The 144179-nt window shown below is 39.7% G+C and overlaps 1 protein-coding gene across 6 annotated transcripts; it reads left to right on the top strand.

Annotated features, from left to right (window-relative positions):
- The first annotated feature begins 22710 nt into the window (after positions 1-22710).
- Positions 22711-143215, top strand: SAMD11 (sterile alpha motif domain containing 11). Of its 6 annotated transcripts, none has more exons than XR_011922832.1 (14): positions 22712-23336; positions 24774-24865; positions 64490-64659; positions 81223-81273; positions 95867-95979; positions 111446-111538; positions 114473-114634; positions 120674-120824; positions 133397-133512; positions 133701-133779; positions 133996-134703; positions 138333-138457; positions 139519-139629; positions 141770-141908. XR_011922832.1 is itself a non-coding variant. In XM_072426846.1 (14 exons), the coding sequence occupies exons 1-14, from the start codon at positions 22772-22774 to the stop codon at positions 142007-142009; spliced, it is 2721 nt and encodes a 906-aa protein (XP_072282947.1). In that variant the 5' UTR covers positions 22717-22771; the 3' UTR covers positions 142010-143215. The 6 variants fall into 6 exon arrangements, 4 of the variants coding, with proteins under 4 accessions (XP_072282947.1, XP_072282946.1, XP_072282949.1 ...); XM_072426846.1 differs by having other exon boundaries at positions 22717-23336; positions 24774-24814; positions 133996-134699; positions 141770-143215; XM_072426845.1 differs by having other exon boundaries at positions 22717-23336; positions 133996-134699; positions 141770-143215.
- Positions 143216-144179: the final 964 nt, after the last annotated feature.

Here is a 144179-nt window from a genome sequence, read left to right as displayed (position 1 = left end):
AGGAATTATTTGGACTCACTGACAAGTGAGATTCCAGACCAGAGAAGGAGTGTGGAAGAGGTTCCCTGTGTGTTACTCTGAAGTTCGCCATTTTTCTGCAGTAGTAGCATTGCTTCCTTGACCAGGACGTGACTTTATTGACAAGGTGGTAAGACATCCCTTACATCTGTACTATGTCTATGGATTGTCAGTACATTGTTTTGCACCTAGCAGCCAGCTAACTAAAAAAAGTACAAGGATTAGTTCAAACAATGCACAACCTAGTGAAGGGACCATGAGAGTATGGGCTCACAAGAAGCTCACAATAATGCTGCCCATCATTCAATTCAGAAAACAGGAGACTAGAAGCAGAAGAAGTTGTGCAGATAACAGTTCTGGAATAAAAGGTAGTATTGCATCTACAACTGTCCTTTAAGGTAAAGGGAAAATATAAATGTTAGTTTTAAATATAATTGTATTATATTTAGAATGAAACAAACATAGTTTCATAAGGGAGATAAGATAGTTCATGATACTAATAAAATGAATTCCAAATAGCATTTTTCAAAAGTTAATTTTGCTGCAGGACATCACAATGCACAATACAATGCAGGGTGTTATAGTGCCATTTATATTTACCTTTCTGAATAAATGGCACCACTGAACACAAACATGCAAGATGTCCACCATATAGATGTGAATGCAGCCTAACAGTGTGACTAATATAATTGTATACTTACTGGTAAATTTATCACATAGTGATAGAAAACAATTTCTTCTTATCTCCCACTTTCAGGTTTATCTTTACTTTATTTTTCACACAATTTCACTTCAAGGCTTTCAGAAAAAAATAAAACATTGCTATATTTGATTTGAGACTGCTATAAATAAGACATTTTTATACATCTAAATTAGACTAAGGCTATGCTCACATTAGGGGGTATGTGGTTGTTACACTACAATGCATTGCTACCTTATCTGCTGTCTCTTGTGACACTGACCCCTTTATTGCCTTGTATGGGGCAGCACACAAAGACAGAAATGTCTGCATTACTCCATTGTATCAAAGCTATGCACTGCAACACTTTTAGTCGGAAAAAATGTCCAACTTTTGTGCGCGGACATTATGTGATACTTCATCCTTCCACATTAAAAATACTGTGGTCAACAACTTTGACTAATACTACAACAGGGACTACTGTACATCCTAGCCTGGCCAATCAAGGGGGCTGAAGATTGGAATGTGAAATAAAAGAAGGGAAAACATGGCGGTGCACACAACAGAATAGAGACAGGTGAATTCCCCCAGGGTTTAGTTCCACTTTAGGCAGAGATTTTCTGTTTATTACCTTCGAAATAGAGATCCCATCAGACTTTGGGAGGAACACTCCTACTACACAGCATTTTCATGATTTATTTCATTTGGGAGTAAACTCCATTGGTATCAGTGACACTGCTCTCTCTTGGTTTGCTTCTTATCTGTCTGACCACTCCTTTCACAATTCTTTCAATGGTAATTCCTCCTTTCCTACTCTCCTCCCTGTTGGTGTTCCCCAAGGCTAAGTCCTTGGACCGGTTCTCCTTTCTCTGTACACCTCCTCTCTCGGTAGTCTCATAGCCTCCTTTGGTTTACAGTACCATCTGTATGCTAATGACACTCAAATCTATCTGTCTTGGCATTACCTTTGATTCTGCCCTCTCCTTTACCCCCCAAATTCAGAACATGTCCAGGTCCTGTCTCTTTCAGCTGCGCAACATCTCCAAAATCCATCCCTACCTGTTCCCAGAGACCCCCAAACTCCTTGTACATGCTCTTATCATCTCTCGTCTGGACTACTGTAACCTCCTCCTCTCTGGTATTCCACTAACCCGACTCTCTCCTCTACAATCTAACTTGAATGCTGCAGCCAGACTCATCCATCCTTCCCACTGCTCCTCTTCTGCTGCATCTCTTTGTAGTTTTCTTCATTGGCTTCCATTTCACCTTAGAATCAAATTCAAGCTCCTGTGCTTTGCCTTCAAATCTCTCCACAGTTCTTGTCCCACTTACCTTTTTGAGCTGATAATAAAATACTCTCCTCACCACACTCCTTGCTCCTGCAGCAACATAATGACTTCCTCAATCTTAGTCACACGCACGGCTCCAAGACTTTTCTAGAGCCACGCCAACTCTCTGGAATGGTCTTCCTCGTCTTATTTGGCTTGCTCCTACTTTCTGCTCATTTAAAAGAGCACTCAAAACCCGACTTGCTTGCCCATCTTCTTCTGTCTGTTAAAATCCTCACTACTTCCCACCATTCCATATCCCACCTCTTTTTGTGTGTTACTTCCCCCACCTCCTAGATTGTAAGCTCTTTTAGGCTGGGTCCTCTCCTCCTCCCATGTCACTGTCTGTATATATGTTGGCGCTATAAAAATACTATTATAATATTTGAAAATGGGTTTCTAATTTTATAACAAAATGAGAAAAATGGTTTTCTCCATATATAACAAATGTATATGCCATCTTCTGTATATTTTGCAAAAAGTGTATATATCCATTATTCACAGCTTACAAGCTGAAATTCAAGGTTACAGCGTAAATGCTAAACTGTTTATCAAGCCAAAGGAGGCAGATAGTGATGTACACAGCTGTGTGTATCACAAATACTAATGCCAGTCCTAGTCTATCTTAGGCCATTCATTGGAACAAGCACAGGACAAGTGTTTATACTACAGAGTTCAGATATGAGTCACCAGAAAGGGTCAGGGAGATGTAATTGCAGCCTCAGAATACAGTGCCACATGTTTACTGCTGAGTAGAGGCCATTTTAATGGTTGAAAAATAATTTTACTTTAATAGGAATTGCTTCTTAAAAGGCAGCAGACAGCAAAGGCCACGTGTGAAAGAAAGAAGCAGAACAATCTATTCATAAGCTGACAAAAAAACAGCCCAAAAATTTGAGGCATTAGAGTAGTGAAGAGAGTGGCTAAGGGTGGCAGAAAGGCTCCCTCTCAGCTCAAAAAATAGGAGCTGTGCACTTTTTTTGCACTCACTTATTTAAGGACTGAATATAACTTTTACTTAAAGCGAGATTTTTTATCAAAAAAAAAAAAAACACCTGGTGGTTACTGGTAAAAAGCCTTCAATCCCTTTGCAAACCAAGTCCAGCAGGTCCCATGCTGTCCCAGCTTCTTTCTTCTTTTCGGCCCAGAGAAGACAGCGGATGTCGCCATCTTCTTTCTTCTTCCAGCTTCTGCTCATGTCAATTGATCTCGCACTTTGCAGGGTCGAGATTGGGTGATGTGTCTGTTTCCTGATTATTTGCACATGTAACCTTAAGTTATATGTAAACCATAACAATAATACTCTTTTGTATACTCCATTTAGGCTTCTAGAACATACCATTGAAAATATTTTGAAATATATTTCAAAAAGTACAATGACCTGTTGATCCTGCTAGAATTTTAGTGAGCTCATAACTTTCTATGGGCTTTGCAACCTTATCATTATCAGCAGTTTTATCAGCCCTGCACAGATTACATCTGTAAACTAACAAACATTACTCCCTTGTTAAGCTGCGTACACACGTCAGATTTTTCTCGTCCGATAATCGGCATCGGCCAGATATCGGGCGAGAATCTGGCGTGTGTACAGTCGGCGTCGTTCATCGTCCGTAGATCCGTCCTGGCGGATCCACGAACGATGAACAACGAGCGATCCTAATGCAAGGGAAGGGGGAGAGCGCGCAGCAGGGTGCCGCTCCGTCGCTCTCCCCCTCCCCTCTCCATAGAGCAGAACGGTGCTCGATACTGCACCGTTCATGCATCGTGTAGTCCTTTGTCGTTGGAAAGGATCGTAAAAAGATCCTTTCCAACGACAAAAATTGTACGTGTGTACGCAGCTTTATGGAGATGAGGAGTTATGGAGTCTGGAACACTCCCATCGCTTTGTGGGCATTTAAAAAGTTGTCAGTTTTACTCTAGTCTTGAGATTTATGGCAAACCATGACAATGTTTACCTTTATGCTGGCTGGTCCAGTATATGAAAGAAAATGAGTTCTCTACAAAACACTTTTGTTACTGTTAAAAAGGCACAAGCTTGCGTTACTGAACTCGGATCTTAAAATTTACTCTAAGATTTTACCCAACCAGCTCTCTAAATTTTTACCATTCTTTGTACACAGGGACCAAAACGGGCTTCATCCCATACTGTCATGCCAGTGACAATACGCGCAGTACGAGTAATTAATGTTATTGATATCCTCAACAAACGCAAAACTCCTTCACCTGTCTTGAGTTTGGATGTGGAGAAGGCATTTAACCATCTCAGCTGGCCTGTCATGTTTTCTATGATTACTAAAATGGGGTTCTCAGGCCCCTTTGTGGGAGCAATTCGCTCCCTTTACAGTTGCCCCTCGGCCTCGGTTTTTCATCAAAAATGGGACGCGGCAGGGGTGCCCCCTGTCCCCCTTGCTCTTCGCCCTCAGTATTGAACCACTGGCGGATAGAGTACGCTCTAATCCCAATATTCAGGGTTTTCCAGTGCAGGGATCCCCCTATAAAATCTCACTATATGCAGATGATGTCCTTCTCACACTTACACAGACCCTTACTACTCTCCCGAATTTGTGGACCGAACTAAATGCTTTTAGCATTGTTTTGGGTTATAAGGTCAATTCCTCAAAGACAGAAGCCATGCCTTTACCTATACCACCCTGGCAACTCTCAGCATTACAGGATGGTTATTCCTTCAGGTGGTGGGAACATTCTCTGAGTTACTTGGGAACTAAGATCACAGCTTCCTATACCAACTGTTAGCTAATAATTTCCCCCCACTGTTTCAGGAGATATACAATTATTTTAATAGATGGAAAGGCCACTCACCGTCGCTCTTAGAACCCATTGTGTCTGTGAAAAATTATGCTATATTTATTTAAAACTCTCCCAGTCCGGGTCCCAATTTTGACTTTGAAAAAGTTGCAGGCTGGTTTTCTGAATTTTATTTGGGCACACAAGTGACACAGATTATTCAGATCAGTGGTCTGTACACCCAAAGAATTGGGGGGGGGGGGGGGTCTTGTGGCCCCAGACCCGGTTAAATATTATGTAGCAACTCACCTTTGCTACTTGCCCTCATGGACTATGTTATCCTCTCCTAGTGTATGCCGAGAATTAGAGGAAGCTTGGATTGCCCCACTTCACCCTAATGTGATGTTATGGAGCTCCTCCATGTTATTAACGGACAGAGACCTGCTTTCCTCAATGGTGTTTGTGAGGAACATATGAAGAGCGGTGGCTCAGGGGTTAGTGCTCCGGCCTTTGCAGCACTAGGTCCTAGGTTCGAATCCCAGTCATGTCACTGTCTGCATGGAGTTTGCAGGTTTTCTGCGTGGGTTTCCTCCGGGTACTCCATTTTCCTCCCACATCCCAAAAACATGCAGTTAGGTTAATTGGCTTCCCCCTAAAAAATTGACTCTAGACTACATTAATGACATATGACTATAGTAGGGACATTAGATTGTGAGCTCCTTCGAGGGACAGTTAGTGACATGACCATGGACTTTGTACAGCGCTGCGTAATATGATGGCGCTATATAAATTCTGTGTAATAATAATAATAAGAGCGTATAAGACTAAGTATGGTCTCTCCTCCTAAGCCTCTATACTTGCATCCATTATACACACCTTTTCAATACCCGATAGTTTAACTGGAAATATGTGGCTACCGTGGAGGGAAAGGGGGTTGTTTCATATTAGGTATATTTTACACCAGGAGGAGAAAAGACTACACTCCTTTCAGGAATTACAAGACAAATTGGACCTCCCACAAGCCTCCTTTTTTGCATACTTGCAGATACGGCATTGTGTCCTTTCCCTTCAACAATTGCCCAAATTTACTGCACTCACCCCTTTTGAAATTTGTGCCACCTGTCCTTTTGCCAAGGGTCTTATTTCCTTCATTTATCACCTCCTCCATGTGTTTGCACAGGGGGCTTCTGGCAAATTTGCCTATATGGGCACCTGGGAAGCCATTTTGGGCCGTGCCCTCGACAAAGATGAGTAGTCCAAGCTCTGGGAGGCAGCAAATAAAAGCTCCATATGCACACTTTACAAAGAAAACGTGTACAGAATGTTGTTCCAGTGGTATCACATGCCAGATATGCTGCACAGGCTGTTTCCAGCCACAGATCCTCTTTGCTGGAGATGTGGATCCCAGCGTGGGACACTGGAGCACATTTTTTGATCTGTCCCGCTATTTATAGCTATTGGGTCAGGGTTAATAAGCTAATCACAGAAGTGACCCAGCAGCGGTTCTCCCTTTATCCATTCCATCATCTACTGGGATTGCCCTTCACGGGCCTCCCCAAACCCACATCTAAGCTTATCACACATATTTTGGTAGCGGCCCATACTTTAATCCCGGCCAAGTGGAAATCCACACAGCCCCCTTCTTTGGAGGACTTACATGCTCTTGTCCAGGAGGTCCGTTTAATGGAATATCTTACCGCTCTCCTCAGAAATAGTGATAGTGGTAATTGTAATAGTAATAGAATGTTGCTAAGTTTGAACAGGTCTGGGAATCATGGGATGCCTATTATGCACATTTGATTTGAGTATGTGAGCTTAATCATTTTGGTGCCACCTGTTTATTTTGATTTTTTGTTAATGTTTTGTGTGAACTGGACACCTTTTATTTTCTCACCATATGGGAATTTTACTGTTTGGTTTACATTTTGCTTCTATTTTTTAAATATGTTATTTGTATGATCCTATTTGATGTACTGTTAATTATCCACTATACTGTACACTATGCTTATGTTTATATCTTGTCCTTTCTCTGTTTTTTTCTATTATTGTTTATAAAAATTCCTAATAAAAATTCAGTGTAAAAAAAAAAAAAAAAAAAAAAAAAAAGGCACAAGCTGCCTTTATAACAAATAGAAATTCTTGAACGTCTTGTTACGTACAAGCTCTAAGATAAGCCGAAACTGAAAATTCAAAAAAAAAAAAAGTCCTCTTTAAAGTTTCTACTTTGGTATCCTATAATTTGAGGATTATTAAATCATAGAAAGAAAACGGTCTAAAGATAAATAGCCTTTAATTAAGAACATCTGTCTAAATATTAAGAAAACAGGAAACATTTAAAGCGTAAAAAAATATAGATGTATTACGGCGCCTTAAATTGTTATTATAAATCGGCAAGCATCTTACCATAACACTTTCCGTGTTACATAATGTGCTAGTCATAATTTTTCTTCAATTCGTAGTAATGTGTTCAGCAAGAAGAATAAATTGCTTCACGACCGATTGTTAATATTTGGTGTAAAACGAAATAGTAGGAAGACATCTTTCAAACAGACATTTCATAATGCTTGGTGTAAATCAGGTACAGGAAAGACTGTTTTAATCATTGAACTGATAAAAACAGGAGGAAGAAAAATCTAAAAAATTGTTTCATACTTACTGTAATTTTGCTGTTCTGGTGCCAATGCATGGAAACATAAATGTGGTAGTGGGTCTGCCCCCCTATCCACCCATGATATCTATAAATCAGACCCTTAAAAGGGCCGATTCTCATTTTCATAGGAAGAAGCTAGTTAGCAGGGAAGGGCAAGAATGCTGCCATGTATTGGCAAGAACAGAAAATTGCAATTTGATTCTTTGATTTCTGTCAGCATATTTATGGTAAATAGCTTGACACATGAAAGGGATGATGTTTCAATAAATGAATAAAAAGACAAGGAAATCAAAAACTTTTGTGCAGTGTAGTGTCCTTTCTGCTGTGAGACATAAACATTAACATAGTAAAGGAGGACTAGTTAGCTGCCCTGCTTCTCAGGAGTTGCTTTCACAAAGGACATTCACCCAACACGACCAGAGATGATGGATTTGTCTGAGGGTTACCACACAGAGTTTTGACAACCCTGAAAGAACAGCCCAAGGATGATGGGCTACCCTTCTCTATTTTTACACTTGCAGATTCATCCACCCTGAATGTGAAAGATTGGACTTTGAGCCCCAATACAGTATGACCACAATCTGGGACAGGAATTACATTGTTATAGACACAGATGGTAATGTACCGGTATATATATCACTTGGAAACTTCAAGGGTGGACTTAGGTATCTGTCCTTTGCACCTAGATAGGTAAATTGTGTTTGCATTTTTATATCCTATGACACCAGGAGCTAAAGAAGACAGCCATTCTTTGCCTATTGTAAGATCAGCAAGGCTTTGCTAAAGAGAGATGTGTCATTTGTGTCTCCTGTTCCTGGATAAATGCCACAGTAATAGTGATTGAATGTGTGGAGAAAGAAGGACTTTGAAGGGCACCTGTAACTTGAGAATACTTTATGCCTCATCAACTGTTCTGAAGTGCTATCTGCCCTGGAAAGTGTGGTTGCCTAGAAATCCCCTTCCCCCCAGGTTTGCTACGTGGAGTCTGTAGTAATGATAATTCAATGAATAAGATCTAATTGAAGTCTTTGGAGCAGGTTTTCCAAACTGGTCTACCATCACAAAGGCCGTCACATTTGCTGGTAAAGAGAGGACCTGTCCCATGGTCTTAGCAACCCCTTATGAAAACCCTCATGTGAAGATGTGCCTCACTTTACTGTTGGCATGCAGAAATGAAAGGGACCTTGGATCTTTAGGCTAGGTACACACGTGCAGTGGTTCTCCAGGGCTCGTTGTCCATCGTCCGAATGACCGGCGGATCCATGGATGATGGAGGATGAACAATCCTAATGGAAGTGAAGGGTAGAGAGGGCAGCGGGGTGTCGCTCCGTCATTCTTCCCCCTCCCCTCTCCATAGAGCAGAATGGTGCTCTATGCATCGTGCAGTCGTTAGTCATTGGAAATGATCATGAGAGATCCTTTCCAACGACAAATATTATTGCACGTGTATACATAGCTTTAGGCAACTGAATAGATGAAATGTGAACTGAATGGCAAATTGTGGTATTTCTGGTGTCGTGATACACAGATAGACCAGAAGATATTTAAAGATTTGCAATCCGAAGCATGCACTTTAACAAATTCCTCTTGTCCCTGGCTAGAAGAGGAATGTCATGCAGGTAGTGATATGTCCAGAGAATCTTTCTTTCTCAGAGGGGCTAGCATTGCTACTGGTGTTTCTGCAAAAGGTCATGGGCAAGGACAACAGGCCATATAGAAGACTTGAAAACTGAAGCTACAGATTCTCTACTAAAAACTGGGACATGAAGGTATAAATCATGGAGGTCTATGGACAGCAACCGGTCTGAACTGTGAATATTATGGTCTGTAGCATTTCCATTGTGAAATTCTCCAAAATGTATCTGTTTTTTGTGTTCATTTTTTTAAAGCATCTTTCTGGCCTCCACTTTTTTTTTTAAAGACTAGGGGATAAAATCCCCTGAATCTGAGACTGGAAATCGACAATCCATTTAGTTCAACAGGAGGGCCCTGAAGATACTATATAAAATATAAAATATATCATGGCTAAGACCCAAGGATCCTGACATTTCTCAACCAAAACCTGTGCATAGGAGGTAGAGTCTTGACAATGCTAAACCAGAAGTCCGAAAAAAAAAATCTGTGCTTCTAAAAAACTGGAGCCATTTCAATTAAGTTTATATTTTTTTTTTCTTGGGCGGTAGGTCCCTTCTTTACTTTAACCTTGATGAAGCCTGTTGCTTACAGGCTGGAAATCTGCATCTTCTGAGGCAGCAGGAGGAGACCTGACTTGCCCTAAAACTTGATTGATAACCAAGTCTAGCTTCTTCCAACAGATTGTGCAAATGTCAAAGGGCATCTCCCCCCCCCCTCTCTGGTTTACACAGTCAGGGCTTCATCCAAGGAGCACTGCATGCAAGGTTATCTGATCTGGTCACAACAAAGCCTTATGAAATCTTAACCTGCTCCAGGGCCCTAATGACCCTATTTTTGTCCATATCCCACCTTTTAGGGCTGTTTTTACATCATTGGGTTAGATTTTAAAAGGCTATAGATAGTTTACATATTCCTCCTACATTTTCAGGCACATCACTTAATCACCAACTACTGGGGGAGAATTTACTACAGCCATTTTCAGGTAAATTGTGAAATGTATCCCGGTTCTTGCTTCTCTCTATTCCTCCGCTCCTCTCCCAATTCAATTCACTAACTTGGTTTACTAAATCCTGCCAATCTATGGCATACCTAAATACAGAGATGTACAGTTTCACTAAGGGAAAGTCTAAGCCTGAGGAATAATCTTCAATTGACCTTCTCATCCTCAATGAGTTGGAGCTGGCTGAGACATCCCAGGGGTTAACAGTTTGGAAGTGAAAGGTTGCAAAGGCTCCTTAAGGGCAGCAATAGTCAGCTGCATGGGAATTTCTGACAGAGAGCCTCACATAATATCCCTAAGTATGAATACTAGCCCTCTCTCTTCTATATCTCATTGGCCCTATTGACCTCTGCAAAGCATGTGACACAATCACAGGCCTAGCACTGCTCTGTGTACTGGCAGACTAAGGTGTAGAAAATAAGCCTGTATGATGGTCATTATAACGGGCAAGAGGATCTGTGGGAACAGTGCAAATAGCAAAAGGTCCTGAACATAGGCTATTCTTTGGAGACATCAACACCATGGGAAGACACCATAGCCTGCACAAGGTGGAAGTATAGAAAAAGCCAGGAAGAAAGAGAGAGGGTAGGAAATACAGAAATACTACAACTGTACTTCATTGGCTTTCCATAGATAATCATCCAAGGCTAGTCAGAAGGGAAGTGTTGAAAAAGTGTGATTTTGTGACATCCACCTGCGTATGGGTCTCAATGCTATTCACATTGGTAACTCATGATAAATATAGAAGCAGCTTCACAGTCTACTCCCACATTTTAATATAGCAGAAGAAATAGAACCTCCACAGCTAACATGTAACTATGGGCGCTCTCATGTATATATAAAGTTACCAAAATACAAACATTTTTATTACACTTGATTGATTAAATGTTTATCATGCTTCTCCCTTTTATATGTATATCTACAATACACTGGAAAGACTATAAATAAAAATCTCTATTATAGTTAACCTTTCCGGGTTAACTATATACTAAATTAAAATGTATTACCAAGCTTTTGCACATTCATACATTTGTGTGCTTTGAAGAAATACCCATTTGCCATATCATATTTCTTCCCAAATCTATTGCTAAATAGAATGGCCAGCCTTCATTGCAGCAATGTTGTAAAAGAAAAGCTGTAGTGTCTCCACTTCACGGGGACATGGATGAGTCTCAGAATGTGTGTCACCAGTTCCTTTTGCAGGAGGTGATGTTGAGATGATTGTTATTTGACTTGTATCTCAGTAGTGCAAATGGGAAAAGCAGTGAGCCATTTGCTTCACAGGACATAAAATTCTTGGGGAGTTCAGGTTGCATTTCAAATTTTTGACAGTTTTCTTTTTTAAATGGCTGCAGCTGCAGTTGGAAATCGAATAGTAATGTTTAATACAAAATCATTAGTGTGGCAATTAAATGGCTATACCATATAATGATTTTAATGGAACTGATGTTTAAATGTGCTAAACAGGTAGTGAACAGGTTGTAAAGCGGGTATGTACATTAAGCTGTCTGCGGATACATTTTATATATTCCAGGAGCCTTCAATGCACCCTAATATTTATTTTTGTGGCAAAAGTAAAAGCAGTGGCACATCCTTTCTCCGTCCTTTGATTTACAATTGGTGGAAAACCGTGACAAAGTTAGGTGACAAAATTATTAATTTGTGTTGTAAGTTTTGGGACTTTGGGGCACTGATGGAGATCTTGAATTGTATATGCAGACACCTCTAAATTGTAATCTACACAGGGAAATATATTAGGAATTAGCACAGTTGTAAAACTTCACAGATAGTGTGGTCCTCATAGATTTGTATATGCTCATTATCACCCATGAATGAATTACAGTCTGTCGTATGGAAGGGGGGGCGGGGTACAAGTGAGCAGCACCCTGCTGTGCTCTCCTTCATGTGAGTGAACAGCGGTCATTGCCCAAACTGCTGTGTCCAACTGCTGACCGCTGTACTGTACACATGTATGATTCTGTTCGTCTCAGGTGACTACTAATATTATTATTATTATTACACAGTATTTATAAAGCGCCGACATATTATGCAGCACTTTACAAATCCCATAATCTTGTCGCTAGCTGTCCCTCAAAAGAGCTCACAATTTAATGTCCCTACCAAAGTCATAACTCTTAAACTCTGTCTAAGGTCAACTTTTGGGGGAACACAACCTAACTGCACGTTTTTGGAATGTGATTTATTTACGTATCTTAAGTGTACAAAATTTTAGCCACCAATCTGATGATCAGTTATGCCACACTTTGTCCAATGCAGCCACTAACCTCTAAGGTTCTCCCCTTTAACTCCAGCAAGACTGCACCCTGAAAGAAAAAATAGGAAAGCCAGCAGACCAGTCCAAATTTGTAACCTCCTGCTGCATGTGCAGCTTAGTGGTGGTTGCCAAGCTTTCTTTGCGCACACAGGAAATTAATGAACTCCTGTTTATGTCATAGCAGCACAGCCAATCACAATGGCCAAAAATCACAGGGAGGAAAATGAAAAGAAGGAAGATTGCGTCGCCCTATGATTATAAGTGAGTAGCGCAGGTTTAGTTCCACTTTAATGAAAAAAATGGAGATGGGGGTGACAATCCAATGGGGCCACTTCTTTATTTTTGTGACCTTGACATTCCTTTTAAAAAATCACTCGTTTTTTTTACTGTTCTCTGCTGAGCCTGTCAATTCAATTACATTTTCATTTTGAAAAATGAAAAAACAATTAGTCAAGGTTGGTAAAATTATTACTTACTATCAGTTGTTATTATCAATTTTGACCTGTACAGGCAAAACACAAATTTACTTAAATATAACCAATCTGAATTAAACATTAATAAGTATCTTATCTTTAGCCAAGTTTCCCATTTTTGAGGTCAGTGGGCCCTCTATCTCAGTGTTCAATGTAAAGCTTTTGATCAAATCTAAGTCTAACCTTTTCTCTTTTTTTTAATTCTCAAAAGGGGCCACTAAAACCTAGCTAGCCACAGATATAATATAAGCAGAATAGTGTTCTGTGACAGCTAGAAACGTGTGCATGATATTTGATATAAGCGTTCATCTTGCTGTCAGCTCCCCTTGGTAGTAAATAGCGTCTATTCCTGCTGGACCCAGGTGTCTGTGTTCACAGATCAGTGATTCAGCTGTTGATTCACCCCACAAGAGATTTTAACAGATTGTCTTTATAAGTATTGACCTTATAATGAGCAGTTCTGCTTGGCAGGCACAGGAACTAATGAAGCCACGTCTGCCATGGATTTTAGGTATGCATATAGGCATTTTTTAACTAACTCTGAAACTCTGGCCCCAGACAGCAAATATATGAAAAATATCTGTACTATAGCAGGTAGCATAATACCTAACTGGTTAGTGTTGTTATAGGGCTGGAGTCATAGGCCCTTATGTATTAAAGCTCTCTAAGCTTGGATAGGATACACTTTCATCAGCGAAGCTTGATGATCCAGCAAACCTGGAATGGATTTCTTCAGTCATTTGCTAGTTGTTAACAAATGTTTTCAATCCTGGACCCAATTGATTCCAGGTTGGAACTGGTTAATTTTGCCTAGGTTTTTCTGGGTATTTTTCTCTATATTTTTCAAGTGACAAAATGCAGCCATTTTACAGGTTCAGAGTGGTTCTCTTTTATATGAGTAATAAGAGAAAATGTTCCCCCATACAATGGTGGTCAAGGAGAAGCGTCCCTTTGTATTGATGGCCAATAGGATTGGTGTCAGTGATTACCTTCTGAGATGAGAAGCTTCTAGCTACTGGCTCTGTTGTAAACTATGCAATTAGAATATCAATCCACTACTGCTTAATACTCAAGGAATCCTCAGAAACTTCTTGAGGAACCCTAGGGTTTCATCAAAGCCCTAGCTGTCCATGAGAAAATGTATTTTTCTCTTTTAGATGAGAGAAACTCTTTTTTGTGTGCTGTACATCTGCTGTTTGTCTGCGACCTAGGAATCACACCTCTGCACTACTTGCATACCCACTTAATTTTGCTTGGCATCTATTATTTATTCTACACTTTACTAACTTATCAAGAATTCTGGCCATGCTGTAAGTATGGTATGTGCTATGTGATTTTATTTCAGTGTTGTTTTTGTTCAACATTACAGCTGTTGTTACAATTGTTTTAAATTGATCCCTATTTAATGTATATATATATATATATATATATATATAAATATTAAATACTATTTATTATTAATAATAATATTATTATTATTATTAATATTAAATATAATAGTATTAATCCTTGGTTACAAGTAAGGAATCTAACAATCACATGTTTGACATGCAATCAGTATTATGATCATTTTTCATTATTATGTCTAGAACACTGTCAACTTTTTTTTTTTAACATGGGGGAACCCTTTAAAAATTCTTTCAAGTCTTCAGGGAACCCCTGCTATAGGTACTATATCCACAGCTCAAAGTACAATGGCTTGGTGGTCAGTGGGAACAATGTCTCTTACATTGCTGGCCAGTGGGAAGGCAAGCCACCTTTAGGCTATGTACACATGTACAATAAATGTTGTTGGAAAGGATCTTTCAAGCTTTCTGCTGTATGGAGATGGGCTCTCTCCCCTTCACTTCCATCACAATTGTTGCCCATCGTCCGTGGATCCTTGAAGGACGGTCGTTCCGACAATGATGAACGACGAGCACTGTACAGATACAATATTCTCGTCCGATATCAGCCCTGAGCCGATTATAGGCGGAGAACCTTTTAGATAGCATATAGGATCATTGGTTTCAGAGGTAACTGACCTGAGAGTAACAGACTGCTCATTGCACAAGGAATCCCTAGCAACCTCTGGAGGAACCCTGGTTGGGAAACACAGAACTAGATGAACTGTCAATCATGACACAGAAAGTTTTTTGCCCATCAATTTTCAATCTAATTTCTGCCTAATAATTGATAATAAATATTACTGTAATTATGATCAATTAAAAATTTTAGTCTAATCCACTAAAAGTTTTGCATATTGTATGGTTTAAGTGTTATGTGTTGTGAATGTGTTGCTTAATTATTAAAAAAAACTTATGGAGTAAAAGGAGACGAATCGGGCAAGGCATTTTTTTTTGTGATGTGTCACATACATACATAATATAGACTAAAAATACAATCCACAGAAAATTGCATAACATATGACTAGCATGACACTGACAAGATCAGATATCTTAAGCACACAAGGCATCCAAAGCCGAGAGCAGAGTTTGCATCACTACAACTAGAATAGTGGTGGATAACTTTAAATGTATGCAGAACCTCAGGTGTGATCTCCGAATTGTATTGGCATTCAAAATGAAGGAAAATAATGTACCTCTAAGCATTTTTTATAATGTACTGCAAACTTAGAATCAACATTGATGTCATCAGCAACAATAAAACCACTTAGCATCTGTGTCACAGACAGCAACCCAGAGTTGGTGCCAGTGGACCCAGTAAAAACCTCTAAAATGTATGTCTATTATTATTATTATTAATATTATTATTATTACAAAGTATTTATATAGCGCCAACATTGTACGCAGCTCTTTACAAAGTCCATATTCGTCACTGTCCCTCAAGGGGGCTCACCATCTAATGTCCCTACCACAGTCATATGTTAATGTCTTTATGTATGTTAATCCTTTAATACAGTTTTAGGTCAATTTTGGGTCTATGGATAAAATACCTACCCTCAGGATTGGTAATCTTGGCCGCAACTGAAGCATCTAGCATTAGGTGACAACAGTAAAACTCCCAGTAAAGGTGTTGGTGGGCACAATAAAATTTCCCAGCATAGGTGGGTCAGTGGACCCAATAAAACACCCAGCACTGGCATCTGAATGAAAAAATGCCCCCCCCCCCCACACACACACACACACACACTCACTCAGATATCTATATGATTAAGAAAATGAACTTAAAGAAAATAGAAAAAATTTAACTAAAAAAAAAAAAACAACCAATTGGTTTAGTTTCATAGTAGGTTAGGTTGAAAAAAGACATAAGTCCATCAAGTTCAACCACTAGGGAAATAAACATATCCCAGACATAAAACCCTAAAAGACATAGTTGGTCCAGAGGAAGGCAATAAAACCCCCGGTACAATTTTCTTCAACAGGGGAAAAAAATTCCTTCCTGATTCCATGAGGCAATCGGATGTTCCCTGGATCAACAGTCACTGTTATCTTTACTTTAAAGCCTTAATACCCAGTTATATTCGGTGCTTCTAGAAATCATCCAGCTTTTTGTTAAAGTAATCTATAGTAGTTGCTGAAACTACTTCCTGAGGGAGCCGATTTCACATTTTCACAGACCTTACAGTGAAGAATCACTTCTTTATCCGGAGCTTAAACTTCTTTTCCTCCAGACGCAGAGTGCCCTCTTGTTCTTTGTAATGATCTCAAAGTGAATAATCGGGGAAAAAGTTACATAGTATAAACACAGCATATCACCACCTCTTTACTACAGTCACAATAAAAAACAAAATACTATTACAGTAAATTTGAGCGTCATTTATATGGCTCAGATCTACCAGTGCTATCGTCTGCTAATAGTGGCCGTTGATCTCGTTTTTACAAAAACAATGTTTATATATCGGTATCAGGATCTTCTATTTAGAAACACCTCCACCGGTATCAAAATATTTGTTCAGCACATGGGCCCTTTAAGAATGAACCAGACAGGCTGGACTTTGAAGATGTTCAAAGTGAAATTTCTGTAGAGTGGATGCAATCATGTGGAACAGATAAATAGGACAAGGGTTACTCAATGGCTGGATGTGCAGGGTCATAGCACTTCTCATCTGATTGACACAGGGAAGTGTCATGTGCCAAAGGTCAGTGCAGATATTCACAAATGGTCAGTAATATTCGCTGTTCCTGAATCATGGGCTATATGTCCCCTATGTGTGTGTACTTCCATTACATGCTACAGATATGTATGTGAATGCTGAAATAAAATTGCACTGCACGTTGAATTAGGAGGTAGGTATGTTATTTACAAACTCTATTTTTAAAATATCTTTTTCTTTTTGTGGTGGATTATTCTGTAAAAAATATTAAAACCCAACCCCAGGTTTCAGTTGACTCCTCCTCTGTGTTTTTTTTTTTTTGCCCCTTTTTAAGCTAGGTACACACATACAATGGTTCTCGTCCAAAAATCGGCTCTAGGCTGTTATCAGACGAGAATCTTATGTGTGTACAGTGTTCGTCGTCCATCATTCGAATGACCGTCCTGGCGGATCCATGAACAATTGACGACAAGCGATTGTAATGAAAGTGAAGGTCATGAAAGATCCTTTCCAACGACAATTATTGCACATGTGTATATTATTAGCCTTAAATTTGAGTGTGTGTCCATTCTAATGCCTGATGAATGTTAGGATGCTAACAATGGCGTTCTGCATATTTCTCTCATTTCAATATTTGCATTGTGGTATCATGCAGAAATGCACATAATATGTTATGTTAATATATTGCAGCACAACACACCTGTATTGTAGCACTCTGTACTAGAAAAATCATCTTGCTTTCTTTTTAAAATGCTTATTTCCTTTGAGCTGTCTTATTGCAATGTATGTTAACAATATGTGCATTAGTGCACCATATAGATTTAAACAGGCCCTTAAAGTGACCATCTGGGGGTAACAATTAAACTCTTTAAAGAAGCAGCTTAATACCTGTCCAGCACCCCATTTGCTTAATTGTCGCCCTTTAGCAGTGCCAGTCTGATTCCACAGTTCCAGGAGTGAAGAATTAGTGTTTCCTATGCTGGGACCTCACTTCTTTGTCCTGCAATGACCAGGGACCAGCAGAAGCAATCAAAGCGCCCAGTGGACAATCCTGCTGTATCAGCCTAAGGTCATGGATAGGAATGGTGCCAGGAAAAAAGCAAAGAGCAAAAAATGAACCATTGGACAGGTAAATTAAAAACCTGATTTCATCACAGGGTGTATCTTTGTTACCCCCTTGTGCCCCATGTGGGCATTATTGTTTCTCAATCAGGGTTCCTCTGGAGGTTGTTAGGGGTTTATTGCAATGAGCAGTTTGCATCTCTCACATTAGTTGTCACTGTACACCAATGGTCTTTTTGGCTGTAAGCGTGACATTCTCCCCACTGCTCAGCAATTCTTCCTTCTGACCACTAAGCCAATATACTGTGAGCTTTGGATATAGTAACTATAGAAGAGGTTTCCTAAGACCTGAAAGATATTTCCAAGGTTCCCCCATGTTTAAAAACTCAAGAAACACTGATCTAGAGGTTTTTGCCTACGTGCCTATGATCTATCTATCTATCTATCTATCTATCTATCTATAATAAGTTTTTTGTAACGGTTATATTTTTTCTTGGAAAATGTCTCTGTCACTCCAATAAGTTGGGGTGTTCCACTCAGACCCTGTGTTAATCAGTTGTTTCCAAGGTAGGACTGCACCTGACACCACCCATTGGTACACCCAAATTAAAGGAATGAGGCTGGGAGCAGAGAAGTGTTGGGTCTTTCTTTTGGCATCACAGCAGGACATGTCACACAGGCGTCAGCCAGGCTCAGAAACTCCTTGAAAAGAATGATGAAGGAGGCTGAGGAAAGCAGACCCGCTCCAAGCAGCGTTAGCTGCGGAACTGTTTATCTCCGCTGGCGAGGATGCTGATTGGCAGCTTATCTGAGCAGGAAACCCCTAAAAAATTAAAAGTACAGAACCCCGGCACCCAAATCAAAGTCTCCCTTTCCTGACTCTGATGTCTGATTGGTTGCTGTGGCTTTCTGCACTTATATTTACTGTTACCCCAGAAAGATATAAAAAATAAATTCATACATTTATTTTAAAATGCAAACAGTGCAAGTACCTGAATTTGATCTGGTACAACCTCCTGTAAGAGAAGCAAAACTATGAGCCAATCAGTCAGGCATAAGTGCAAAATAAGAAATGCTGATTGGAGGACGGAGTAGAGTGACACAAAGAAGAGCTGATTGGTGTGCTACTTCTACTTTCATTGTCCAGTCACAGGCTGGGGAAGGACAGCCCTGTAAATGTTGCTGAACTGCTGAAGAGAAAAGCAAATCTCCTGGTCTGTCAGACAGAACTGTATAAATCTTAGTACTGCATAGACAGAAATACAAATCTCTTGGCAGGTAAAATAGCTCCTATATATTTTTATCTGTATATGTATCTCTTTGTCTGGAGTTCAGCTTTAATATTTGTAGTCATAGACCATGAATCTGCATGTAACAGGGTGGATTGGAGTGACTGATCACAACTTTTATTCTACTGATTTCAAGTCTGCTTCTCTGAAAGTACAAAAACCAATAGATCAGTGTGACAGCCAGGTGAGCAAGATTTTAACTAGGAGTGGTTAAGAAAGCTAAGGCTGTTCACTTAGCAAACTCAATATTAGTAAACATGAGATCAAATTAAATACCCAATCACATGCAAGAAAAATTAAAAAAATATTTTTTCTTTTGCTATGCTAGCATTGATTGGCTGATCAAAGTAAACACTGCTTCATCTTATTTACAAAGCTCAGTGAATGTTACCTTCTGCTTAATCACCTGTCTTCATTCACCTATAAGCAGCAGAATGTGGTGCTCATCAACTGTGACTGACCTATTCTCTAGTAGGAAGTCCATTTAAAAAGCAGTGAATCTGACATTTACTGAAACATTCCTGGTGAATAAGCTTCCAGGTCAATTATTGTCAATGGCAGTGATTGAGTCTCCACCAGGGATGTTTTGGTGAATACAAAAAAGATAAATGGCGCTAAAAAATCTATAAATCACAACTCAGCAACTATAAAGTAAGACGTTTCCAGATAGGTATGATAAAGGTAAGTATTCCAAATAAATCTGGTAGTGATAACGTACAGCGCTTCATATTATGTTGGCACTATGTAAATATTGTTTATTAATAATAATATTAAAAATAATTATTATAATAGTGATAAAATCCAATGTGTGCAAAATTAAACCAGGATCACGTACTAGTCCAGTGTTTCTCAAGCAGGGTTCCCCCAGAGGTTGCTAGGGAATGCTTGAGCAATCAGCAGTTTGTGGCTCTCAGGTCAGTTTTATAGGTACCTGTGATTTTTTCAATGTGTTAGTGTGACATTCTTCCCACTGACCAGCTATATACCAGGCATTCTTCCCACTGACCACCACGATAATGTTCTGTTAGCAGTGGATTTAGTAGTTATAGCGGGGTTCCCAAAAGACCTGATAGTATTTCAAGTCCCCTCTTCCCTACATTATAAAGATGGAAAAACACTGGCCTATTAGTTCTCTGTACACCAAAGCAAAATAAAACTCCTAAATAAACTCTTAGGGTTCTATTTATAAAACAGAGAAACTGACATTCCCTCAAATATTCCCTTGTGGGAATCTTCCAGGTAAATATTTGATTCCCATCAGGGAATGTTTAAGGAAATGTCTTATTGCCTGTTTTATAAATCCCTTAAAGTGGCACAATTTTCCATTTTGATGTTTCGGTGAATGTCAGGTTCACTGCTTTATAAAAAAGACTTACTAAGCAAAACAAAGTGCAAACTGTTGGATCCAAAATTGCTTGTGATCTAAAAAGACAATGAGGATTACTGATATATTGCAGAAGGATTATTAAAGAGGAAGTAAACTGAAAAATGCCCAAAACAAAAAAAAATAGTCTTACCTTCAATCCCGCAGTGCAGTTGATTGGCCCAGAGGTGACTTCCATCTGGTCCCCGCGTCGTCCCGGTATCCGTCTCCGAGCCGGCTCACAGGACACCGCCATCTTCTGTACTTCTTCCTGGTTCTTCTTCCTACATTACCTGACCCAGGAGTGAGATCGGGTGACGTAGGTTGGAAAAAAAACTTTCTTTTTTTTCCTCTTTTAGGAAAATGCTCCTTCTGCGCATGCCCGAGATGCTCAGGCATGCGCGGAAAGAGCAGCCAAGAGCCTCCGGGGATGTATGATGTAGGTATCCCAGAAGGCTTTGCGCTCCTATTCATTCTCTACTGCACGGTTTTTTTTTTAAAAAAAGGGTGTTGCACTTAAAAAAAATACAAACAAACAGAACTTTTACTTAAAGCGCACCTAAACTCAGAAATTTAATTTTACATAAAACAGTAGACAGCCCTTATATTACATTTATTACATTATATTACATTTATTATTACATAAAAAAGGGTGCAGCACCGCCCCCTAATGCTCGCCCAGTCGCCAACCTTTTCAGGTCCGCGGACCAATAAATTCAGCGGCTCCCGACCGCGCATGGAGCCGGGTGTCACTCAAGGGGGGACCTCCCCCAGAGCGATGTCATTATGACATAACCCCGCCCACTCTCCCATCGCAGATCTAAGCCTGGGAGAGTGGGTTCTGTGCAGGGACACAGCCCCACCCACTTTCCTGAGCCTAGGATTAGTACCGGGGACGTTGCCTGAGGCTCTGGCCGGTGCGTCACCCCAGCGGGGTCCTTCTCCTGATCCCGCTCAGGGATGCACCAAAAAGAGCCGTGGACCCCCAAAATTTTCTCTCGTACCTCCAGTGGTCCAGAGACCACCGGTTGGCGACCGATGGCCTAGGCGATCAAGAATGAATGGGAGCGCATACCTATGTCAGGTATCCCGGGACGCTCCCGGCTGCTCCTTCTGTGCATGCCCGAGCATCTCAAACATGCGCAGAAGAAGTCTGTACGCTCAAACAGAAAAATAAGTCTATCTTACGCATGCGCAGTGAGATAAGCAAATTTTTTTTTCATCCTACATCACCCGATCCGCACCTGGGTCAATGACGTCAGATGAAAAACCAGGAAGAAGAGGAGAAGATGGTGGGGCCCATCGTATGTCGGGACGACGCGGGACCCGATGCAGGACACCCCCGGAGCGATCGGACTGCCCTGCGGGATTGAAGGTAAGTGTATTTTTTGCCGTTTTCAGTTTAGTTCCTCTTTAACATAAAGGGGTTGTCTACCTTTTTATGTAAAGTGAAATTTCTGAGTTTAGGTACGCTTTAAAGAATCACAATTTTCCAAATGTAATGTTTCGGTGAATGTCAGATTCACTGCTATTTAAAAAAGACTTACTAAGCAAACTGTTGGATCCAAAACTGCTTGTGATCTATGAGGATTGTTATTATATTGGGGAGGGTTTTAGTAATTGGAATAAATGTGAAGCCCCTCCAGTGACGTACCCCTGCACCTCCCAGCCTCAGGTGTCCTGCTATTTGCCCTCCCCTCCTGCGACCCCCCAGGGCAGCTAGCGGGCACTGCACCCCGGTATGAGCAGAGTGGTGCCGCCATGTCGTCCGTCGCACACCCCCCTCTCCTCGCCGACTTCCCCTCCCGCTGCCGCCTGTGCTGTTTAAATGGGCCAAGTTGGAGAAGCGGCGAAGGCGAATGTTGTTTGGTCAGAGAGTGTGTGAACTCCAGTGTGTGACATGTAGAATTAAGAGGGATCCCCCAGCACCGAGCCAGCGGCACAGGAGAGAGGCGCAGGAAGAAGGCAGGACATTAGAAGTGCTAATTATTCTGCTCATTCATAGCGGAGGATAGGGAGCCTGGCAGGTGGATGAAGCGGCGCTCACTGCCCTGACAACAAAGTTGCCTGAGCTCACCCGGGGGGTCAGGCGGGGGGCAGCGGGGAGGGGGCGCAGGGAGCCCGGAGTGCAGCACGGGGGAGGTCGATAGGGGATCAATAAGCATTTTTTAAAGCAACATGATGTCTCCGGTGGCTCAGCCCTCCCCAGCATGTCATGTCTCAGTCGGGCTCAGATCGGCACAAGGAGCGCAGTGCGAGCAGCTGTGAGAGACGATTTGCGGGAAAGCAGGGCGCAATCCCCGACGCAAAGGACTACAGGCGCAATCCCTGGTGCCAGCCCTGGGGCACCATGCCGGCTATTAAGAAAGAGAGACCGGATCGCGAGGAATTAGCCCTGGCAGCTTTCAACCAGCCTATGGACACTCTTCCTGGGTATCTTACAGCTGCCATCCCGGTGGTGACCCCGCACCCTCCGCACCTTTTTGCCCCTCGTGCCTACCTGGGATTGCACGAACCCCATCACCCCCCGCTGCCCGATGACCTCATGCTGGAGAGGTTCTCCTCCATCCCTGACTTCCAGCCCTTGTATGACCAGGGGGAGCCATGCATCGAGGTGGAGTGCGGAGAGAACAAGGCTTTACTCTACATCCAGAAGTTGTGCCAAGGCAGCAAGGGGCCCTCCATCCGCTACCGGGGAGAGTGGCTCACCCCCAATGAGTTTCAATTCGTCAGCGGACGGGAGACTGCCAAGGACTGGAAGCGCAGCATCAGGCACAAAGGTACCCATGGCAAAAGTTGGCCAAAAGTCCTGGCATTGGCACCTTTATGGCGCATGGGTGCTATTTATCTGGATGATTATATTTTATTGCTTGTGTTATTGATCATTGTATCGATCTCATGCGTTCTTTATCAGCCCCCCTGGAAGCTTGCTGTCAAGTTTTGGAAGTTGGGGCAAGCCTTTGTCTTAGGACAAACTGTGACAGTGGGTGGTGAATGGGGCTCTCAGCCTCACCATATGGTGGGTATTTGGGGAAGGCATAGCCTGTCACTCTGCTTGGGTTGAATCTGATATTTAACACTTTCAGTGTCTTAGCTGTCAGAAAACCCCCCACCCTTTTCCTCTATGTGGCAGTTTAATTGGTGGGGGGATCCGGTTATAGGACTCTCCAAGGGCTGTGACACAAGCCTGCCCTCCCCTTCTCCCTCCTCCTCCCTTTCCTCCCCGGTGACCCCGGCTCTCTGGATGGGGATTTGGCACTGAGACTGCTGGGGTTATAGAGGTAAATGGGGTGGGCTCCTACCCCCTCCTTCCTCCCCCACCCTCTGGCACACGGGGCATAGAGAGGATGTGCTAGTTAGACCAGGATGATGGATGTGTGGGGTCTCAGCAGCTCTGCTAGGAAGAGGTGTGTTTGCTAGACTCTGTGGAAAGCCTGGCATGGTGAGTTGGGCACCGAATTGTGTGCAAGAAATGCAGGCGATGGGCACCGGTTGGGCACTCCATTCAAGCTTTTATATTGACACATCCAGGGCAGATTAGATTTGCAGCCTTTGCTTTGCAACTTGGGCAGCCGCTGGTTTGATATACGATCCATCCTGCGCCGCTGGTGCCTGTCCAGGGCAGGAAGAAGGGAGGGGGGCAGATAGGAGGGGGCAGGGGTCCATCTGACAGGTCATCACTAATGAGAGGTCATTAACCCCATCCAGGATTGTGCAGGCGAGGTGGAACACCATACAAGTCTTTATTTGGCTGAAAATCTGCACCCAGTGGGCACTGCCAGTCCCTACTATTGAGGTGCCTATGTGAGGTCTACATTTCTAGACTCTCATTTAAAAAGGGTCCCGGTCTGCAGCCTCTATATATTTAGCTTTTCTGATTCTTGCAATCTGTTTGGTGAAGGTTGCTGCCTCTATGCTCATCCACCACATTCCTTGCCAATAACTTGCCCTGTTACTTTGCAACATCGTCTCAGTTGCCCAAAATGTATTTATTATTGTTTGTAAATAATGAGCGCAAGCTAATTATTATTATTGTACAGACTAAATGGTTGTGGATGGATTGTACAGGTGCAAGGTGTTTATCACCTGCAGCTACATTACTTAATGTCCATGCTAGATTTAGGAAGGTGTCACTTTCTGGGATTTGCGCCTGTGTTTGCTTAGCCTGAGACTCATCACCTTTTTTTCTGTCTCTTTCTTTCATGTGCTGCTCCCAGGGAAAAGTCTGAAGACTCTTATGTCAAAAGGAATCTTACAGGTACATCCTCCAATCTGTGATTGCCCTGGGTGTCGAATTTCGTCTCCAGTGGTAAGATCATTGCTCCCACTCCATTTTACCCCAGTTTATGCTTCATTTGACAGCGCTTGTGTGGTCGCAGAGGTTTTGACACAGTTCAAGTCGCTATGCGTGCATGTGCGTGTTGATTGTATGACAGATGTTGTGATTTGGGGGTCTTACAGGAAACGTGTTCTCATCTAACAAGGAAAACAATCTTTCTTGGCTCCAATTATCACTTTTCTCCAGACAAACAAATAGCTCCACAGCCAAACCATGGGGGATTTATTTATTTACTTACGGTTTACGTAATCATTTTCCAGTATGTTTCTTCTCAGTGCATGGGTATCCGTTTTGATGTGTAAGCGGAAGTTAGCTTTGTGCAAAGGTGTTAGCTGTCTCTTGTGACCTTATGATCTGGTCTAGGTTTGGTAGAGATATTTTTATCAGTATTGTATTAAAAATTAAAATGTCAGTAAATAAATCTGGCCTTATATCATAAGATTTAGACTCTTTATTAGAACTAATGTTAGAAAGCATTATTCAAACATCAGTATCATTGGATTTACTTATAGAGGGTAATGATTGGTTGCATATTGCAGGGTTGTAAATTTTGTAGAGTGGACCAGTCTTATTAGGTATGGCCAGGATATTAGTACACTTTACATTTTATTGATCTTGATGGAATAGCAGTTGCAGAAATTTATGGTTAAAATGCTCGGTTGGTAAGGTGACTGTGGAATAGGATGATTAGGTAACAATCTGTATGGGTGCCAGCAGACCATATGGGCTCCACCATTTAACCAATATCTTGGGGGGGTAGTTAATTTGGCTGTGTTGGATAATTTTTGCCATTGATTTCCCCCAGAGATAAGCTGGCGCCACTTGTGTCTGGGCACACTCTGTCTCCCAGCTCGGTAGGCAGAGACGTACATGCTCGTGTGACCTCAGTGATGTCAGTAGGCAGCTTTACTCTTTGTCCTTTCTGATGACATATAGGCAGTGCAGAGCAGTTGTATATATGTGTTGTTGGATGTTTGGAACAGATAAGTTGGTTAACCAGTCAAAAGTGTATTCTAACATTGTATAGAAAAAACTTTGTTAAGTTTCTCTTCATATCTGGGTGTCTTTTGAAGTGTCTCGTTACTTGTACAAGTCATTAATTTTGTTCCTTTAGCTAATGGTTTTTGTATAGGTGCAGTTCATTTCCCTTTTTGTGGGCCAAGAAGACCTTGTGTGACATAATGCCTAAGCTTGTTGTTTCAATGCTATATCCACCCTACAGCCAAACAACCAAGTCTCACTATACTTGTTGGATTTGTCATAATGTTAGATGGACCAGCTGTGAGATAATTACTTACAGATAGACCTTCAAATAATACCTATGGGAAGAGAAAACATTCAGGTGTCTTTACGTTTTGAGGTACAAGAAACTGATGTGCAATGCAAACATCTAAAGCCCAGGTTTGGTTGGCCTTGTCCAATTAAGTCCTTAAGTGGCATTCAAATTTTGCATGGCTTCCAAATATCTGAATGACTGGTGATTGATGTAGAAAAATGACTTGGGTGCCAATTATCTGAATGACTGGTAACTGTCCTGAAATATTAATTGTTACCAAGTCAGTTTTTCAGATCAATTACCAGTCATTAGGATAATTGGTACTAAGTAAAAATTGACTTGCGTGCCAAATATCTGAATATTTTGCTGGTATCTTAAGAAGTGAAGCTAACAAAGTTTGGGCATTGTGCTGCATGGGTTCAGCCAGGCCCGTTCAATGGTGTTTTGCCAAAGGTTTTTAAAGGTAGCACCAGTTTGATTTCACTTGTTTTGGTAAAAGCTTTCGCTCCTCCTATAGTTGGCCTAATATTAATAATAACTTTACATATCTGTTCATCCCGCTCTTGTCCCTAAGAATGAGAAATCAGCTTGGCCTGTGGATTTATCTGCAGCTTTTATCTTGAGGTATGAACTAACCTTAGCAACAGACAGCCGGAGCTGGCGGCGATAAAAATGCGATGAAAGGGAATTAATGGTGAGGAACAGTAAAATCAATGAAATCCTATAGGCAGACGGAAGAAATTAGTCAAAAAGACAATTTTGTGGGATCAAATGGCAGTTTCATTGATATCATTATTTTATTGCCCGACTTCAGTGCATTTTATTCCGCAATATAATTTGAGATTTTAAAGGGTTCCTTTATGTGTGCTGAGGCGTGCCTTTTGTCATATTTTATCAACGCTTTAGGCTGGTGTAATTTTTTTCTCTGAACGAAATCTCTTTGTATATTCCCACATACTGGATTTTCTAAGATGTTTTAATTAGAAGTTATAATTGCAAGTTGATGAGTGAATTGCATTACAATAATGTATGTGGTACATTTTTCTATATTTTTTTAAAGCTGAACTTGAAAAAATAAAAGAATTCACCATTTTATGTATAAATGTGTTTTATCTATATCTAGTATAAGTACCTGAACATGTTTTTATATTAGCTTTCTGTGATCTCCTGTATGGCTGCATTTCTATTAGTGGAAGTAAGGTCAGAGTTATAGCCTGGTTACAGGTAAAGACTTATAGGTAAAGAGAACATACTTCTGATCCTCCATTGTTCGGCTGCAGGCTGGGCATGGTTTCTGCTTCCTGTCCAACCTACTGCTGCTGGCAAACCAAACTGTGGGCAACCACATTTGCACAGCAGCGAAATTCTTCAATTCTTCCATGTGCAGCTATGTTCAAAAAATTGTTCCCAGTTTCTCCTATTCACCTGAATGGGGGAGGATGGCACCGCAGTTGAGCCCACCACAACACCCTGTAGCTTACCATAGGTCTAAAATGGTATATGGGATGATAATACCTAGAGGTGCATTCACATAATGACTGCACATTCTGATGCCTTCTTACCACAGCAGAATACTGGACCATTCTGACTGCCAATGCTCCAGAACATCATGGTAGTGTCAGAGGTATGCATACTCATCTTTTTGTGTAGAGGGGACCCCTAAAATATACAAACTATACATATTATTTATGTTTTAGTTGAATTGAACTGTTTGGCTTTGAAGAAGCAAGTAATTAGTCCACATAAACATTTATGAATGGGAATTGTTACCATACTCATGTTACATAATCATAAAGAACCAGATCAGGCTAACTAAACCAAATAAAGAAATGTAGCATCACAGGTTAAATGGGAATTATAACTTTTAAATTGTTAGGTAGCTTTTGTATTGCATTCTGGGAGTTGTGGTTCGGTGGCATCAGCATGGCCATCACCAGGCATCCAGTTTCATATGCCAGGTATTCTCAATAGTGCCTTTAGGTAGCTAAGGGTTTGTGCAACGTCCTCTGCAATCAGATCTGATGACAACATCACCCATCCAGAATGCTTTTTCTCCTGTTTTCTTTCACTAATAGTGTCTGCGGAGAAAACTAAAACAAGTTTGGCTCCTTTTCATTTTTCGAACAATATTTTGCTCTGAATGCAATAACTCACTTTTTGTGGAATAGTGAGGCTCCTCTTCGACATTCATTGAAGTGAAACACTGTGGTCCTTTCCAAATCTGTTAGAACTTGTGTTTGTGTTGAGAGAGGCTGTCAGAACCCTGACATTTTGTAGTGTTGATTGCTGTAGTACAAAGTGAGTGTCACTGGATATGATGAGACAGAACACTTTCGGACTCCCCATATCAATGGCAATTGATGGCAGTTTGCTACACTAGGATGCCTTTAACATCCATTCTCAAGCAAGGAAAGCCTATGTCCTCCAGCTGTCAGAGAACCACAAATGGCAGCATGGTTTAGTTCTGAGAATTCTAGAATCTGATGGGTTAGGTTGCCAAACATTGCCATCATTTTATTCTGTATGCAGAAAAGTCCTATTAAAAATTGATGCATCAAAATAGCTGTATGACAGAATGGAAATTGCTATCCCTGCAATGAAATATTGATTGTTGAAGATCCAACAATAGCCAGCGATTCACAGGACGTATTTACTGATTGTTCTGTCACAGGCTATTGTAAAATGAATACACTCTAAATAGGTTTGTTGCCTGCATTCATTTCCCACTGTCCTCTCCTTTGATTTTGTCTTGATATATGGGTGGTGAAACAGGGCAGCCAGTGAAAATAAAAGGGATAAAGGTGGAATAAAAGCATCTTCTAATATACTTTAACTGGATGAATATAATTCTAATAATGTGAATTCAGTAGGTGAGTACTTTTTTGCCTTGTGTGCACCTGACATTGCAGTGTAAATAGACTCTACCCAATCAGTGGATCATCAGATGTGTTGGTTTTCATGCTTTTAACATGGGTGGTATTGAGTGCAGTTTTGTAGCATTTGACAGCCCGGGCCCTCTTATTATAATGTTAATGAGTGAGAGCCGTTAAGGAGGCTTTTGTTGTTCAGTGTTTTTCCTTTGTTTTTGAAGAGAGGACAGTTGATTTGTGGTTTTGAGTTGTTTTGTCTAGCGCATGGTCAGACAACCACTTTCATAGACTTGAATGAGAATGCTTTTCAAATGTCCGCTTGGTGTTTGTGAAGCATACTTGAAAATGTTTGGTGGAAAAGTTAAACAAAATAAAGTGTTTCTGCTAACTGTACCTGTCATTTCCTGTGCATGTCAACTGAAATATTGGACAAATGTTGTAGCGTTTATATAGGCATTTTTATAACAATCTGTAAAATCCTTAGCCTTGAACCTTAGGCCTACATTTTATAAAGAGAGGAAATATCCTTATCCACCCTACCTTGATTTGCACTTGACTTCACACACTGATTCTGCAACATTGATAAAGAATGGGTCAGAGATGTTCATTTTGGCAAAGATTTTTTTGCTGAAAGGAATAAAAAGAAATCCATGATTGGAGGAGAAGCCCAGCAATGTGGATTGATAGGTCTCATGACCACACAAAACCTTCCTCCACAGAGCTTTTTCTGCTTTTTTTCAACAAAAAGGTTATGGAAGACCTATTGAAGCACTCATCCATAACACTTTGGTGCTTCATAAATGTGAATTTGATTGTGTGTGTAATTTTTTAAGCAACATTTTGGCTGTAGTGCAGAGTTACTTCTGCTTTATTCTTGTGCCCCCTAACAGCCTGATTTTGGATTCCTGGAAAGCAGTAACTGTACCACAGCTATACTGCCTGTGTGAACAAGTCCTAAACAATGTGCAGTGGTTCCCATCAGTATGAGCTGAGGTAAACATTAGAAATCACTAGAAACCTGTTAGATTGTAAGCTCTTCTGGGCAAGGTCCCCCCCTCCTGTGTCACTGTCTGTATCTGTCTGTCATTTGCATCCCCTATTTAATGTACAGAGCTGCGTAATATGTTGGCGCTATAAAAAATCCTCTTTAAAAATCGTTATGATATTGGGATTGAGTCTTCATTTGGTCCTGTATAGATGGTCAGTTTTATGCATTGGCCGGTGGAAGATATAAACCGCAAAAAGTAAGGGAAAGCTGATTATGTAGTGCTGTAAATGTGTATATAAAAACAGAGACATATCTGTATAGACAAGTTTACATTAGCAGAAAATGAAGTGTTTACCGCTCCTGGGTACCTACTGCTGCCATTTAGGTTATACCCCCATACAACTTCATATGTTTCAGGCTTCCCCTAAAGCATGGCGAGGGATGGGGACATAAGAGGACCCTATTAGCATTACTTTTTTTTTTTGAACCGAGGAATACTCTGACATCTCTGTACACCTGCTTGGAGGCACAAGGTCTTGTGAGATCCTAAGCTGCACATTCCTGGGCTACTGCCACATTGACAAACATTCTTTTATATCATTTAAAAAAAGCAATAAAAAATCAACTATAGAAAAGAAAGTAAAGAGATTGTTGCAGAATTGGAAGTTTTTTTTTTTCAACCTTTATATTAGTTTACATTGAAGCCAGTACCATATCCCTAACCTCATGCCAACTATGCATTAGATACATTGCCCACTTGAAAGATCAGAAATAAAAGATGATACAGTATTAAGAGTTTTCCTTCAAGTCCAGTTTATTTATTTTAGCTAAACAACTCCAAACATATACAACTAGTAAAATTCATAATTTCTATTGGGTTTCTATCAATTGCTTCAATGCAAATTATGGTATCTCAATGTCATCCCGAACTGTGCACAGTGGGCATGATAGATACTGTTATGATTTCTTTTTCCCCCTTACTATAACCCCTGATTTTGAAATGCTTTATACCTACTTAATATAATATTACTATCACTAAAGTTATCCAACAATAAGGTCATGAATACAAGGACATTACATACAAGGACAATACATACATTGACATACATTGATTGCCTCTTTATTTTTTAGTGTGGCATATCAGTTGACATATCAACAAGTATCATCACAGTAACAATCAGACTAAAGACATTGGGAAAAAGTTTAAAGTATATGAATGACGTATATAATCAGAAATGAGATCTGAGTACCTGTCTCCTTGTCTTTAGAAAGTCATGACCTCTTTACAAGTTGCAGTGCGCTAATATATGGGCAACATACTGTGCGGTTATTTTCCTTGTGTTCAGCTAAATAATTGAAATGTATATTTTATTGTCATAAAGTTGTTGTGGAGTGCTACAATGCACTTTACAGGTGCAGGGGATGCATTTTTTTTTATTAACATTTTTTATTTATTTTATTTTTAAACAATGGGAAACAATAATGGCAATGTAGAAAAAGAAAATATGGGAATAACTTAGAACAGCAGTGTTGTAAACAATACTCTCCATACAATAAACTCTAAACAAAAAGAAAAAAAAGGGGGGGGGGGGTAAATGGGAATGGGAAGGCTAGGGGAGAAAAGGGGAGGTATACATATAAACTAGATTAGATTTGTGGACCAACATAGAACAAAGTTTGACAGCAAAAAGGGAATTGATCGTGTAGGCTGTCAAAGGAAAGAAGTTTAATTAAAACCATTTAGAATAGCACATACAGCTGAAATCACCTTATGTTACCTGAGATAAATAGGCAATATAGTCGGGAGAGTCTTGGTATTGTAACCAATAGAACCAGGTATTGTGGAACTTCTCCTCTGTACCATGAATGGTGGATGTTAGATTTTCCATGGGTATAATCTCATTTATTTTTGGAAACCAAAGTACAATGTTAGGCGGAGTTAGTTGCCTCCAAAGTACACATGCTCTGGCTGTTTAAACCATACGTTTAAGAACTGAGTTGCGATATGCTTTCTGAGGTCTATCATTGAGATGGAGAAGGAAGAACGCTGGGTCATCTGGTATTGGTAGGTCTATGAACTTCTACACATTGTCTCTAACCTTAACCCAAAATGGTCTGAGTTTAGGACATGGGCAGAATATATGTAGAAGTGTATCACATCTGTATCACATCTCCACCTATCTGAGATACTAGGAAGAATCTAATGTAAGCACGTAGGTACCCTATACCACCTTGTTAGTATTTTGTAACCTATTTCTGGAAATTTTGTAACCTAATTCTTGAAAGGGATCAACTTTTTAAAATAAAAGTACAAATGGATATTGGAAACCTTTGGTTGGCTCCTTTTTGTTCTTCCTGGCAATGCGGCTAAACTTGGCAAAGCATTTAGGGATATGGAAGTCTAGTTTAATATGCGCTAAATAATTGATGAGCAAGCTGCGTATTAAAAGGGCCGTCTTGGATTGTTCGATCAATGCGTTGCCTGGACAGGAGAAATTTTTAATATTCTACTGAGACTGGTATTAAACTTTCTTTTTTAAAAAACAAAAAGAAAAAAGTTTGACCTTTATTTTCTTCTGTAAAAAAACAGAACTTTGACACTCAGCGTTCCCCTTGAGTATTTATCTGTGACTGTTGCTCTCTTGGGTTGGCCACTATGTGGTTGCTCAGTGTGTTCTTATCAGAGTGCCCCCCTGCCAATAACTGAAAGCCCAATTCTCCAGCTGCGCCCCTAACGCGTCCTTTCCCCTCCCCATGCGGTCAGACCTCACAGCTGTCAGATGAACCGTCTCTCTGTGCAGTCGGGGGAGGGGATCTCCAGAGAGGCTGTCAACGCTGCACACAGATATTCAGCTTAACAATTCCCCTTTGAAAGCACTCAGGAAATGGGCAGGACGTGTCTCCCTGTGTCTGTTGACTGTGGTTTCAGTGTCAGGGGCACACCGGGCGGCTCACATGGTGCTTAGCGGGTGAAGGGACACAGGAGGGAAGCCCAGGTTCCTTTCATAAGCACCTTGTTCCCCTGCCAGGGACCTCCCACCCTCTATCCCGCTAGGACCAAGAAACTGTCAGCTTTATGTGCTGGAGTGTGGAAATTGCTTCCCTGCCAAATCCCCGAGATGAATAGGGAGCTTTCTTATTAATAATTGCTATTAGAGGAACGTGTAAGTCCCAGGCTCTGGATGGCTTGGCTCCAATCACGAGGATTGTGCTCATCATCGTCTTTGCGTTCGCGCTCTCACCTTCCTTCCAAAGGGTTAACGTTTCCGAGGAGGCAGCCCACCCCTGTCGCATCCAATTTGTAGTGTCAGGGAGGCTGGAGGGGGTTTAATTAATGTCTGCTCTCTGGTTTGAGGCAGCGTTCATGTGGGCCTTTTGGGTTTTCTGTGATTAGGAGAATTGATTTGAAGAGGAAATTACTTGGCGAGGGCGAAGGTGGGGAGGAAGGAGGCTGGATGATAGCGTCGGAGGAGCCGGGAGATAATTGAAGGGGATAAGCGAGGGAGGGGGCGAGGAAGCGGAGAGAGGCTTTTGGCGACTGCAATAAGGATCTACGTGAGCTAAGAATAGGCGAGGGTTATGTGAGAGGTGAGAGTGCTTACGCCGTGTATTGGGAGAAGCGTTGTGCGCTCAATAGGGAAGAAAAGAACCCAATTTCCAAATCTTAGATTTCCACATCATCTCTGCCAATCACATTTCATACTTGTCTTGAGCATTCTATGGCTCTTCGGGTATCTTGGAATGACAAGTTCCATTATGACCTTCCAGCGGCATTTAGAGGTTTACAATCCAGGCAAACGTCTTATGCAACTAGGAAAAATCTTCAGTGTTCATTTAGGCATTTTAATACCTTTTTGTTGTCTATTTTACCCCTTCGTCTTTACAGGCCATGTATAATTTAGGCGGGGTGTTTTAATAAAAGAAATGAGACTCTGGGGTAATCTGGCCTATTTTCTTCCAAAGCCTAATCCAAATATTGTAGGTTTGTTTCATTTTTGTTTAAAGAAACCTATCTAATAGCGTAGTAATAGTAACAAACATGGTTTTGGTGGACGGTCCTAGATTTGTTAGTAAAAGTCACAACTCTATGAAGAAGTAAAACTCCTCCACTTACGGGCCACTTTTCACCGGTTGGGTTGATCGGACCTACCCTATTTCCCCGAAAATAAGCCCTAGCATGTATTTTCTGTATTTTTGAGGATTCTCAAAATCTAAGCCCCGAAAATTAGCTACAATATATATAAATACATGGACAAGAGGTGCTCATTTAAGGAAAGCGCTGTTTTTAGACATGAGAAATTGGGGCCAATGGTTTTAAAGGAAATGGAGTCACAATAAATTCTAGATAGAATTCAGGGTTTGGACAGTTATGATGATGTTCCAGAAGATGATGATATGACTATATTTGAATAAGTGAGGATTTTTTGTTCAAGAATAAATGTCGATTGTTGCTTATGAAAAAATAAGACATCTCCTGAAAATAAGCCCTTGTTCATTTTTGGAGCAAAAAAATATATAGGACACTGTCTTATTTTTGAGGAAACAGGGTAGAACCCCTAATATTTACTGTTTTCTTTCACCAAAACTGTAACTCTGCAGCTGCGTAGATGCTTGGAGCGCCTCTTCTTCTAGCAGGATTTTGGCTTTAGGGCAGAAAGAGGCAGGTGTTAGGCAGGCTCGTGGTGATGAGAATGTACAGGGATAAATCAGAGGTGTGGTGTTGTTTATTCCTAATTCCTGTACACACGTGCAGCAAAAGGCATTTGAAACAAATGACATAAACCAGAACATCTCACCACTATTCCTGAAAAAGAAAAGCCAATTGCAAACGATGAAGGCAGACGACAACACCAAAGAGGATTAAACGTATGAAATTTTTGGACAACAGTGCTTCTCAGTTGTTTATCTGTACAGGGAAAAGGTCAAGTATGCAAGATATATCGCATTGCTGCACCTGTGCAATACAAATACCATTTCTATAATTTGTGTATTGAACAATGATAACAGTCAACTGTATGTAAAGTCTGGACCTATCGTTGGTCTAAATGGTTGGACAACTAATTTTTCTTCCAGTGTGTACCAGGTCATAGTAATTAGGCTGAAATTGACAAGGTGACCTATGAAGGTGCTAAATTATGTCTACAAAGCATAGCAAGTGATTTACAAGATTGGTTGCTCTGGCCGTTACAGCGTTAGGTCCCAGGTTTGAATCTCAGCCTGGACACTATCTGCATGGAGTTTGCAGGTTCTCCCTGTGTTTGCATGGGTTTCTCTGGGTACTCCAGTTTCCTCCCACATCCCAAAACATGCAGTTAGGTAAATTGACCTTAGACTGTATTAAATACGCATGACTATGATAGGGGCATTAGATTGTGAGCCCATTTGGGAGACAGCTAGTGACATAACTAAGAACTTTGTACAGCGCTGCCTAATATGATGTTGCTATATAAATACTGTGTAATAATAATACTTATAATACTATTTGGCTGAACCAAAATGGAACTAGTTTTGGAAGTCTAAAGAAATCACTTACATGAATAGTATTTCAATTGTTTTCCTAACTATTTGATTGGCTAGGATAAATTAGCATTGTAAAGCAAACCAGTGCCATGATTTATCAATGTACCATAAAGAGGAGAGGCAACATTGCTCTGTCCCACCCAAACAATGTCACCACTAAAGTTGTGATGTGGCATATGAATGCACAAGCACTGTTTGCATTTCACTATTTAGTTCTGGACTGCAAATTATTGGGTGGTTATTAAAAAGAGACTGCAAGTTCAGTCAAAGCACAGAACTGATTTCAGGAGTAAATAAGCCATAGACTCAACGTGATTTTATGAAGGCGTATAAAGGCGCATGTGCGTTTCATCTCTTCCTAATAGTTGTCAGCACTGGTTCACCCAGCCGGTCTGCCTGCAGTCATTATGTTATCACTTTGTGACATAAGTTTGGTTTCTTCAGCACAGCTTTCAATTGTCCAATGTTGTTTGGTTTGGAAACTAAAGCAATAGGTGGTACCCTGGATGCTGCTTCTGCCATGTTGCTACGGTAACCACAGCCAGTGCCTGAAGACAGGAAAGGGCAGGCCTCCCTTCTCCAATCTGTCTGGAGCTCCATTGATGGAGTGAGATTAGATGAACGCAGATAATTGAGGGTCACTGAGCTCTGTCTGACAGGCTGTCTTCAGGGAGGTTAAAGCACAAGCTCTTTTTTATTGTGTGTGAATGAGAATAGCATTTGGCGGAAAGTTCGGCCTGTTGTGGACATGTGAGGGTACTGAATAGGTTTTTTTTGCATGTAGGTACTTTTTAAAAAATCTAAATATTATATCTTTTTTATTGTGGAACTTTGGAAGCCAGTTAGTAGTTTTTAGCTGACTAGGAGTTCTGCAACACAAAGCACTCGTTGAAGCAAAATGAAAGCCAACAATATCATGATAAAAATAAATCGCCCGGTCAAAGATAATATAACAAACCAAAGCTTTCTGCAATATTTAGACTATTCCTACACTGTATTTTTTTGCCTCTAGATGTCCTTAGTCTGATACCTAGCATCAACCAGCTCACTTCTTCAGAGCCCAGACTACCTCGGACCCTTCAGGGAAAAGATGCAAAGTAAAGAGCTCATCTATCTTTTTTTGAAAAGAAAATGCATTGTGTACAGTGTTTTTTTTTGTCCAGAAACCATAAAAACAAGACATTGTTCAAGACAGGTCTTTATTTACTGCCGAAGGTCTAAAATTGAATTGTGACTTTCAAACCGTACATTCTAAATGTTCATAAATTGCTGAATGTTGTTTATTGCAGTGGTTGCCAGTGATCCGCAAGAAAATATTGGTGCTCTGTGGCTCTGGCCCCCCCAGCGGGGTCAGGAGAAGGAATCCCGCTGTTGGGGCGCAGACCATGTCTCCCGTATGAATCACAGGCTCAGGGCGGTGAGCTGATTGTGTTTCTGGACACAACCCACCCACTCTCCCGTCACGGGCTCAGACCTGCGAGGGGAGAGTGGGCAGGTTCTGCCATTATGACGTCACTATGGGGAAAGTTTATCCCCCTTTAAGTGACACACGGCTCCCCACGCATGCACGGTCCAGAATCTGTAAACTTGGTGGTTCGTGACATCCAAAAGGTTGGCAACCACTGGTCTATTGCCTGGAGGTGAACTCCATTCTACGTTAAAAATTCCCCTAGATTGTAAGCTCTTCTGGGCATGTTCCTCTCCTCCTCCTTTGTCACTGTATCTGTCTGTCATTTGCAATCCCAATTTAATGTACAGCACTGCGTAATATGTTGGCGCTTTATAAATCCTGTTTTTAATAATAAGGATAAATGAACCATAAAAAACTTTGCTTTGAAATAAACCCCCCAAAGGGAAAGGATGCTTCTGGTATTTAAACCTGTAGTAGTGACCACGTCACGTAACCCAGCAATGCCTGCAAGTTTCCAGAGACGCACATGCCTCCAATAATAGACAGTCAAGCCCTGGAGTGAAGGTGGGTGTTTTTTTCTCTCCTCCACCTGCAGTCTGTCACGCTGAACATGTTTACTGCCTCTGGGGAATTGGATCCAAGGCGTTGGGTCCCAGAATCCTTGTTGACTTCCGCGGTGGGGAAAGCAGCCAATCTTTTACACCTGGCTGCTGTACTTCTTTCCGTCCCAATGTGTTTTATTTTGTTTTTTTGGGTGTCAGGTGAAGAAGAAGAAGGGAGGAGTGGGTCACTCTCTAAATAGTTGATTAAAAGACTGTTTTGTTAAGGCTTGCAACTCTCTGTACACACACCTCCCAATGTGCTGCACTAATGATTGTGGAAATGAGCCAGACACTGAGCCTAGTAGGGGAAATTCCTTATGTGTGAGCCATTCGTCTGCTGGACAAGAAGGAATCACACATTCTTCTCTTTCTTGATAAGCAGCACGTGTGAATGTTTTTTTGCGAGACTTTTATTGTAGATGAAATGGCTCTTCCAATGGATTCCAATAATATGTCATTCAAAATGATATAACTTGTTGAAACAATTATGTTTGTCATGTGTCTAGAGGTCTTTAAATAATTATCATTCAAAGTTCTCTGTGACATTTTGTGGAATTTGTCGGCATTCCATGAATGAGTAAAATAAATAAACACTCTACATACTTTACCATGCTTGCTTGATGTGCTCTTTTCTGTTGTCCTAGCAAGAAAAAGTCAAATGGTCACTTTTCTCCACCCTTCCTTTCAAACTGTGCATGCTTGCCGTCATATTTGGGCCCCTGGAGTGAAAAACCCGGCACTTCTTAGTATTAGTGGACATGTGACTTACTCCCTATTCTCCAAAGTGAGAGCGCGGGTTCTATGCGAATGGACAATCACCGTGCGGGCACCTGGAATTGCCTGCAATGCATGGTAATGGTCAGAATTTATGACTGCTATAGTTCATGCTAATATCCCAAGGGAAGACATTATAATAGGTTTTTGATTCCTGAGAATTTACTTTACATGTAAATAAACCTTATTTTGCTGCCTGATTTTATTTATTAAACAATTTAAACTATTTGAATTGAAAAAAAAATTAACTGTTTATTTTCACATATTCATGTTTTATATGATCATGTAAAAAATTGACCTGTGTTGGAAACTTCCTAGAGTGAAACTCCAGATAAATTACTTTATAGACAGATAGATACATACACTAGATACAATGTTTTATATAAAAGCGAACCATCCTTGTGCAAATTGTGTTGAAACAGTGGCTTCAGTTGGCTGTGGTTGGGTAACCTATGCTAGAAAAAATAAAGCTGCAAAGTGGGGTAGCACAAACCGTTTTTTGCAGGGTGTTTTTGCATGGGTATGCTACAAAAGTAAAGTGAATAATGTTGCCTAAGGCAATATATCAGATGACAGTGTTTGTTTATCCAAGCAAGAGTTTGGTTGCCATGGGTAATACTTCATCATTTTCTTTGACTCTAGATGTGTTGAAATTATACCTTGTGGGCTTCCATGATTGCCAAGCACGCTGGAAATCTGATTAGAAAAAAGTAGAACCACATATCGGCTTATCGTTTCTAGGAAACGTTTTGTTCCTGCCTTCTGCTGTTCCTTGGAAGACCCTTACAAACCAAACACATATTTCTTGCCACAAGTTTTGTATTGCACAATATATTCCTAGTGCACAAAATAAAAGCAGTTGGTGTGCGGCTTGTACAGGCAAAGTTTGCCAAAAATGTTTTTCTAACCCTTAATAAATAAAAGAAGTAAAAATATGGAAAGTTGAGAAACTGTTCTTTCTTCCCTTCAGTGGGTCCTAATTGAAAATAAAGGTGCACATATTGGAGGCACCTGATATACATTCCTTGGTATAAGTAGTGTAGTCAGGGTCAGAATGATCCATCTTCCATCAAGTTGAACTCCAGCCTACATTTTTTTTTGTTGTAAGCCCTCTCCTGCCCTCAAGCTGGATTCTTCTTATCTTGTTTGCTGTGGGATCTGTGAGCCGTGTTGGAAAAATCCTTTGGCTAATTTGGTCACATCTAGTTTCCAGCCTGGTCCCGCTCCTCTCCCTGGTTGCTGTCTGTGGCCAACCCCCTGTATCTATTTTTTGCCTTGCACATTGAACAGGGGGTTGCATAGGGCTACACAGGCCTGTGTAAGGTGCGACAATCTATTCATCCCCACCCACAGTTATAGAAGTGTGCATGTTGCAGATGCACTGGAGATGTCTTCAACTAAACACTGGAAAAATGGTTGAAGATTTCTGCACAAGAGGAGATTGATACCATTAGTCATAGCCTCCTAAAATGCAACACTTGAGAACTATGTGAGCAATTAAGTACATATTTTTGATTATGTTGCTTCTCATATTTGCTGAGCTTGGTACCATCATCATCGTTTCCTTCCAGGACATGCCTTCAGTGAAGTAGGAGAAGAAACAAGCATCATGGTCCCTTGGTTAAAGTCTTTTTCATTATGCCCAAATGTTTTTCTCAGAGCTTCTGTAGATCTAAGAGTAGATCAGGGCTGCTTTCCTTTTATGCAGCAAGTCCCCTGTTTGCTCTTAAATATATCAATAATAAGACAGGCAGTAATCCATTATATGTGCAAAGTGGATAAATCTTCTTTGATTTTTAAAGGGGCTAAGTTATGAATAAGGGACAATAACTCTTTAATATCTGTTAATAATAATCTAATTGTCCATTTACATTAATCTATTAATATTCATTTAGATTTACTCCCTAAAAGTTATTTGTTAAGGTTAAAGCGATTGAATGCATTCTTTGCTTAGTCAGTTCTGCACCTTGGAGAACAATAGCAGTTCCTCAGGCTGACATCACTTAGCATCATCACACTGTCAGGTCCTTACATCTTGTTATTTTTTTTTTCTCTTCATTGCATACACACAGGCACTTGTGTTTACTTCCTGCTCCTTCCCACCTCACAGTCCAGGAACGTTCCTGCCGGATTTGCGGTGTGCAGCGCTGCTTGTATTTCATTCGCAGTGTTATTATGTAGGTCATGCCTCTCCGGTTATAGCTCTGTAAATCTAGTTCGTTCGGCATACGTGCATTGTATGTGAAAGAGAAGCTGAAGAGCAAAGACCCTGGACCGTCAGTACAGGGAGCAGAGTTTAGAATCGGCTGCATTGTAATTTTCAGGGCTTCATCCAGCACTGCCAGAACACGCGTAGCTTGTTGGGCTCCAAAATCTTGGGGAACTTGCTAACTGTAACTTCCATCCTAAAGAGGAGTCTGGCCTAGTCTCTTGTATGTATATGGTTTAGGATCTTTTAGATATACATAGGTTTACAATAATGGCTGTGCTATATGGTGTTAGCATAGTGTCTATGGTATGGTGTTAGGTGTCTCGGTGTCTAAGAAACAGGAACATACTGTCTTGACACAACTTGTTTGGACCAAGTTGAAGTGAAGCTGCCATAAACCTGCCATAAGCCGTGGGCAGCACGGTGGCTCAGGGGTTAGCACTCTTGCCCTTGTAGTGCTAGGTCCCAGGTTCAAATCTTGGCCAAAACACTATCTGCATGGAATTTGCAGGTTCTCTCTGTGTCTGCGTGCCTATGTCCCAAAAAACAATTGGGTTAATTGGGTTCCCCCCCAAAATTGACTACATTAATGACATATGACTATGGTAGGGACATTAGATTATGAGCTTCTTTGAGGGACAGTTTAGTGACATGACTTTGTACAGTGCTGTTTAATATGATGGTGCCATATAAATACTGTTTATTAATATGCAGTTTAGAAAAATCAGGTTAAGGTCAGGATATGTAAAATTTTACTGTAAATTCTGTGTGTACACAGGCAGCCACATTTGCTTATTTTTATTCCAGGCGCTGCTTATTAACAGTTGTGTTCTACTACTCCTTATCATAATACAAGTATATGAGCCATCCAACTCACTGCAAACAATGTGATTGTGTGGCTGATCTCTGCATTTGTTTATTTGCCCAGAGTACTTGCCCTGACCTAGTCAATAAAGGTTAAAGGCACATCAAAATTTACAAACCTTTGGTTTTCTCATGGTAACATGTGTTATAATGCCCCCCTCTTCCCTTTATTCACTTCCCTGTTGCTCTGTTTACCCAGAGGTGGGCAAGGAAGCCCCAGAAAAGTTTTAGGTAGAGTTTACCTAATGGATATTCTTCTATCCATGGGTCAATCACAAGGAACCAGCACTGTCATACTAGAAGAAGAGGATCAGGTTCCTTGCTCCTCTATACCCTGAAGTATTACTTGCTGGTCACCGTGAAGTATTGGTATTTTCTTCACTTCGTTTTTCATTCTTTAAAGAATCAGGCATCAAGAGAATGAAGAAGAGCATGTGCTGCCATGGAGGGGAACATTTAAGCAAACCTGCCATGTTTCTCTACATGAAACACAGGTTAGACACTGCAGTTATAAATGAAAAAGTACACTCTAAAAAGACCCCATGCTTTTCCCTTTAATATGAAGTAACTTTTTTAGGCTTGCCTGTTGTAGAAGAGTTGTCAGTTTGTTCCTTTCGTGTGTGTGTGTACTCAGTTCTGTGTTTGCACTGCATGCTTTGATGTCACTTTTTTTTAAGCAAATAAGGAAAAGGTTCTCTTGGACACCTCTATCACCTGCAGCAACTTTGATGATTTGTGTGCACAGCAATTGTTATTTAAACTTTACTTCAGTTTTTTTACAGTTTGAATCAGCGTCAAATGTTCCTTGTTAAAGTGAACGTATCCTCAAAATTATCAAGCCAGAAGGCAAATCATAAATGTAAGAAAAAAACACTGTAGTTTTAGTTCCCCAAGTTCACATTTGGTCTTACCTCTAGTCACATGACCAAGGCCACAGCATAGGTTACGTAACATTCATTCCATTGCCGGTGTCTTCTGGGTGCTACTATTGACACTGCATTGCTTTCCCAGAAGTCATTAATGACATTCTGGTTTAGCATGCAGTAAAGGTAATGTATCATGGAAGACTGTATTGAGTGCATGGACTATGCCTTCTAGCCAGAACTATTTCTTTTTAATTGTAAGAGCAAAAGTGTACCGGTTTTTAGATGTGTTAGTTGCATTCATTTTTGTTTAATGGTTTTCTTCCTTTTATTTTGATTTGGTGATCTTGCCAGTAACACATTTGTCTTATGGTGACAGCATTAACTTGCTGCACTGGAATGTAGCTCAGAGCTGTCCCATTTTAGGATTAGGATACTAGTAAATTGACCATTATTTTCAGTTGAGTTTATTAGGATTTTTAACTACAGTCACATGACCTAAGCTTTGTGAAATTTGGGGGGTTCAGGATCTTCTGTCAACTTGCTTAGATGGAATGACATAGCTGGCACCATGCATATGGAAGTTCATTAATTTAGCATTGAAGTATGCCAAGAGTATACACTGAGTAAGATCTCTGAGAACAGAAAATCTTTGTCAGGTTTTCATTTTGTAATTTCTCACGCATTCAGGTTTATTTTTATTGCATAGGGAGTGCGGCCAGGCCCCACTGGTCCTTGCTTTGTCTTGGAAGGGGGGACAGTTACAATTAGACTGGGTTCTCAAACCTGGTGGTAATTCTTCCCATGCTCTGTTTGTCTGTGATGTCTGCCACTAAAAGTGTGACCATTTGCTTAATCCAGCCCATATCATACAGCACTTTGAATGGAATGTCTGGTGATTCTGTACATCATTTATTTCTTTATATTCCTTATTTTTTTTAAATATTCATAATATATTTATTAATGTAAATAATTATATTTATTTTGCTAGTAAACTTTTGAGCCAGCAGATGGAGTTTTAGGCTTCTTTTCACATATTCCACCCAACAGCTCAAGCTAAAATTTACACACAGGAATGAATGTCAGCTCTGAGAATCATTGCTCAGCAGCTGACGCAGTTTGGCATTTCAATCAGACAAATCCTGCCTTAAAGCAAGTCAAGTATTACATTCATATAGAAAAAAAATTAAAAATCTTCTAGTGGGCTGTTGTTTACAAAAAATAGATCTCACCTGCTGACGTTTTTTCCTATTGTCCTAATAAAAAAGATTTAATTTTCCTTCCTGTTCCCTAAATGTGACAGGATCCTTTAGTCAGAAATTCTTCCACCCAATGCAATTGCAATTGAATAAAATTTTCGATAGTTTTGGATAGAGATGCCTTTAAAATGTTTGCCTAGTTCCTAAATAGATAATATCTATTTATATGGATTTTGCTTTTAACCAACACATATGAACATTCTCCATCTGTGATGGATAATATTTCACAACAGCTCGTTTCAGTCTCTGCAGAATGGTGAAGAGAATCTCTATGACAAGGCCAGTTATCTGTACTTGACAGCCTTTTCCATTCTCCTCTCTCAGTAATGATGAATTGAAACTCCCCATAAACGAATAAGTAATCTGATTCACTCCTCCTGGTAGTAAGTGCAGCCAAAATGCCTCTTCTCTGGAGAATTCGAACTGGAGAGATTTTTCGTTTCCTGCTTAGCATTATTCTGGAAATATAAATTCCATTTCCTTACTATATAGTCTGCAGAATTTTTGTACTAATTCCATTAGAGTAGCAAAGATGGGTAGCCTTTTTTTTTCAATTTAGCAAGTGTGTTTGCCAGGAAATAAAACACTCTGCCTATTTCCTGCACTAACTGAAGGAGACCACATTGTGCCACATAGCTCAAGAATCAGATTTAAGTGAATTCCTAGCAAATAACCATTCCACACCCCAAATATTCTGCCACAGTGGTTAAACTTTTTCCATCATGTAATTTTTCCTCCTTGCAACGGAGCTTATATAACTGATCTTAACAGAAAATGTTACAGATTCTTCATAGATTGAGGAAATCGCTGCAACCATTATCACAATTAGTGCAGTGTGAAGACTGGTAAAATAGAACATGGGCTCACCAAAAATGGCAGCTGGAGCTACGAATAGCTTTGGCTCCTCATCTTCCCTCTAGTTTGGTGTTTTAGTGTATGAACACTTCACTTGTATATAAACAGATTGGTTGATCAAGGGAAGCGGTATATTTGTGAGATTTTAGTGTACGGTATGAGCTCTGTCATGTGACACCTGACCCGTCCTTTCCCTATAAGACACACAATGCCTGATCATAGTCACCCTTGGCTTATTTGACCACACGAATTTTCAGCATGACCCAGGTTTGAGAAATGCCGGCATAAGTCAATCCCTATGTGAGCTCCTTTAGCGCAGCAAAACTCAACTTTTGTGCAGATTGAAATGCCTTTGGCCAATCAGCCTCTATGTGAGCACCCTAGGCTCAACATTACTCAACTTTTGTGCAACCCGAAAAGCTTTTGGAGCTGATTCATACCCTATTGACCTGAATCCTTATATTCTGGCTCATTAGCTTGATGTTAATTAAGCTTAATACGTTGGATGATTTGATCAAATACATTCTTGAAATATCATAGTCCAAATATGTACCATCAGAACTTATTCCTCTACTGTTCCTCTCACAAGCTAGAGTACTTCCAGCTGGAACTTCAATACATAATTACCTTTTGACTACTCAGAACCTCAAAGCTCTTTCTTTCTTCCCCACCATATTTCTTTATATTTGTAAATTTAAAGAGGGTGGATCGCACATAAACTTCCTGAGAAAGAAATAAATCACCTATTCAAATAAATTTTCATTGGAGAAGAATAAAAAAGAACTTGGCTTACCTGGCTCCTTATGGCCATGGAGCTCCTTGCTCAGGCACTTCCTGATATTGAATGAATGAAACATGCCAAGAAAATTGCAATGCAGATGGATTAGATAAAGGTGGATTTGAATGGGCTGCCTGAAAATAACAGCACTGAAAGAAAAGAAAGAAAAAAAAGGTAAAAAGAAACATTTTGAAAAATTACAATTGTTTGATACACATTGCTTTTGGAAACTAGTGTTTGTTTGGTATTTACTTTAGGTATTGACTTTAAAACCTGAAATCTTTAACATTTCAGTACTGGTTGTAAGGTTGACTAGCCTTGTCTCTCATTTACAACTCTTCCCCACTTGAATTTCCAGCCAGTATGATTTCAAGAGACCTAATGGTCTGTTAAAGTCACAGATTATATGCATTCCATTAGAATGATCCCAAAGGTTGGTCTTGGGGAAAGAAATAGTACTGGGCCGCCAAGCAAAGATTATTATCCAGGAGCCTAGTCCCTGGAAGAGTTGTGGCTTATGTGCTTGTAAACCTTTAGCTTGTCCTCTTTTTGTGTGCCAGGCAAATTCTGCCATCTCCAACACTAGGAGTAAGATCATCTGTTCACTATTAAACAGATTTGCGTCATGCTCCAAAATATTCCTGGGATGTTAATGATTTAAGTGTAAGAATACACAAGGAAACTCCCAATGATGTCAGTGGAAATGCTTCGGCATTAGGTCTCTTTGGATGCACTAATGAACCCTTTTCAATAAACAGTTGAAATTATCCATACCTTCATGTTTTCTTTTATCAAGCAGTATTTTTCAACCAGAGTTCTGGATTCTTTCTGAGTTTGTTAAGGTTTTCTTTAGAAGTGGTGGATTGATCTCTCACCAGATGGTGCATTTATAGTTTTGTTACCAGTTTCATTGAGCAAATCATTTGGAACCTCTCTTCTCATATTTCATGCCACAATGGTGGCTCAGTGTTTAGCTCTTTGGCCTTTGCAGCGCTAGGTCTCGGGTTCGAATCTCATCCAGGAAACTATCTGCATAGAGTATGCGGGTTCTACCCATGTTTAGGTGGCTTTCCTCCACATGCAGTTAGGTTAATTGGCTTTCCCCCAAAAATGGATCCTAGACTAATAATGACATATGACTATGGGAGAGACATTAGATTGTTGTGAGCCCCTTTGAGGAACAACTAGTGACATGAATATGGACTTTGTACAGTGCTGCGTAATATGTCGGTGCTATATAAATACAGGATATTAATAATATATAGTTTCATTCTGGTTTCTAGTATGTTTATTTCCCTAGTTGTCTTAGATTGTAAGCTCTTCAGGGCAGGGTTCTCTCCTCCTCCTGTGCCAATGTCTGTGTCTGTCTGTCATTTGCAAGCACTATTTATTGTACAGCGCTGCTTAATATGTTGGTGCTATATAAATACTGTTTAAAAATAATGTATCTTTTAGATCAGGGGTTGGCAAACTCCGGCCTTTAGGCTACATAAGGCCTAGCCGGTAGTTCATTCCGGACTAACGCTGGGGCCACCGGAGCTCTGGTGCCGCCTCCTTGCTGTTGCTCCACTATTTACCGCGGCCGGCGTTGATATTTCCGCTGATGCGGTAAATAGGTAAAGCTCTCTGAAGGAAATCCCTCTCCTCTGCAATGCATACAGAGGAGAGGGATTTCACTTTAGGGGGTGTTCTCTGGTGGGGGGTGGAGCCACTAGGGTGGGACTCAGAGTCTGGCCTAATGTACTCTCACCCACCCCATAAATGGCTCAGTGGCCATAAAAGTTTGCCTACCCCTGTTTTAGATGTTTGTCTTCTTACTAATCCCAGTGTTGAGGAGGTGATAAACCTACACCCAGTTCAAGGGAACATTTTCAGAACACAAGGGAACATAATGGACATTAATGGGCAACCTATAAGCTAGGTACTTCACGTTCTTTAATTTTAAGAAAATATGTTTTTTATGTCCACAACCTAATGATCATTTTAATGTGCAGTAAGTTGATATAAGTAGATAGTAATTTTTTGCAGGGATCCCTGTAGAATATTGCAAGGCTTTCTCTCTGGTTGGGATAGGCTGTTCCAGAGTATATATAGCCTGTATAGCCAGAGTATATACAGCCTCAGTCTCAAGGTACAAAAATTGATCCAGGATATACAGGGATTTATTTTGAATGCTTTGCCATATAAAGGCTTATAAGTCTTTTTACAATAGCAGTCCTGAAAAAAATATTATTGAATAGCAAGAAGATTCTGATGTGCAGTTACAGTGAAATTTAGGAATTTGCTAATGTTCATAAAACAGTAAGAAAAAGTAAGCAATCCTAAAACTGCATGTGTGCCCTGTGCCTATTAATGCCTGCTGTTAAAAGGGAGCCTGGCATCTGCATTCTTGTTTTGAGCATTTAGAATTTATGATCCTCAACACCTGTTGAACTAATGATTGAACTTCCGCCTGTCCTCACCCTTTCCCACACACATACATAACCATTACAGAGTTCATTGGGAGCGCCACAACTGGCCTATGAGGTGTTGCTATTGGTTTGTGGAGTTTGAAGTGTGTCTGCATGTCTGGTGTGCGGTGACCCTGACAATAAAAACAAATGGCTCATTTCCTGACATTACTGATAAGAGATCCTCCCATTTTGTGGGCACCCTTGGGACATTGTCATGCAAGAGCTTATCTGTCCAGAGATTTTATCTCTGGAATCCTCTAACATGAGTAGATTTTAACTCTCTGAATGATGTGTCAGGGTCAGAGCCTTTACCAGATGTCTTCCATACTGAAATAAAAGGTGGATTATCAGACTGGAAAGGATACTTTATCAGGTGATTCCAAAGTAAAAAAAGTTTATCCAAATCAGCATTCACCATTTTGAATTTCACTTTGTGGCCATTATTTGTGATGTCTGTTTGATGTTTAAGTATTTGGATCAAAATCTGATACCATTCATCTACATGTTTATATTTCTAATTGTTAAATTAGACTTTTGATTTTTTGCTGTTACTGTGCATCTATCATTGCATTTTTAATTGGTAATGGTCCTCATACCTTTAAAATTCAAAATCCCTTTCATATAAAGGAGCAATTATTTTTTTAAGTTTTTTTAAATGTTAGAAATTAGCCTTCAGATTTAAACACAGAGCAGCTAAGGGTCCTAGCTGGTGAAGTCTTTTTTGCTGTCTGCATTTGAACTTTGAATTAGCATGGTCCCCCATATATCAGTCTTGGTACGTCTCCAGTCGCTGACATGCGTGGAATTCTTTGCTGTGGTGACTGCATATCCAACGGTGAAGAGGTGAATACTTAATTCAGAAGGACATCTGGGATGTTTCCTCTGTGTCTTTGGAGAATGTGATCATTTCCTGAACTTTCGTGGCTACAGCTTGGAAATTCATCAGAATATTTTCACTCCTCTGCCTCCCTATGGGCCAGAAAAACCTTTCAATGGAGGTAATGTGCCATTATTATCCCTGGGCATTGTGCTCCTCCCTGCTAATGTTTAAATGTCACATTATCTCGCCTGTGTATTCAGTGAAAAATAATACATTCTCAGGTACTAAAACTGAATCCAATTCTCATCTGTGCATCTCATTTTAACAGTTTCACTGCAGAGTTTTTGTAAGCTTTAGGGTAAATGCTGTTCAGCACCTGAAACGGGGAATACTATAAAGAGACCCAATCACTAACAAATGTTGCAGATTGAAGCACAAAAGATAAAGTTTATTTAATGAATATTTGCAGCATTTAACCTTTTCATAAACAAATCTACATTGACTATCGGTAATGTGTCTTAGAACCTTCTAGGGAATTGACAATCCAGATAGTCAGTTCCTTAGCACAGTCACTTCCTTCCTTGCATATCTTTTATAGGTAAAAGCATTCCTCAAATATGTTAACCACATATATTGTTGCTGAAATATTCTGGCAATAGGATCTAAAGTAGAAAAAATTACTCAAATGGGTATTGCTTATTCCACATAAGGGACCACTTTCTTTTATCCTCGTTTGGACTGGTCATTAATTTGCCTCTGGCCACTAAGTTTTTCTTTGTATTTTGCAACTACAAGCAAAAATGGCATAATGCAATTGACAGAATTTGAGAAGAAATAACTTAACAGAGAAAAGAGGGGTTTGTGGCTAAAGATCATCAATGTATTATAATGATGTATTAATTAAAACAGTTCTCATACATAATTTCATAGAGTACATAAAGCACATGCTTGGTCCATTATACAATCATGGGGTTAAGGTGTTGGTACTATACATAAAGTTCCTAGATGAGATGATGCTTTTACCCCTGAGGAAGCCCAACAAGGCGAAACACGTCGGGTATAGTACTTCAAAAAACTGATTTTTCTATTCTTAGATCTAGATTTTTTATTTTTTATTCTTAGCTAAGGTTTTTTGATAAATAAAGTTAATAAAATTGATGTCCATCAAATGTATATTTGTTTTGAAAAGTGACTGTATAGTCTTTGAAAGTTTTTAAATATGCTGGTGAATGTAATTAGTTTTATGCCATGAGTGTTTGTGTTTGGTATGCATGACGACTGGGGTGGCCATAACTGTTATTCGGCCCTCCCCTCAGGCACGTTATCTTGGTGTCACCTTTGACTCGGCCCTCTCATTTACCCCCCATATTCAGAACAGGTCCTGTCACTTTCACCTACGTAACATCTCCAAAATCCTCCCCTACCTGTCCCCAGAGACCACCAAACTCCTTGTACACGCTCTTATCATCTCCCGTCTGGACTACTGTAACCTCCTCCTCTCTGGTATCCCACTAACCCGACTCTCTCCTCTACAATCTATCATGAATGCTGCAGCCAGACTCATCCATCCTTCCCTCCGCTCCTCTTCCGCTACATCTCTTTGTAGTTCTCTCATTGGCTTCCATTTCACCTGAGAATCAAATTCAAGCTCCTGTGCTTTGCCTTCAAATCCCTCCACAGTTATTGTCCCACTTACATTTCTGACATGGTTAAAAAAATACTCCCCCTGCCGCTCTCTCCGCTCCTCCAATGACCTACTAATGACTTCCTCACTCATAACCTCATCACACGCACGGATACAAGACTTCTCTAGAGCTGCCCCAACTCTCTGGAATGGTATTCCTCGTCCTATTCGGCTTGCTCCTACTTTCTGCTCATTTAAAAGAGCGCTCAAACCCATTTTTTCAAACTTGCCTACCCGTCTTCTTCTGTCAGTTGAAACCACCACTACTTCCCACACTACATATCTCCCATCCTACTGTGTGTGAAATTCCCCCACCTACTAGATTGTAAGCTCTTCGGGGCAGGGTCCTCTCCTCCTGTATCACTGTCTGTATTAGTCTGTCATTTGCAATCCCTATTTAATGTACAGCGATGCGTAATATGTTGGCGCTATATAAATCCTGTTTATTATTAATAATAATAATAATAATAATAATAATAATAATATCCATAGACTCTGCTTTCTGCTTTACAGTGTCAATTGTGCTTTGTTTTCCTTTCTCTGGATGGTTGTTTTGTAGACATGTGCTCTGTGCAGCTTATTAGGGTTGAAGGCCTGGGTGTCAATTTCCCAGTTTTTAATTTACAATGAACAAATTCTGGTGGTCGATTGGTTGGTTTCTAGCACTTATTTGTAGTAGTATGCTTGATTCCCAGATGGATAGAAAGTGTTAGAATTTGACTATCAGGTGTTATATCAGTGTTCTCCCTAGCCCCTTTTAGCTGGGTGCACCACTGGGCAGTTTTTGGTCACCACCTGGCTGTCTTTGGGTGGTTACTGAAGAATTGGGTCACAATACAGGGGCTGCCACCCATCTACAATTTCTTCCCATCTGCCTTAAAAAAAATTCTGGGTTCAACACTGCATAGGTATGAGTTGCTTTAGGGTCAGGTCAGGCTTTATTGTTTGGTTATTTGTTGGAGAAGGTTCAGATTAAGTGTTAGGGTTTTAGAGGAAGGTAGGGAGTGAATCACTCATAACAAAGATAAATTTTGTTGAATCTGTTGAAAGCTTTTGTGGCTCTTAGTAGAAGGTGTAAATTATAAAATCTTACATTGCACAAAGGTTATCCCTGAATAGTAAAAGAGAAAATTAAGAGTACCAGTAATTAAAAAGGATGACCTATCTGCTCATATGTGCAGGCCATTATCTTGATAAAATATCCCATATGATGCATTACTTGCTGTATCGCCATCAGCCCCCTTGGTTTGGGTTCCAACAGATCTCACATACTATCAGTTTTGGGAGCGAGAGCATTAGTATGCTTTGGCTGCTTCAATGTACAAAAGTAGAAGGCTGGGTTTAAATTTATATACTCTAGGTTACTTTTTTACACCTTTAGTGGAAAATGAACTGATGTTTACAGCCTTACAGTTCCCTTAAAAAGGTCACTTGTGGGCCCAAGGTGTTACCTGCAGAGGCAGCTCCACTTTCCGTAACCTTACCAGTAACCTCAGCGTTTTGTTTTGCAGAGAAGCGCCCTGTGGTTAACGTGTCACCCAAAAGACACCATGTCAAGAGAATCCCCTAAACCAAATGATTAGCCTCCCCCGCTTTTGTTTATATGTGTAAATGTATTTGGCTTTGGAGGTAGACTAAGAGCACCCCTCCCTTTACATAGTTCTATGTGCCCTTATAGACTTTAACCACATAAGTAGGCTTCCTCAAGGAGGGTAAATACCACAGGGCTGGCGGAGGTGCAAACCTCATACTTTCATTGTGAACATCTGTTTTTTTTTCTTATTCCATGTTAATTGTACTTTCTGAACTTTTTTTTGTTCTGAACCTCCTTTGAGACCAGAATGTTGGTTTGCTTTGCTTGGTTTTTATTTTGTTGGACAGACAGCTGTATTCCGTATTCTACAACTAGAAAAATCATCTTTTGTTCTTCGCACTAAATCTGATTGGTTGCTATAGGTAGACACGAAACTATGCTTCTTTGTTGGTAAATAAGAGGTGCCATTTTACGTGTGGTTTTCTCTGATGATAAACGTAGGAATTACCAGGAGATCTTTTAGAAGTGGATGGGGGCACACAGGACAATGGAGCTACTAATAGTGATCCCTACGCCTGCAAATATATTTCAAGGGAAAAAGACTGAGAAGGAGAAGAAAAAAAAACTGGTGTGTGGCATAAATAGAATGCCTATTTGTCAGCTCGGAGATGGCCCAATTCATTTCCGTACCTGCAGGAGTGACCTTCACAATTTGCTTCAGGCCCTCTCAAAAGTCATTGGCTCATTAGCAGAAAATGAAATGTATTGTGCTCTCTCCGAGCTCTCCTTCCTGTGCTCCTGGATGCCTGGTCGCTTACACTCATTGATGTGAAAGGCATGCAAAGTTTAACTCTTCTCAAAAAGGCAACCATCCACAGGTTCTTTCTGAAATTATTTTAGGCAACTGTGACGCACTTTTGTCAAGATGAAGATAAAAGACTTGTTGCCCTAGCATGATGTTACAAACATTCCACCTTTAAAAAAAGATATGATTTATTTGTGTAAATGAGACTCACAGTTGAATCACTGCTTTATATTTTGGGACGACCAAAAACAAATACAAATTTTATCTAGCACTGATGATCTCCAGTAAGAAGCTGTCACTGTTTAAATGTTTAGTGTCAACACAAGCTCATGTCATGCTCTGAAAACCCCAGTGGGTAAAAACACTGATTCAGAGGATTGCCTTCTTAATGACGTTTCCCAGGAGGCTTTTCTTTTTAGAAGGTTTGTCCTGTTTGCATATCATTTGTTAGATCGGCGAAACAGGTATATTGGTTGGTGTAAAATATACATATATAACATACCATATGTTTTCCTGTCTATGTTATGGAAAGGTGTTCAAATTACTTATATTTATGTCAGTAGAAGAGGCATGTGTTCTTGGATGCAAAGACTTGGATGCAAGACAGGCAGCTATCATTTATTCATGTTATATACAAAATAGAACCAAATAATACATTTATTTTTATATAGCTAGGTAAAATTTGGGAATATTTTGACTGTAAGCTTGTCAGATTCTATTGTGTTCCACAGAGTTGTCCGTTTAACACAAAGTGACCTCAATGCCCGTTAACATGTTGATTTAGGCCATAGTTTAGATTGTATTGCCCAGCTGCCATGTAGTCTGGACAAAGGACCAGAGTCTGGCTGTTCTGCCTGACAGGGGTTCCTAAATCACAAGGCTGCCATAACTGCATTGCAAATCCTGTGAATTTTCAAGGCCCAGAAATTGCAGGTTAGTGCAACCACTGCAGACCAGAAGCCCTCTGAATCATATAGACATAGATGTTTTAAAACTTAGATTTATATAAATTATTGTACTTTCTATTTTTAATATTGTGTTTCTCAAATAGCATAAGTAATTCTCTGATTGACTTTACTTTTTGCCTAGAGTGGCACTTAGTAGCTGTATTATTTAAAGAGCAAAGTGCATATAGAATAAATGATACAATAGAAGTGCTTATTTTTAAGCCTGGTGTTTTTTTGTATATTGTAGGCTTTGTGATCGTTTTCCTTTTTCTAAGATGCCCCAAAAACTATCTAAAGGTGAATTTGTCATCACCACTGTGGTTTGTTCATTAGTGTTTACAGCAGGTCAGAGGTTAGCAGGACCAGCCATCAGGATTTGGAATGAGACATCTGCAAATAATTCAACATTGTGCACTGTTTGGGAAATGACTAAAGCCTAATGTGTGAGTGAGTTTATGACCACACCAAAAGCTTTTTTTTCTTGGAAGATGATCATCTTGAAATGTAGGGCTTTAATATTTGGTTTGACCCCTAACTTGGATTAGTGAAATATAATTTACTGTTATCCTGTAGTCCAGATATGCTGCAGTTTTTTACTTGTGTTGTTTTCTTTTATCCTAGAGAAATACCAAATACGTAGATCAGAATTTACACTGTGTATGTTTGGCCACTTTCTACCATCCCAGTATCCTGTTTTTATCCACTAGTCTGGTAATGGAGTAAATGGTACAATTTTATATATGGTAAAAAGTCTATAATGTAGTCTTCAATAACTACAGCTGGTCTACCAGTTTTTTTAGATGGTTACTGTTGTTTCTTCTGAGATTAGATATAGTAGGGGATGGTTGTAGCTTGCTGTTCATCTTATCCTTCATTGACCATCATATTTGAATAAACGTTTGTACTACTGACATAGACGCTCAAATTGGTAATTCAAATAAACTGTCGGGGGTATGAATGTCCAACCATCATCATATTTCTAGCCCCGATCACTGTTGCAGGGGGTGCAGGCTTAACACAACTGTGTTAGCTGTAATTTAATTATTACCCCATTCCAACCCACAAAGTGTAGCACTAATGGTCAAGTATCTTGATACTATATTTAATCCTTATGGATTCAGATTTCCCTACTGGCTGCCAACACAAGCACCACTATTGGGGATACCTACTGAGAGGAGCTACTTATCTTCATATGGTCGGCCATGTTCAACAGTAAACCCTTACAAAACATGTCCTGTGCATATGATGGTATTCCTATCCCCACCTGCAGAGTAAAATGCTTTTCTCACTTACTGGACATTTCAGTTTGTTTTTAATTTCTCTTTGCCTCTTTCATCCTATCAAAGTCAGAGAGGGCAGAGAGCGAAGAAAGCAGAGTTGCAGATCCCAGCCAAGATTTAAGGAATGTGGCACATATGACATAGCAGTTCTACACCGTTAGTCATTTCACATAGAGATTCTAAACCTAATAAGCAGATATTTCTTGTCACTGCAGTAAACTTAATAAATGCACATTTGTGACAGGTCCCCTTTAAAACTTCATTTTACATCCACCCTTTATCAGGCACCAGAAAAGAGGACAAATGATAAGGTCAGGACATCACTAGCTGACGCCCGTCGCACAGAAAAACAATGCAGCCTGCTGGGAAAATAACCATAAATGTTCATTATTTGCCCAGAAAAATCAATTTGTCTTCCAATTGACCAAATAAAATAATGTAATTTGCAGGAAAATCCCCCAGGTGTGTCAGGAAAACCTTCGATCCTTTTACAGGAGATGTGGTAGAGGCAGAAAAAGGGAGGGAGGAAGACAAACAGACTTAAATTATGACATTTATACAACTTAAGACAACAGTTGTAATGGCAAAGCCAAGCAGGTGTGTTTATACAAAATATTGCCAGGGTTTATACTGGGGCATATTGATCTTTGATAAAGGCATTCTTTGTTGTAAAGTTCATTAGATATAAGTATGAATTTGTCAATATAGAAAATCATATTTCATGTTGCCAGTTCAGTTAGAACCCCCATTTCATCTATAGTATACAAAAACACGCTATTTGTAGAGTGAGGTTTGAACTGATAAGCATTTTCTGTTTTGCTGCCTGTGCCTTCCTGGCCTGTTGACGCCTGCATTCTCAATTTCTTGTAGGGGTTTCCCAGGACAAAAAATAAGGGGAAATCCTCTCTACTGGAATTTTGGCTGGCTATATATCATTCTTCTAAAATTTGCATTAGTGGGTAATAATGTGATAGTCATAACCAAAATTTAGTAATATCCCAACTGCATCCACAGTAAGATTCTAACATTACAGTAAATATTTGGAAGTTTTGCCAGACTAGGTAGGATGTTCCCTGACTCTAAAGTTCATTTATAAGGACTCATATGAAAAATATCTTGTCTGAAACAGATCAGTCCAGTTGCTGTAGCCTCTCATGTAGTGGCTTTCTAGTAACAGTTAATTGTTTAAAAAATTATAGGAAAGCAATGCATTTCTGATGTGGGTAACAAAAAGAACCATCAGTGCCTCTAGTTTATATTTTTTAGGTCCTCTGGCTTTTGTAGAAACTACTCCACAGTTCCATCTAAGATCAGAGATTGCATAATAATCAGCAACGTGAGCAACAGGATATTCTGCTTCTGATTGGACAACATGGGGAATCACAGTGAATATCTCTGTTTTTTATGCATAATAATGCTGGACTGAAACCCAGTTTATGCTAGAATTGCAATTCACTAGGATTATCTCCTGGAGGGTTTCAGTTTATTTTTGGTTACTGGGTTGTCTGTGGTTCAGTGTGTGATGGTAGATCTGATTCCTTATGAAAGTGTTGTGCATCGTCCTTCAGAGTGGGGCCTGCATGCCCCACAGGTTGTCAGGACACTCACTACTTCTGGAAGTAGTGCTCCGGGATCTAGAACAGTGTTAATTGACCTTTATAACAGGGAAGAATCCTTTAAAAAAAACTTTCAGGTCTTCAGAGAACCCAGCTCTGATTACTATATTACATTTTACAGTACATTAGTGTGGTTGTCAGTGGGAAGAATGCCCCTTACATTACTGGTCAGTGGGAAGAATGACACCCTTACAGAAAGCCAAAAAGATAATTGGTGTCCCTTAAACTGAGAGGAACAAATCGCTCTTTGCTTGAGGAACCTCTGAAGGAACCCTGGCTGAGATACACGGATCTAGAAGAACACTTACTAGTAGCTGGGTTTGCAATCCTTGACAACTTTCAAGTTTTCTTCAATGACTATTGGAGCTACAGGTTTGTAAATGTTGCAGGAATATTTGAAAAGCAGTACACTAAGTACTAAAATATCAGAGTTCAGGTACGATAGCCACATGGTCTATCTCTTTCTTATAATTCTTGGGGACTTCTTGGTGAGATATCCTCACTAGCATTCCCAGGTTTGCTCAACTGTTGTGGTCATGTTTCGGGGTTTCCACACTTCAGATTGGATTTTGGCAATTTTTTAATATGTGGATATTTTTATTTGTATTCTATGTATATCTTGTATATGCATCGCGGAGCAGAAAAAGTAAATGACTAGCTACAGGATATCAAATTAGCTAGTAATGTGTATAAAGGTTACTAATTACCTTTTAGGACCAGTTTATAGCCCGTTTTATTAGCTTTACTAATAACTGTCAAGAGGAATACATTAAGCTATAGTTAATAAATAAAATTACATTAAAGGATAAAACTTTTTTTTTTTATACAGCTGGGAATTTTTTTTATAGTATACTTGTCCATTTCCTTTACATCATATCTGTAGACACATAAGGAAGTGAGTAAATATCTCAAAATGTAAATCCTCTCATCTGAATATGTGTTCTCTTTTGGAGGATCTTCCATGTATTCTTTTTCAAGTGACAATCAAAAACTTTTACATTTCTCTTACTTTAATTCCAGTGACATGGTCATTAAGACTCCTGGAGAGGGTGGATCTATCCATCAGAGATGCAGATTCCAATAAAAATTTTAGAATATGATTGACTAGAGCTGCTAAGGGTTTAGTAGTACTGAAACATTTCGATTGATATGGATATGTATTTAACTTATGTTATTGGAGCTCATTTAATAAAAATTAAGCTTAAAAACCTTGTTTCCCTTTGGATTTCCAATGATTTTTGTTAAAAAAAAACTCATTTCTATATTTTCTGAAGCAACAAATACCTGATAGGGATTCTGACACCTCACCACTGCAAAATTAAACACAAATACATTTTGGCTTTATATACACTTTGAATTTTCCTGGCTGATCCAGTTCTCTGCACTTTCATTATATTAGACAAATGTTAATGTCTAAGTCTGTAGCTGCACAAAAAAACAACCGTATGGTTAGAATTAGGAAATAGTTAACTGTACCTATCACGGTCGGCAGATCAGTTCAGATATTCTTTCCTGTGTTGTTGCTGAATACCACACGGTGAAAACCAATATCTCTTCTATTTTACATCCTATGAAAACACTTACCAGTGGCTTTTACAAGGAGGAAACCATTATTTATTATCTGCGAGAGAGAGCACCGGGTGGGTTGTGGCGCAAGGGGTGGCGGGGGTTCGCAGTCTAGATGGCAGGATTTCCGTCACATATGGAAAAGGTTACGCTTTCTGGTCTCCCAGTAGTGGGCCGCACAGGGGCTTTCTTCCTATAATCTCACCCCAGGGCACCGTTTGCTAAGTAAATGCAGGAGACCTCTCGGAAATCTTGAAGAGTACAAACTGATCACTGATACTGATACTTTTACCAGCAAAATGCAGAATATTTCTGAATCTGGATTACAAAATCCAATCAGTGCTCACTGTTTGTTGGTCATGACAAAAATATTATGATTTTCCTTTCACCCACAGTAGCCAATATTTGCACAACTGTAAAAAAGAACTGTTACCAAAACAAACAGTGTCCCCAGTCTTGCCCGCCGCCTTTTTTGTGCTGTGCTTGACCTATGGGTAGGAAGCATCCCCACACTCTGAGGTCCTCAGAATAGGGTAACTCTCCGCCTCTTAATTCTGCTCTTTCTTTGTCATCTTGTCACACTGGCTTCTGATGTAGGCTACAAGTGGGTCTTTTAACACACACTACACAAACATGGTCCATCGTTGTCACAGAAAACTGCTCCAGAATATCCATGCACAGTGCTCAACCCAGAAGTTATTTTAAGCCGGTTGGGAAGAAATTGTAGGTGGCTGGCAGCCCCTGTATTGTGACCAAACTCTTTAGTAACCACCCAAAAACAGCCGGGTGGAGGCTGAAAAGTGCCGGGTGGTGCGCCCTGCTAAAAGTGCCTGGGGAGAACCCTGCATGCATACTGTACATGAGTGCATGCATGTATTAGGTAGGAAGCTGCAAGGAATATGTGGAAAAAAGTTATTATCAGGTTTAAAAACGTCAACAATGGCTTATTTGAATTTTCTTTTTAGTTATTGATCATGAACAAAATCAGATGAAGGTAAATCTGACGCAAGTGTTTATTTAAACAAAGAATATGATAAAAACTGTATTTGCTTAGGAAAATACTCATCAAAATCATTAGTAGATCAAAAGATTAAGACCCATCCTCATGTGTCCCTTTAAGCTAATGGGCAATCTCATAAACCAATAGGGGAGTTGTAGAGGACGTAATAGTCAAATATAGCTTTACGTCAACTGCTTGTAACACTGAATTTACAGATTTCCTGGTCATTTGGTTTCACGAAAGGTAACCTCTTCTTTTTTTTCCCAATACGTGAGATGACCGCTTCCCCCCCAGCAGCTGACATTTAGAACAAGGGACAATCAGGCAGGTTTGAAATTTAAGTAAAGTTGTCGTTGTGGCTTCCAGGTAAGCTGGAATTCGGGCTCCTTCTGGGTGACCTGGGTGTGCATGTGTATGCATTAAGCTTTAGAAAAACACCTTTCCCAATGATTAAGTTGTATTTGCAGGTCCAAACATTATCTGAGGTCTGCCAACACATTTATTTACTCAGACAGCAGAAAAAAAAACTTGTTTTTTTGTCACCAACCTATCTGTGAGATCATTCATAGTTAAAGGCCAATTAGTGCAGTGAGAATTGTTTGCAATAAAGAAGTCAAGCCTGTCCATCAGGCCACCCTCCAGCTGTGACAAGTAGTCGACATCTTCCATTGCTATTCATTCCCCTACTGACTTCTAGTGACAAATAAAAACAGGTCAGGGCCTGCCTGAGTTTCTTACTAGAGTTCTGTCTGCTTGGCCAGGTTGAGCTATAATAGATTTCAGTTTGGCATCTGCCTTTTGGGCATATATGCTTGTTTGTGTCACTCATTGCAATTCATGCAATTATGTGAAGGTCTGTTTTTGTCATTTACAATTACCAAAGCAGTGACACCCCTATTGCATGCATTTTAATTTTTGCAATCTGTTTAGCTATATCAATATAACTACTCTGGAAAGATTAATTTATTAGAAAACGTAGGTCAGTATGTGGGGGCAGGAGTTGGATATATCAGATCTTTCTTTCTGGCTACTAGATTTTGGGTGGATATTTCTAGGCCTGTGGTAGCCTTAAAAGCATCTCTCTATAGTGGTCTTAGGCTGGATAGACATGGGCAAATGTTTTACATCTGAATAACTTAAAACCTAATAAGCTGATCAAAATAAAATTTACATCCAGTTGATAGCTACCAACTAATCGTTGACTCCTCAATAAATTGCAAGATGATCGAACATGTAGGTAAATTTTGGTCCGAAGTACACGTTATATCATATGTATAAAGAATCTTCTGCATTCAACTGATTACTAAGTGATCAGATTGTACACTTGTGCTCTGTGTTTTTGGGACATCCAACCAATTAATTTTTATCTTGAAGATCCAGTGAAAAATTGACTGCAGATGTGCTTGTGCATACACAGCCTTAGAGTGTTTGTGTGTTTACTGTAATAGGGATATCAGATTGTGAGCTCCTTTTGGGTTCCTTATTGATATTAATGATTTTGTATCTTGGTGCTATATAAATGTGATGAAATAATACACAATTTTCTAATTTGCAATACTGTTTTAAATCCCACTTATCCCACATATATACACTTGTAGGTATGCTTAGAGGAAGACCGTTTCTAATATTCTGAAAATCCCTCTCAGGCTGAGTACAATTTTGTTTCCTCTGCCAGAAAAGCCGGGGATGCAGGAGTTAACCTGAGCGCAGTGCGTTGCTTGTTATTTTTCCTTTCTCTGCTTCCGCACGCTCTTCACAGCTTGCTGCCGATGAGGGACGCGCAGCACTGGGATCAATTAAAGCCTGACGAGCCCTGACTGGGGAACCTTTCCATTTCAGCCCAACTCCAGATGTCACAGCTGGGGATGCAGCTGTTCTGACCTCCTTCTGCAGCCCAGGGAGGTAGAAGCTGAGGGGCTTCGTAATAAATACGTGTACGTGTGTGCGCGCGTCCGTATGAAAAACATACGTGTAAGTGTATATGTTTACAAATGACTGCTTAGCTGTGTAATTTAAAAAAAAAACACCATTTTCATTGTTGCCCAAATAAGCTCCCAATTGCGCCATTAAAAATTGTACTTGAAGAATAATCCCTAGTTTGTGTACATGTGGGTATATGGATGAGTGGCATGGAGGATGTCTGCCATCGAAAGTAGGACTGCGGTGTGTGGGTTGAGCATTAGCAGACTTAAAAAAAAAAAATACCAATACCATGACAATAAATGAAAAGTACAAGGAAAATGTTTAGGATTAGTACTGAGTATAGAGTATTGATAGTTTGTGGTAATCTATAGCAGCCATTCAGCTTTTATGGTATGGTCATCATATCTGCGAAAGTTGAATTCTGATTTGTTGCTGCAGCACTTTTGAATGCTGAACTCCAAGCAAACAACATTCTTATCAGTGTTCAACCCAAGCCGGGTGGGAAGAAGTTGTAGGTGGGTGGCAGCCCCTGTATTGTGGCCCAACTCTTCAGTAACCATCCAAAAACAGCCGGGGTTTTTACTAAAAAGTGCTGGGTGGGGCACCCAGCTAAAAGGAGCTGGGGAGAACATTGTTTATAAAGATTTACCAAACTACCAAAAGCCTAGTACGCACTGGCCAATTTTCACTTACAATCTGACTTCCGGTCTGATAAAATGAAGAATCTGAAGGGGAATCAGGAGTCAACTGATTGTACGCTACTAATTTTTTGGATGGATCAGACTTGTTGGCGAATGAAAGTATGCAAGTCACATGACTGATCACTCCAACTGGGAAAAAATGATCAAAGGCCAGAATATTACACATGTATGTGCAGCGTTTTGGGACTTACAATTGGTACAATCAACAGGATCGGTAGTGCACAAATTTGGCATCTGATCCGCTCATGCACTGCTCATGTGCTACTTCGCTCAAAACAGTCTTTTTTAAAGCATCAATATTGTTGCCTGCTAAGATATACAAGAAATATGAATTTGTTACATTTTTAATTGCTTTCTAATAGTCATGATGATAGGGGGAGTTTGTCCAATGTATAAAATTATCTTTTTAGGGCTAAAGGTCATGCGGGAATATTAACAGCTGGGAAACAGTGTCTCCTTTTGTATAGAGAGCTTACTTCCCTCCAAGTGTTACAGCTAAATGCCTGCATATCCTTTCTTGTTATTAATCACGAGTCCCGAGATGTAGCCTGACTACCGCTAACTGCCCCACAGCACCTTAATGGCCATAAAGAGTTTTTATGATCCAGTCGCTATCTTTTCTCTCTGACGCACATTCAATCACAATGAATCCTTTGCTGTATACTCTGAGTAGACTTTGTTGTGTTTTTTTTTTTCCTTCCTCTGTGTCTAGCGAGCTGAACCCCGTCGTTATTTTCTGGCTATGATTAGTTTATAGATTGCCAACTTGCATTACGCTGTGAAGATAGAGGGGGGTGGTGTGAAAAGATATCTATAGCTCTAGCTAGTGCTCTCACACATTGATACAATATGTAGAAATACTTCCTTTTCACAAAATACCAAAACTGCCCTACCTCTTATTTAAATATTTCCAGATTTTTGCACGGCTTTTTGTTTTTAGTTATTTAGCTTTTTATCTGTGTGTTGTGACAAAGGTGAGAAATTTGTGATTGTGCAAGTCTTTTGTCTGTCTACCCTAATGCGCTTCGAAAAATGGATGCTGAGAAAAATTCCGCAAGGCAGAGTTTGTAGCTAAAAGGACCATATTCCTTATGCAATTTTAGGGAAATAATGCATTATATGTAATGTGCCTGTATAACTGCCAGGTTACATGTTCACCCATTTGTATTTCAGTCACTGTCTGTGTGTAAACACTCGTCCCATCATAAAGTGTAACTATAGGTATACACGTGCAATAATTGTCGTTGGAAAGGATCTTTCACGATCCTTTCCAATGACAAAAGACTGCATGATACATGAACGAGCACTATACATACAGCGCCTTTCTGCTCTATGGAGAGGGGGGGGGGACAACAGAGTGGTGCCCCGCTTCGCTCTCTCCTCTTCACTTATATTGTGATCGTGCCTTCTTGCTGTACGTGGATCCACCAGGACGGTAGTCAGAACGATGGACGATGAGCTCTGTACACATGCCAGATTCTTGTTCAATATCAGCCCTGAGGCGATTATCGGACGGGAATCATCTGACGTGTGTACGTAGCCTAAGCCCTGGGGATACCCAGCTGTCCTAGTTCCATTGTGGGTGCTGAAATCTTCATTCTCATTCTGATTCTTAGCTGGGCATAACATCCGCACACCTGCACAGGGGAAGCCATGTTGTACCAATGTCGCAATGTTGTACCCTGAGTTGCGCATACACAACTCAGGATATTGTGACAGATGGGCGGTGATTAGGCAGGTAAGAATACTTTTTGCAGGGATATCCCCTGGCCTTTTTTGCATTACCAACCTGCCTGATGCAGAGTCAGACCTTAGTTCCACTTTAAGTCTTATCCTATACAAAAATGCCAGTGAAGTGCCAGGATTTGTCTGATCCTTTTAGATACAAATGTTAACTGGTTATATTTAGTAAGCTTCTCTTTTTAAATCAACCTTTCTTTTAATTAGACTGGATTGTTTATGTATGTATAACCTTCTATCAAAATTTCACGGTACACATGAATCTGAAGGGCACATGTCAGAATTACCAAATATCATTACTATTTTGAATAAAAAAATGCTGCTGTATGTCATGAACTAAAAAAGTGACTTTCTTAAACCCTATCATATGACCTGATACCTTGGCGCATGGTCTCAGACTATAAGGACCAATGGTAGTGTTTTTTATCTGTAAAACAAACCATAAGGGGTTTTAATAAAAACACATCGATAAGATCTTTTTAAATTGCAGATGAATTTACATGAAGTGATAGGATTGTTGTTCCTCTTTAAAGCTGATGTCCAGGCTAACAGCCAAGCACACATTTAAAATACATATAAGAGAACTGTTAATATGCCAAAGAATTTGCGCTTATGTCCATCCAGTCCAGAGAATTACACAATCTTGCCTCACAGCCAGCTAAATGACCTGACTTTGCAGGAGTTAAGCCATTCAGCTAGGTCTGTTCTCCTGTGATTTGACAGTTAAGGAGCAGCAACAGACTGATAAGGCCATCTATCTACTCTCTTCTCCTGTCAACCTATTCCTTGTCAGTGCATGTAAATAAATGACATCTGATTTGCCCCAAGAGCTGCCGCTTCCTGTGCTATTTGCTGTGCTGATACAAGAGACTGATTACAAGAGCAGTGTTCTTCCCGGCCCCTTTTAGCTGGCACCCGGCACTTTTCACTAATCACCCGGCTGTTTTTGGGTGGTTACTGAGAGATGGATCACAATACAGGGGCTGCCACCCGCCTACGGCTTCTTCCAACCAGCTTAAAAAAAAATCTGGGTTGAACACTGCAAGAAACTAAAATTAAGTCAAAATTAGGAAAAAATGCTAGTTGTATTTATTATATACTTATTGATTAAAAATATGCCTTGCAAAGTTTTTGTTGTTTTGTTAAAGACTATATTGTACAAATTTTATTGTACTTTTGTGCTTATGCTGATTTTTATTTTCTTTTTTATAAGCGAGCTGGCTAAAAACATTTCATTTCTTTCTCCTTTCTTGCAGAATCGGGGTCGTCTTGCTGAGAAAAGGACTATACCGCTTCCCCCTAGCCGAATACCTAAAAAGGAACCTTGTTCTGTTTTTTCCACGGGTGACGAGAGCCCTAAGGGAAATGGAGAGATCCAGACGGTGAAGCTGGAAGAAGATCTGCACATCAGTATCATGAAAAGAAGGTACATGTCCTAACGAGATACTGCGTTTAATAAGCTTCCAGTGCCCCTGGGGTAGAGGCTTTGAACAGTCGTCATGTGTGGGCTCATTTTGGCTGATCCCTCCCTCACGCTGGCAACATTTTCATGGAAACAGGATCTGTTCGTGCCTTTCGGACAGCACCTGCTGCTATCACTGATCCCATCACAGCGTGGGACAGGGCAACACAGCTCTGCTAATCTTGTAGAATTTTAGGGCGGGAGGATTTCTGCTCCACACATACAAGTTTCTTTGACAGTTGCCATATTGTAACCCTGTTATGTGAATTCCAGGGCAGCCTATAACTATGGTGTTGTTAAAGTTCCCATGTACCTCAAATATAGAAGCTGAAAAAAACATAAATAGCATTCATATATCCATAGGGTATATTTTAAAGGCAGAACTAATATTACCATTTCTCTAAACAATTGCATTCAAAGCGTCTGGTGATAACTGTCACAGGTGCCTGTGGTCCCAATGTCAGCTGTCATCCTAACATTCAAGTCCTCTAATGGCTGGTGGCATAGCTGGTCAGCCCCATGGTATTTTAAGGTGGCACTGATTGGAGATTATTTCTTCTTTAAGTCCTTCCTTTTTCTGGTTGAAACAGTAGACTTCATTGCTGGAAGTCAATCTTCTGCATTGGTCCCTGTGCAAAATATACTAACAAGTTAGTTAGTTTAAACTTAATGGTTGGTATTCTAGTTGGGATTACAGGTAGTGTTAGTGGGTAAAGTGGGTTTGGGGTTTTTTATTGATCATAGAACTGGATACTTTGTGCAGAAAACTACTCACATGTTCTTCCTAAAGGATATGTCACTTTGAATAGCTATAAATCATACATCACTGGGTTTACATAAATAAACTAACATGATGGTCATGCTATATACTAAGCTTTGTTCACCACTAGGAGAGTAGAGTTGACTTGAAGAACGGAGTTTGGTGTCCATGAGCATGGAACCAGAGCTCACAAGAAATTCTTGTTTCCTTTACAATACTTTTATAGAGTTCTTGGCCTAGATTAATGGTTTAACTCTATAACACCAGTGCTCAAGGGATGTATTTTTATGTTGATTTGCAGCAGACTGGTGGACATTTTGTCCTATTTAGAAGCACACACCCCAAGATGCCTGTTACCTCTACTATGTCTCTCTAAAACTAGTTCTACTTTACTAGTCTCCTTACTTTAGTGCTAAACCCCATCAGTTAGCATTCCCTTGTCCAATTTGAATGCCTATATTTGCTACTGAGACATATTACTGGGTCAGGGAATGAATTAACCCTAGAGTTAGATGTGACCCACAGAGGAGCCTGAAACATCTTGTCTTGTTTGTTCTTATGTAGGACTTTTTCTTCTAAAGGTCTAAAATGAGTGACAGGTTCACTTTAATGTTTATGTGGTGCTTAAAGTAATAGTGGAGCCCTGTTTGAATGCATTAGGCGTATGAGAAAAATATTGGCACTTTCATCCAGTCTATTTCCTAATTACCTGTGAATTTATTGTTATTACCGGCATCCCGGGCATAGTCTTGTTCAGCTCCTCTGTCTGTGTATTGTGTTTCTTCATTCTGGATACAGCCTGGTTGTCTTCTGCGTAACAGCGATGACCCCAGAGATTTATTGAACAATGATAGTGGCACAATTCTCCCTGGCGCCAGCCGGATGATTCACACTTTACACATGGTTATGACGGCAAGACTGCCGGACGCTTTGACATACACCTGAGAGCCAAGGGACGTGTGACTGCAAGGGTTAGGAGATTTACACGTTTGTGTGAAAGGAACATTTTAATCTAAAAGAAAAAAAAAGCGAGGCAGCAAATACAAATTTTGTCCAAAGTACTAGATGTTCAAACCAGTGTCTGCACACTTATCATTGATCTTTAAGGGTTTTAAAAGCATGCTCATTACAAATCCGAGACACTGCAACAGTGACTGGATGACTTGTTCTCATTATTTTGCGCAAATTTGATCATCAATGCATGGGCCTGTGTCTGGAAATTTTGGCTCGAGTTTTTTTAAATCTGGCAGACTATGGCATGAACATAGCGTGTGCTTTACTATACTGCTAGCTAGTCTGTTTGTTTTGGGTGGATCAAGGTTCAGCCCAATTTGCCCTTGGATATTTTTCAGGTAAGTTTGCAGGTATATAAGCCTACAAAAACCTTGGGATTGCCAAAGAGAAGTGTAAATGCTTTTATAGAAGCCACCCAAGCTGTAATAGTAGTCTGTCTAACAAAAATCTTACAATACTGTTGAATGTGTTAAACACAACTTTAGTCAAAACATTTGTATTTGTTTTGGAACATTTTTATTGCTGTCTGTGTCTGTTGTGGGGAACAGGACAAGTGGACAGAAGGACAGGAAAAATCTTCCCTACTTAACATAACAATAGTAGTATAAAGCTCATAAACAAAAAATCCTAATCCCACACACTATACCAAACATTTGTGTAAGAAATATTTGAGATTTGCTAAAAAGCACACATTGAAAAGCCATCCCACCATACTTTATCCATTTATTCCTACAGAGTATCCACAAGGGGGCTGGTGACACCAGTCATTGGTAATACCAGCTCTGTAGTGGATTTCCCTTTGGAATATATAGAGAATGCAGAGCCAGAGCAGGCGAATAAACTTTAAATCTTGGTTAAAGCTTTAGGTAGAATTCTACTTCAATATTTAGAGTAGTTTTTGCAGATCACATGTATGGCAAAATCTTTGCAGTAAATTTTTTACATTCTGGCTATGCATCATTAAGTTTATGATAATTCACCCTTATTAAAATGCTATCAAGAATTATTAACCCTTTTTCCTGCCCTGTGCTATCTCTCCAGTTATATTTGTTAAATGGCGAATTGGTCGAGTCGTGAAAACCCAGTAATTAAATCACATCAAAGTCACTTGAAACTAAATAGAAAAAAATTTAATTGAGTTCAGTGTTATGATTTCAAATTTGCATGAGATTTCACCTCGTGAGACTCGACTGTAATTTAATTGCATTCCAGCCAAATCTTCTTTTATTAAATCTCGCCATTAGTATAGTCGCCAGTTATCTCAGACTGTCCCCCCCACAAAATGGGTTGCAATTATGTCTGGCTAGGAATTTGTAGTTGGCTATTTGTCCCAGGAAAATGGCTCTCTGGCTGTGTCTTATGAATCCCCTGCAAAGATACTGCATTGACTTCAGCCTGGCAAATACAGGGGATACTACAGATGCCTATAAATTCCTTATTCTTTCCTTAAATATATGAATTAACTATTAGAAAGCTATCACATTTTTCTGCATTTATTTTATTTATGTATTTAACAATGACCTATACTGTAGTGTTTTGGAAAGCCATTCATACCCAACTCTGAATCCAGCTTCACAGTCCCTACAATAGTCATGTACACTAAATTAAACCAGTTTTGTTGAAGGCTAGTTAACCTATGCTTTTGTCTTTTTTCTTTTCTTTTTGTAAAACCAAGTTAGTTCACCGTTGATGAACTTTGATCTTTATTGAACGAATGCAGCTTGCTTTCGTGTGCATTCTTCTTATGTTTTGGATGAGATACTTATGAAATCATTGGCATGAATGTTTGACCTACATATGATCTTCTGACTTGCAGTTGACCTCCTTCTAAGCTGCCTCTTCTGTTTTTAAGCTGCTTTTGATTTGCATATGGAGGGAAACTTCTGATGCAAACAAAAGCCTCAATACACAGGCCCTTAAATCTTCTCTTTCAGCTTACTAGGAACTACACTACAAACTCACTACAAGTCTAGAGAGTAAATCTGAAGGAACTTGTCATCCAACACTAAAACTGACCTATAATAAAAGTTTAACATAAAACTGTTTAACTGTCTTGCAAGGATTGTCCCCTTCTGTACTTGGTACAGGTGTGAAAGCCGAGGCATATTTTCATGAAAGAGAAGATTATTATAATTATTACAGTACAGTACAATACAGTACATTATATAGCGCCAACATATGTAAAATAAATAGGGGTTGCAAATGACAGACAGATACATACAGTGACACAGGAGGAGGAGGGGACCCTGCCATGCTTTATATTGGCTGATCCTGCACTTTCCCAGAGATCCGACTCCTGAGAAACTAGGCTGTCAAGGTATTTCAGGTCTTTTTCTACTGTTTATGGGCCCATTTTAGCAATACGACTCATACTACTTTTTAAATGTACTTTATTCTGAGGTTTCAGCGATATACTAATCCTCCCTCACTGACTACAAATCTGTGAGATCACTAGAGTTTCATTTCACTAGGAATGACCGCCACGCCAAAGACAACTGCCAATAATGTTTGAAATATTGGTTCAACTCATTCTAGGTGGCAGGAGCATTTTAAGGGCAGTGTTTTCATCTCATACTTCAAAGACTGCCTATCGGTGGATTAAAGTTGCTCAGCCCATGTTTCAGCTACTTGTGAAGCAATGTAGTATGTGCCTCTGGGTTTGAAGCTTGGCAGACAGCAACGCACGATGCAAGACCACACATTGTGATAGTTATCGAGTAAATTGTTCTTGTTGGGTGGATGCAGTGATTCAGAACCCCTAACAAGGTTTTTATGTTGCTGTCACAAAGTACTGGTGTCTTAATATCTCCATGTTTCACATGGAGTATAATATGATGTAGTAGTATTCACATCTTTAAAAAGGTGCAACTAGTTTTGTTAACATTCGTTGAAGTTTTCACAGTTTATTGAATATACTGTAATAATTACTTGTGGAATTAAATAATAAATTGCCCTTAAGCAAGAAGGTAAAGGTGTATAAGTAAGGTAAAATGTTAACTTTTCTTGGGATATGGCAATGGAAAATCTATATTTCTTTGTCTATTATGTTTGGGCTACTTTGCGTTGGTATGTTTCCTACACCGTAGGGATGCCTGCATCCTGTGTCTCCATGACAACCATACAAATCTCCTTGGAGAAAGTTCTGATGTCATAACCGTAAGAGTAATGAGGTTGCTAGAAAGCAGACAGCACCTAGTGCGTAACGTGTAACACGGGACACAGCTTGACACATGACGGATGTCCCCAGCAGTGTTCCAGGCTCTGCAGACACTTCCATTATTATCCAACTGTAGGCCTCTAGAAAGTGGACCACATGGACAGATAAACACAATAAAATAAATTCTATGGTTTAGTGCTTTAATGTGAATTGTGTGTCAAAAAAGAAAATCTGTTCAGGCAGTTATAATGATCAGTGCTTAGCTTTAAAATCATTTTTATTTCTGTGTACTCAGTCATTTGTTCCATCATTGTATCCCAGGGTTTTGTAATTTTTTAAGGCTACAGATTTTTTCATATCCTTTGTTGTGGCATTTGACTCAATATTTTTAGTTTTGAATTGCGTGGTGCTTGGGTTGGAAGAGCTCCCAATCTTTGTACGCCGAAGGAAGCATTGATGAGAACAAGGAGCATTGGCCCTCAAACTACCCAGGCTCCATTGAAGTAGGTCACCTCAAGGTATCTCTAGCAAACTCTGTTGAAACACAAAGGTTCTTAGAAACTTTGTCTGAGAATAAGTAGTTTATCTTCTGAGTCAGGTTTTTATTAATCTACTTTTATAGAGAATTCAAGTTACTAGGGCTTTACCACTGACTAGTAAGACCTTTCAATAATTTGGTGGTGCAAGAGTTACATGTGCTTGTGGTGTTTTCAGGTACCTGTGTTAGTACATATGTCCATACTGTGCCTTTTGTATTCTTGGCCTAGTCTGAACATGGGGCCTTAACCTTTGGCCAGTGTAAAATTCATGTAGTAAGTCCTCTATCACCACCGCTATATTACCAGAAGTTTAGGGAACAGTAAAATCTCCTCCTCATTTAAATGATTGGCAGACAGGGATTAGAAAGGGGTAGCAAATGGTGGAGCATAATTCTGATTAGGTTGGGAACCCATGTATAGACTGGGCTGGGTTCCAAGTGGCTCCAGAGAGGACACAGGGATTAATATAAAGACTAGCAAAGTACTTGTTGGCAACACACATTCCCTACGCTTGCATACTTCTGCTATCAACATTTTAGACCAGGTTAAGGTAACTTTATTTCATGTAAACCCAAACAGTGAATGTCCCTTGTTTGCTTATACCATGGTATCCATCTGTCTCTGTGGACAATAAACACTCCCCCCCCCCAAAAAAAAAATTATTGCTATTATACCATGTAGCAAATTGGGTCCTGGTTCAGGGAACAAAATGCTTCTTTTCAGAGAAAAAACAACAGAGCCATTTTGAAAATCTGCTTAGGCAGCCACACAAGGATCACCAGCAGCTCTTTGAGAGCTGAAGACATTCTGGGATTGGTATGTTGAAGTCTGAATGCTTGTGCTAATGACTGACACTGGGTATCGCAGTAACATGGACACTGGCTAGCCTTTTGGTCTGGGCCACTGCCAGCGTGTCATTCTATCCTTGTCTTCACTGCCAGACAGAGCAGATGGCCTTTACTAGGGCTACAGCCACATCTGCCCCCTTCTCTTTAACCTTTTGCTGTTCCTCTCTTCAGTCCCACCCCGCATTAATTTGATCCGCCCGAGCTAAAGCTTCAAGTGTCTGAGCTGCCACTTTGCTGCCTCTTGAAACATAAAGGGAACCGAGGAATAACTAAACCAATTAGTGAAGCCAGGGGTTGACATCTTAGCCACGCTGTTCATGTATGGAAGAAATGTCTGCAATCCAGACACTATTTTATCCTTTACATCTCTTCTATGAACCAGCAGCTGGTTAACAGTTTTGACGTTCTGTCAATCAAGCGGTCTATGAACATAAGATCTCCCTCATCCGATCCAGCCAGTTACAATTGGATCATGCAAAGATCGTATGTCTGGTAGTGCTCCTGACCTTGACAGAAACCCCCTGGCTGAACCTGCTAAAGAAAAACTTTTTTGCTTTACCATACCACTAGCATACTAAGTCCTAAAGTTTGCTAAACTGTAGCTCTAAACTTTGCAATGTTGTTGGTACGCAGAAAAGTCTTCTAAAAATCTTGTTAAAAAAAAAAAAAGGCAATGTAGCCTATTGTTTACGGGCATTTGGTGGTATAATAAATATAACTAATTACACCCTAAAATAAGTTCAATGTTATCAGTCCAGTACAATTTTTTTAGCTGTATAGCTGTACTAGGCCCTGATGAAGGGGGGCCCGCTAAAAGTGTGTTGGCTTTTATGATATAACATTCTCATGACACACAGACCATCACAACATTGATTTAGTTATTAGCTTTGATCCTAGCTGACTGTAAAGAGAAATATTCACTGTCTGTCGAGGCGTTCAGAATGTAAGCTGATTAAATGTAACACCTTTATTTATTTGGCATCCTTTTTCTTTTTTTTGCAATCACTGACATTTATTTTTTGAGAAACACAGCACCTTGTCGTTAGCTACCCTGGGCTCTGCCCAGTTCCAGGCTCATCTCTGCTGTCCGGTTGACATCTCACTTCTTTTTGGAGGATCACCTTTCTCTTGGGAGGTATGGATTATGCTGCCAAGCTGTTCATCCAGGGGGAATTGAGGCATTATCAGGAAATAGAAGACTAGGAACCATGGAGAACCTTCATTTTTCTGGGCTGTTGAGGAAGTGTGAGGGATAATGTTGATAAATGACTTTGTGGCAGCTGATAATGAAGGGATTTACTTTGCCATTTTCTAGGCTGTCATTTCTTCATCTGTCAGCGAGCAATGTGCATGGTGCTGTACTCTGGAGAGGCTCTTAAGGTGGCTCAGTTTAGGTTTTATCCAGCATTTGTTTATAGATAGTCTGACCTCGGGCTGGAAAAATTCCCTTGACAAAATAGCCATAAAAAATTTACAGCTGCTAGAACCTGAAATTGTAGAGATCTGGAAATGGCTGTTGTTTTCCCCCCTAAAAATGTACTGTATTGCAGTTTACCAGTCCTTAGCATAAAAATGAAAACATATGCATCCACTAGAAGAGGATTTTCAGCAAGTACCAAAGATACCTGTTGATGTTGCTGGAAAAATTATACCTTTGTCACTTCTTGCAATCTGAAAAAGGAAGCACAAATAATCTGATCTCTGTTCTATAAACTCCTATTTCCATTCATCCACCATGTAATGGAAATAAAGAGAAGAAGATATGTTTGAGGTTCAGTCTGTGCGACAGCAATGGTTTTCTCTATAGATACTTTGGAGAAATGAGTGTTGATATGAATGGAACCGGAAGTGCATTATGTGTTGGATCACTAGTTAAAAATCAAATAAAAAAGCTTGAAGAAAACACATCCACCATATCAAAGGGCTGGTATGCTTCAATATGTTGCATTTGCCTTACTTGGTTTGGGTATTCCAACATTACCGACATTTCATTGTAAAACATTGTAATGAAAATTCTACTTGGAATTGATTTAATTCTATTGACAGTAAGAAACTTGACAACTAACTATGTACACTTTGTTATATGTATGTTATAAATGTTCTGCAGGAAAAAGTCTTGCAATATCTTGCCACCAATCACATCTGTTTGTCCTTTTCTAAAGATGGATAATTCTATTGCTATGAAAGAGCACTCTACATAAACCACATTTACATATAACCCATGGTATTTTTTTAGCATTCTTGCAGGCTTTGCAACCTTGTTGGTTGAACTGCAGGTGTCTTACTAGGCCAGAAAAATGACAACAGCCCTTGTGGCACGGTATGTTTGTTATAAATATGGGACAGTCCCTGAAAGCAATGGACAGTTCTTCAAAATATTATTAGTAGTAACAGCTGAATATTTGCATTGATAATACTGTATACTGAATTCACATGATCCTAAAAAGAGAGTCCTGTCCTTGATTTGTTAGGGCAATCCCTGCTGTGCAGCCATTTTCTATTCAAAGCCATCCTTCCTAGTTTATCCGGCACTCTTCCTGGAACCGTGCTGACTCGTTTCATAGAAAGCTACACACCCCCCACTGAGCACCCCATGACCCCTTTCTGGAGGGAAGCTTGTCACCATACCAAAATAGAAATGACTAAATGTCTACATTATTGACATTCTGCAGCTTGGGACAACATGAATGCCAGGTACAGATGGGGTGAAAAGGTGATTACATACCAAGGATCTGACACAAATTCTTTTACTACCTCACAGAAGGGGAATGGCAGACGATTAACCCTTAACTTAGTCTCCTTTGTACGTTTCAGGAATGGGAGCAGCCATCATTTAATATTGAAGATCCCCAATCTGATATTTAAAATGTTAGTGGAAAGCAGTTGAGCTTGCTAAGTTTTACTAGTCAAAGCTAGGTATAAGTTTTGTGTTGTATGCAGTCTTGTAGAGCTGTATTATGTGTTATGGCATGCACTTTTTCCATTGTCACACATTTTTATAATACAGAGTTAGCTTTGTGTTTGCCTTTGTAAAACACATAAAATAAAAAGTTATCTACTATGATAAACTAGATCAGACCTGGTCATTAACTTCTCATATAAGACTGAACATGTTAAAGCCGGACTGAAACCACTAAACAAATTGCAAGTGCATTAAAGCAAAAGATATTTAAAGTCTTGCAGTTGGTTTACTTTATAAAACAGGCATGGACTAAGAAGAAAAGCCTGTCTCATGACGTTGTGATGTAGAGTTGGATCCTTGTTTTTAAAGGGAATCAGTTTTCTCTCTGCAGAGGTCCAACACATCCCCTGCTATATCAAACTTATAACTCCGCAGAGCTCTTGATTACAGCTCATTGAAGAGCTCCTTTCATTAGCTCAGAGGTGTGTCAGAACTCTGCAGAGAGGCCATTGTTTTCACACAGAGCAAAACTTTTCTACCTAGGCTGTGGCTACTTTCTAAAGAACATAAATTGTAACACTTTTTTGTTTTGATGTACCTGAAATGCATTGACTGATGTTCTGTTGGATTTTGATGTAATTCCAGTGTTATTTAAAGTTAAAGCTGGTGAATTTGCAATGATGGTTCTCTTGTAAAAACTACAAGTGGCACACATTACATTAAGTTAGACAGACCGATAAAAAGCCAGTTCCTGTCTGTAAGTTGCTTCAGCTGTAAACACATAGATTTTATAAACATACACACACACAGACAGACACAGACACAATTCGTATTTACATTTTTATTTTAAATATTTATTTTCTGGCAATTATTTTTTTATTATAGGATTACTATAAAAAATATATATATATCCTATTGTATATATTTTTTTTTGCATTTTTGGGCTTTAAGTGGTATCTTAATATACTCTGATGACGTTGACCAAAGTTAGCCCTGTTTCCTGGTGCAGAAAGACAGAGCCGGCTGGCCTGCTGCCACCACACAGGAAGTTCTTTCAGGTCTTGGGTTGTTTTCTGGTCAGGAAATGGTTACAGTCTGCCGAGTGAGAATAAATGGACCTTTCCTGAATGTGAAAAGAAGAAGGAAGAGAGATTCTCTCCTGTGTCTGCCTATAGAGGAAACAGGTGGGAGATGCTGAATATATACCAGCAGGACAAAGTTCTACTCACGGCTGGTGTCATCATTAACCATTTGCTTGCTGCCAAAAAGTATGCTTGATGGTCAGGTCTGTTGAAAATGACAGGAATCATGGGAAAATGCACAGGTTTTTACCCATATTATTACTGTTGTGGAATAGGCAAGGGTTTGGTTCTTAATCCCACAGTAAATGCCACTGTGGTGAGTATTTTATTTATTTTTTATTTATAGCATTTTTCTTCTTTCTTTATTGATTACATGGGTTCTTTGAGATATGCAGACCATGCTTTTGCAAAGTCCACTTTAAAGTCACATTCCGGTCTTCCTGTCTCTTTTTAAACCTATGCCCTAAAATGTGTACTAAGGACAGAATTGATATATTCACTGCTTCACCTATTTAGGTTCAGCTAAACCTGTAGCTTCCCAAGCCAACCATCTAAGTAAGGTTGCGATATTAGGGAGCACAGGTGAATGTCAGCCTATTGTTCTTCATCTTGCCTTTGCTGTTGTTGGTTCCTTTAAGCCAATGGTTGCCAACCAGTGGTCCATGAGAAAATGTTGGTGGTCCACAGAAAAATATGGACATTATTTGCAATTTTTATGTTTTAGTAGTAATAAAACAAAAATAATCTAATAAATTCTTATATTCTGAATGACAATGTTCGCCTTTATATTGCACTAAATTTCACAAACTGTACTAGAGACAGATAAACAAGGGAGGCGCAGCGTGACGTCAGTGTCGTGTTAAGTTGTATGAGGAGACCGTTGCCAAGCCGTATGCTTCAGTATTGTTTCCACCATTACAACAGTCACCCCGCTCCGCAAATACCGATTCCTATCTGATTGTTTTATTTTGTTTTTTTCTCAGATGCTCTTTTAGGTAAGTATGACCTTAACTGTGTATTTTCTTTAACTTATATATATATTATATTTATATTTAATGGCAACAAATAGTTTGACTATCATTTCTTGTTTGGTCTTAGTTTGGAATGAAATAAACCCATATTGAGTAAAAATAGGAAACAAATATTTTGCATTTCTTTAGTAATACCAAAGATAATGCAACTAATGGTAATAGTAACAATAGCAATACTTCACTTCACCATGAGCTGATCAATGAATCAGAGCCTCCACAGTCCTTGTCAGGCACCATTAAGAAGATCATTATTTTACAAATGCATTTAAAAAATTCATAAAAATGGTCCGCAGGATTTAAAATTATGAATTTGGAGGTTCAAAAGGTTGGCGACCACTGCTTTAGGCCATGAGTATTACATTGTGGGATAAGGTAAGGAAGTATGCACACGCTTCACTACTTGGAGGTGAAAGCTTGAAGAGTGGTGATGAATCAGGACATTGTTGTAAAGATGAAATGGAAAACTTTATACTGTCATTTATAACTTTCAGGTATAGATTCAGACCTTGCTACAGGTGTGCTTTAGTGTACCCTAGTGTATCTGGTCTCTAACCCTAATGTTATATCGGATGGATAATATAACAAACACACAAGTGTAAGCTATACAGCAGTACCTGCCACAAGGAAAATTTTCTTGAGCTGAAATTTGCAACGCCCAATAGGTACAATGTATGAAAAACTATTGATTCCTAGGACAGACTACTTAGATGAAAGCATATGGAAAGACCTTTCTCCTCATGGAACATATCCAATATTATCAGTCACTGTATGAAACAGGTCATCTTTGTAGGAGGTTTGAGCTAGGAATACTTCAATCTTCTGAGTTTAGGATTGTCTTTGTCAAGTGACATTAGAAGCTATAAAAAACTTTTTGGAGTGCTATGTCATGCTTCCTATATTGGCCTTTTCCTGTTTCCTCCAACATTATAACAAGGGTGCTTCCAAATGCACTGTGTGTCAAGATGAAGGATAGGTAAGTACTGTATGGTACAGAATATGCATATGTGTAAAAAATGCTATCTTATATTTATCCTATATAATTAGTCATTTAGAACATAATGTTTTGTGTGGCTTTGCAGATATTGTTGGTTTATTTTTATTGAGTAGCTTTATTTTTTTCAGTTGCACTGGTAACCTTGTTTCCACTATGTGCTGTCCAATGCGGTTTACTGTGCTACATATAGTGTGGGATACAGAAGGACCTAAGACATTGAATAGATGAACTGATGTTCATTTTTACAACACACTGTTGCATGCATTTTTGTCTGTTTTTGTGTGCTGCTCTCTTCAGTGTAATATATGGGGTCATCATCGCAAGAAACAGCCATGCAGGTGGCTGTGTGTTGCATTGTAAGGCAATGCAACGGACCTTCTTATAATGGGAACAAAGCTCTAATGTGCATTTAGCCTTGAAACGAAGTTCAACCATTACATTTTTTGTGGAAAAATGTGCAATATGTGCAGTGAAGTATTTGCATTGCTAAGGTGTGAGAAACATCCAAACTTGTTGGATTCTAATGCTGACACTTGCCAATTTTTGACTTTTTTTCAAATCAGATTTAAATCAAAATAAGTTACAGAAAAATAAAAGGTCCACAGCATCCTGCCAGCCACAGTGTCGATCATTTACCGGTTTTGAGCACCCAGACATTCAATACCGCATTGAAAACCACTGTAATGCCACTCGAAAGACATTTGCAATTGATTTCCACCTAATTGTTTGGTCACTCAAATCATTTAAAATCTTTGATAGAGATTAATGTGGACTGTCCATTCCATTCTGTATTGTTTTTAATAGGAAGCTGAAAAGCTTTCAAAATCACCATTTTATGATGAGCACTAAAATGTAAAGATTTGAGTAAGGAAAGCATAGTGGCCAAGTGTCTGGCAAGTTTGGGTTGCACCATTTAGGTCCTAGGTTTATTTCCTAGCAGACATGATCTGCAGTCTGCATTTTGTTTGCCGCAGTGCTCCAGGTTTTGTTCTGGTAGGCCCTATTAGTAACTCTTCTATTAGGTTTTGCTTTGTACAGGAAAGCATTTCTTGCTTCTCTCCCACAAGTGGGACAAGTACGAAATGTAGCAGCAAAGATCTCTATATATAGCATGTGGGCCTGCAGCTCCATGCTGCTTCCCAATGTGAGGAAATTGATAGATGGGAACTGATGGAGCCTGCTGCAATGCAATTTTATTCTCATCACATCAACCTCATCTTTCTCCCTGGGGGTTTATTATTCCATATACCCACCTGGAGCCACATTACCATTAATCTCTAACTGCTTGTCAATCTTCGGTTATAATAAAAAAATCCTATATCTGTTGGTATTTCAGTGCACAACCTCAGTGCTTATGAGTCTGTATGGGCCCTTTCTGCCTGTATTGGTGTTTGCCGTTTGGGCAGCTCGCCACATGGTTACCCCCTTACATATTATTGATATCTATGGTCAATGCTGCCAGGGCCACTCATACTTTGTTCTTCACTAAACAAAACATAGGCATTGCTTATATATTCTAAATGTGGTAAGTGTTCAAACATCATTTATCACTTAGCAATTGTGTCTTTTATATGCCTGCAAGTTACTCCGGTGACTTTCATGGTATATTTTGAGATACCCATGTTTCCAAAGGGGGTTCTAGGGGGTAGGCAAAGTTGTAGCAGGTGGCTTTAAAACCCCACCAATAACAATTAAAATGGGTGGACCAATCCTTTTTAAATATATTTATTGACAAGTATTTATTGTTTTCTCCTAAAAGTTGAAGTTGTAAATGTTTTCTTTTAAGCAAATATGTTTGCAGTTGTGGGTGTCTGCAGCTGATTATATGTTGGAAGTATTTGGCTGTGCTTTTTTCTTTTAGTTGTTATCCATTTTTGGTGCCTAAACCCTTTGCTGTAATCCCACGCTCTTCCCTGTCCCTTCCGCTCCCTGCTCACTGTTTGGCAGCTTCTCATTAAGGTATCACAGAGGTCTGGAGTTTTCTTTTCAGCGTTGGTCATGCTTGGCTGGTTCCAGAAAGAAAGGCCTGTAAGCCAGGCAGAGCCACATACAAAAGCCAGGAGGGCATTGAAATGAGCTGAAGTGCCTTTAATGTTGCTTTATAGTATTGCCGCAGGCGGACACACGGGTTCTGTTATGGAGCATTACAGAGACAGATCTCTCCTACCTGGTGAGAACAAAGTCACTTTAATACCACCAGTAGGAAGATAGAAGGTAGTATCAATAAATTTAAAAACATAAATAAATCATGTATTATTTAAAACTCCACTCTGTAGTTCACGTGTAGAAGCATTACGTAAAAAGGTGATAATCCCATTACAGTGATCTGACCAATTCAAAATGATGGCTTTGACCATTTTTCTTTGCCTGCTTTTATAGAATGTGCAGGTTATAATCAAAATGTTAAACACATATCTGAACACACATCTGAACTTTTGCAATGTTCAACTTTGCAAGGAGATTGTATGTTCTCTGCTTGTTCCCATCATTTTGCTCCTGGAACCCAGAATTTCCCAGGTTCCCCCCTGTTAGAATATATTCTAATCAATCAAGGAATTTGATCTGTAGGTCAAACCATTAACTGGTCTTGGCACTTTGTAACACTTTAGTTAATAATTTCAATGAGAATTTATAGCAGTTTAGAAACATTATGGATTTTGCCTAATAGCTTTGTTTTATAAAAGTTAGACATGTTTTTACATACAGCACCTCTATATTTTCATGGGGCATGCTTATATTTGGTAAATTCAAAAAAAGTTGTAAAGATCATTAGTAACATAAGTGCTGTAAACGCTTACAAACCAATCAGAATTATTTTCTTAAAGTCATCTTTGTAAAAGAAGAGGTCTAGTTAGATACGATGTATACGATGCTCCACACTGCGCTAAAGAGCCCATTCACACTGTTGCGATTTTCATTTAGTTATACCCTACATCCAGTACTGGTAAGTTTAGCACATTTTGCAGACATAGATTTAGAGTTTGACAAATATTTTGCAGACCTAATATTACTTTCCTGTTATTTTAGGTGTACATTGTGTCCATATATGACTCCTTGTCCACCAGACATCGGAGCTTGACCTTGCTGTCCAATGCATTCCTAACCTAACAAGCTACCTTGCACACACCTCAGTATTTTTTTGGACGTCTTTGTCCGGACATGTGTGATGGGTGTGATTATTACTCATCCAGGGTAGCATAGAACTTTGGAGTGCAGTATTTTCCCCAGAATTTTTTTAAGCTGGGTGGGAAGAAGCTGTAGGTGGGTGGCAAACCCTGTATTGTGACCCAACTCTTCAGTAATCACTCAAAAACAGCCAGGTGGTGCACCTGGCTAAAAGAGGTTGGAGAGAACACTAGAGTGGAAGCCCAAGAAGCACATTTCATTGGAAAGTTATTTTGAAGAATTTTCAAGTGAGAATTCATTAAAAAGAAAAACCTACAGAGCGGTAAAGGACTGTGCAGTTATTTTTCATACACAGACTTGCCAACCATCTGGCACTTTCAAAAACAGTGGAACGTTGGTGACAGAAACTCAAAATTTTTGCTGAGGGGCAGATTTTTATTGGATTCAATTACAATATTTTATTATTTAAACTGATTAGGAAATTTAAAATGAATTTAAAAGAAAATGTATTTTGGACATCTATCACACCATTAGTAGATGATAGTGTGATAGTCAGGTATGCACAAACTTTGTTAGGATGAACTTTTTAGATTTTGGAATCTGTGTTATTTCTCCATGATTGACCATATAGGTCCTTGTGATTGTTAGGTGGCCACTAATATTTGGCCAAATGTTGTATATAATAAATGCGGCTTCTCCTATATGCTGACCTTTTGCTTTTTCTAAAATACCCTACTTAAACTGCTTCTGTTTCATGGTAGGTAGATTATCTGAAATACCCTGATGCCAGCATACTAACGTGCACATTAGCCATTGGTTCATCTCCGAATTTTCCTTTATTGCTATGTTGGAAGAAAAACCTCAAAATAGCTGTAAGTCTTATGAAATGAATCAGCAATGGGAGAATATATCTCCTATCTCTGGCCCTGTGTATACAAACCTTCTGTGGGTCTGGGAAGGAGCTGTGGGGGCAGACATTTGTAAAGTATGCTGCCTCAGCCAATGTTATTCTGGGTTCTGTGAGTTATGTGCTGTGGGCTGTGTGAATTGATTGCTCTGTTTATTTATCAACAGGATACGGGCGCACTGGGACTTAAACATCTCCTTTCAAGACACCTCTTGCAGGTATAAGACTTTTTTTTCCTTCTTTCTGTGTAAGCTCATTCACATCTTGTCAACACTGCCATTACTCTGTCATTTATTTCCATGAGGTTGTTAGATAAAAACTTCTTTAATGCCAAATTGAACTGGTTGACCTGTTCACATCACCCCTCATGGTCTAAATATGTTTGCTATACAGCAGGAATGAAAACTTCTTTGTGTGTGTAAAAGGCCCCTATCACTTTCACCTGGGATGCTTTCCGTGCCCTAACATATTTCTGATGTGGTCAAAATACCAGAATAGTGAGTGCAGGATAAAGCTTGGGGAATATTATCCAAATATTTTAACAGTTGATTGCTTATTGACTTATGTGACATTTATGGAAGATATAAAAAAACACTAAAAAAGCATGTTTCTAAAAAGGAAATATTCTAAATTAAAAAGGGTTTAATCCAGCGTGTAGCGGAGCTACACTAGCAGCCAATCAGGTGTCCTGCATGCAGGTAAACTGACAAGGAATAAGAAGAAAAAGCATTCTGATGAGGTCACCAGTCTGCTTCTGCTTCTTCACTGCTCAGTCGCAGGCTAGGCGCAGGAAAGTGACCAGGCTTTATTGCTTAACAAAATCAAGTTACCAGCGTGTCTGTGCGGTCTGGCATAGGTATATAAATTTCAGAAGCATAGGGTTGGAAAACAAATCCTTTGGCAGATAAAACAGCTTCTGTAAATGTAAATGCTGTAAATGTACTTCCATAAAGTCCATTTATCTGTTTGCCAATAGTTCAGTTAGAAAGTACTTTGTCCCAGACTGCGTGCTCTGTTTCTGCTCCGTGGCCTGGGTGTCAGACTTTTGCTTTATTAATTAAACAAGTTTAGACTGTATGACAGGAGCCCCTTAAATGAGCAGGGGACACCACTTCCCTTCTTCAGGGACCTGGTGGGAATCTCTTTACATTTACAGGAGTAAATAATAGGTGGCTTCCTTACATGTAGAAAATAGATTAAAGATCTACAGGGATGATAAAATTCAATGTAAAATAAAACAATAACATTTACAGCTACCTCTTATTTTACTTTTTATGATGACATGCAGTATTGGGGAGACCCCAATGTTGACTGTGACAAGCATGCAAGGCCCCTGTGACAACAAATGTCATTGTGCACCCTTAAAAGGCTTTTTATATGAGACTCTGTGATGGAGCCAATAGAGCTATGAGCTCCAGTGATGAGATATCTCTGTTGGACTCCCTCCGAGGAAAAAGAAGTCAGAAGGCTGTATCTTTGCAGCCTTTACCACAGCTGACTTATCAGTTTCTGATGGGCATCCTCTTTAACTTTCTGGCATATTCCGGCAAAACACAATGTTCCTTGCCCTTGGACACAACACACAGCTAGTAATTATGCTCGAATAAATCCAAGGCAGGGGGCTTAAAAAAATCTGTATAAATGAAATCTGGAAAGGAAAACTGGGATACAGGGTGCAGGTGGCATAATGCTTTATTTTAACAGTTATATTTGCTTTTGAATTTATAAAGCAAATGCATTGTGGTTTTGATCTGCAGCTACACTACGTCTTTTGTAGTCTGGAGTAAATTCTTTGTGTAGGGAATATATTTAAGTAAGCTGGTTTAGTTAGGCGGCATTCCTTGTTACAGAGCCAGCAGTCTTTGCTGCTGTGTGCAGAACTGATGGATTCTCAGGGTTACTTATCACTGCCGTTCCAGAAGTCTGCATTATACGAGAGGCGCCTGACGCCGAGGCCAATTTCACACCATTCTAATCTGTCCACCTCTTGTGTGAATCAGCAGGGGCACAGCGGCCTTTTTTATGTTTAAGAGGGCGTCTCGTGAATTACATTCTGAGAACTGAGAGCTTCAATATCTCAGCGACTTTGGCTTCTAATATTTCCAGCCTGGTCCTTAAAGGGACGCTCTCATCAGAAATTAAAGTGTATCTGTAGCCAAAACCTTTTTTTAGGAGGAGGGGGTGCAGATTCCCCTGTAAAGTGCCATCGGAGGCTCCATTGGAGAGGTTTTTTCACTTCCTGGTAAAAAAGATGTCCACCAGACAGGAAGTAAGAAGAAATCCCTGTAATAATCCCAGTAAAATTCCTAGTTTAATATGCAAATGCTAGAACTTTTTCATTGTTGTCTTTTATCATGTGGCAGATTTTCCCTCTCCCTGTCTGGAAATATATATGAAAGAGACTGCAAGGCCTAATAAATTATTAATTTATAATACTTCCCCTTACTGCATCAGGAAAGAATTAAAAGATGCTTCCTGGCCTAGGTGCCTATCTTAAATCCTGACCCTAATCCATTCTGTCTTATCCTCACGGGGGTCATTGTGCCCCAACAAGCTGTGCGCTTACAAAAGGGGCTTACACAGCTTTTTCCCTTGCCGTAGAGGACTAGTATCAGCTCTACTTGTCCCTCCCACAGCTGTCATATCCATAAAAGCGATCCCTTCAGCCTGTGCTGACTCAGAGTGCTGCGTCTTACCGGGTCTTTTTACGGGGGTGTCACCTTCTCTTATCACCCTGCGCAGAGGTGATGGGTTGACTGAGAGTGTTACAGCTCCCTGTATGCCTGTAATGCTGTGTTTGTGCCCTCTGCCTGCTAGTGAAAGATGATTAATTCCACACTCCCACCATGGGGCTTATTTACCACTTTGTGGCCCATGAAACATAAAATGCCGCAAGCTGTGATAGCCAAATAAATAGGCTTTCAAAAAATGTTACAGCCCGCTCATAAAATCTTTGTTTTTTAAAGTTTTGTTTCTCTCTTTTGATAATAATCTAAATTTTAAGTGTACATTTGTTTACAAAATAAAGTTAAAAAAACAATGGGTGTTCCTGCTTCATGAAGTTTACTTGTTTTCATAAAGATGATGATTGCATTTGTGCTACTGTCTTTTGTGTTTGGAAGGTCAAAATTTTATCCCTGACCCATAATTTTAGATGATGGTCCAAAAATCTTAGCAAACTTGCTAATATTGGCTTCTTCACACCACCACAGACATGCTACATTTTTCTGGCCTAGAAGTATGCACCAGGTACACCAAGTTGTATGTTTGAGTGAATATTCTGAGATTTTGAGATCACTCAGTAATTGGAGGATCATTTCAGCTGCAGACTAGCATCTGCAGCCACTTAGTTGCTTAGTAAAAGGCAACTTTGCTTTTCCATGTTTTTTTGTTATTTTGTTAAATATTGAAATTTGTAGATTAGACACTAGAGGGAGACACTTGCAGTTATATATGTCACCTAAACGATGAGGTATTCACCATGCAAGGGGGGCAAAGCTGGACAACTGATAGACTTGCTTTGTTTGAAGTATGTAGTACTACAAGAAAAAAATGAAGAATATAAATGCAGGCAAACACATTTTTTCTTTTGAATTTACTTTATGTTTTTTAATGTTTAATATTTTTTATTTTCACTCATACCCATAAAAGAGGGAATAGAATCTTTACCCCATATAGGAAAAATATGTCTATTTTTAAACCAATACTAATGCACCATATTCCACGCTCGCACTCACAGACACTCGCAGAGATAACGATCTCACAAACACATGCTGGCGGGGATCTTCAGCTTCATGCGCACGCTCTTGGGGATAATCAGACTCTCTCACTTCCTCCCGGAGCTGTCGGAGCTCCCGCCCCCGGTACCATTTATCGGATTTTATTTTCGGAGGTGGGAGGCAGCAGGGTCAGGGTGATTGGTTTCCTTATTGATCTGTGCGGCTCAGTATAATCCCTGCAGCTGCTGGGAGCTCGTTAAAGGATGGAGAGAGGCTGAGAGGGCTTTTACTCTTTATTTATATGTCTCCTCCACTCATATTTTATGTAGGGGGATGTGTCTTTTTATACTTGGTACTTTTATAGAAGCATCTGTAACTCTTAGGCTGCCAAGGTAGGTGGTCAGACATGGCGGGAATGAAAAACTTTTTAAGTTATTCTACAACCTATTTTTTTCTCTTGTTTTTGCTGTGCAAACCAAAACACACACCAGCAATGTTATGTAGTACTACAGCAGTTCTAACATCAAATTCCGTTCTCTCTAATTTTAAATTGGCAGACCATAATTCTAGTTGACCAGCATGGACACCTAATTGCCACATCAACAAAATATGGCCAAAAGTATTCCAGTATTTCCAGCAAAGCATACTGTTAATGCTACAGCATTCAAAACATTTTAGACAATTTTGTGCTTCCAACCTTTTAACAGTTTGGGAAAGGCTTTTCTGTTCCAGCATTACTCTACCACTTGTGCACAAAGCTAAATCCATGAAGACATTGTTTCGTTAGTATGGTATAGAGGAACTAAAGTGGCCTGCACAGAACCCAGAATTATCTCTAATGACTGCCTTTGGGATGATTTGGAACACTGATTGTGAGTTCAGTTGGGTCTTTTCATCCCACGTAGTACCCGATCTCTCCATTTGGCTAAATGGACACAATTTCCTATGTCCTGCTTCAAAATTGTGTGGAAAGCTTTCCAGAAAAGCAGAGGATTGTATAGCCACAAAAGAGCGCACAGTTTAGTTTTACCTCAAGGAGAGGTGTAGTTAGCATATATTACCAACTGTTAACTACACTTCTTTCAGTGCGCGGGAACCGGTACCTTTAAAAATTGTTCCCGACCTATACTACAGCACTGACTTAGTTGCTTGCATGTGATCATGTGTCAGGCTTTGGAGTGAGTTGATTCAGAGGCTGGCCAAAACTAGCCCATCCGTTCTCTTTTCCAAGCTGTATTTATAGGGGAAGTGCTTCTTGTCTTGGAACATGTTAAGAAAGATCCTTCACTGGCAAAGCACAGGTTTATTTTAAGCTGATTACATTTAAATAAATCTTAATAAGACCGTTTTAGTCACTACAGAAGATGTCAGCAGTAATGATACGAGCTTCTAATACTTATGTATTAGGAAGGATAACTGTACAGGGATACCTGTACTGAATATTTGATAAAATTATTGTAATAGGTAAACATTAGACAGTAGATGGTACATTAAACTGCCCATAAACAGCTTGATAGAAGCAAGCAATGCTCCTGATTTCAACCATTGCCTGCAATTATCGGCTTGTTTCAGATGTGCTAGAAGGTGATAACAAGGCAGCCAGAGACGGTTATAATCACACAGAACGATTTTCTGTGCAGAGGGGCAGATTTTTCACAAGTTCATAGAGAAGTGTAAAAGATCAGAAATACCGCTTAGGCATTGCTGTCAATCTTGGGTGAGGTTTACTGCAGGCCCTGGCCCTGTGTAGAGACAGTCAGATCATACTTCTGGGCTTATTGCAGTGTTTACAGCCTCATACAGTGCATAAACCTTTACTTTACACCTGTGAATTGCCCCATGATTTTTGCATAATATTGCAGGCTTGCCCATGTCATTTTTATTGAGCCCACAACAAGCATCAGTTCAGTCATATGTGGTAACTCAGGAACACAATTTTTAATATTTGAAGTATAAAAAATTTACTTTTTTATACTCATTTTAATGTGATTTAGTTAGGCTTTGTGCTCTATTTGTGAATAGTGAATGTTACCTATCCATCCGCTTTAACAGTCAGTTATTCCATGTGATGTATGTGTCCTCTGGAAGGGTTGTTTACTAATAATTTGAATTAAAAAAAACTTTCTGTGTGTTGCAACCATCCACCAAAATTGTGCTGCTGTGAGACTCTTTAACTTGTAGTAAAACACTGACACATTTTCATCATGTTGAGCTGGATCGTACATAAAAATCTCTCAGCGTCCTTAATTAATTCATCTGAGACTAGCAATTACCCTTCAAGAAAGCATTGCTGCTCATAGTGCTATCTTTGTAGATTCTGTGATGTAGAGGTGAAATATTGAGAAGAAATGCAATGCATTTGGTGCCATGGCAAAAACCCATATCTGCAACTAAATCTCACTTCATCATTTAACCCTTACAGGACACTTGTTTTAAGGCAATTGGATATTTAAAAAAGGGCCATTACAAAAAGCCAGTGCATATAAGGAGAAAAGTAATTATTAATGTATTCGAATGAAGATATGATAACTTTCAACATTGTACATGTCTGCCCTGCTGTCAGAATTGCATTGATCTTTGGCCTGTAAAGTTAGGAACATTTTTTGACAGGGACCTTCTACATGATTTTTCTGTATGAATTTACTAGAACAATAGTGGTGATTTACATAGGTAGTGCTCATGTAAAATAGTTCCCTTCATTGCACTTGAATGTTCCAACAACTACATACCTGCCACTTGACTCTTGTAGTGTTCAAGTGTGTAGAGATTCCAATAACAAATGTTGAAGGAATATCCTCAGATATTTTTATTTCCAACTTGCAGGCTGACACCAGGTCTACTGGCAGGGAGAGGAAAAGCTCAGTTTTGGGACTTCACAGAGACAAATGGAAAAGTATGTAGCTAAATATGTTTCATAAGAGGACTTTTAAATACAAGTTTGAACATCAGTGACCAGGTCGTGGTCATCCCTGTCTCATTGATTATGTGAAGGAGATGCCTAGCCTGTTTGGTCTGATCCCACAGTTCCTATTGCACAAATTGCTAAAAAACATAATGCTGGCCAAGGTAAATAAATTGTTATATCAGTCCCAAATCCCACGCTGACCATTATCCACCACCTACAGTTGGGACATGAGCTATAGAATTGGGCTATGGAGCAACTAAATAAAATGGTCTAGTCTAAAGAAACCCATTTTTTCAGATCATGTGGATGGCTGGGTGCATGAACCTGTTTGCCATAGCATTAAACCTGCAAATTACAAGCTATAGCTAGAAACAAGGTACAGCATAAAAAAGTAAAAATGTAAAAAATGCAGTATCCCAACCTACAGTTCCTCCTAAAGTTTATATAAAACTATTTTTTAAATATAAGTTTTGGATAAAATAGGTATTTGTAGGGAACCCCCCTGGATTTTTAAACATTATACTTGCAGTGTGTTGCCTGTTCTGTGTTCTTTTGCATATGTATAATATTAGGTTAGAAATGTTTTGTTTTGATTTTGCCATTGTAAGATTTTCTTTCTAATCATGTTCTTAAAACTTGGGCTTTTTCTTCACTTTTCATCCTTCTTTACCAGGACACATAGAGAGGGTGAATCTCCTAAGTGGGAACACACATGCTCACCTGACTGAGGTACTAACAGGTTTGCTTTAATCCCCCACCAAACCCCAGCATATAAGAACCTTTTCTTCTCTGTTCACCACACTGTCCAATGCCTGCATCAAAACACCTTGTAGTATAGAAAAAGGAATATATACTACTGAAAGGAATATATACTACTGGGAGGGCTTAAGTTACTTTGTCCTGTATAGGCAAAGTCCAGATTCACTTTCAAGCAAAAAATTTCCAAAATAAATAATTCATTTATATTTTGCCAAACAGACTTTCCGCAGGGTTTAGGGGTTTAGGGTTTGGGTTGCATCTGGTCATTCAAAAGCTGCTGTTTTCTTTTTTTTGGGGGGAGGGGGGAGAAGGTACTCTTTTTACATAACATAATGATACAATTAGGTAATGCTGACATGTATTGTATAATTTAATATGAAGTATATTTTGATTGCTTTCCTTTTGAAGGACCTTGACATTCTCCAAACAACTTTTGTATCACACCAAGTTCCATAGAAAATTCCCATTTACCACTTTTTTCTTGCCTTTAGGAAAAAAGAAATCCTAGCTTTTCATGTCTTTTGCGTGCCCCCTAACAGCCAAATCGTTAATCACCCTCAGGATTGCATGGCTGGCATCTTTCTGCAGACTTTAGCTCCTCTAATGGGATTGGCAGGGTCAGTGTTTCTTGAACAGTTTAAGGCCGCTTAAGGCATTTGGTTAATTGATTCCAAATCACCTTGATTACAAATATGCTAATTGCTTTTTCTGCTTCCTGCTGTGACCTCTTCTCCACCTCTGTCTTTCCTCACAGCCCCCTCCCTCCCTAGGTCAGCGAGAGGGTACCCTCCTGTCCAGTTTCCTTCAAAGGTCTATTCCCTCCACGTCTTGCTCTTGGAAATATCCATGAATAATTCAGTCCAGAATGTGCTGAGGGCGATGGAAAGTAATGCCAATTGACCATTTCACTGCTGTGGCACATTATTGATTTGCCGGCCTCCTCATCCCAGGGAGCAATAGGCTTAGCAGCTGTCATGAAGAGATGGGTACATGACCCATTAATGAGCAGTGAACTTTGAATAATATAGTTTGATTTGCACTCTTCATGCAGAAATGAAAGGTCACTATTTTCCCTAGGATTTTGGCTGCAACAAAATTTAATGACAGGCACAGTTAGGCTTGGTTGATACTGATGATCACCCGGGAGGTTAACTGTGCAATTTTACTGCCCTCCCACTTCTTGTATGTGAAAAAACACTACAGGCAGTGTGCAGCAACGCATGGCCAATAACTACCTTCAATAAAAATAGTGAAAACTAAATGTTTGGGTTGGCCACCTAAAAACCTTCATTATCTTTACAATGACCGCCTGAAAATGCTTAGAAAAGCGCAATGAAACATTGTGTAAAGGGTTTTCCAGGCATTGGAAGTTTAGATGAGACCTTTCTTGAAAATTTCCCAGAGCTTATGCAACAAAAGTAGGAGAAAATCTCTCTCTCTCTCTCTCTCTCTCCATTGTTATTTGGAAATTATTTTAGCCAATGTATAAGCATGAAAGCCATGCAGTTTTAAAAAAATGGCACAATGGCAGCCTTCATACTTTTATTAGTACAGAAATGTAATGAAGTAATAAGTGTAACTCTATTATCAGTATTATATGGCTTATAACAACCAAAACACTTTGGTTTAGATGCAGTGGTCGTCTTTTCGTTGCTTTCTTTGATTGTGGTTTGGCGCCTTTTCTTACTTTTTAGCCATCAACAAAACAGGAAGTCAGTGAAATCTCTCAAATGGTGGAATTGCTTTGTAGAACTATTCATGAATGTTGCCTACAACATAAGTATCTCTGCTTTTTTGTAGGACCAAAATGTTGGCATATTTTCTCTATTTTCGCTCTTTTACACCTGCATGGATTATCTATGTACAAATGACAAAAAAATATAACTGTGACTTTGTATTAGGAGTCCCTTTGACCTTCTTCTTAAGCCTTATGACCAAAAAAAGGTTTCTTGACTGCCTCGCAGTAACAAAAGTAAATTGGCGGCTTTTCTAGTTAAGGGAGCAGAGCTAATTAGTTTGACCTTGTTTTGCCAAGTCTATTTTTTTTATCAATGCCAAGGCCCTCTTGCACTTTATAGGTTAAATCTGAACATTCTCTGGCAGACCTTTCAATGCCAAGTGGAAAATAGAAGGTGGACTGTGTGAAAGGAAGAGGAGATCCGGAGATTTTATCGTTAAGTGAAGAGCATTAACGATAGGATTTACAGCTGCGCCTTCTTTTATTTATTTATTACTCCCCCCTCTTCGCTTGCTGAATTCTAATGAGCTAATTAGCAGATTCCCGTGGGACGTGAGTTTGCTAGCGGAAAGGGGGGGCTGGGGGGATAAGAAGGAAAAAAGAGGGAAGAGGTAGAGGGGACAGCGGAGAGGTGATGGGAGCTCATTAGGAGGTATCAGCCTCTTGTTGCAGCCTACGGCAGGGTCTAGCGCAAGCTGCATCAGGCAGGAAGCAGGATTATGTAGCTGACAATATTGTGGAGGCTGTTGGTAGCTTGGAAAGCCTTGCTGAACAATCCCTTCTTAACCCACCTGCTGCCAACACTGATAGGCTCCATCGAGCTTATCTCCTAAAGCTCTAAAAATGTATATTGTTAGATTTCCTCCTGCTTTTTCATTGCAATTTCTAGAGATATGAATTTGATGAATGTATGACCGAGGAGCTTACATTTCTTTTTCTTTTTCATGGTCAATTATTTGCTTGCTCATTCGTATGCAACCATTTAATTTAGCTTTTTTATTTCTACTTGGTGGGCACATACTTTACTAAAAAGGCATCTGGCAATGACCTAAAGGTAAAAAATAGGAGAGATTAAGTTACAGCTGCGAATGCCCATACCGAATACCATACCATCAAACTATTATGCAGAATATATCAAATCATTCATATCTAGTTTGGATTTCCTCCACTTATGGGTAACTTACTTATTAAAAGAGTTTATGAATGGGTATTCCCAGCACACAGGGTTTGTTATGTCGATATTATGTTGAATATTTTCATCAGTGACTATAGTTATATCAGTTCTCTTCTGTGTTGCTCCTATCTCTGTGATGTACCTCTTGGGCAGTAATGGGCAGTAGGGCTACAGAGAAACGTATAGCTTGGAAGAGTCCAGACATATCGATATCGGCCTTTAGATTCTGAATTATACCTAAGAAGAGAACGGATCAGTTCTGTAAACAAATAATATTTCTTTCTGATAATAAATTATTCAGTTTGGGAACCTGCACACACTTTCAAAGATCCACCTAAATGCTTGTAAAAGTTTTTTTTTATAGGTAACCATTTGTTAGGTTTAATAATAATGTGCAATCTAGGATCTGCCTAGTTCCCAACGTGTCCACAATTACCAATCAACAAACATGGTTTATTATTTTAAACTGATGCTTTAAAAAGATACATCTGAATGTTTGAGTAACTGCTTATCTTCGACTTCATCATCAATACTCTGCACTCATCATCACACTTCTTTTCTTTAAAAGTCTGTTAGTTTAAAACTAGATGTGAGTTGATATTTTATTTGGGGCAACCTGCAGAAAACTTGCTTTGGCTGCATTTACCAGATACAATCTATGCATAGTCATCTTTTTTTTATTTTACATTGATTAGGTGATAAATAGACATATTTATTGGCTTGAATCACTATAAAGTAATCATGCAGTTTATTTTAAAAAAGGAACAAGCAGAAGTAACAAACGTTAAAAAATGTTAAAAAAACCATATGCAAAGCTTGACTTTCCTGTGAATGTTGAGCTGGACTTACTTCCTCCTATAGTTCCCAAGCCTTCGGCCAGTTGGAGATTTTGTAGAGGGGTGTAAGCAATTATGACTTCGGAAGGTCAGAATTTGCATACAACTTTAGCTGCCCTCATCTTTAGATCTGCTCATTGTTTTGATGAAGTCACCTTTACATATGCTTAGTTTGAGATACTTATGTCTGGAACTGGTTTACATCAAACAAGATAGTATATCTCTAGAACCCCAAAATGTTCTTTAATCCAACTTTATTGTACAGTTAACAGCAAAAACTATTTTCAACCTATTGGGCTATCCCATGAAAAATGACTACTAAAATAAATTGTTTGCAGTGGGCCCTAGTTGTCTTAGGTGAAGACTATATACAAGGCTAAAAATCTATAAATGTAAAACTTATATTTTTTCTAACATTAGTTTGATAATATGAATGCAGTATCTGTGTAGAAGTTAAACTATTGTGTAAATATAGCACATAAAGGCCTCCATGGTTATAAAGAAACAACTGCATTTAGCTTGGTGTTTACCAGTAGCATGGCATTCATATTTGGCTGTATGGCTTGCTATATGAAAAGTTGGCTAAGAGAAGCTTGTGTAATTGTGTGTTGGACATGATCAGTCCCAGCCACAGAAGCCAGCAATTAAGTTTAGTACCGCGTTCCTGGCAGTTATACGGGCCAGTAATAACTCTATTTTTGCAGGCTCTCGCTTACACATCCCATAAGGATACATTGCAGTCTCCCCTCCTCCCTTGAATCTATGTGCTGAAGGTAACATTAATCTCCATTTGTCCTCTGGACCAGTCTTCCCCTCTGCGATCTGTGAGATTAAACACACACAGAACTGGTAATCACCTCATAAACTGCTTACAAACTAGCAATATTTACATAATACAGTGTACTCTGGCAGCACTGGGAGAGGATCACACCCAAGGGGGATTAAAGTGCTGGGCACTGTCTGTACCCCCCTTCCTCTTTCTATTAGTCTAGATGTGGGCACATTTGGCATGACCGTTATTTAAAAGGCAGATATGTGTGGATGCCTAATTTAAAAGCAGGTGTGTGATGGTGTGAGAAGTGATCATACTGAGCTATTAAAATTATTCTATCCCCCAAGAATCTGTAGACAGACTAGCCAAAAAAGCCAATAATGTGGAGACAGCCTGATCCAATTACTTTGGGGGTCTTATGAGAAGATAAGCCCTTTTGCAGTCACACTGCTGGGGGCTGCTGGCCATGGTGCTGGAGGGAATCTGTGTGCCAAATGGAGGGGGCTCAGCAGGGGATAGGTGATTTAAAGGGTTCTGTCCGACTGCGTTGTAGCTCACAAGGTCCGTGTTTTGGTTGGCCTGAGAACAGTTCTGTACGTGGTGCATTTCATCTGCGTGCCACACTTTCCATGCAGACCATGTGCTGTGTGTTGCCGAAACAAAGATGGGGGTCTCAGATCATGTGAGTAACTGTGCCATGAAAAGGGTATATTGTTAGCATTTGATGTTTTCTTGATGTTGACCTTTTACCTTCATTAGCCAAGTAGTTATGGGCAGCAGACCACAACAGTCCTAAAATTCAGACTATTATATATAGCCATTTCAGCAAAAGCTTCTCCACTTGCTTCCCAACCACCAACTAGTGCTATTTAAGAGTGAAATGTATTTCTTCTGCTTTGATATTTTTTTTTTTGCTACTATGTGACAGATATATTTAAGATTTAAGGTTTTTATGATTAATATTTTTAAATTTTTCTGCTAATTATCCTTTACTAAAAATATTTCGGGAACCTTAGACGTTTGAATGACATATTCTATGTAATTTTTTTTCCCCAGAACTCCAGGCATTATTGTGAGAAAAGTGATTACTGCCTGTAGCAAGTCTCTCAGAAATTTTGCCATTTGTATTTAAATTACTACCTTTCATGACTGCATACTTGTCCAAGGGCAGCGGAGCCCTGTACCCAGGAATTAGGACAAAGAAAGGGGGTGACACATCAGGCGGAGTGCTGCAACTAGAGTCCTCAGGTTTCATTTGAGATATTTTTGTCAGCGTGCCCTAATAACAGGTCACTAGAAGTGGTTCACTTAGGTTAAAATTGTAAAAAGCAGTGAAACTGATCTGTTCTTTCATATGTAAAACTAATCTAAGTTCAACATACCTGTGCCAGCGCTTGAACAATTACGTTCTTCCACAACCATCAGCACATTGCTCTGTGTAGCCTCAGCTCACTTATCCATCGTAGACGATGATTGTTGAGCTTTTTACCATAAACATTTGGCAGCTGGAAAAGAATTCAGGACTTTAAACTATGAAGGGGATGAGACGCCGTTCCCTGTTCCCCTTACTATGAAATATTAGATGCGTAATTATTGGAAGGGGAATGATTCTCCTTGCCAAGCGTGATAACCCCACAGAAATAATAATGATTTAGCGCTCTCAGTCCAGTGATCTCAGAGCAATAGGCAGAAGTTGTTCGTCGCCAGTTTTAATTGGTGCTCATTAAATTTACTTCCCATCTTCAACCATGCTGGGATTACAAGGTTTGGGCTGTGCACATGTGGCAGGGAGGAGCTTTAAATGACAAGAGATAGTGTTACATTGTGTCAGCATATATCCATCACTTAATAGGTCTCTTTAATAGGGTGTAATCGTGAATCTATTCAATATTCCATGCATGTTTTCATGGTAATATGGGAGATGTTTTTTGTCAAACAGAAATGTACAATGTCAATATAAGTAAAACCGGTAACTCTGGGATTAGCTTGGTGTATGCAGGATATGTTTAAAACTAGACATTAACTAAAATACATAACTATGCCTTTGTTGCATATTTTGCTGGTATTTTGCCAAATTTACACATTGAACCATTCATGTTGGCATTCTGCTACATGTTCTGTATAGGACAGTTACATTGTTGTAAATGTTGGAAGGGTTAGGACCACGTCAGAAAGACAATTTTTAGCAGAGTTTAATCAAATAATCAAACAAATAACTAATACTAACAGGAAAAAAATGTAATCTATTAAAAACTAGGGGCTTTTTCAGTGAATTTTCCCCCCAAAAAGTCAATTACCATTGACGAGGAAAGGCCATTCTCTTTATTGATCAAGTGCCGGCAAGAGTGGCAGGCGTTCAACGGCTTTATAGCTTTTGTACCACATTGTGCAGTACAAAGCTAGCGGTGGCAGCATTCTGATCAGTTTATGAACAGATCTTTTCTGAAATCTGTTTCATATGGAGTGGTGCAAGGTGGTTCTTTCAGTCAGGGTAATATTGATCATTTACTGGATTGAGCATACATCTAATAGTGAGTGCCTAAGCTCTACGTAGAAAGACGTAGAACATGTGGAAGATCCACCTTCACTATTTGTAATAGTGAACACTAAATTTTAGGGTTGTCATTAGAATAGTAGAGGACATCATTTGTGATGACTACTGTGAAGATTCGCCCCCACCTGTCTGCAAAATATTAACTTTCTGCTTTTCTTACATTTGGACAGGGAAAACCTCCTCACCAACACAGTGGCTTTAGCACCTTCCTACACTAAACTTTTTTCACTAAAGTTTTCTTTACGCCAATACAGCACAGGACTGGTCAGGACATACATTCAAATTTCAAACATGAAGACATCTTTGTAATAGGGAATAGATCAAGATTCTTATTTTTTTTTTTTTTTGTTGCAGCCGTGAAAGCGACCTATCCAGCATCATCTCCAGCCTTCATCAGAGCCACCAACTCGTAATGCCCGAGAACCAGAGTAAAAGAAGCAGTCATCAGCTTAGCTTTACATCAGCAGGTAAGGGACCCATGTCTGGGGCAACTTCCCTAATCTTAAACTCTTGCAATTAATATTAGCAGTGAATATTGCCAGTATAATAAAGCTGGGCTTTAAAGGTCCAAAGATCAAACCTTTAACGGCAAACAAAGTATATTGTGGAATACCACACAGGCCTCTATCTGAAGTGTGCAATCGTCTTGTAAAAGCTCATGTGCTGTACATTTGTAGTTAGCAGAAGTTGATAGTCATATGCTGCAGTCAATGCAGTTAGGTTTATTAACCATTCTGGGTGGTCGGCTGTTTTCAAGCAGCTAGATGTAGTTCCTTCCACCAGCCATGATCTGACTGCATTGTACAGAGAAGCACAGAGATCTATTGATGACTTTACTGTGTCTAAAATAAGCTATGCAATGAAAACAGATAGGTAATTAAAATATTTCATTAGCATGTTGACTATCAAGGAGAGATAAACCAAGGAACGTCAATTATAAGCAGACTTAACTGCATCTTTAATTGTACATGATATTATGAAGAAGGTGAAAAAGATGATGTGAAAAATGATGGTTGAGACATTCAGAGGGAGTGATCTATTAAACATTACTGTAGGTTTTTTGGACACCAGCCAGGGACCTCCTGATGTCATTGTGCGAAACTATATTCTCTAGAAGGTGTTCTGTACAAAGTCATCAGGATAATGAAATGTAAACTATAGGTCATTATTGTGTAAAGCTAATGTCTACATGCCCAGTGGGTAGACACATCACCTTCAGTCACTTTAGCTCTTGAAACTATTCTGTTCTTGGGGTCAAGGGCAGATCTTGTTTTGTTTTAAAGTGAACTTAACTTTGCAAAATTGCACATCCCTGTCTAGTTTCCAGGCAGCCTGACCTCATTTACACTGCTGAGGCCGCAGTTTCTGTGTGATAGATTGATGTAATTAATCCATAGAATGACTCAATATTAACTGTCCACCTCCCAATAGAAGCTGCTTCAGGTGCACACTGCTTCTTAAATGTGTCTGTACACTTGTCAATTCTGCTTGAGGTTTTGTTTAAATGGTGGAGTAAAATGTTCTTTAGCTAAATAGTGGTTTTAGATAGGATTTTATTAATACTTATACCATTTTATCTACATCCATCCATCTATCTATCTATGTATATTTATCTATTTACATTTTATATGGGTTTAACATCTCTGTTCTTGTATAAGGATGTCGGCTTACATCATCGGGAAAATTTTATTTATTAAAGTATCACATCAAAGCATAGTTACAGCTTTTAGAATTTCGTTATTATATTCTTTAAAAAGCCTATGATTTCATTTAGTATTGTCTGTATAGCTAAATATATGAATGAAGTCTCACTTTGAGAACCGGTAACCAGAGTATTATTATTACTACACAGTATTTATATGGCGCCAACATATTACACAGCACTTTACAAAGCCCATAGTCATGTTACTAGCTTTCCCTCTAATGGGCTCACAATCTAACATCCCTACCTTTGTCAAAACTTTTTAATATAGTCTAAGGTCAATTTACTTAACTGCATGTTTTTGGGATATAGGAGGAAACCTACGCAAACACGGGGAGAACCTACAAACTCCATGCAGATAATGTCCTGACCAAGATTCAAACCTGGGACCCAGCACCAGAGTGCTAATAACCTCTGAGCCACCGTGCTGCCCAGAGTACCTTGAGAGTCCATTCCAGTCTGTGAATAGACAGTAAAAGATAAATCAGCAGATAAACTCCTTAACTCTTCACCTGTCCACTATACTTTGACCTAACCCCTTACCAAACCATGGGAATTGCTTCACTTTACCCAAACTCAAGCCAGTATTTTTCTAACCATAACCTATCATTACCTTAAATCTGAAGACGCCAAACATTTGATTACCTAATTGGTCTGAAGGTGTTCAATGCTCCCTGCAATGAGGACCTAAGGCTTGATATCCCATTTGAAACAAAGTCATGTTGCTGGGGAAAAAAGGATAATGTAGTATTTTTTTGTTTGTATAGAAACTATATAAAATTGGGTATTGGCACTGGTATTGGGTATTTTCCAATTTTCCACCTTCTTTGTTAGTAACCACCACTGGCAGTGTATGGGTTAACTTGCAGGCATCGTTCAGATGCTGACAGTACAGTGGGAGTTGAAGCATTTAATTTTTTCTTTTCCTTATATTGGTTCTCTCCGGATTGCTTCACAAAGTCGCGCAGAGGTCTTAAACTCAGATATCCGTGTGACATAAGGGCTATACGGAGCAGACATAAAAGCTGTGAGTTTTTAGTGGGGGAAGGGAGCTAGGCCAGAGGGAAGCAGGAGAAGCAGCACACGCTGATAACATCTAATTGCTATATTGATCTGTCTTGGAGCCAGTATGAGAGCCGGAGGGTGATTGAGATGTATATCCCCTTCCTATTCAGATGCCAAGGACTGTCTGATATTATTCATTTACCTCCGACATAGCTATAAAAGAACAAAGAGCCAAACCACTGACACTTCTCATCAGTTCCGCAGAGCTTACACTTTTATTTTAATTCCTCAGGGAATGCTCTTAAACATGTCATGAGAAAAATAAATTGGTTTCTGCTCTCAAAATGCTAGTTTCCTGACTTTGCGAGCTACTGACCCAAAACAAGTCTGCTCATCAATAATTCTGCCTTCATTGGCTTCATAATTTAAAGTGTCAAGTCCAAAATGTTTATGAAGGCAACAAGTCAAACTCATATGATAGAAGGTTGAATGTGACTGTCCTGCAGCCTTCCAAGTCTTATTACCTCACAATAGGACAGAGAGAAGCTAACCATCATTTTATGGGTCAGTGGGGTGTAAGGCTTTTTAGGACAGAATAGAGGAAAATCAGCACAACAAAAGCTTACAATTTGTTATAGGTATTGGTTGCTTCTTATATCTGAAGGTCTATGGTATTTATATAGTCATGTGCAGTTTTTTACTGAAATATCCAAACAAACTTCTGATTGACCCATACATTTAACACTATCTTAAAGTGTAACTCCAGTTTTATTGATGAAAAAGCCATCCCCTATGAGTGATCTGTGTACATTGCAAATATATTAGCAAACCTTGTAAATATTTATTTTTCTCTGTTCTAAAGATAAACTGTTTGTTACCACATATTTTGCAAAATGAAGCCTGAATAGGAGTGCCGGATTTATTATAATCTACTGTTGCACTTTCCATGCTCTAGTGTGGAAAGCTGCAGTGTCTGCATCCCTACAAAAGTAATGAACCCTTAAAAAGTTGCTCACCAAAACTTGCATTTTAACTTATTGTAGGAAAGCCTAAAATGTGACTTCTGGGAACTTCAGCAAGCCAATCACACCAGCAGGAAATTACACCTCCACTGGCTTTCTATATACTACCAGTGTACAAAACTCCTACAGGTTGCCAGATTAGATTGAATGATTTTGACAGTTTTAGATTACAGTAACTGCAGATTAAAATGGAAAAGACATTTTTATTGCATTCAGTTATAACATGACTTGCATAGCAATTATTGTATATGTGCAATATTATTTATTATATGCTATATTATTTTAAATAGAAAAAAGCATATCATTCAAAAGTACACATCTCACCTATTTACATTCAGTTTTTACAAGATGTTTATCATGTATAGTCCATAGAATAAAAATACAGAATATACGGAGAGTAATATAGAATAAAATAACATTTATTATTAATAATATTATAATAATAGAATAGGTCTGTCACACATGTGAACCACTTTTTTCAATTTTTTGTGTGGAAATATCAGAAATATAAACTATTCCCTCCACTGGATTTTAGTGGAGACACTATTTTTTTTTTTTTAAATCAATGGAAAGCTTGGACAAGATTTTCACACGGAATCTTAGGACTATTGCACACTCCTGGCATAGACAGCAGAAGAAAGATAAAGCCTTAATAAGACTTAAGCATCTGTGACTATAGATAATACCTAGATGGCTCTAATTCAGGATTTGGGTGACGTCCTTTATTATCTTCTAGGGTAAAGGATTATAATAACTATCTTTAAAAATGGATATTATGAGATATATTGTAAGCACTGGGCAATAATAGTGGTTCATCGTGTGGGTAGTTTGTCATTTCCTTACAGAAATGTATTACTGCTTATGTAGGCAAATGTTTAAATAAAGACATGCAAAACTGTGGGATATATAAATGTCCATTTAAAAAAAAAAAGGTTTTGTTTCTGAATAAGAGTAAGCTTTTCTTATAAAACTTTAGTAGTTTGGCCTTTAGGTTTTTACGATTTGTGAATGCCTTACTGCATAGTCGCTGAATCTTCGTTGAGTGCAATGCAACGCCTCTTTGAAAATATGTTATTTTTTTGTGTGGGATGTGGGTGGATTATCAAGGTTGGCCCGTATTGCATTTAAAAAGGTAAACCAGCTTCAAGTTGTTCTGCCCTTGTAGCTGTTTAGCAGCTGTGTTATAAAGAGCTGAGCCACGAAACCACTGCCAGTAGGTGCATGTGGACAGGTTTTCCATTTTCTGTCTGAGGTTGGAAAATATTTAACAAAGCCTGAACTCATTTTTGTTTTATATAAGCATGTTATTTATTAATAATGGTACAGGTTTGGTAAATGCTGATGGGTTATAATATCCCTGTACTGGTGGGTGGGGTGCTCTCTCAGTATTATCTCCATTCTAATATTTGTTTAGAACATAAAATATTAGTTATTATTATGGCTATTTGAAAATATAATTGACTCCCAATAAGTAATTTAAACAGCAATACTAATTGCACACAACCAGCAGCCATCCCCCAGTGTAGTTAGTTGTAAAAGTGTGAAACACATATCATATCTTGTTCTAGGTGAATGAAATATGGGTGGACACAGAATGAGGGTTCTAGAGCACACAGAATAATGCCAGAACCTGCAGGGTACAACACAGCCCTGAATGCCCAAGCCAAGCATGTCAATGGCAAACTTGTATATCTAGCCATTTTCATGTAGAATATCAAGACTTGGCTGTGATTGGCAAAACATCCTACATCGCTATACTGTGGACTGGGCTTGGTTTCTAAAGCCCAAAAGGCATTGCCTTGCTCAAATTTACCCAGATATAGCATGGCTACTGGTAGGGAGCTAAGCTGGTGTTATTTTTATTCTGACAAGAAGTTAGCTGTTCTAATTACTTTTTCTGACTTCTTCACATTTTTTTGCGTAAAACTCTGGGATACAGAAGTAGGCTGAGCATTTCTTCTGTTTCCCTCTGTGCTGAGGATGTAGTAGATAACACCAGGGAAAAGTTGTGTGAGCAGTTTGCCTGTTATCTTTAGGAAGGATGAGATTAGCAGGTGATAAGACTCTAGGTGCAGTGCTGGCTGGAGCTCAGAGGTTTTATCTGGAAGGAGAAGGATGAGCTGAGCACACAGCTCACTTTAATCTTAATTGGAGAAGACATACAAAGGGATGAGGCAGCCAGGGCTTCCTGACAAAGGCAGGCCAGAAAGCTGCAGGTTTGCACATTAAACACAGATTTAAAAGCTTCTTTAAGCAGCTCGAGGTGTCTCTGTAAACAAGCACAATCCTGGCCATCCACTTTAGCTAATTTGCCCAGCCCAGAGGGGGAGAGAGATAGACATTGCACCTGCCTTCCTCTGATAACACATGTCCTTTTTCTTATGGCTCTCTGTTTGCACACACCTATCTCTTTAACCAAGACTCCATTGCTGCCCGCATTGAGGAACTCTTGCCATTCTGGTAATGTCCTGTCTTGTACATTACATTACTCATTCTTTGATTGTTTTATTGATTGCTGTAGACTTATGTAGGTAAGTGTTCCAGCATGTCCATCCATGTGTAATTTTATTTATTTATATATATATATCATTTATATTGATATTTAATCAAATGTGTGTGTTATATTTTGTTAATTCATTCTTTTATATAGCTGAAATTAAAACTCAAGATAGTGCTGTTTCTCATTGGTTACTATTGGGTTTTTCTCACCATACAGACTATCACAGTAATAGAAGATTGTATAGCTGTTTAGGATCATGCATTCTTAGTACTATGGATTACTAATTTATATGGCATACTTAATTAATTGGCAATTAGACTTAAAAGGATTTAGAACTTTGGTGACTGTAAAGCATTTGTCATATGGAGTTTGTTCAAAATACCTATAACAAGAATAGGCTATATAAATAGAGGAGTTCTTTGAGAAATTGTAGGAAACATATGTTTATATTTGTTTTGATAGATTTATGTGAGTTAGTTCTGGGGATTTTATTGGTTAATAGATTTAAACTGCTGCTGTTGTGTTTACTGATGTGTCATAAATTTTATAAAACATAAATGTAGCTGGTCCGTCTCTAGCGTTTTGCTTTCTCTCTAACATTTGATTTTGTTACAAAACCTAAAGTTGGCTGTGTAAGTCGGCTACCTGGAGAAGTTTGCAGGTACAAGTCTACAATGCATTGATACTTTTATTAAAATACAAGCTGAAAATGTTTATACATAGTGGTGTGAATGAAAATGTACTATTCAGTATACAGTTGTACCAGCTACCAATCATATATTAGGGAGTCTGTCTAGAAATCAAGGGTGACATTTTGATTGTTTCCTAAAACCAAGATCTGTACCTTATTTCCTTCTGTTGACACCATTTATTGGAAAGTACATAATGCTTGCAATCTAATACACATGATATCCAATAAATATGCATAGTGAAAACCCAACAGGGTTTCAATCAGTCCTTCATTTGCAGTGGATAATGGGAACACTCAATGTTTTCACTCCAGCACAGCTAATAGTGATACAGGATATCCTGGTCTCACCTGTGAGGCAGAACAGCACAGCATGTTTGTTTAATGCTGAATTAGGCGGCACACGATAACCCACAGGACATAGTACATTGTGTCATCTTTTTAGCATAAGAGAGAGGAGGTGTGATCATTCCTTTTTAAATCCATTTTTATTCTGTAACCAAAACTTTGCCAAATGAACAGACTCTAGGTATAGGCCTTGAACCTAACCGCTCAGATTTGTCTGATTTTCCTTTAGAAGGTTGAGGTACAAGAAAGATGGGATTCTATGACTGTTTTAATGCATGTGATATTAAAATAGGGAGTCAACCATCCAGTAACTTTACCCACATATTTTTTACAATTTTTAACTTCTTTAAAATTAAAGACAATTTGATGCAGGCCCAGGAATGCGAATATTAGCTATTTTTGCAGAGAAGGTACACTCATTGAAAAAAGCGAAAATCTGGTTAACTTCTAAAAGATTTTAGGTATGATTTAGGTATTTTCAACAGTGCCCAAAATATCTGAGACCATTTGGAAACCAATTGGTCACCAATTAGCACTGTCAATGTAGGAGAAAGCAGTGAAGCTTGTAAACAATATTCAATCACATACACAATATATTGGTTATGTGGCCTGAGGGAGGAATACTCCTTTATGTAGATGTACGGTGAAGGACCGCTGAAAATAATAGGAAAGTATTGGTTCATATTATAAGATATACATATGTATGAATGTGTAAATAAACATAACCAAAAATTATATATATATATAGATTGTTAGCTCTTGTGGCAGGTGATTGATTTTTTTTTTTTTTTTTGCACTAAAATCCTAGTGCTTGATGAGATGGATGTGGCACTTGGCTATCTGTGCAATCAGCGTGACAGGAATGTCAGCTTCACCTGGCTCTGTGGATGCAGCTGCACGGCAGGGCGTGAAAAGCTCACCCCACTGCACACAGGAGAGAAGCTCAGAGACACATTGACAAGGGTGAAGCTAACTGTGAAAAAAACAGAAGCAAAAAAAAGAGTGATAAAACCAGACACTCACAGCATGGAAAGAAGGCTAGGAAACCTACAGAATGGATGTCTCTGACACATACTCTAATAAAGTGCATGCTTAACACATTTTTACAGGATAAAGTGAATGAGTTGCTGCAGGGATTTGTTTGGAAGATACAGTCAAGGGTTTTGTAGGACTGGGACCGCATTAGGTACAGGAATTAGTGCCAGTCCCTGCCCTTCCATTAGGGTGGATTTGTATCGGGGATGCCAGCAGACTTTTCTGAGTGAGGCATTCATATCTGTCTGTAGCTGCATCCATATAAGTTTACTAGCTCTCATTGTGCTGCATATTTACCAAATGATGTAGTGTTTTATAGCTCATGTCTTTTATTGGTTTGCCCATGTCCATTTTTTATTGAGTTGACCAGTTTTACTATATAGTTAGGCGTATTTGGTAATTCGGGCAGCTGAGGATACCCCCATCACACAATGAGTTGCACATGAGCTTACCTTCTATTCCATATTTTGTTTATCATATTTCACATACAGATTTGTAAATGCTCCCTCTAGAGGTCACCTGTAGAATGAGATCATATCATGGCTGACCCCAACAAACCACTTATTGGTAAATTAATCGTTGTGCCCCACCAAGGAGCAAGAAACAGAACCCGCATGAGCAAAACTGTCTGCCTTATGTATACATTTACAATATTTATTAATTTAACATTTGTCATGTTACCCGTGTAGCTAAAATAATATGGTATATATAGTGTGCATGCAGGAGTAGCACAAATATACAAATCTAAATATAAAGCCCCTAGAAAGTATTATGAAATGGTAAGCTTTTGCTGATAGCGTGTTACCATGGAACCAAAATTCTTCACTTAGGGGCAGTACATGACATATTAAATGTCCATCTTTATTACCAAAATATTTTATTGTAATAACAAGGATTTGTAAAACGTCACAGAAGTGGCAGTTACCTGTATGGTATCAGAGTTTAGTCCTTCTCCCAGGCCCCAGCCTGGTTGTTCAGTGCAGTGGTACCAGTGCGTGCAGCACCTCTATGTCTCTTAAGCCCTCCTTCAAGCTGATTGAGAACTTGTATATGTGCTTCAAAACCCTGCTTTCTGTTCTTTCTTGTATTCTGCTCATTCTTCTCTTGCACCGTCCAGCAGATCACATTGCCACCTTTATTCTGCAGCCACCCTGGCCTCAGCCTGATTGTCAGTCGTGCTGTCTGGAGATGACAGGGTGAGAGGTAAACATCCACCTTTCATGCTGTCACTTTCCACCATTCAGCCACTTTACTCTGCTGTCATGTTCTGGCAACCTTTTACCCCTTTCCCCGCTGATGGACATGTTGGGCTCACGTTTACACTCTGAAGAATTAATTGAATGAACTGATGTGTTTTTTTTTTCTTCTGTAAAGCCGCCTTTATGATCCGACAGTTTTATGACCCTTGCAAGTATATGGAAGTATTTCAGATAAGATTACATTACAAGACAAGTAAAGGGGTATAAGCTGGGATCCTCTGTGACCCTAAGGATGAATACTTTGTGGTCTGTAACCAGTGATTTAAACTTGTTTGTATAAGAGGCACATGTAATCATAGGACACGGAATTCAAAAGATAAATTTTATGGAGTGGGTATTGGTATGGAGCAGAGAAAAAAAAATACATAAAAGTGACAACACTACAAAAAACTGATTAAACTGCAATGTACATGAAAACAGGAGGCTGATTTAGTTACATTAGATTTACTTAAAATTGTGACGTTCAAAGTTCTTTTTCGAGAAGCTCCCAGGTATGGCTGCTAGGACCATAATATGAAATAAGCATATGTTCTGTGCTTGTAGGATGATTAATATGTTCACACTTTCACATTACTGAAATACATTAAACGTTTATTGTTTTTCAACGACCACATATATCAACACAAGTGTAAAGGATGCTGGTGGGGCATATAGCTGAATCATAAAAGTGTATGTGGGATATCTCTACAGGCTATAGCTGTTTTTTTGCATTGTCCTCAAGATACAGGTATTTGGTGGTTTGTGGATGTATGTGGTAGTCTAGTAATCTATATTGCATATAATAAATCAGAACTAAACTCCTGAAAAGAAAAGCAAAGTTTAAATAAAAGGTAAAGAAAAAAACACTTAGATTCAGCTAAGAAAAAGGGTTTCAAGTTCTAAAGCTTACTGTGTGTGAGAAGCTAATTTTGCACCGTGAAACCACAGTAAGCAATTTCAGTACAGAAGGTAAGCCTATGCAATTGTGCAAGACCGAAGTTAAAGTCTGGAGTTCAGCTTTAAGCTTTCCTGCAGCACCCACAGGCTAGGTTCTCAGGACTAGCTTATCCCTTTCTTTGGTTTTATTCCCTTCTTTTTTTATTACTTACTCAGTTTATGATCCCCTTGCCCCGTTCCTTTTTTTTATGATTATTATCATTCCCTCCCCAACATATTCGCTCTCTCCCCACTTCTTCTATGTGTTTGCTTCGCCCCCTCCTGTTCTTCCCCACCCTTTCTCCATGGTCCTCAGGAAGAAGACAGTTTGAAAGCTTTCCGCTTCGCTCTGGGCAGAGTCTCCGCTTTCCGAGCCAATCAGTGGCAGCTCTTCAGCCCCAGTGGGGCTTTGCAAACATTAGATCAATAAGTTATTAGCACCATTCTGTCAGCTGTAATGTGGAGATTGATTGTGCGGGAGCCCTGGTTTGCTGGCTGCCACTTCCCCTGCCTGATGAAGATGACAGATTAAGGGAATAAGAGAAAGGAATTAAGAAGTCTGTGCCATCGAACATGTCACGGACAGGAGATACGGCGGCCTCTCTGAGTGTTTGTGCCAAATTCTGGTGTGTGAACTTTAGGGGCATTTCACACAGTGATAGTTCAGTGGCAGAGCTCTCCAAAGTCACTTTGGTTAAGTGCTTCATCATTAACTGGGCACAGGCAAGATATGCCACTGCCACCTTCTAATGCTGCTTCCAGCAGCTGTGTTTGCCCTGCAGGTTGCTGTTTAAAAGCAGAGAGAGAACCCCAGAGAGAAGGATCTGGGCGAGAAGATGGCGGGGGAAAGTAACGGACCAAACAGACAAAGAGGAGAAAAAAAGATATCTAGATCAAGGGGAATGGCATAAAGGGAATAGATGGAAATAGATAAAGAGAAATCAAATGGGAAGTGAAAATAGCTTCTAGCTGGAACACCGATCCTGCTGATTTGTTTAACATACTAATGCAGGTCTTGAGTCTATGTTTAATCCAATTTTAGCGCCAATATTTAAAAAAAGGTATTTTCTCTTTTATCCTATAATTTAATTTGTACCTAATGCATAAAACAATATTTAAATCTTTAACTTTTTTTTTTTTTAGCTTTGGACAGAGCAGGAAATGGTAAATCTCAGAAATAGATGGATGAATCTTTTTAGCTGTTTGGAGTTCAGCTTTAGATATTTCAGGTCCAGGCTGTCCTGTACGCAAATAAGTGGGCCCAATGTGCTACTGTAATCACACAATAGTTAACAGGTCGTGTATGCCTTGTAACTGCCAAAAAGTCTCTGAACATCCATGTAAATAATATAACAACATTAAATTCAGGGTTATGTGGTATTCATAAAAACAGGAATAAAATATTTCTCTTCAGGTCAGCCTTTTTCCAATTTGAAGGTTTTTTGTCTTTAAATCCAAGGCTGGAACAGACCCCGCTTGGAGAAGTTTATCCCTAATTGAATGCTTTCCCATTTTAGCAATCTGTGCACCAACCTTTGGCTTATCTCATAGGCAGCCATAAGGCTTATACAGTAACAAACAGAGAGCAGAGTTTTACAATGGCTTCCAGGGTTCAGAGTAAGAACACTGCTCTGAGTGAGCAGGAAGCCATGGCAGTGGTTCAGGACTCATGTCGCCAATATATTGTTTACCTGTAGTTAGGTGCAGGTGCGACATTTTTACATATACATCTAACTTTGAAGTCTTAGCATGCCTTTGTAGTTTGGTGTGGACTCCCTAGTTCAGATGTAGAATATTATTTTATTCAGAGCCGTATGGTGGGGTAGTAAAAGGTAGTGTGAAATTGTTTTATCAATGTGTTTAGATGGCCATGGACATTACAGGGTGGTTGAAGATGCAAACTTGATCCAGACTTCCTCAGCCACCATTATATCAGCTGTTGGACCGCAGTCTGACTGGTAGTATGTGTGGGTACCTACAGTACAGACATGGCATCATTGTCTCACTAGAGGGGTTGGAGGGGACAGTCTCATCACAAGCCATATGTTATTTAAAAAACAAATAGGACACCAGGGACTCTACAAGATGGTAATACTCAAATTACTTTTACATTTATTTCTATTACATGTTTACTATTTTGTAGGAAATTATGTCAGCATTTCAAGCTAGAGCTACTGTATAATGTTTATGTATCAGTTGTATGCTAAACTAATTCTTTCTTCATTCTACCAGATTTCCTAAAAAAGCAGAGATTAGGGCCTGTTCCCACTAAAGGGCTGTACCTATAAAATGCAGTTCATTGTCATTCATGTTGTTGCCCCTTTTTGTGAGATATGGTGCATTTGACAGCCCATTTAAATGCACATCAATGCAACGCATGGCAATGACCCTGATGCTCACCAAGGCATGTCTTGCGGGTTGTTGCATAGAAATTTGTGCCTTATTACAACTCACTAGTGGGAATAAACCTTTTGTAATGAAGTAGACCCTGACACTGTACTATTTATGTTTTGATTACTTCGACATATTAACTGACCTCTGTGCTGTCATTGTTGGGTTCCTAAACATTCATTCAAATGGCAAAGCTAGGGCCAATTCAATAAATCATCTTCGAGATCTGGGACACTGTATTGGTAATCAGCAGAAGCATCCAGAGCCTACCCCTATCCCACACACATCTGCTACACTGTGAGCCAATAAACACAAGCTGTTAAGAGACACCAGCTTGGGTGCAAAACACGGATCTATGGTGCCAAAATGGTGCCTGCAGCTTGTGCACTGCACATTGTACAGAAAATACCAAATACATTGTGTGTTCAAGCTTCATGTGTTTGGTATATCTGTACAAGTTTGAGTGTTAGAACTTCCCTAGTAAACAGTCATGTAACTTAGATTTTGATGTGCCCAACACCTTGACACCATTTGCAGAGGTAATACTCATGAAACGCAACTATTTTCTAGGTACCACTGGCAGCTTGCATCAGTGGTCTCCTTAGTTTAAAGAGACTTGGAAACCTGAGTTCTGGCCAGGATTGGTTTAGTTTGGCTTTCACACTTTGTAGGGAATGAACTCATTTTAGAAGACAAATTGTTAAAGTGGGCACTTGCTGCTGTTTTTGCTGGGATATTAGGCAGTGTACTTTATGCTTACTGCTGCAAAAAAACCCTCCTATTGAATTTGATCTTAAATTATGGGAACTTGGCCCTGCTTTAGGGATATTTGTCTTATTTCCTGTCCTTGTGTTATCAAATTAAATGGCAGCCAGTATGAATGAAACCATGAAATCTTCATTTGTTCTCACTAATATTGGATTTAAATGCAAAATACAAAGTCTCATGTAAAAGGATCACTAACGACATTGAGTGCGCACCATCCCATTGCATAAGTGGCATTGCCCAGTCACTAGGGTACACTGAATGCCCACTCTGATTGACATGTCAGTAGCAATCACCAATAACTTCCTCAATGAACATATGACAATTAGATTGCTGTTTTATTATAAGTGCCACTGTTAGAACCATTTTGCTGCAATATACCTGCCCATAATTAATGGTTTCTGTCTAACTCTGGCCAGGACCTAGACAATATAAAATATAACAGTGATGTCTCAGATTAAATTGTTAACTTTAGCGCTGCCCTTGGGCTCCACTGTAACGAACATGCTGGATTGAGGTCTCCTGGGTCCAGTTAGCTAGGAGATGCCGTATTTGACATTATCAATATATGTCTCTCTCTTCTTACGCTCACTGGGTAATTCTGATGGAATCATTTCTTCCTCGTCCATATAGGATAAGGGAATATATATCCACAGAAAATTGTAAATGAAATTAAAATTATGCTCAATAAATGATTATTTTTTTATTTTTATCATTATCATCAGTTGATAAATTGGTAAACGAGGGTAATGAAGGGGTTAAGCTGATTCTTGCTGATGGTGGGGAGGATTTGTGTGTTTCAGAGAGGAGGGTGGGCATGTCTGTGTGTGGGTAGGTTCTGGCTTGGTGTACCAGCCTGTAGGTTCCTGCCCTTCCTTGTCTGTTACATTCCTGGCAGCGGCACACATTGAAGGTTGCATGGAGATTTGCCAGTGTTTGCAGAATTCGTGACCAAGCATAGCGTCTGCGACTTTGTACGAACTTCGCCTGTGCTTGTTTGTCTGCCCTTTATACCACCACAAAACAAACTCTTGCTTTGCCTCAGAGACAGCCCCAGCCAGTTATCTCATATTTAATGAATTTCATTGCCAACCGCCTTTGGGACAGTACCAGTTAGTTTCATAGATTTGTGCAAAACCGACCAGCAGTATAGATTCTTCTTACCTGTACGGTGGAACTGCTGATGACGTTTTCTTATTGTTTACTAAAAAGCTGAATAAGCGTGTCAGTGTGAATTGTGATTTATTATTTCATAAAAGGAATGCAGCTTATAGTGTTTTTGTTTAGACGACAGTATATGATATATCAATTGAGTAGCAAAATTGAGTGTAAAAATCAAATCCCAATTCCACAGCTTTTATTATTGTATTTTTTTTTCTTTTAAGGCATTTCATATTTTTAATTTGTTGTGCTCTTTATTGCAGTAAATTTTTAATAGAATACTGTTTTTATTTATGTTAAATCTCGAACTAGAGATAACAAGACCTTTTGTAATTTGCATTTCCAGTCAACATGCACACCTAGCTTTCAGTGGAGAGCTGACTTTTACTGTAAGATGTTGCCTCCATTCTATAACAAGCCCTTGATAGATGAGAATGTGAAGCTTCCAATGACAGTGTGCCTCTTCCTTCCTGCTTCATGTAGCTGCATCAGGCTCCCAGCCTCCCCCCAGCCACATAATAGGAGGCTATTGATTGGAAATCTGTGCAGGGGGACGCTGTAATTGTATATTAGATATTTGCGTTGGCTCGCAGAGCCTCACTAATGCAAGCACTCTGATGTTTCCCTAGAATGCAGCAGAAGGGCAGAGAAGTGGGAGAGACAGGCAGGCACAGGAGGCGAGACAGCTGTGAAGACAGAGAGACAGCCAGAAGCAGAGAGATAGAGAGCAGGCGTGTTAAAGAAGCTTTGTTGAAGGGAAGCTGAGTAGAAAGATTCCAGGGCTTCTTTCCACTTGTTCAGCACCAGGGTTTGGGAGCTTTGGAAACACACAGGAGACAGATGATGAATCTCAGTAAGAACATCCTGCATTCAATATATTTATAGCTGGAAATTTCACCATTGATCCTCTCTGCAGGCGCAAGGGCTGATCTGGGGAAGAACAAAACATTTATATATTGGGGGTGCGCTGCAAGTGGGCTTGTCTTACTATTATTGCCTTATCGCTTCTGTGTTCTCCTTAACTGTTTTGTTGCCAATACACTTGCCTCAAACAGCAGGAATACAAAATATTCTTTTTGTTTTATGGCAGAGTACTGATCTCTTATTCCCTGTAACATTGTGTTCTTTTGTTCTTTTTGTAGATGACTTTTTAGACAAGAAGAGAGAATGCTCTCCCAACAGTAACAGCGAGTGCCCAGTGGAAAGCAAGAAAGCCAGAAGCGAGTCTCCGAAGGGTGAGTGGCGCTCTGTGCGCTCTCTTAAAGCTGGCATTGGTGGCGGGGCAAAGGGGGTGGTTGTGTAGTCTGCAGAAGAGGCGGGGAGGAGGGTGGGAGATTTGTCAAGGTGATGTGTTGTCAGAGTGTCAAAGTGGATTGGAAGGGAGGAGGCAAGGGCCACTGAGAGGATAAAAATGCCTCATTAGCCCACCCTTTCATTGCTAGCAGGGACATTACTCCTCTGCGCCCTAATGATTTGCTCTGCATACAGATGGGTGTTAATGAGGCGGCTAAAACTTTACATGATGTCAGCCCAGACATTAAGCAGCCATCCAAACGGACAACAAGGAATTGGATGAGGAAGGACATTGTCAGCCTCTCCAGCTTCTTTTTTTCGGAGTTCTATTACCACGAGGCTGTGTATAGGACTTGTGCAAGCCCTGTATCATCTCAACAATAATTCTTTCCAGACTTTGCTATATTACTCAAGCAATAGACATTTTTAAAAACGTATTTCTCTTTTAGATAAGGAACCAATTTTTTTAACCTCCATTAATGTCAACATCAATTACATTTTTTTGTTAATTGCCGTATTTTATTAAACTAGATTAATATTGTGCACAGATTGTACTTTGGTATCTAATAAAAAAGGTAGTGTAGGAACTCAATTTTATGGCTTTCAAACTAAATGATAAACCATACCAAAATTTTGTATAACAAGAGTTTGCCAGCATGTGTGTAGACCAACACTTTTCCCTTACCACACACATTTATTTGTTTCTATTACATTATTTACTGTTCATTAACAATAAATGATGTACGGCAGCCCTTTGTACACTTTACAAAATCGATTTATCTTCTTTGATGGTAGTTGACATGTAGACATTTGAGTACTAAAAATGACCCTAGTGAGGATTTTGTCCACAAACAGCAAACACAAACAAAACACAAACAAAAAAATCATTATACCGATCATTATTTTTTTTTTATTTCGTAAGACTTCTTGATTTCTTTCCCAAAAAGATTTGTGGAAACGCACTCTTGCCTCAGTCCGCACAGTGGTTAATTACATTGCGCTTGGAGCAGGGAAAAAATGGAGATGAAAAAAAAACAGCAATTAGTTCTCTAAGCTTCTGTTCACGCTACCAAACAAAATTAATCAGAAATAATTAGTGTTTTTATTTTTGGAGTCTCTGTAGATTCCTTCCTTTGTTTTGAGGTCTCCTTGAATCTTTCTCATTATAAGACTGACTTGGCACAGTGAACCTAGTTGGTGGCCTGGAAATCTTTTTTCTTATTAACTGCTTCTTTGCCACACACTCTCCCTGGTTGGCACGTTTTGTGGCCATCCTTCAGTCATGATGGGCCATTTTTAGTTCTACAGAAGTGAAGAACCTATGCTCCTCTTGCAATATTCAACATTGCACTGTTAAACCCAGAATTTCAGAATTTATTGACGTGTGCACACATTTGACCTGGAATTGACCTGCAATTGATGTGCACAAAAACCCAACCACTCAAGCCGTTATAGTGGTTGATATGTTTACAGCGTATCACATAACTCCAATGACTCTTCTGAGACATCAGATCAGATTGATTTGCACTCTTTGGAAACAATGTGGGGTAACTTGATTATTACACTTAGGGGTGCTAACTTTAAATTTCTTAGCTCACAGAAACTTCTCTCATTGTTCTTTAGTCTTCAAATCTCAATACCTTTCCACGGGTTGAATAGCTCAATATTTGTCCTTCCAGTGACCCATACAAACTTTCAGCCTATCAGGAAGACAAGTGCAAGAGCTGGTAATTGGGTGTAAAAGGCGTAGATTCTACTTTGGTTACCAGATATTTGTTCTCCTTGTGAGTGAGAGGGGAAGACAGACAGACAGATGCTGCTGTCTAGCCCATACAACGCCTCTCTGGTGCCTGCTAGAGATTTGGCTGGATCAGTGTCCAGCCTTTGGCCATATTAGCTGATAATGACCACTGTAGACACATGAAAGCTGCAATGAGCATGGTATTAGTGAGGGCTGAGTCCACTCAAAGCTCTGGGATCAGGTTTTGTCTGGGTTGATAATGATGCCTAACTTGGCGTTTTCTCTCTTTTTTCCTAATACAGAAAGAAAAGTAGATTATTCTCCCAGTGTGCCCTCTTCCAGTCATCCCTAGATCTTTGTCAGCATTTATTTAATCTTCCTAAAAAACCTCTGTGTTAGAGATTTTAACAGATTTTATAGTACATTACTTAAGGCAAGGATAGGTCATTGATGATTGGATTGGACTGGTTTCCATAGATTATCATGGCTTGCCAAGAGTTTTTTTATGAATTAGTCTAAATCAAGGGCTTGCAACCTGTGGAATGCTTGGGCTACATAATATTTTTCCTTACAAAAATTAACCAAACCAAAGTTACAAGGTGTCCTGGAGCAGCCATTTCATAGGCTGAATCAGCAGTCATAAAATCTATAAAGAAACAGACACAGATATTTGTATTTGAGTACATTTGCACTTGTATAATGATTAGAGAATTACAAAACATGAATTTTTAAAATTCTTGCGTGGGATTTGTAAAGCAACATTTTTCCAGTTTTGGATAGAGAGGCGAGATGGGAGAGAATTAGATATTTTTGGTGCATTTACTGCTATCCTGGGTTCTGAAAGTGAGATTTACCTGCATTTCCTGTCCAGCTGACAACATTGAATTAGACAGGATGTGAGGTTAAATCTTCAAAAAGGATACAAAGAAAAATGCATCTTTTACATTTGTTCTGTGTTTCTGTTTATTAGTTCCACTTCCTAAATTTATAATGCGCTCAATTCTTTATAACTTGCTGTTTTCAATCAACTAAATTCTAGCAATAAGGTTAGAGAGAACCCTATATGGAAACATTTTGCTGCAATTATTATGTCTGTCTTCATGTGGAGTGTACCTAATTTACAATTCTTTCACAGAAAACTCCCAGACTCCATTGCTGGAAGAGCCATTGGCTCAAATGACCCCTGAAGAGCATTACAGACGTATGATGTCAGCGCTTAATGAACATGGCAGCTTTGAGGAGCAGCAACAGCGGCTCTACCAGCTGGCGAACACCATGGCAGTCCCTACGCACAGTGGTAAGAATGACCATATAATTGCCATCCTTAGACACCCATTAAAAACTGACTGGAACTGGGTTAGAGAGAAAAATTCTTTACATAAATTACGTTGTGGCCGAGCTAATACAGCTTGAAAATAATGTTTTTAGTTTATATTTATTGATTCCAATGGGCATCCGTGTTAAAGTTACTTAGGATACACAGATGACTAATATATTTTCCTGATACCCTGTATGCTGTATGTGATTTCCCAAGCCTTTACTAATTGCATTTTTTCCTTTTAAAAGCAACATCAAACATTAAATAAAGCAAATGCATTTCTATTGTTGTCCAAAAACTTTGTTAAGGTTAACACAAGGTTCACTTAATTTTCATTCTGATTTCACATTATTTACTGTAACCTGATACAACAAGAACACTGGTGTGGCCTGTTATCTATTTATGTACAGTGCAATGTCCAGGGAGAGCAATGCTTAAAGATTACAATACCTTGCATTTTTTGCATGTTCAGATTTAGGGGGTTAGATGATGTGTAAGCCAGCTGCTGGAGATGAATGTTAGGGTGAAAGATAAAGTCAAGTACTGGGTGGAGTGTGTCCACTTCATGTTTAAATACAGCATGTTTTTAATATATATATATTGGCACTATATAAATCCTGTTTAATAATAATAGTATTAGATCCAGGAAACGTCCAATTGCCTCATGGAATCAGGAAGGAATATCTTTCCCCTGTTGAAGCAAATTGTATCAGGTTTGTTTTGCCTTCCTCTGGATTAACTTCTTCCTTAGGGTTTTATATCTGGGAAATGTTTACTTCCCTAGTGGTTGAACTTGATGGACTTATGTCTTTTTTCAACCTGACTTACTATGTATTTACTGCAAAATCAGGAATACTTTCTAACCTCAATACGCCAACAGTTTTGTGTCACTGTCATGAAAAAAGTCTTTAAATAAACAGTCCCAGTCTGACCTTTGCTGGTCTGGTGCCCAAACCCATAGGACAGTTTGTTGGCTTTTGTATATGTTCCTTTCAGTGTCACAGCATAGCATTGTATTAATATTATACAGCGCCTGGGACAGTGAAAGTCCAACGGTCAGCCAGGCCTTTCTGTAGACAGGATGGTTTTGGTAGTTTATACCATTTGTGGTTTGGACTTTAACACACATGATACTATTATTGCTCCAAAAGGCCCATCTAATGGATGCCAGGGGATTCACAGAGACACAATCACTTGAAGTAACATCAGCTGTTTTCACAGGAACAGGACCATGATTCAGAGCACAGATTTTAATAAATCAAGGCCGCCGCTCGACTAACCCGTTAGGGCTTTGATTTATTAAAATCATTACTCTCAATCATGATGGAGAGTCAAAGGGTGGCCTTGATTTATTAAAATGTACCCGCCTGAGGGGGAAGGGATCCACATCTCTAGATAGTAACAGATTCTAGTCCTGCCTAGGATGGAGAATAAACCGGGTAATATCCTTAGCTATGTAGGGGGGGCAAAAATATAATATATCCCATTCATATATCTCATGGTGCAAATCAAGATAAAAATAGGCCTGTAATAGAATATAAATACATGTGCTCATCTTCTTATTCAAAAAGAGTCTGTAACATGTATGGATCTCCAGAAGCATTGGGAGGCAGCTAAAATATGTTTGCATCTAACACATCTATTGATAGTAGCTTTTATTCAAATCTATTTAGGATTTTTCTAATGCATTTTAAACTCTGCTGTTCTAAAAAAACATGTAGCTTGAAGTCATTACCTGTATGTCTTGCATACATAACTGGTCTTCTCATTCGTCTATGACTTTCTTGGTATCCTCCAGGTTTATTGATGCTTGCACATAGCTATAGTATATAGTAGAGATACAAAGACTGAAAAGTCTTGACTGGGTACACTAAATATATGGGGAGTCCAAACATGCAAAGCAAGATCTTCAATAACTCTGCTTAACTATACAGTTACCTATTTTGCTTATTTGCTGTATTGGGCTTTACTGTGGTGGCTCACAGACAGTGTTTAATTGTGCTTCGATCTCCTGTACACATAAGGGGGTTAAAGTGGAGCTGATGGCTCTGCTGGGCAAGGGGACTAATATTTCAGGCTCTTCCTGTATTCTCTTCCCGGCAGCTGTGATATAAATGCAGATCCATGAAGATTTTTATCTGCGCTTTCTCCCGTCTGCTATTAATCCTGCCTTGTGATCCTGGCTTTACCCGCAGCCTCCTGGGCTTACAGTGTCACTCCATGTGATATTCCAGCTGTCAGAGCAACGGCCTAGACCCTGTACATTTTTAGAGGCAACGGGGGACTGAATCAAGGCACCATATCCGGGCCTGTCACTGATAGCAAGGGACTTAAACAGCATGTCAACAGCAGCAGTGGGAACACCGCATGCATTGAACAACAAGCAGATGCAATAGATACCAACAAACCACTGACCAGTTTTGATACACAATTCTGAAGGTATTTAAAGCTGTTTTACCTGTCCAATTTGTGTGTTTCTACCATGCGCAAAGTGGACAGCTTGGTTACAAATCTTAGCCCTGATTATTCGCTATTGCGCTAAAATACTTACAGGTCTTGTCCCTTCCATGTGACGGGGAAAAGCAGCAGACTATCGAGATAATCTCTGTCACTCTTCTCCTATAGGCATGTCTCTTGTAAGCATTGAGCACTGCTTCTACTTCTCGTAGGGTAAAGCTACATACACCTTTGGTAACTGATAGATACGTTTGAAGACATCATCACAAAATATTTTTACAAATGTTCAGCCTGGGTGAAAATCTTGCTTGGCCTAATTTAGTGATTCACTATGGTGGGCCCCTAAATGACTGGCCAGGATAGACCACTGTCATTTCCTATGTACCTTCAGTCCTCTCTGCACAGAACTAAGAGCTCATTGTTTTAGAGTTACTAGAATTGATCAGAAACAATAGTTATCAGCAATAGAAATGTAACATATGTATGGGCTCCTAATCTCTGTTGTGCAGAGGACTGTGAAATGTTAATATCAGGTAGGATTTAGGTACCTATACTGCTGGCATGTATTATTTAAGGTGAGGTGAATGAATTTCTGCATTTCACATCTGCAAGGAAGTTCATCTTTGTAAAGCTAAAATGTACTACTTATTTGAACTTGGAGCATGACTGACTAAATCTGATGTCAGTTTTTGGTGGAAATCAGTAGATTTCATAATAGTTCTTGCTTGGGGGTTCTAGCAGAACCCCAAAGCCAGCAATTGTAATTAATTGATGTGCTGATCTTGCTGCAATAAATTGAAATCAGATTGGTTGGTAGCAATAGCTGCACTCAGTATGTTCTCATATCTCCTTGTAAGCATTATTGAATAATATCAGAACTTGTAATAGACAGGAAGAACATGGGGAGGATATTGCAAGAGGAAATTCACGGTAAGCAGGAGGTGTAATCAGAGTTGGCCCTAGGGAATACTGTTGACAGTCGATTGAGTCTCAATAAGTTCCTTGGTATTTGGTGGATTGTTTAGGTTTTTATATTTGGAGGGCAATGTAATGTTATGGAGAAATATTGCATTATGCAATGATAATAGTATTGTCAGTTCGTATTATATATTGTATTTTTAGAAGAAAAAAAAAATTTTTCCTTGTCTGTCCATATTGTGGCAATAAAATAGATCCATTCTAATTGAAAAATATTTTGCATGTGCCAAATTCCTTATGCCATGTGGATGATACTTTCAAACTGCTCCACCATTTTCTCTTTTTCTTAGAAAAGAAATGTACTTTCTTTAAAATCATTTCATCATTGATATGAGTTTGATTGAAAAACTCCATGTTTTTTTCAACATCTTAAATTTGTTGCTTATTGATATCCAGCTGTAAATTACATTTTTGGGAGCCTGGGTGTAATATTACCCATTATTACATTATTGTCTATTATTGATAGTTCTGAGACTGCTCTGTTCTAAGATTGTGTGGTATTATAAAGGAAAGGATGTGGTACTTTAAGGCAGGCAAATACTGTGCTGATTCTTATCTCTGGGTGGTCAGACAATTTTAGCTTGCTGAATAATTCTGGCTTCCTTTAAATTCGCTTATGGCCCCCGCTCACCCTCCCATCTCTGTGGCTTGTGTTCCTGAAGCTGCCAGCTCTGACAGGCTATGACACCCCCGTGACTCTGCCAAGCACAGCAGCCAGGAAGCCCCCCCAGGCTGAGCTGCCATATCTCATCTACACAACGCGTCTCACAGATAGCGTGGCATCCAGGAACACAGTTGGTAACCTGGAGCTTGAGGAGCCAGGATCCATGGCGGGCAGACATAGCCAGACTCAAAGCCCTTACCCCCAGGCAACTCGCTTGGCAGCTCTAGAAAGGCAATTAACCAAACCGTCTTAATTGTATAAAAGCTGTATCTAGTTGTTATGATCATTCTGTGTTTCTTTTTTAAGTGATGTGTGATCCTGACAAAAGTATGGTAATATATGCACATAATAAATACACTTTGCTGGTGTATAAAGGTTTTATTTTATTTTTTTTTTGCATATGGCAATAAAATATATTAATATACTTTCCAGTATCTAGTGTCCACTGACCACATTTTTTGTGCATCATGGGTGATAATATTACAAGTGATGTGCAAATTAGGAGAACTTTATCATGTACAAGATGCCAGCCAGTTACTCTTTACATCTTCTTTGTGTATTTGTTTTTGGTAGTGCTGACCTGTATAATAAGAATTTACAGCGATTATGTGCTTCTTGTAAATTGCAGGCGGACACAGGCATATTCAAGGACAGACAATCTGTCGATCATTTACAGATGATTCATCAGCCCTTCTGTGGTTCCCCAAAGTCTCCAGTTGTTTGCTCATTCACTCTCTTGTTTTTTGAAACCAAGTGTTAGATATCAGAGCTAATGCACATGGCTATCCTTAGGCTACCTACACACGTCAGATGATTCTCATCCATTTATCATTTCATGGCTAGTATTGGATGAGAATCTGGCGTGTACAGCGACCGTCCGAAGTCATTCGAACAACAAATGCAAGCGAAAGGGACAGAGTGCGGTGGGGTGCTGTTTGCTTGTTCTCCCCCTTCCCCTCTCCATAAAGCAGAACGGTGCTGTATATACAGTGCTTGTCCATGCATCTTTTAGTCTTTAGTCGTTGGAAATGATCTTTCACAATCCTTTCCAACGACAAAAGTCCAACGTGTGTACGTAGCTTTAGTCAAATGTAGCTGTAAGCTTCCACTTCTTCATGTCAAGCCTAGACACCCAGATTTACAGTGGTATGTGTCATACTCACCTGTGTGTCAGTACACGCAATAACATTTTTTGCAGGCACTGGCCCAGGAGTGACTTACGTAAGTATATCCCTGGCTGCCTAGCTTGGAGAATTTCCAGTTTCCTCTCTGCTTTGGAGGGGTAACTAACAAACCATACAGGCTTTGGCCCAGACTTCCCACATGAGGAATTGGACCTGGAGAGTAACCTCAGTCTGCGCATTGGAAAGATGCATGAAATAAGTGAAAAACCCCACCAATTTTTGCCATTTAGGATTTATATATATTTTAACTGTATAAGTCTGGTCCGTAGGTTATCTATATTGCCCTATTTGACTCTCGTTAAGGGAAACTTGGCCCTTTTCACCTCCTCTTTCAGCCCCCTCCATCCAGGGGTGAGTCATTTGGCTGCATGTGTTTTCTAGTTAACCGTGAGGCTCTAGCTCCATTGGAAGTGTAACATGTGGTTTTGATTGTGCAGAAATGAGAGGGAGCAAAAAAGGGGGAGGAAGAGAAGCTAAAAAGGAAAATAGAGAGCAGAACAAAAGAGGGCAAGATATGGAGCGAGAGAGTGATAAAGAGCAGGATGAGCTTAGTGAGCAGCCAGGTAATGATATCTGCACATGGAGAAATGAATAAGGAGTTCTGGAGAAGTTATAACTTGGGGGTGGAAAATGTATTGTGCAGAATATTTGTGTCACTAGATGCCTTGTGAGTAGCTTCCCTCATTACCAGCTTTTTGATCTAAGACAATAACTACTCTTCTTTTTTCCCCCCAGATCTGTTGCGGGCACGTCAAGAAGTGGCAGCAGCCGTGGTGAGAAACCCAGGAGCCATGGAAGCTCACATACCCACCTCAAGTAACTCCTCAAGTCAGCGGAGGAAGCAAGGCCTCCCGCAGCATCGAGACACCTCCCACTTCACAGACAGGTACAGAGCAACACATGGGCAGTCCTGCGTGGTGTGCAGCTATAGCAAATTACTTACAACTTGATGATGCACTTAAAAAACATTATTCAGCATTGCAGAAACTTTTCTTTATGGTTTTGTTAGTTTACAGAGAATGCCAAATTTAGTGGAAAAAGGACAGAGTCATTACTAACATTCAAAAGTATTATAAACATTTCTAGAGATGATCTGTATTTAAAAAATTTGAGCAATATTTTCCTACACACAGCTAATGACTATCAGGTAAGCCCAATACATATGATAATGTTTGCTGGTAGCCAACATAAAAGGTTACCAGTATCTTTCACATTAATTTCTGTTAATGTACTGTAGGCTATTTTCAGTGTTGGTTTTAATTCCCATTTATTTATCCATAATTGGTAAGATACTTGAAAATATAACATAAGCTAAACAACAAATTACCTTTCATTCTGGCTGCACTGTGGTCCTGGTGAGAGACATATAAAAGTTGAGTTAGTTTTTAGCTCTGCTAGATTCCACCAGGAATTTTTCCCCAGGTTAAGGTCCCTGTGTAAGTAGGGGTTGTTGTTTGGACCGTGCCAGAAGCAGTTCAAAGCGGGTTATAAACAATTGAGCTGCAAAATTTGTTTTACACATTCTAAGACTTTTCTGGAGCTGCAGCCTATGCCAGGACCTGCTCTGGTCCTTTTCTCAGGTATTGAAGCTGTGCAGAACTACACTTGGATGAAAGTTCTCTATACGCCCTAACCAGCATTTCTATTATCTCCTGTGGGGAGTAGGCCACATTTAAGTATTCTGTGTAGCATTATTGGCTGCCCAGTACTGGCATTGGCCAAGTCTCCTGGACTACGTTGTACATACAGGTAATAAGGGTAGTAATTTAGGGTCTGCTATTTAAGGAGAAAAGTTATTTAAATGTATAGTCATCCTTTCATGGGTGAGCAACTGAATTGGTGGAAATCTAAATCAACATAAGGCAGATGAGAACTACCTCCCCTGGACTAAATCAGTTTCCTCTCCCACTGGAAACAATATCCTAGCACATTATTGGCTGTGTGCATTGCTTGGAACCTCCACTGACTAAATAAGTACCTGGAGTCTGCCTGTGCAAAGCTGCAGAAAAGTAGGTGGGTTCTTAATGTGTTCTACCTACTTACTTAAACTTAGAAAACCAATTTTTGTTTATCAGCAGCCCTCACGGTTTTAAACACAGTTCATTTTTGGGGTAATAGGGAACTCATTTACTTAAAATGCAAGCCTTCATTTGCCTTGTGCAGGTTTCTTTTTTTTACCTAACCATACAGCTATAATTTAAAAATAAATCTGAATGATTTGCAACATGATGATGTAAAAAAGTCACACCATCTTGGGTATTCCGGGAAAATGCACCTCTGATTAATAAATATTACGCATCAATGAAAGTGCAAAGCAGTAACTAGTGTAGGTATATTGTGGGAGATGGTGCCAGCTCGGTGACATCAGTGAGACAGTACGCAGATTGAGAGGTGTGTTATGTGTGAAAACGCTAAGTGAGTAAGCAGTGGTGTGTGGGCAGTCTTTTAGAGCCCTGACGCACACAGGCACAGCACACTGGGACTAGGAATTTGCTAAGCTCTATCTTTCAAAACAATGTGACAATGTGTTTCAAATAATACCTTTATAAGCATGCACATATAAAAGCTCTCAATATAAATTTCAATGTTATTGCAATGCATGTTCTCAAAGTTTAAAAAAAACACTAATACAAATTGGCTATGCTGTCATAAACCTATTGTAGGGCTTGTTCTTATTTGAGAATTGTCAGAGAGAGTTTACTCCATAGTGTCATTTTGCAGCAAAGGACGGCAGGACAATATGTGGACATTACAGGCCCAGCAAATAAAGTAGAAGACAGAACTTTTCCTTGGCAATGATAAGATAAAGGACAAAGTGTAGTGGCCTGGGTGGGATTTGTACTGCAGATTTTGATACAAAAATTAATTTATACTGTAATTTTTTTGTATTTAGGGTTTACCTGAAAAGACACCTGTCAGCACAGTAACTCACTGTGATTTCTTCCAGTGGCTACTACACTCTGTAGTGATGTACGAGCTGGTAGGAGAAACTGGAATGATCAGTTAGGATATACACCTGGAAGTATGGAAGTAGTATGTAAACACCTGACAGCTGACAGAGAGCAGTGAAGTGCAGGTTTTTCCAGAAAAGGTGCTGGCAGGTGTTCTTTAAGCATTTTTTATTAGATGCCAGCGTTTGTTAGCTGTCCATGCTGTGTACATTTTGTAAGGTTGTATGCACAGGAGCTTTCCAAGTGGCTAAAGACTAAAAGATTATTTGTTGCTTCCATGGGCCACCTAACGTTTAATCAAGTGTTTGTATGAGATTCAGTGTTTCAAGGTAAAAAAAATAAATGTATGTGACTGGGCTACAACCTCTTTATCATCATAGGTGCATTAAAAGTATCTCCTAACCCATTTGCACAGGTCACTTGCCTGTGTGGACCTTTGCATATACTATGGTCACAGATTACCTCTCTGTATAGATAACATGAAAGTACATTTTGCTAAAGAGTAGATTGTTGTAGGACTTGGTGATGTTTTGGGGCCTTGAATAAGTTTAAAACTTTCAGGAAATGTGTGATGGTTATCTCCTTATCACTAAAGCTTCATTTTTATAAGAATTTGTATTGTTACGGGGCCTAGACTGAATTTAAAGCCATCAGCAGCTTTTTCTTGAAGCCACCAAAGTTTGTATCAACTATTAGCATAATATGGTTAATCTTTTTTATTGTTTTGCAGTGGTCTGTCTTTTCACAAAATAGTAAGGAGATCAGGAAATGAACTCAGTCTGTTTCAAGTGGTTGCTTAGCTAGATAAGGTAGATAGTATAGGAAATTTGCATTAATAGAAGAGGTTGCTTTCATGACAGTTCAGGTCAGGCCAACAGGTGCATTTTTTTTAAAGGTAATATTTATTTTCTTTCCATCCCAGCTCAGTCATCTGTAGTGCTCAGAATCTGGCAGCCTTGTTTGACTGCCAGTGAGTGACTCAAGTAGATATTTTATTTTCTCTATTTATGTGTAATTCTAATTCCTGGCTCTTTGATTTTTCCTTTCCTTTTCCCCCCTTTAGTCTCTGTTGTTAGACAAGGAGTGCTGGTTTCTAGGCAAGAGCAAAGTGGTTTTAAGATGTTAATCTCAGTCTTTGGAAGGATGACTAGGCGCAGAGCTCTGGAAGGATGTGTAGGATCAGTCTCTGCAGTAGGATTGCATTAAGTGCGATAGCGTTGTGGGAACATGTGTGAGCGAAGGGGTTTGCACTTTGGCTAACCCTTCCCATCATGGGGAAAGCTGCAGACACGCCAGTTGTGGGGATTGCATGGTTCCTGTCCAGCATAACTCCAGGAAAACCTCCCAACCTCTGTGTGGCCTGGATGTCTTCCAGGGAAGCCAGAGGAATAGATGAAGAAAGCATGTTTGGGTGGGAGAGAAGGGAGCAAGTGTGTCTGAGGAGCTAGTTCTGGCTCTGACCTGTAATTTCCATCTGGAAGAGAGAAAGTCCTCCTCTCTGCGCCAGACTTCATGAGGGAAGAGGGGAATGCGGTTGTTGTTTAGCACCAGATAAAAGATCATTGTCTGGGCAGGACAGGATCTTCTGCCGTTGACGCTGGCAGAGGACTAGTAAATAACGGTTGATTCCAGTAAGGGGGTGGGAGAGTCCTGGGGCTTTCTATAGGATCAGTGTTTGGCAAACAAAAACTGCGGTTGTTTTTCTTCTGTCTGGTGCAGGCTTGACAGGGTGGGATTATCTGGCTCCCGGAGGGGCCTGTTGCCAGACACTTTTTTTTCCCCCTAGCAAAATAGCGAGACAAGCCTGAAACTCTTGTGACATTGTCATACTGGAAATAAGCTGAGCCACTTGCCAGTTCCTGTTGTCACTCAGGAAGGGGACACAAAACTAACTACTAATTTTAATCAGTAAAAAACGTTTCACATTCAAAAATTGTAATCTTTTTTTATTTCATGAAACAATTTATAAGGATATGGTTACTTCATTAGTGGCCTGATTCCTTTTTTGATAAGCTAATATAAGCATTGAAAAGTCTGTGCCTCTATTCCTAATAAATTCTGCAGCTGGGGAGATCCCAGTCCATAGGGATCAACTTGCTAAGAACACCTCCTTTTAAGCCATTTATAGGCCAATTGCATTTTTTAAAGAGCTAAAAGAATTCCTGAAAATCTAAAGGCTAGATATCCAGACAGACAGGTTATGTGGACATGTATGGCACCCTACTGTCAACCTGCATGCATGCGGTCAGTACCCTTTTTTTCCCAGGGACTCAAACTTTTTTCAATATAATTGTAATACTATTATTAGACCCAATAGAAAACAGTAAAACTTTTTCCTTTTTTTGCTTCACCTAATAACGCTGTATTTATTTAAATTTGACACAAATTTGACTGTATGAACTTTGACAACAGTTGGTCTTTGAACTTGTGTGGATCAAACATTCACAACTGTAATATCTCTTCCTTGCAAAATGACACATCAAGCAGGTCTGGTTATCAGAATAGTCTAAAAATGATCTTATCACTTAGGGTAATAGACATAAAGTTTGGGGATGACTTTGCAGTTATGTGAATCGCCCCGTTGACTATAATGACCCTGATCTCTTCATGCATTTCACATGCACATGTAATTATCTGTCTTATAACTCTGGAATGTAATGCAGGTCTGGTGCTGCTTGGATGAATTTGGTTATCTGCTGTGTGTCACGGACAACCTGTAGGTTCACCAACATAGCCACCCATCTTGAAGTGTAGCCCTTCTTTGTTCCAACAAGTGCACTGACACTTTTGATCACACATTGTTCACTTGGACTTATACAGGATATGCATAGTCTGCTCTTCTGGCCACTGGCCTACACACCTATTGCTCCATATCCAGCAATTACATGGCTTTGTTAGTACTATTAAAATCCGGCCCTACATGGTTTTTTACCACACCTTAAGAGAAAACCCACTTGCCTCCCATGGGATGCAAACCTTAACACCTTCTTTTTTCAGCATTAGGAATTCCCACGTATGAAGAGATAGGTACTAGGGATACAGGTAGTCTCCAGGTTACATACGAGATAGGGACTGTAGGTTTGTTCTTAATTTGAAATTGTATGCAAGTCGGAACAGTTACATTATTTTAATAAATGCAATTATGACAGATGTTTCTCAACATATTATTAGGCAGTGTGATATCAGTTACTGTATAAAGTTATGGAGCCTACACATTGATTAACTTCTGAAGCAATCTGTGCTTTGTTATGCAAAAAGAAACAACTGCAGAGTTTATCTTGGTCATTAAGGAGTTACAATATTTTGCAGAAGAGCTGTGTTTAGCAAAATATTTATTCTGCAAGTCATGCAAACTGCTCCCCTCCCCCATCAAGCCTCTGTCCTGCACGCGGATGAGCAGGGAAGCCCGTTCGTATCTAGGAGTCGTCCGTATGTTGAATGTCCTTAACTCGGGGCCTACTTGTAGATACTTGTGAAACAGACATATCAAAATTTTTGTGTGAAGCATTTTTAGAGTTCTGCCCTTCAATAAAATACCCAAAATTTATAACAGAAGACTTCCTGAGTGCTCAGAATTAGCACAGTTTGCATATTACTTGCTGATCAGGGGTCATTTTTTTGAGAGATTTCAAAGATGGTTGCTATTTTGAAGATATCTTATAATTCCTGAATTTGATAAGCATCCATTAGTCTCCCTTTGAGAACCAGTTTAGTGGGTCTGTATGACTGTAAAGAGTTAATAGTTTATACTGATTCAGGCTAGCCTGCAGCACATAGCTGGAGCTGACAATCCCCCCCCCCCCCCCCCTTCCCTCTGTTCCCAATTCTCTCCCAGAGGCAGGGTGCGTGAGTGGAAGATAGATTTATGGCAGAAGGAGAGAAAGGGACTTGCATGAGGTGGAAAAAGGCTTGGCATGGGGTAAAGATTCCTTCCTATCTCAAAGTGGGAGAACTCCAAGGGAGGAAGAATTACTGAGCATCTTGACAGCTCTAAAACCAAAATGCACCCTGGGATCTGTTATCACTTGGCGCATACAACCGGGGACCGCGTTCACAGGAAATTGTTGCCATGATAAATTGAAAAACAACTGCTTTTTTTTTGCAGCACATGTGCTTCTTCTACATATATGCTACTGGAATGCATGTTCCAGGACACTAAATAGACACAATCTTTTAGAGCCAACTATCTTTTTTTCTAATCCCACAATGGCATTCCAGATTATCATAGAGGGTGCCCATGCCACCGGGGCATCAATGTTGGGGCCCTCCCAACCTGCAGTGAGGAAGAGAGAAGATTCAGAATCCAGCAAATCATCTGACCACAGACTTTGCTTGAGATTGTAAAATGTAGGTGTCTTAGAAAAAAAAGAACAATTTAAAATTCTAGAGCAAATGAGGAAATGAAAAGGTGTAGGTAATATCTTGAAGGTAACCTAAACCATGTGCATTCTTTGATTGGCCCAGGACCAGAAAAATGCTGAGGATGGGACTAAATAAATGTTATACATTTATCTAGGGGAAGAAAAGTAGCCAATATATGACCCCAAGTGGCTACATTATCACAGAGAATAATGCCAGCCATTACCTAGCTCTTCTATGGAGCAGGGAAATGTGACTTTTCCCCTCACAAATCAACATCTACAGAAATCCTTTGACTAAAATGTCCTATTTAAGGTCCAGCCTGCTGTTTTGATAAGTCTTGGCTGGTCAATGTGTGCTGTGGCTTTGCATGTGACATCACCATCTGGGGACAGGAGAGGGTTAAGCTGCGTAGCATCTCATAACCGCATAATGTGTAACCCTGTAATGACTTTAAGTATTGATTATTTGAAGGCCATTAGCACTTATTGTTAAAGAAAAGTCAATACTTTTAAAACCTTGCGAACCATTTGTCTCCTGTTAAAGGACATATCAAATTTACCAGCGTGCAGCGCAAATCCCTTAATGCCCTGCATGGCTGGAGGAGCTGTGCTCTGAGGATCAGAAAGCAGAGACACAGACACAGGATCCGTGGGGTTGGAAGGCTTCAAACGCAAAGACAGTCTAAGCAATCCCTGTGCCAGAACCCAAATCCCTTATCTAGAAACCTGGCTTCTTAAACTGATCCGCCATGTATGAGGAGAGACAAACCAACGCTAACCAGAAAGGGTAACCTGCGGAAAAAAACGTATAATGGCAGCGAACTGCTCTGTTTGTTTTCTCTGGGGTACTACCATGGCAAAGTTAGATTAAAGAAGCCTGAGTTGTGGAATTGGTGCACCTTTAAGATTCTACAGATACAGATGTATTTATTATTATTATTATATTAGTACATAAAATTCTTCTTGATACAAAGTTAAACTCTTTAAAGAACCCAGTCACCAACTTAAAAAATTGCTATCTATTTGACATATGTTGTGCAGTTGTGCTAATTTCTTAGCAAAATCCCCTAACTCCTTCCAGTTTATAGGCCTTGCCTCATCCAGGGATGTCAAAATAGTCTATTTTGCTCTATCACCAATATACCACTCTACACCTCTTTTCTTAACCTTTTATATAGCTGCCAGGGAAAGGGGAATACTATAGAGTACCCCTTCAATAATACCAGCTGACTCAGGGCTTTTGGATATGTAAACAGGAAAGGCTTTCACAGGTAAATCACATGCATGGTAAATGCACAAGTAATTCTAAGAAAAAATTGGAGAAAAAATGAAACCTCCACATACAAAGAAGACTTTTTACTTGGTCCTACAGGAGCTAATTCTATCCAACTGAGTGGATTGCTTCAAAAAGAGTCCAGATATGTTTCTAAATGCACAACATATCTATGACTATCATTAATCATAAGTAATAATACTGAAGATGGTTAACTCAGGGAGTACCCAATTGCCGTAAGGGTTCAAAAAAGAATTTTCCCCCTCCATTGGAGCAAATTATAAGGGTTTTTGCCTTCCTCTGGACCAACTGCATGTTTTTTGTCTTATTAGATGGACACCTATTTCTTTACAACATTACTATGTAATTAGTAATATTTCAGTGTGTTGATACTAACATTGAACAATTTTATTTTTTCCTCACACTGTTACCCTTAGTGCCCTAATGTCGGTGAGCGGTAGTATTTATTTGGCACGCTTCGTCACTTTGGGTTTGGTGAGCCTGGTGCATGCAGGGTTAATGTGGGGCATTGGAAAACATTCTGAATTGCTGCAAAGTTCCTCCTCAGTGACTGACAGGGAGGGGAAGGCTGCAAGTCTCCTTTCTCTACAATTATGGAAATCACTGGGAGCGAAGTATGTAAACGCAGCTTGTAATTGCCGCATGCTGACCTCGGCACGCTAAGTTTACTCGTCCTCTCCGGTGGTTTTGCGAGGACTGTCTCTATGGCAACAGTGCACATGGGTCCAGCGGTACGGGGTTAAGCGAGCCTTATAAAACCCTGTAATGTATTTTGGCTGTGAGCCTGTGCGGCGGAGGTGTTTGAGTGTTCATGAGGGACCTGTGTATCAGAGCGTGGCGGGCTGCTGGGTTATCCACTCCTTTCTATATCTCCCTCACACACAATGGGCTCTCATTTAAAAGAACTGTCTGTGTCGCCAAAAGTAACCAGCCAGCACCTTTTTTTAGATTTTTTTGACCCTAAAAATATGCTTGGGAGCATCTGATTGGTTGATGACAGCAACAAAGTGCCCTTAAACAAAATGAGGCCCTCCCAAATTTTTATATAACAACAACCAGCTTTCACACTGAAACCGTAATAGAAAGAGAGTTTGAAGTTGACAGATCTTCGCTCAAATGTTTTGAGTGAGTAAAAGTATTTCCTGTGTACGCAGTGACAGCCGCGGTCTGTTATAGCGCCTGTTTTTAAGGGGGTGGGGGGAGCAGCAAATGATTTAAAGGTCATGTGTACTGGCAGTTAACTGAATAGGAAATGATTTCAAGATCTGATGATACTTCTGTCACATTGTAGACATAAATATTCATATGTCTGGTCTTTTTTTAGGTTCAGTGACAAAAATATCATTTTTTTATCCATGAGGAACCCTTAAAAAAAATTCAGGTGTCAGGGAATTCCTGCAATATTCAACCAGTGCTATTGGCATTGGTTGCCAATGAAAAGAATGCCCCCCATATAAATAAGTAATCTCAATGCTACCTTTACAGACAGCTAAAAAGGTCCTTGGATCCATTTAGCTGGCCCTGTCAATTGGTGTTGGCCACAGAACTTTTAGGTCACCGTTTTATTGGAGGTCAGGGACCACTGGCAATGTCTGAAGGAACCCTGGGATTCAATGGCATCCTGGTTGAGAGTAGCTGTTCTATTCAAGCTGCAAATAATATTGAATTGAAAGAGTTGAGATTTTAAACATAACTAAATCTTTTCCCTATTCTTTGGTCATGCTGGGTCTCAGTAACCAGTGTCTAAAAGTGGATCTGCAACTAAAACCTTTTTTTGGTTTTAGTAGATTCGAAAGGGTCAGAATCTCTGTCCCTATTGGGAGAGTTTCAGTTACTTCCATTTGTTTTAAATATTTGGTGCTCCTGATCAGATAATTTAATCAGATATTCAAACATTTTTTCTCCAATTGTGATTAATCACTACTTATTTATTTTTAAGAAGCAGTGCAGTGACAACCAGTGACTTTTATGAGACATATGGAATTTTTTTTTTTTTTTTTGGGGGGGGGGTTGTAAACTGCCTACTGAGCACCTTATGAGCAAATTTGGGTAGCCAAGAAACAATAAAATGTGCAATGGCTAGCTATGTGTAATACCTTTTGTATTTGACCAATTGGCTCCTGAACTCTGTCTTTCTTCAGAATAGAAAAGTTATATTGATAATTACTAAACCGGCAAAGAGATAAAAGAAATGTATGTGACTGGTTGAGGTTACATTAATTTGTAGCAGATTTTATTAGGTGTGTATGGTGAATTGGTGTTGGACAAATGCATGCAAGTGTTACTGAACAAATTGTGGTGTTCTGGTTTTGACGGGCAGGAAAATGGTTAAATTCTGCCTGATTTCCCACATTGCATCCTATATAAAAGCCGCCTCACGTCTGGCAGCCTCGTCTCCCCATGATTACAGCTAATTACATCGACCGGACACCTCCTCGCCCCCGCCATGCAGCTTTAATTGACCGTTATTCATCTGCAGGCTGTCCGGGTGGCAGAGCACTTGGCAGCCCAGCGACAGAGGCCTCGGCTAATTGTCGGGCCTGGGGGATTAGGCCAGGTGATTACACACTTCACGGTGTAATTACATAAGCATCGCTTGGCTGCTGCCCCGGCTCGGAGCCGAAGGTCACTTTCTGCGTTACCTGAGATTAATTGGAGCTGCCAGTAGAGTGCGAGGAGCTGGCGGAGCGCTGATACGATTAGCAGGACGTTTCAGCAGCGAGGAATCGATGGCCGCTCTTCCCAGACAGCACGAGCTGTGCAATTAGTTTAGTGCTGAGCGAAGGGAGAGGTGGGGGAGGTGATAAGTGGGGGCTTAGAGCGGAAAAGGGGGTAGGCGCCAACCGTAACCTTAAAGTAAAAACCGGCATGATGTAAACACATGAATATTGGTGTTTATGTGTATGGTACAGCTGTTTTTCTGCTCCTTACCAATATTATTGGCTAATTTTCCTACATTTGGGAATATTACAAAGACTGGCCAACAATTTAATCTTCCTAGGTCACTTTTATTGCACCCCCTCCTTCCATGACTGTAAATTTTTATGACCACACTGCACGGTATACATAAAATAGAAGTAATTGTCGCCTGCATGTGGTAATATGTTGTTTCCTAACAATTTTTCTGCCTCACCATTAACCTAAAAAAAAAAAAAAAAAGAAATAGCAGTTTACAAAGAGCCAGTCTGCTGGCCTTCCTATAAACTCCGCTGCTATGGTCTCCAGACTAGATCACCATTCCACAAATTCTGGCCCAGCTGGGACTGATATTGGTGTTATTTCCTCATCTGTAGTTTCACAGTAATACAACCCAGAGTCTTGCCCCATACCACCTAGGCTTTACTTTTATCCAACCTTCACAGTAGGGAGCAAATAATGATCTCAATTCACAGAGCTTTGACTAACCTAAGACACTCCGTATGTCTGAAAATAATGGTCACAGAAAACAAGGATACTTATCCCAGTGTGTTACCTTTGTGAATTGAGCTTGGAGAAGAAAGAAAACTTGGAGGGGAGGGAGAGGATCTTAGGAACCCAGGAATTAGATGACTTGTTAGAGACCATATATATACAAGCTTATTTTAAATAACTGTACCTAGACATGTGCACCCAGAATCTCTTGCCATCCTCTTAATCTAAAGTAACCACTGACCTAATCTAATCCTTAAATTGTAACCATTGCCATATTTTACTCAGGCTAAACTTTACAGCAAAAATAAAAAAATTACAAGCAGGAAGGTTCATTGCAGAAAGGATCCCTTGTGCAATAAAATAAACCTACCTGCCTGTTAGCAATTTTTTGTGAGCTGCACATGCGCAGACCAGTGTTTGATCCTGGCATACCTGGCTGCTAGGAATGAATGTTTGCAAGATTACATCATCATGACCTGGCCAATCCAAATGGACAAAGAACCTGGACCGGGGTGCTGATGCTGGTGTGGGTGAGAAGAGGTTTACCTAAAAATACCTTACAGGCAGGTAAGTTTGTTGCATTGCACCTATTCCGTCTGCATTATTCAACCAGCCTGCTTGCAATTTTTTTTTTTTTTTTACAGTATAGTTAGGTCTCTCAAATGAACTCACAATTATGAATAGATGTCACTAACCTACTAGTATGTACTTGGGAAGAAACACAAACATGGAGAGAACATTCAATCTCCATGCAGAGATTTGAGCCAGAGACCCAAGTGCTGTAAGTGCTAGTCACTGTGCTTTCTTCAATTGTCTTAGTAAAAAATGGAGTTGTATCAGATTCATCCCTCTGGCAGCTCAGTCATTCAAACTTATCACTTTACTAGTGTGGCCAAACCACATCTGGGTGTCTGCGTGTGACAGTGGTAATATTTTACAAGTTGCTAAAAGCTAGTGCATTGGGTTTGGCTGCTTGGGTATCCGTAACGTCTCCACAGTTAAAGCATTAATTCTTATGTGGATCACCCCACCTGGCATGTAAGCCCTTCTTGTGTGGATAGCCGCAAAACAAGAATCTAGTGTATCATGTATAAATCTTATCTTCACTGTGATGTATAAACTGACAGCTCTGCAAGAAATGACTTCCATTAAACTACTTTAGCGATTTACTGACACAATTATCACAGTTATTACTTTGCAGTTATAATTGATATTGATGTTACCATTGTGCTTGATTATGGAAAGAAAAATACTAGATTCCATTTACTGTTATAATGGCCATCTGTACAGCTGGTGCCGGTTTTATGAAAATTCTAATGGCTGGAAATGGTGTGAAAATATAACTTTTCTGGCATTTGAACTATTCATAATGTATGAAGGTATGACTAAGACTATATGAAATTTGCATTTAATATGAATTTATTTTTTTTCCTCCCCCCAGGGACATTTCCCATCCGCCTCCATTGCTGTCACCTCAGAATGCCCCTCATATCGCCTTGGGACCACATTTAAGGCCACCATTTCTTGGAGTGCCCTCTGCTTTGTGTCAGAGTCCAGGTATGTATGAACAAGAGCCCAAATCAATGGATGGAACCTGGTATAGTTAGAAGGTGTTTTGTGATCTCTTAAATCAAATAATCCAAGGGCTGAAGAGCTGCAATATATTTTTGGGATTTATACACATTTTAGGAATCGGCCCATTTCACCAGGGCAAGATTTTCAGAGTATTATCTCTTTTTCTTCAGGTTATGGCTTTCTACAGCCAGCCCAGGCAGAAATGTTTGCACGACAACAGGAAATTCTGCGGAAACAGAACCTGGCCAGGTAATTGTCCATTTTCTCAAACATTCTTTAAATATTTTACTGCATATTTTATAGAAATAGCAAAAACCAGCTGTACACATGACTAGTGGAATGATTTGGATAGGCTATTTATTTAGACTTATAAAAAAACACTATTTAAAATGTGTGAGTTTTACCTAAAAACTTGAACCCACTTGCTGTTTTAGTAACATCATTTATAATTCCTTTTTTGTTAAGACTTGAAATGTCGGCTGAAATTATACGTCAGAAGGAGCTGGAGAACCTACACAGACAGAGACTTTTGGCAGGTGATCCACTGACTCTTCACCCTGGTTTACCCCCTGACCACCCAGCTCTGCGCAACATGCATGAGCTTCCAGAGGGCCACCCTTTAAGAGAGGAACTGTCCAGAAGGAATGCCATGCTTGTTCTAAGACACAATAACACCCCTTTGCTCTCCCTAAACCACCAGGGAGTACCAAGCGTGCCTCCTCCTAAGGAATCCCAAAGTACAAGAAGGGCAAGTCGAAAGTCTGCACATCACCGGATGGAAGCCCAGGGAAACCATGGAGAAGCAAAGGAACTCTTGGATCAACGTATACGAGAGGGAGTATCTGAGGGCAATGATGAGGAAATGAAAGATTCGGAGAGTGAGGCAGAGGAGAAGACAGACAGCTTAAGAGTGGAGCGAGGTGCCTCCTCCTCATCCCATGAACTACACGAGGGTAAAGATGCCCTTAAAGCAGGAGATTCTGTAAAAGAGCCCAGTGACACTCACACTCACCAAAGCCTCCCATGTGGACCTTCAGAGTCACCAACCCATGTCTTAGGACCAGGAATGGGCAAAGGAGATGGAAAATACTTACCTTCAAACTCTGTGCCTCCACCTCAGCCATTTCCTTTTGGATTCCCCTATGCTGTCAACCCTTATTTCCACACAGGTAGGTACTGTGTCCATTTTTGTTTTATCAGGTTTCAAAATTTAAAGATCACATTTTTTAGATAGTGTTAGGATGGTTAGGAGACGTTATGATTTTACTACTATTTATGTCTCTTTGGAGAGATTTTCCCTTACATCCTGTCCATTGTGATTGCTAACATACTGGACAGGAAGTGAAGGGAAGTCTCCTACAATGAGGGGCACAGACAGTAATACAATCTTGACACTGGTTCTAACCCTTCTTTACACTTTTATAAAAAGAAATGTTTAGGTGAACCACAGCTTATGATTTTTGGCGTTTTATTACTTGTATATACATTTTTATATCTGTTTATTCCTGCTTCAATTTGACAACATAAGTTAAATATTCAACAACATGTTATTACATGTGGGGTTGACTCACCCCCAAAGGATAAATGCAGAAATTTAATTCCAAATATCACTAACCTGTATCCAATAATCACCAGCCAGTTTATTCCCATTGGGTCTTATGTATAAATTTATCTAACCTTTCACCTCCTAATTTGCCATAGTGACAAGTGCAGAACAAATTACAACATAATAACCTTATTGGCAATATCTATTGTATAAAAAAGCTAACATTATTCCATGGGATTCTGCTATGTATTGATGACATATTTGTAGCATTGTGGGAAGAGAAGAGCCATGAGTATATAGAAATCAAACACTGATGCACTGATAACCAAGTAAAGGTGTATCATGATAAATAATAGCTACACTCTGTAACCTATAGATTCTACCAAAGAAATCAAATGTGTATTTAGCCTGAGTTCCCCTTTAATATGTTGATATACATGGGATAACAGTCTGGGCTGTTTTTCGGCAGATTTGGAGACCCTCTCTGGTGTCTCCCAGGAGATGCGTGCCCACACAGCAAGTGCTCTGAATGTGTCCTGAATTCTTGATATTTCCACAAAAAAAAAATGAAACGGATCTCTATCTAAAGTAGTGCAGATTTCTTTGAAATGCGCATTCTGTGGAGGATTCAGAAAAGAATGCTATATGAACCATTATTTGCCACATTAGTCAGGTACGGGTTGAGGAGAAAATGCATTAAGGCATTGACAGGTTGCCGTTGCTTGGTGTACGGGGACCCCGTCTCCCATCTTCCCTCCGCCTCTCTCCCCCACTTCTCCTGTCCAGGCAAACGCTGCCTGTAATTGAGTGAGACAGCTGCACCGGGACTGGATTTAGCAATATTGATTTTGCAATACATTAGGAGAATGGAATTCCTATCAGTGTTCCAAAGGCTTCCTGTTAAAGCAACACCTCCCCCTGGCTAGCCCTCATCAACCCTGACGCCCTGGCTTCTGCATCTCTCATTAAAGCCGAAGCACCCTAAAACTGCTTAGGATGAGCAGCGCAGGAAACGTTCCCTGGGATCGGCTTTTCTCTGCCTTTACACAGGCTGCTGCTTGATAAGCTTGGATAATATTCCCTGGAAACTTCATGCTCCATGTAGGCTGAAAAATCTGCGAGTAAAACAACTTAAAAGCGCTTCTTCATAGACTTCATGGAACACACCATCACATTTTTCCCATGGTCTATGGGGATACGTTTCATCTATCAAATCAATACTGGGAGTTATCAGATGAATAATAGATCTGATAACTGGGCAAAATGATTTACAGCTAATCTATAGCCTGAGGACATCTTGTGCAAATGGAAACATTCACAGATGAATACAGGGAAGAAGATTTCCTTTGCACTCCCCATTTCCTGTCATATCCTCCAACATACTGTGTCATAATTTCTGAACTATGGCTACAGTCTACAAACTGAATGCCTTTAAAGCTGAAATCCAAGCAAGCAGCTAATTACGCATATATAGCAAATAATTATGTGGCCAGGATTCATATTTTTCCCATTCAGCCACACACAGCTTTCTACACAGCACAGCCCTCTCTTGTAGGGCAAGATACCAGATTTAAGCCCTGATTGTTGTAATAGTTCTTCATTTTATTTACATCAGGCTGCCCTTTTTAGAAGGTTTGTTACCAGTGACTGTATTGTTTACTCATCATCAATAATGATATCTGAAGGGATAGTTGGATTAATCAAAAGATATAGCATGGGGTCATAGTTTGTGTAACTTTCACACTTTGTTACCCTATATTATGAAACTTTTAGCTTTCTGATTTCTGGGCTCAGTTTTCAAAGTAGAAATGTATTACATAGGAAGGAAGCATAGCAGCCCAACAGCAATAATTCTGAACGGTTTTGTGCAGATAAGAATTTCTGGTTGCCACCTATCCAAAGCAAATATAAAACAGCATGTATGCCTAATTATATAAATTATTGCTGGTCTCCATAATGGGATTCAGATTTGGTTATATCACCCGTAAACTGTATCCTCTTGTATATATAACGCCATGTTAAAATGGTTAAAGGCCGATTGTTAACTGATGGACAATTCTGCCAGTGCAGCCATGAGTTTAGAGACCCTGGGAGCCATAAAAAGTCAGGAATAGGGCATCCAGTGCAGCTGTGCATCCTGTCACTGTGCTATAAAACTCTGCTGACCTCTATACGGCTGTGAGATAGAGGAGGGGGGGATATTTATCAGTGCCAACCCTGGCCCCCATCCTGTCTGCTTCTCTGTGACCGACCTTGTCTTCCCTTTAGTTTGAGAGACACGGGACTGCCAGCAAAGCTCCCCCCTCCGTCAAATCTCCCCATAAACCCTGGGGACAGCTCAGGAAGCTAAAATCCTTCTATCGATCCCCAGCCCTGAGTACAATTAACGCAACCTGGCATGAGGCGCTCCCAGCACAGCCCCTCCCGCTTATTCTGTTAGGCGGGAGGGGGGTCACAGTCTCGCAGTCTGGGTCCACAACGCATTTGGCATATGGAACCAGGGCTGCTCTTAATTCATTACACATCCAGAATAGATCTTGCGTCACCAAGTGACAGGCTTTAATCGTACGTGACGTTAATTACAGGTAGGATCATTAGTCTTTTCCCAGAGCCAGGTCTCTGGGTAGCTGACAACTTTGGCTCTTCTGTCTCGTCGTTGCTAGACATTGTGGCAACTTTTGTCCTCCAGGAACCTGAGGAAACAGCTAATTGGGAAGCCATTCCCAGCTCCAGCCACCCAGCGTCTCTGAGAGATGAGGGCCTTGAAAAGCTGGCGGCAGGGTCTGACCTCAGGCTGTGCACAGAATAATTGAGATGAATTCATTCCCAGTCATTGAAAAGCGTGCTGACCTCTCGCTGTCCCACCATACCCATCACATACAACACAAATATCCTTCATCTACCAGGGGCCTTCTAGTCTTGTACTACAGATTTGCTCTCTTTTCTTACTTATTCTCTGTTAGGAGAGTTCTACCAACAAAGCATTGTGGGGGAGCAGAGTCTGTACCCTGCATGGTGTTGACAGGTCATTAAAGATGGATGTTAGGATACAGAATATGTTCATCTTGCTGCTGCCTTGTTTTCTTCGTGGGATTTTAATGATTAATGTCTCTTTCCCTTTCTCTCCCCTTCTTCCCCCACCTCTGCTTTCCCTCACACAACCTCTTTATATTTTTTCACCTCTTCTTCCTATTGCCTCTACCCCCTTTCACTCCCTTCCATGTATCTGCTCCTCTTCTACCTCATCCTATGTCAGGTGCCATGGGGGGACTCTTCCTGGATGGGGAGGACAGTGTGGTGCTGGAAGACCTCAGCAAATGGACAGTGGAGGATGTCTGCAGCTTTGTGGGCAGTCTGTCTGGCTGTGCAGAATACACACAGGTAATGGGCCTGGCTGTTGTCACCCAAATCTATGTTCCTAGTTATGCCACTGGTTCAGGTTTCAAGAGGCAAATCCATCAACTTAATGCAAATTTCCCAGTTTGATTCTCAGTCAGGTTGTCAAGTACCAAGTCCAAGTGACAATCCTATATGTCGCGTTAAGGAATCTACACTAAATCCTGCAACAGTCCACGCAGACTAGAAAAATCTAAATCTTGAGTTCTATAGTATTTCCTTCCTACCATCACCTCCTGTAGATTAATATTTTCATGTCCTTGCTATAACTGGTTTCTTATCTACCGTGCCATTTATTTCACATTAGGGAAGGATTCTGAAAATGGAAGCTTTATTTCTCGTTAGAGGATGTCCTCTATCCGTCCCTTTTATTGCCCCGTTGTTTCTGCATTCTGGTCTCCAGTCTGAGACAGGAGGTTGGAGTCTGCTGTTTTTTCCCTTTCCCTTTTCCCCTGTGCTAATCCCCTCATGACATGCTTCATTAAAACCACCTGCACTGTCACGTTCCCCCCTCCCTGCAGCTGGGCCGGAGAGCATTGGCGGCGCAGGCTAGAAGTCAGCGCCAGAGAGGAAGGAGGAGGACCGGGACAGTGGGAGAGGTGACGGGGAGGGTGAGGGAGACAGAGGACTATTCTATGAGCATGGAATAAATGAAATAAACAAGTGGGCGAAATACTGGTGCATAGCACTTTACTTTTTTTTTTTTTTACGAATTTCATGCCAGGAATATCATAAAGTACTCTAACACCTTCAGGGCACTGCCCACTTTAATTAGGGTAGCAAACTCTCTATCCCCCTATACCAGGCATGCAGACCCTTTGACAAGAGGGAATCACAAATGGGGTTTCATTTGGCAACACTAGGGTAAATCAATTATGCAAAATAGTGCAGTTACAAATATCAATGTATTTTAGCTGAGAGGGCCATGGATGGTGTTTGGGTGGCTCGATTTACAACTTATAAGTTGTGCATTGTGTCGTGTTTACAAAAATAATATATACCTGGTTGGTCTTGCAGATTATAGTAACCTCCTGTTCTTTGTGCAGGTATTTCGGGAGCACTGTATAGATGGGGAAACTCTGCCACTACTGACTGAAGAGCACTTACTGAATAACATGGGCCTGAAGCTTGGGCCAGCACTAAAAATAAGAGCACAGGTAAATTATTATTTATGCACTTTGCTTCTATGTTTGAAATCCAATGCCAAGTTTTTCACCTCTAGCAATGCTTACCTATATTCCGTGTTCCTTATTTTTTTTTTTTCTTTGCTGCTAATTTTGTTGATACATCAGGTGCTAAATCGGGGTCCTGATCTAGATAATTATAGCTGAGGGCTGTAAGTGTGGGACAGTAATTATGAGGAAGCAATTGCCACTTTTTAAGAATGTGTTATCTTTTCAGCCTTCCCTAGGTTCATAGCATCTGACTGACAGCTCAGCAGTAACCATCTGGGTTGTGTGTGTTTTGAAGAGTACATGACCTTCATATATACCCAACGACTGCCATGTTTTTCCAACTTGAAGCATTGGCAGCAATTAGTTTCTTAGAACACAGTCAGAGCTCTTGTCCACAATGGGTGAAGCTGTTATGATTCCCCAATGATCATATCAATACACCGGTGACAATAATGTTCAGTTCCCTATATCATTAGTGACTTGTGAGTCAGTGTCTCAGTACAAGTATACAGCAGACTTGGTCACTGACTACGAAAGCATAGAATCAATTGCATGTTCATCACAGCCTGGCAGGTAGCATTTTCAGATAGTGGTAAGCAGGGGCATGCTATATTTTTCCTTAATTAAACAGGCATACTGACACATGTCTACAAAAGAATTTTAATTCTGACCCTGTAAAAATGAGGCATCAGATTTTTCCCAGGATAGTAGCAGGCCATCCCGAGAATGTCCTGGGATCTCTTGGAATCACAAATACGCTGCAGACTGTATCACACCCTTGCACGATATAATAGGATTGTGCTATGGCCTGCAGGTCTTATAATAAAGTGGTAACTGCAGTTTATAGCTTTCCCTCCAGCCCTGGCTGTTTATGGCGGCTGTAATAAAAAGGTTCTTTGGCCAATTGTTCCCGGTGGATCAATTCGTTAGAAATGTGCCGTGGTTTAGTAGGGCAGGGAGGGGGCTAAATTGCAGGTTGCTCTTCAAGGCTGTATTTTTGAATTTTGGGTAGTGATGGGGTGATTGGGGACACAATAAATGTGTGTTTTGTATGACCGTCCTGTCTCATAAACCCACTTTGAGGCAGACCTACTGCAGTCGTGAAAAATAACCCATCATACCAGCGGGATTGAACCTAAAAAAAGATTTAGGGATATTTCCATTTATTGCTATAGCAAGAACAGAAATTACTCAATCAATGTGTCCAGTCAGAGTGAGAAGAGTCTGTAGTAAGATGGGGCTTAGGAAGTCTCTGCACAAGTAGAGAGATACTAAACAAATGCCTATCTCTTATAGGAAAATGAGTACAATGAATAGAATTAGTGATTGGCCCCATACTTACCTAGGGGACTGTCTTGGTATTTCATACAGGGCCTTTTAGTCTCGCCTTCCCCCTTAGACTTTTCTAAATATTGGTCTTTTTTTTTTTTTTGCTAGAGTAGAGAAGGGCTCAAACCCATTTTAGTCTTTTTTTCTGTATGTAGCCAGTTGTGGAGATTTCCCCTCAGTTCTTGTCCCTGACACTAAAAAGAATTCTGTTCTTTGTCACACAGAGAGAGATGTTTCTATTGGAAGATTTTCCTTGTTCTGTTGTGAATTGTAAAAATTAGAATTTCTGATAATTATCTTGTAAAAATCAATGTTTGATTTCCACCCACTTGTGGTAGGAGTAGCTTTCCTAGGTTAGATGTGGAGGAAGTCTGAATGACAATTTTGACAACAACCTTAGCACAGATGCTCCATTTAGGATCACTTTGCTATATTAAGGGACATTTTGCTGCTGGAAGGTGACCTCAGCTGTGGGACTGTTTGTGGCCAAAAAAGACGTTGTACACTAACTAACATTGCCTTTATTCCATCCAAATTTGCTCTTCCTATGGGGAAAAAAAAATATAATCACAACATGGTGCTAAAACCAGAAGGCTTTACCATGGCCATAGGGATACAGTGATTGGGTTTCTGACAAATGCCCCTACTCACCCAATGAGCTTCTCTAGGCACTCATATTTGTACTATGTGGCACTTGTTCTTCTAAGTAGTGAATGTAGCGATATGTCACAGAATATTTAGCACTACATGTATACATTAAACAACACTCATTGTCATCTTATTCTAATCCTAGGTTGCCAAGAGGCTTGGACGAGTCCTTTACATGGCCAGTTTTCCCGTGGCATTTCCTCTCCAGCACCCGAGCCTGCGAGCAGCAGACAGAGAGCTGGGAAGCAGCGAGATTAGACCTCCCTCTACGGGTAGCGCTGGATCTCCCTTCCCCAGTGCCCTCCTTCCTCCCAGCCGCATTTCACCGAAACATGAGAATGGCAGTGCAACATACTTAAACGATCCTGCTAAATCCCTTTCTTAACTGTGCCCGTCCTATAGCTGGATACCTAAACTGCTGCGTTGCTGAAGCCGGAGCTTTGAACAGGAAGGGATATTTCGCTTTTGGACGTGCTGTCCCTCTAGCTGCTTGAGAGACTAAAATGACTGATAGGGTGTGAAAAAATATTATAAGCAAAAAGTCTGGAGAACCTTTGTGGGCACATCCTCAACGGGCAAGACAGATAGATAAATATATGTATGTATATATTTTTATTTCCAGTGTAAAGAGATCAAAGAGGAACTGGTGGAAGGACACAAATATTCCAGCAATACCTGGAAAATATGCAGGACGTTACAGGAGATCAGCATAGGGAAACGAGGGAGTGGAAACCAAACAGGCGTGCTTGTGCAAAGCCATGGCCAACCTACAATGCAGGCTTCCTGCTGCCACGTGTAAACAGCCAAATGTGCGGGATAGGAACAGAACCAGATCCTTTATGGGAGAAAGTGAAAGCCAACAGTCTGATTTTTATGTGAGGGTTAGAAAATTGGTAATTATCGTGTTGCTCTCTCCCTTCTTTCCTATGCTGTCTATGCATCTCCAGCAGCTCACTACTGTACCAAAGAATACCGCGCTGTCTGGTGGCGGTACATTGCTGGAACTGGGTTCTCTTTTAGTCTGTTCTGCTTCAAGGAACTCATTATCCCATGTTTTCATCCCTTATGATTCTGACAAGCTAAACAAATTGTCCCACACACTGTCTGCCTTGGTTTTTTTTTTTCCCCATGCACGTGGCAGGGATGGGGGGGACATAAGACCTACGATTCTGCTTTGGACAATCTATAAAAACACCCCCAGCTAAAGGTTTTTAGATGGAGCAACATGGCAGACGACAGAGCCTGAGCTGGTGTTGCTGAACTACTTACTGCAAATGGACAAAAAGCCTCTTCACCCCCTGAGACTTTATCATAGGTACCCTGTCACACAGGCCGGTACATTACTTCATTGTGAAATTTGTTTTTCAAGAGGGTTTCTGTTTTGTTTACATGTTTTTATGTCATACCCTAAAGCTATTCATGGAATATGTTCATTTCTGTTTTTCAAAAACAAATGAAAAACTAGATCAGCGGTACAAATAGCATTTCTTTTTTTTTTTTTTGTTACAGAAAAAAAACTTAGACCCCCTAACAGATCACCAGAGAGCTGCATAGCAGCAAATTCAAATAAAAAGAAAAATTATACAAGTAATTTGTGTGGTGTGAAAATGTCAGATCGTTGATAGTGCTGTATCTCTTTAGGCTGTTAACCTTTTATAGATGGTTAGGGGCTCCATGCTCCAATGAATCATTTTTTTTCTCTGTGACAACTGGCAACAAAGATTTGTGTATGGCAAGACTTAGCTCTGACCAACAAAGGTTCCAACTGACTACTACAAGCAGGGGGTCTCTCCCATCAATATAAGAGAGAACTACTCCAGTGGGTCACCCTTCTACTGACCACCAATGTGCTCCAGGTGTCCCAAGTTCTAGGGTATGTCACAAAATTTACATTTACTACAATAAAAAGAATATAAAATAACATGTACAAACGTTAATATGCCATCAAACATTACTTTAGGGTAGCCATTGTACGTAACTCTAAATATGGACTCACACATGTATCCCAAGCATTCCTGTTTAGAAAGCCATCACTATAAACACTAACACCAAAAAACAAAATCATCATTTCAATTAGCCAATGCAGTTTCTACAGAGGAAATTTGGAAGCTAGATGTACAATTTGTTCTGAAACTTGTATGTACCTAAGAGTAGAACTGAAGGTTCTGTCAGGTTTTTGTTGCTGTGCAGTGGAAAGATTCCTCCTCGTTCCTGTCTCAAAACAATGGTCATCTGAGAGAACAAATCTTTCTAGCTGGAACACAAATCCATAAAATCTTAACATATTAATATTATAACTGAAATTACATATTTAGGGAAACCTTCAGTGCACACAGGGAAAATTATGTGAAATGCGGAATTCACTGTACCCTGAAGAGTGTAATTTGCTCTCAGGGTAATTTTGACCGGAGTTATTATCAAATGCTAAGTGGTGTGTGTGTTCAAATGGCAAATGCAGCTGTTTAAATGGTTTGCTTTGCCTGCAGTTCCATTACACCTTAACAGAACATGCAGGATCCAAAGAAGCAATGCAAAGCAGGTCGGTTGCAGCCTCA

This window comes from Pyxicephalus adspersus, chromosome 11 (assembly GCF_032062135.1).
Source record: "Pyxicephalus adspersus chromosome 11, UCB_Pads_2.0, whole genome shotgun sequence".
NCBI classification, from domain to species: Eukaryota; Metazoa; Chordata; class Amphibia; order Anura; family Pyxicephalidae; genus Pyxicephalus; species Pyxicephalus adspersus.
This window is presented reverse-complemented; position numbering and strand designations above follow the sequence as displayed.

Excerpts from the sequence above, each read along its gene's own strand:
- SAMD11 (XM_072426845.1), top strand. The coding sequence starts at position 22,772 with ATGTCTCAGTCGGGCTCAGATCGGCACAAGGAGCGCAGTGCGAGCAGC. Across the intron at positions 23,337-24,773 it reads GCGCAGCATCAGGCACAAAG|GGAAAAGTCTGAAGACTCTT; the intron begins GTACCCATGGCA and ends TGCTGCTCCCAG. Across the intron at positions 95,980-111,445 it reads GCTTAGCTTTACATCAGCAG|ATGACTTTTTAGACAAGAAG; the intron begins GTAAGGGACCCA and ends TTCTTTTTGTAG.